At 45.2% G+C, this 144,179-nt stretch overlaps 2 protein-coding genes across 6 annotated transcripts; one reads left to right on the forward strand and one right to left on the reverse strand.

Moving 5' to 3' along the window:
• Positions 1 to 440: 440 nt before the first annotated feature.
• TP53I11 (tumor protein p53 inducible protein 11) lies at positions 441 to 4,301 on the forward strand. Its single transcript, XM_084287219.1, has 6 exons — positions 441 to 804; positions 1,626 to 1,684; positions 2,157 to 2,205; positions 2,637 to 2,733; positions 3,420 to 3,521; positions 4,094 to 4,301. The coding sequence occupies exons 1-6, from the start codon at positions 676 to 678 to the stop codon at positions 4,225 to 4,227; spliced, it is 570 nt and encodes a 189-aa protein (XP_084143345.1). The 5' UTR covers positions 441 to 675; the 3' UTR covers positions 4,228 to 4,301.
• A 3,194-nt stretch (positions 4,302 to 7,495) lies between these two features.
• On the reverse strand, positions 7,496 to 117,283 carry TSPAN18 (tetraspanin 18). 5 transcript variants are annotated; one of them, XM_084287342.1, is made up of 12 exons: positions 117,200 to 117,283; positions 97,199 to 97,263; positions 60,127 to 60,257; positions 38,685 to 38,827; positions 30,984 to 31,073; positions 26,061 to 26,152; positions 25,104 to 25,298; positions 20,559 to 20,633; positions 15,635 to 15,733; positions 14,323 to 14,502; positions 11,962 to 12,045; positions 7,496 to 11,041 (listed from the first exon to the last, which is right to left on the reverse strand). In XM_084287342.1, the coding sequence occupies exons 6-12, from the start codon at positions 26,121 to 26,123 to the stop codon at positions 10,994 to 10,996; spliced, it is 744 nt and encodes a 247-aa protein (XP_084143468.1). In that variant the 5' UTR covers positions 26,124 to 26,152; positions 30,984 to 31,073; positions 38,685 to 38,827; positions 60,127 to 60,257; positions 97,199 to 97,263; positions 117,200 to 117,283; the 3' UTR covers positions 7,496 to 10,993. The 5 variants fall into 5 exon arrangements, with proteins under 5 accessions (XP_084143468.1, XP_084143470.1, XP_084143467.1 ...); XM_084287344.1 differs by lacking the exon at positions 38,685 to 38,827 and having other exon boundaries at positions 26,061 to 26,148; XM_084287341.1 differs by lacking the exon at positions 38,685 to 38,827.
• Between the last annotated feature and the right edge of the window lie 26,896 nt (positions 117,284 to 144,179).

Genomic DNA, 144,179 nt, shown 5'->3' on the forward strand with positions numbered 1-144,179 from the left:
GTGATGTATGGCAAGGAGAAAGTCATTAAATGATGCTCTGCTTTTTGTCTTCAATTCCTCTTGTCTGGGAAGTGTTTAATGATGCTTAATTGCCCTAGTCTAGGAAGCAGCAAAGAGTTACCATGCTCCTAATGGGATGTGGACACTGCCTCATGCTGGGACGGGCTGGAGTGTGGTTTGTAGGTCAAACCCAGTTAGGGCACCTTCTGGTGAAGCTCGGGGCTGCTCTCAGCATGAAAGCATGCACATGAGACATGCCGATGGGTGGAAAGCTGGCACTTGCACCATTCCCCTGCCCCTTTTTCAGGGCTGATGTCAAAAGCCAGGGTGAAGGGCGTGGGGAGCATTTCGGTGCCTCTGTCCCCACACTGATGATTTGGTTTCGTTCCCTGTCTGGCAGGTCACGGTGACAGCCGGTGCGTTGCTCTGGGACCGGGACAGCTTCCCCACAGCCCGCGATGGGTTGCCTGCAGCTGGCCCCCAGCACCCTGCCCTAGAGGGGATCGTTCAACCCGCGCCGGGGCGATGAGGAGCAGTCTGCCGGCGTAGCAGCAAGATCTCTGTGCTTTTTACAAACTTTTGATGCTCTGTACCCGGCGAGGTTTCATGTGAAGCGTTTCCCACAGCCTCTCCCCTCAGCTGTCCCGCCGGCGGGGCAGAGGCCCGTGTGTCGCCATGGCGGCCAAGCAGCCGCCGCCGCTGATGAAGAAGCACAGCCAGACCGACCTGGTGAGCAGGCTGAAGACGCGCAAGATCCTGGGGGTTGGCGGCGAGGACGACGACGGCGAGGTCCATCGCTCCAAGGTGAGTTGTGCTGGGCAGGGAGGTGTTCCCCATCCCACCTCGGGGTCCTCCGTGCTGCTGTCCCGCAGCCAGGGGGCCATTGCTGCAGGGGGATGGCCACTAAACCTGTGAAGTGTTACCTGCTGGCACGTGGCAGGCCACTGGATAAAACCCAGTTAATTTTTTTCCAGCCTTTACCTTCTGCAGCCTCTCTGCCAACACCAGAGCTCCCAGCTCTGCCGGGCTCATGCAAGGGCTGCTGTGATAAGATTAATGCTGCCCTTTGGCAGAGACGGGCTGTGCAGCGTGGTGGAGGCACAAAAGCTGCCTGAGACCACTTTTCACAGTAACACAGCGAGCTCTGCCTTTAAGTTGCTTTAATCCACTGGTGAAATGTTATTGTCAATATGCCCATTAGCTAGCTCGGAGCTCATGGTACCAGCTCAAAGCTCACTGTATTCCAGCACTGTGCCCTGGAAACTGGGGCGGCAATTAAAGAGGCAGGGTGGCACCTCTCTGAAGCGACCCAAATCGCAAACAAAGGCATGCGGTCTGTTTCAGCAAAATACCAGTGCTGGAGAACAAGGACACGTCCCTTGGGAGCCCTGTCCCGAGTGCCCTCTGGAGAGGTCGCTGGCAGGATGCTTGCTTGCAGGAGAGCTCACATGGAGCTTGCTTATTCCACCCCGTGCTGAAATTTCTCGTCTTCATCCTCTTTTCAGTTGTCTTGGAGATAAACTGCTACATGGGGTTAAGATACATGTTGTCTGGTCTGAGTTATGCTTCCTAAAGGCTGGGGAAGGGTCTGCTTAGTCACCTTGTGCCTTTTGTTTGAATTTCAGATTAGCCAAGTCCTGGGAAATGAAATCAAGTTTGCTGTCCGGGAACCCTTGGGGCTCAGGTAAGACATGAGGCCACCTTAGAGCAGGGCCATCAGAGGGCTGTTGACCATAGTGTTGCTGACACCAGCTCTGTCCCTGATACAAGCCTCACTGCTCCCTGCAGAGCTTCTCAGGGCTGCAGGACCATCCATCCTGGCTCTGCTTTTTTTCCCTCATAAACCAGCCTGAGGGCCATGAGCTCCAGTCCCTTGGCAGGTGCTGGGAACCACAGAGGCCAGAGGACCTCCCTGTCCTCTTTGCAGGTCCAATTCTCTCCTCTGCTTGGGTGAGGGGGGTTCAGCTCTGTGTTGCTAGTGAGGCTTGAGCTAGCAGTGTCTGGGGAACCACGTCTTCATGCAGAAGAGCCATGGCTGCCTCAGTTGGGTGAGGAGGGAGGGCAGAGGCTAATAACCACATGGACAGCATTGGGAATGCATTGTGAAGCAGGGGCAACAGGCTCACTCTGGGCCCTCTGTTTTCCCTCCTGTGCAGGGTCTGGCAGCTGGTTTCCGCCGTTATGTTTTCCGGGGTGGCCATCATGGTAAGTGAGGGCTGCAGTCCTGGGCACCACCAGCTCCTGGATGCCACAGTGTGGCTCCTTTGCCGCTTATTCCCCCTCCTTTGCCTTCAACAACTGCCGCTGCTTTCTCGTGAGAGCCCTTTGCCCTCTCTGCGTCTCTGTAATGGGCTCGCCAGCAGTGTCCTTGGCTGTTTGTTCCCATTGCCAGAGTCTGTTTTCATTAGCAGGTTCATAAACCACACACGGCATGGCAGCCTCGGTCACAGAAACCGGCCTTGAAGCCAGCAGCTGACACGCTGATACTTCTCGCGCCTCCTTAATTCCCAATTTCCTGGCCGATGGTTCTGGTCACCTCATGTCTCAATGTCAGAGCACCACTTTCCCCTGCCCGAGACAGCGCGTTTTGATGGCTCTGGGAAAGTGCTGCTGAGTCTCTCCCATGCCTGTGCCAGGCCCTCGCTTTCCCTGACCAGCTCTACGACACCATCTTCAACGAGGAATCGGCGAGCAGCAAGACTCCCATCCGGCTCTACGGAGGAGCCCTCCTCAGTGAGTGCTGTGCCAGTATCTGGGGTGTGATGCTGCCCTATAGAGCAGTGGGGTGAGAGGCCAAAAGGGCAGGAGCAGACAAATTCTGTGTTTGGAAAGAGCTGCTGTTGGAATTTTTTTTTTTTTTATGGGTCTCTTGTAAAGCTCAGCTTCTGTTGCTTTTTCCTAGCAAGGTCTCAGGTTCCCTCATCCTGTGATTGCAATGCCTGGGGGGGACCTCGTGTATGGCACAAGAGATGGGGCCAGAGGGGAGGGTGAGGGGCTTGAGGGGAGCCTGGAGAAACACTCTGGAAAAGAAAATGAGTGGAGGAATGAAAACACAGAGGGTTGGTTAGCTCTGCACCCTGTGCTGCAGCCACTGCTGCTCTCAGGCTGTGAGGGAATGCGCAGGGAGTGTTTTTGGAGGGGTGGCTGGGCTTGAGGGCAGGCAGCCAGGGTGGGATGCCCTTGCACTGGCAGGCTGGTGGCTGGCTGCTTCCCGCAGGCTGCAGCAGCATCTCGTGGGGACGGCTGGAAATGCAGCAGCCACACCAGGCAAGGGGAGAGTGCAGCAGCTGCCTGCGCTTCTTCCCTCTGCCTCCCCCGTGGAGGCCAAAATGTTTCACCTGGGGGGCAGGCGGGTGGGCTGCCCCTTCCCGGTGGTCCTCGCCTTCCCTCAGAGCAGCTGTGCTGCTGTCCCTCCGCAGGCATCTCGCTCATCATGTGGAATGCCCTGTACACAGCTGAGAAAGTCATCATCCGCTGGACCCTGCTGACAGAGGCGTGCTACTTCGCTGTGCAGTTCCTGGGTGAGTAGCTGGGCTGGGCAGGAGGTGTGTGCTGTGTGCCCACGATCAGGGTGGGGAGGAGGGAGCTGTTCACTCACTGTTCTAGGGTAACTTCTGTTATTAACCAAAAAGGGAACTGCTCAGAAAACAGGTAGTGTGAGTGGACTATGTGTTTTCATTCGTGCTCTTGCATTTGACAAATATTTATCAGCACCGGAGTGGTTAAGCCACAAAGCAACACGCAGATTCCACAATTAAGACCTGAGCAAATGGGAAATTCACATCTGCTCGAGTTCATGTTTCAGGCTGGCTACCTGAAGGCAGAATTGCCTTTAGGGAAGCGTTTCTATAAATGGGAGTTTTGTGACCCACAGGCCCTGTGCCTAATTTTGAAGCTGTCAAATCAAGCTGTGTAAGAGCTGTGTGTTGCAGGTTTGCTGAGTGGGCCTGCAGTGACAGCTTTTGTATTCACAAGGCTCAGCTGGTCCCTCCAAAAAGCTACATTAGAGGGCAGCAGAAAACAGCTCTGTGCTGCTCAGATCTGTTTGTTTCTCGTCACCAACCTCTGCCTTATCTCCCTCCTTCTCCTCCAGTTACCACGGTTTCCTTGGTTGAGAGTAGCCGGATAGCCACGGGTGCTGTGCTCCTCCTGGTCAGCCGAATCCTCTTCGTCCTCATCAGCATTTATTATTATTACCAAGTTGGACGCCGTCCCAAGAAAGTCTAATTCCTGGGCTTTTTGTCATGGGAAGGGGGGGAGGAGGGGTTGTGTCGGTAATTTTGCATTTATAATTATAACTTTTTTTTTTTTTTTTTTGTTAGTCCCTTTTTGTTCTAAAATGGTTTCCTTTTCCACTTACTGGCATGACTCAGTGTGTAACCTGATGCTGGTGGCATTGCCAGGTGAAAATTTGGGGAGAGCAGCATCATGCGGGTCCCCTCCCACCAGCCCCTCTGCGGGAGGCAAGCAAAGAGCGCAAGGAAGGCTCAGGGAGGTGCACAGGCCTGGCAGCCTCAGGGAAAAGAGCTGGTCTCCCGGGGGAACTGGCTGATGGGATCACAGGCTCTGAAACCATTGAGAATAAAAAGCACAAAACAAGAAAGAAACAATCCTTGAGGAGAGAGGGAGTTAAGGCAACCAGTGAAGGACTTGGCTGCTCCCCCTGGTAAGTGTTGCACCTGCCTGTTGGAGGGTGTCCTTGTGTGTACAGCCTGTCCCCTGTAGCACGCACTTGCTGTTCACCTGGCTGGGAGCTGACAGCAGCTCAGTGCTGTGTCTGAATTCACAAACAGCTGTGTTTTCCTTGCTGCCAGAGGTACCACCCCGGCTTTATTTTCTTCAGTGGGTGCTGCTCTCTTGGCAGGAGAGACAGCGAAAACTCCTGGTTTGTTCCCTTTGCAGGGACAGCACTGGGAACGGTGGTGTGCAGCTTGAACTATAGTATGTGAGAGGTCATGGAAGCTGTTGAGAAAAGCCTGCTGAGCACAAAGATGTCCCTTTGCTTGGGACATTCCGTGATATTTCTAAGCTGGGCTCCTGTTCCCTTTACCCCAGAACATTTCCTACAACTGCAGCTCTACTGCTGGTCACAGCAGGGGTAGGTGTGAGGCAGAGGGCCTGACCCTAGTGGAATAGGGGCTGGAGGCTGCTGTGGTTTGCAGTAGTGAGAGCAGAGTGAGCATCAGTGCAGCTGCTTGGATTAGGCTGCAGCCTCCAGTGAGAGTCCTGCTGCAGGAGACAGTGTTCCAGTTCTGCTACAGCTGGTGGCGTCTCTGGTTTTGGGAGTAAAGGACCAAAGTTCATAGCATTACAATGCTTAGGACACTACTTAACTGGGATGAAGAACAGCAAGGCGTGAGGGGTCATGAAGGCTTTGTTGTCTTCTAGCTCAATCAAGGCAGGATGTATGTGCTGTACCAGTCACTGGCCAGTTTCTCCAACACCTACGGGGCTTAGCAGCATTGGCTGCCCATTTTCCTAGCGCTGTCCTTGCGGATTATCCCTGTCCACAGCTGAAGGCTGCACTTTTCTCTCTGGGCCTAAAGGCAGAAGGGCTGTGTACAGGTATGGACTTCTTATTCAAGCACTACTGTTGGTGGGATCGAAGCATGCCCTGGAGAAGAGCTGTCCCAAAATCCTGGTAGAAAGCTGCCTCCGCAAACAGAAGTGCTTGTGTGACCAACAGACCTCAAACCACTGGTGAGACTGGGATCCATGGCTGTTTGCTGTTTAATACCTTAGTGTAGTTAGATGAAGCTAGCGGGTAGTTACTGTATGGTGTGTTAGTGTTTTTGGCGCTTAGAAGCAGCTGCATCAACCTGGGACACTGTGTGCAGTGCACCCACTGGCCATGCAAAATGTGTGTCAGGTCAGAAGTAGCGGGACCAGGAGGCTGGTTCAGCCTGCAACTGGAAGTATTTTCTCAATGAAATAAATCCACCACAGAGGCAACATCCAACAGCAGACTAAATGCTGGAGCTTCCCCACGTATCCCTGCCAAGCTGCTTTCAACATGTCCAAACTACAACAGCGAGCTACTGAAATTTATGTTTTAAGAGGAGCCTTCCTGTTTAGGTGGAGGAGTTGGGCTCTGGGAGGGAAACCTCTTCCCTGTGAGGCAGGAACTGATGCTGTGCAGCCCACAGAATATCACAAAGGAGACCGAAGGGTGCTGCATGTGGGAACTGGCACGTGGCAGGCTGTGGCTGCTGCTCTCACCCTGCACACTGTCTGCATGAGCAGCACAGGGGTGTATGGCTTCAGTGCAGCCCTGCAGCTCTAAGTGTTGGTATAGGTAAGTGAAGTGTGAATCTTTTTGTGTTTTGGGGGTCACATGAATGTATACACAGACTGATCGGAGGGTTGGGGGTGGGGGGAGACTGTTTCTAGGAAAGACAAGTAAAACTGACCAAACCAAAAGCAATCTGACAGAAGGAGATGAAGGGCCACCTTAATGCTGTCCTCTCCCACCCGTGGTGGCTGCAGGACCGAGGGTCTTAGTTAAGCCATGACTTTGGGGCTGTAGAGAGAACTGCCTGAGTAGGGTACCTTAAAATACCATCCAGCAGGTGAAAAATTAGTCAGCACACTACATGAGAACAGTTCTTTGAAGACTTCTTGATGGTTAAATCAGGTAGGGGTAGGCAACGAAAGCTTTCCAATGGAGCTTTAAATCAAGTGAGGTGAGATTCCTCTTCAGTTCCCTGCTTAGCAGCTGTCTGCAAAACTTAGAGCAGCAAACCACTTCTCTTTTTGCCATTTGATGTCTGTCTGCAGCACTGCCAGCAACCAACCGTGGTTGTTTGTCTTCACTCTGATGTGAGCGGGGGAGAGGAGGGAGGAGGATGCTGAAGCTTTTGTACTGAAACGTGTCCCTGAGGACAGCAGTTTCGGGCTTGTGGCTGCAGGTGGCAGTTGTGCACATAAATTGGGATCAAAAGCCTGAGACAGCGCTTCAGGCCCTTCTCTTCAGAGAGCTCCATCTCCACAGGCCTCAGTTTCCTCAGCTGCTCATGTGTGCAAGAGGCTTAGGACTGCTGTCATCTCCCATGGGAGGCAGCTTGCACGGGATTACCTGCTTGCATTTGTGCCACGAAGGTCGTGCTCTCCAGAGGGCCGTGCTCTGAGCAGGCACAGGCAGGCCTGAGGCTGACCTTGCTCCTGCCAGCGAGGGACCCAAACCTGGCATTCCTGGAGCTCTCACATCTGAGGGTGAAGAAAGCTCACGTTCACATAACTCTCTGCATCGCCATATTTACGCCTAACCAACATCTGGTAAACTGGACCTGGTGACAAAAGAGAGGCTGTCCGTCTGTCTGTCCTAAGCCGGCCAATTCTTTCTGGTCAAGGGTTTTTACTTGGGGGGAAGGGGAGAAGGGGACACTTCAGTTTATACCTCATTTTGGCTGCTGTACCTGAATTTATTCTTCCTCCTTTAGTAAGAAAGTGACTGTACTCAACACCAAACAAATAGTGAAAATTAAAGCCGTTTCACTTCACTGTCACAATAGCTTTCTTTTATTTCTTTTTATTTTTTTTTTTTTAAGAAACGCACACAAAAACCGTGCAGAGAGTGCTTCAGGCTTGTGTTCTGGTTTATATTACCAAAAAAAAAAAATCCTTTCAATATAAAAAAAGCATTACAGTAGGGAATACGGGATAAATAAGCTCCACTATCTAATAAAAAGAACATTTACAGTTTTTTAAAATAGATTTCAAACATCATTATTTCACACGCAGCCCTTTCCCAGGCATTTGTGACAGTCGGTTGAGCATTAAATAAGAGCCGGGAGGCAGGGGTGTGCAGAGGGGCCGTGGGCTGACAGGCACAGGCTGCTCTCCACGAATTACATCCAAGGTGCATGGGCTGTGGTCACAGTGCTACAGCGAAGGAGCCAGCAGCTCCCTCCGGTCCCTGGCCCACCCAGAGCTCTCCAGCAAGCAGGGATGCTCGCTTGAGCCCCTGCTCCCACCAAACTCACCCATAGCTGTTAAAAACAGATAGAAAAATACAGGTGTTTCTCCTGCCTACTGCTCTGAAAAGAGAAAAAGCTACTGTACAACAGAGGGGGCAGCCACGTAACCACTGGACAAAACCAACTACTTTACATGCTTTGCCGTACAACAGGAGGCTGGTTTCTGGGCTTGCTTGTTCATTAAATTCCCCAGGGAGAAATTCCTCCCACCCGTTACCTACTTGCACAGGTCCTCTCGGATTTGCATGGATCTTTACAGCAATTTCCACCTCTTGTTTAAGATGTGCTGCCTGGCCTTTGCTTTGGTTTCAAGCTGTGCTCCCAGGGGCACGCCAGCCAGCTGCAGAGGGGAGGTGAATTCTCCATCCAGAAAAAAAGCAGAAGGGGGACCAGACAAGGTAAGAGAGGGGAAACTGTGCAAAGGCCAGAACAGTAGAAGAACAAAGGATCTTTTGAAGACAGAGGAACAGCCCTTAGGGAGAGAGGGGATGTGAAAGAGCTAAAAACAGAGGAAATAGTACAGAATAAGGAAAGCCAAAGAGAAATAAGACTGCAGCAATCCTACCTCAGGCTGATATATTTATGCCTTAGTGCGCTGGCTGCTCTGAGAGTTAATCCCCCATACCACTGGTCATGAAAAAAAGGGCATTGATTTTGGTTTTTAACTTCAACCCCCTTCCCCCCACACATCAATCAAGGTGTTCTTGCAGGCTCTGCCCTGAGACAGCCAGAACTTTTCAAAACAAATTCAAGAGAAAAAAAAACCTGGAGGGGTGATGGGGTGGTGTTTCTTGCTCACCTGCATCCAAGTTACCATCTCTGCTCGCAGTTTTGTTCCTCCTTTCTGAATTGCTCTACCAGAACAATCACTGACTAGCTCCTGAGGCAGAAGCAGAACAGCAAAGCTTGCCTCTGTTCGAGTTTGGCTCGTGTGGCAGCCCATGCCCTGTAAGATCAGTATATGCAACAGATTTTTCCCTATCTTAAGAGCAGCACCTGCTGTCGGGTACAAACACTGCTGCTTTTTGGCTAGCGAAATTGTTTTCCTTCATTAAACAACAGACCAGAATTTAATGCTAAAATGCATCATTAAAAACAGGTCCAGAGGGAAATTGTTCAGAAAAGCTTTCCATGAGGTTTAATGCAACATCTGAGGCCACTCAGCAACCCTGACCTCACTCTTGCTGACGGCGGCGCAGGGGGGGCTGCTGCTCTACCTGCCCGGGCCCTCTCCTGCTGCTGAGCAAATTGCTGTTCTCAAATGAAGCCTGGAAAAGCTCTCACACTTCCTTCCTCTTCCTTCGTATCCCCAATTCCCCAGCCTGGATGTTTAGCCAGGAGCTTTGTTTACTACGGAGCAGTCTTTCAGCTGCTTGCCACCCTGCCTTGCAGCCTCTGCAGGTGTATCGGCACGGTGCCCCTGGGAGGGCTGCAAGGACGCAGAGCCCTGCTGCCTTCCCCCTCTGTAAGCCTTACCGGTGGTTACAGCCCTCAGAGGGGCTGGTTTAACTCTAAAAGCACTCCTCGACTGTGAAAAGGCCTGAGCTAAACAAGGAAACAGCCTCACTGTGCTTGGGGGGGACCAAAGCGTTTGAGGTCAGGGAGAGAGCTCATGAATAATGAAGCCAACAGGGGCTGAAGCTTCCTGAAGTGCTCTTAGGCACAGTCTGGGGCCTCAGCACCACCTCAGCCTCTGATCACTACCCACTCCCAGGCACGTTTCTCAAGTTCACTTCCAAACAAATCACTCCCAGGCACGTTTCTCAAGTTCACTTCCAAACAAATCGGTTAGATAACAACTATCTCAAGTGAGGAAATGCTCTCAACTAACACACAGGCTGGAACAGCTCTGAATTGATGCTTTCCTTGTGAGCCCATGGGAAAACCTCAGGGGAAATCCCCAGAGCAGAAATGATGCCCCAAGGCAATTTAAGGCAAGCAGCAGGGGAGCAGCTGACAAACCTCAGCCTCTCCCATCCAGCACCGTGCCTGGAACTCCCCTTGGGACAGGAAAGCATGTAGGAGTCCACTGCATGGATCTATGCTAACAGAGCACCACGAACTATATTTATTTTTTTTTTGCAAGTACAAAGTGAAAGGCAAAGGTTGGCAAGATTTAAATGCTATTTCCTCCCCTTCTCAGGAAGGCATCAGTGTCAGCTAATCTTGACCAGAGCCACCATTTTTCCCAGGGGACGGGAACACAGCAGGTAACCACTTGCTCTCTCTTTCACAACAACAAACAGTAAATCTAAAAAAACAGGAAGGTAGGCACCAAATTCTTGACCATCAGCCAGCCTTAGACAAGCCCCATTTCTACGCGAGACCACTGTGCCCCTGCTTGAGGCTCCAGAGAAAAGCCAGGCTCACTGAAGTGTTTGACTTCTCTGACAAGTTTCAGGTGATAGGGGCAAAGCTACCACCAAAGCACGTGTGTTTTCATTTTGTGGCTGGGAATTAAAACCAGAATCATGCAAGCAACAACTGCCTGTTCCTCAGAGGAGCCGCCACCACCACCACCACTTGTTTTCAAACCCACCTGGGCAGTCACAGACTTCGGCCAACCTGCTGCCTTATCCAGCCCCTGCGCTGCTGTTCTTCAGTCCTTTGCGTCTAAAGCACGATAAAGTTGCAACCAGCAGGCACAGCCTTGCGCTGACGAGCGGGAGAGGCAGTCGTGCTCCTCCTCCCGCTCCCCTCTGCAGGCTCTGTCCTTCGTTAGTGCAATCAGCTGCGCTGGGCTCCTGCTCCACGGCTGCTGCGGGTGGCTCTGGGCAAGGGTCTGGTGTACAGTGTAGTGCACATCACCTCAAAGTTCCAGCCCCTGAAGTACAATCCTTTTGGTCATTCATATATTACAACCCTCTTTTTTTTTTTTTTTTTTTTTTTCTTTTTTCCCCCCTACCCCGTTTTGTTAAAAAAAATAAAGTTTTTTGGATGTTTTCAGGTTTTGTTTCTTCTGATTTTCCTTCCTTCTTCTGAGCATGTGGGGAATGTGTCGGTTCACAGGCCGCCTCTTACTGGATCCCTCGGAAGAGACACATGGCAAAGACCATGGCGAACAGCTGGAATGGGGGGAAAGAAGAGGGCAAAACCAAAATGAGGAACACAAGAAACAGCTGCATCTTTGAGAAGAATGGCAAAGCCCTCCCCAGCCTCAGGACCATTCCCATCCCTCCCTCCTGCCCAGCAGTCAGCGATGTGATGTGCCGAGAGGCCTCTTCCCACCACCCAGGGGAGGCTGTGGGAAAATGTTTTTTGCCTGCAGGGGATTCCCTCCTTTCCAAGCAGAGCTGCTGCTGGCTGCAGCACCAGCAGCTTGCTTTCATTTCCAAGCTGCCCTTGGTGTCACAGCGGAGCTCTGCGCCCCACTGCCACTGCCCAGGGGCAGGGTGCACTCGTGGGGGGCTGCTGGGGCCCTGCCAAGCTCCCTCTCCTTTGCACAAGACGTGGGACTAGGGAAAACACCTGGCCTTGTCCCAGCCATGCTGTCGGGTAGCACTCCTGGGCTAAGGTCTTGTCTGGTGGAAGCCTGTTCTGCAGAAACACCAGCAAAGAGCCAGATGCTAATGCTGGATAATGGAGGTGCTCCTACGGCAGTACATTTCCAGGCTCTAAACTGAGCTTTTAAAGCAAAGGCACAGTTCGAACACAACCAAGTGACACAGCAGGCAGCTTGCTGGGATGCTGCTGCACTGAGGACAGGAATCACATCAGGTCCCGAGGCAGGCAGCAGGATCCCCAAAGCCTCTGCGACCAGCGCGGCACAGCTGCAAACTGTGGCAGGGCCAACACGAGGCGGCACTGCAGGCTTGCAGCAGAGGTTACTTCCCTGCCTCTTGTGGCAAGGGACCAAGTGCCCGTCTCTCCCCAGGCAATTAAAAACCACAAGCTGATAACCCGTCCGCACGTCACAGGAACAGCTCCCTGCCCTGCAGCCGGACATCCACTGACAGTGCTTGTGTTCCTTATCACACAACAGTACCTCGATGGCCAACACTCCGATGGCAAGGGCTCCCGCAAGGTACACGTAGGTCTCAAAGGAGTTCAGGATCACGGTGTAGCAGCCCTAGGAAGGACAAAACACGGTGAGAAACACGGAGCAGCATGCTGCATTGCTCTCGCAGCACAGCCCGTGTGCATATGAGAGGTGCTGTCAGACCCAGGCGCCAAAAGCACGGCTCCCTCTCATTCCCCCACCCAGCCCCACAGCAAGGGAGGCAGCAACCAGCGTGACATTGGCAGGGAGGGGAAGGTTTTGCTGCAGTGGAATGAGAGTAATCCACACACACAATCCCTCACTGACCAAGAGGAATTGTGACTTCTTGCAGAACAGAGGGGAGCAGCAGGGGAGAGACATTTCATCTGCAGAGGGGAGAGACTGAGCACAAAGGAAAGGGCCCTCTGGGCATATGACAGGCAGCTGAGGCTGACGAGGGATACAGGCTATTTATTTAAAGCCAAGGCAAGAGATTCTTGCCTTGTATTTCAGTCACAGCCAGCAGCTATTTCACACCCTGGGACCTTTTCTCTGTGCCTTCACCCAGCAGGAGCATGGATGAACACTTGCTGATTCCTGAATATAGGAGAATTAGTCATTAAGAACCCATGGCCATGCACTGCTGTAATCCTTCCATTTCTGCAGCAGAGCTACCATCATCTTTAATGTCATTTGTTACCACTCACACAATTAACAGCAGGCAGATCCTCTGAAAAGTTTTTAGGGTGGTTCTGGAAATCATCAGCTTATCCTGGCCCCAGTTCTCCCAGCCTAAAATTCCAACCCACCAGCAAATTTCTGCAAATAGGTCACGTATAAAGACAGAAGTAGACTGGAGTTTCTCCAATGTAAAAAGGACCTCTCCTGTCCACTTACACATGCAAACACAGATGTGTAGTTCCATCCATATATCTGGCACGTTTCAATCACCTGATTATTTTGCTTTCACCCCAAAAGAAAATGTCTGAATTGAAAAAATGGCATGACACTTCCACGCTGGTGTCCGTCCCAGACCCTACTCACCAGGAGCGAAACACAGAGGAAAGCAAGGGAAAGCATGGAGGGGACCCACTCATGACACAGCCCCACAGACTGAAGGCCATTTTGGGGGCAGTGGCCAAACTATTAAAATCACTCTTTTGTCACCATGAGGCTGCTCAGCTGCAGCTCTGTTCCTGTCATATTTCCACGCTGTAGTGACAAGGGCTCACAGAAAAACTCTTCCCATAGAAGTGTTAGGCCTCGGCATTACTGCTTAGGAAAAGCTTTTTAAAAAAAAAAAATAAAAATAAAAATAATAAAAAAAAAAACACTAAAAATCAGCTTTATCCCTGTTTCTCAAAATGCATTTCTTTCTCCTCCCTGCTGTTTGTCATCTCTCCTTCTCTCTCTCTTCCCTGTCTACTCGTGGCAATCAGACCTGGCAGATGCAGTATGGTGCTGTCTGCTATGATCTCTCACCCAGTGTGCCTTTGCCAACCGTTTCCAGCTGCCAGACAAGGAACAGCTCATGCGCTGCTTCCAAACTCCTTTACTCCCTTTCACAGTCTGTTTTCATGTGCTGAAAAGAGGACCGCTGCTTAGACCGGAGAGAAAAGGAGGCTTAGACACGCAGTCAGCACAGAGTTCAGCTGACTTGTGAATGCCGAGATGAACACAGTCAAGAACTTTGCTAGAAAAGTTTTTGAAACTTTAGGTCTTGGGGAAAATATAAAGAAACAGGGCTGGTGGTATCAGTGTCAACGACTTTACTCTGAATTGCCTTGTTCTAGCCTAGCATAGACAAGAATTGCTAAGTCAAGAGACCTGCTCAGAGAAAAGCCCTCTTTTTACTGTAATCAGTAAAAGGGCAGAGAAACACAGCTTTCCAACACTTCTCTTCCTCGGGAAGCGGACATGGTTTTCTGTGGCTGTTTAACCCGCAATCTCTTAGTTGAATATGGTGTTGATGAGTAGTCTTTGTGAACTAAACTGGAGCCCCTACCACAGCCTATAAGAGCCAAACTCATTACATCATTACTGACCTGTGCTGGCTTGCCAATTAACTTCTTCTCAGAGACAGTACTAACCTTCAGAGCCACAGTAAAGCTTGACATGAACTTCTACCCCACTTCTTAATCCCCTGGGAAAGTTTCCATTATTTCTGCCGATACAGCACAGCACGGACTTAGCAGTCCACACAATGAAGGGGGATGTTCAGAATCAGATATATCCACGACTTCAAAAGCTGTTACCAGTGTAAGCACAGTTGCAAGCTGACCTGCAGTCAGAATGGCACAACCTGCTATCTTCACAACCCACCCATGGCTCCCACAACTCCTTTTCCTGGCATTTGGCACCCCTTACCTGTCGGTTCTGAAATCTCTCGACACCTGTGAGGCAGGCTTCCTTGTTAATAAACATCCCTTCCCGGCTCTGGAGTTCTCGCTGGCAACAAGCCTCTGGTGTTGCCTCTTCAAAAGAGGAGTTTGGAAGATGGGGGACAGCTTCAAAATCTTCTGGTCCATTCACTCCACAGCAGGCAAACTAGAGAGAGGCACGGAAAAAAAGGAAGACAGTTTATGCTTTGCCCTGAAAAGAGATACCGGAATTCTCCCAAAGACCTGTTTTTGCAGGGATCAAAACTTTAGTCAAAGCAGAGACAAAACAATTGCTGTTTCCAGAGAAGTGGGTTGTGCTTGTACCTCGGAGCTTCTGTTTCATCAAAGCCTCTTTATGAAGTCCCACTGTTCCCATGTCACACTGTGGACTCTAAGGTACCGCTGGGAATATTGCCATGATCTACACAGGGCTTTGGAGCACATCCAGAATGACTTGCTTGAGATCACCCAGCAAGTCTGTAAAAGAGCCAACAGTGCAATCCAGGCTCCCGACTGCCCGTTCTCCCATAGATAATGGTCAGGATTGTTGCTGTTCAAAGGCACTGCTAGGTGATCCAAGAAAGCTCCCTTTTTAGGATTCAAGTCAGGTCCTTTTTAAGGATTCAAGTCATCGTCTGTCTCCTTTCAGTCAGCAAAAGGAAATGTCTTCATTAAAATCCTGAATCAGCATGAAGGGCAGCAATCATCTTTTTCTTGTAAGATTAAAATTGACTTTTCCTCTGCAGAGCCTGACATCTTACTCTTCATTCCTGAACAGATACAATGTGGGCTGCACTGAGCCCAAAGTTCATGTGTGTACACACAGACACAAGCACACACAACTTCTTGCAGCAGACAGGAAGGAACAACTTGTAGCAGATAAGAAAAATTCCAATTCCAATGACACAGCCAATCTTTAATCCGCCTGATTAGGACTGTAGTAACAAAGTCAATTTTGATTGCAAATATTTCTGCTTTGAAAATACTCCATTAGGCATACTCCTGCCTCATCGGTTGCCTACCAACTCATTTAACAGGCTGTAGTAAGAAACCTTTAATAAGCACTATTTCTAGCTTTGTGAGCTGGGAACAGTACCAATGGCAGCTCGTGTAGAGAAAGCCTGTCTGCCAAAGGAATTGTCACCTTTGTCCCACTGCTGCCACCACAAACCCTGGTGCTGTGCTTGACACAATGGAGTGGTTGGGGCAGGCTGAACCCAGGCGAGCTGAGGGTGCTGGCTGAGCATGGCACTGAGAGCTGACCACCAGCAGCATGGGACTGGTGTGGCCTGACTTACCGTGATCATGACAGAGTTCCAGGTGGCGGAGAAGACATCTGTGTCATTGTTCCTCAGGTAATGCTTCTTCAGCTCCTTGGTGAAAAACTCTCTTGTCAACTGAAACACACAGACACAGGCGGAAATGCAAAGGGTTACTGCCAACTTCTCTCTTTAAAGCACATCTTTTAATATTCAGGGCTGTTTGAAAGCATTTCGGAAATTAAAACAAGACTAAAACAGATTTTAGGGAGATCTTCAAATCCATATCCAAATAGTAACTTAACTTACTATATTACTCAAGGTCTGCAATCAAGGCATGATTTTCCCCTCATTTTTCATTTCAAACCAGTTATCTTCCTACTAGCATCAGGGGAACTCCATGTGTGAGAAAGGAGAATCAAGCCCTAATACCAAACTTGCTGGGAATGAAAATGAATTAAAACACATGGAATGAATATGAAATGTTCAAGTCAACTTACAAATCAGAAAAAAAAAAGACTGTTTCCCTGACAATGCCTTAGATTATCTAAACTCACCCACACATGTGAAGAAAAAGAAATCCCCTTTTTATATTTCCAGTGTTTATATAATTTAAACTTTTTTTTTTTTTTCCTAAGGTCAACAATAAAAACTAATGGAATTTCATTTACTCCTGTTTACATTTATAGTAAAATAGAAAAACCAAGCCAACATTTCTGCTCAGACTCTCCTCAAAAAGTTAGACACCTTGAAATTACATTTATGTAGGATCACTCTCCAGGGGACTAGTAAATATTCAAACTTAATAGTCTCATTAAATTGAATACTTTGATTCAATCTTGGGCCCTTTCTATCAGTTCAGGATGAAAACTTCAAGGAATCCCCTTTTCAGGCTCCCAATAGGCCTTGACTTGTGTGGGCCCCTGGCTAAAATACCTTCCGAGTTGATCCACACAGACACCATCCCTATGCCAGCGCAAAGCCTCAGTGTTACACCCATGCAGGATTGGGAATTAAGCTGCTCAAGAGAGAGGGTTTTTTTTATCTTTTCTTTCCTTTTTTTTTTTTTTTCTTTTTCCTTTTTCCTGTTGTTCACACAGTGTAGCAGTATGTGTTAGTGCATCTGCAATGAGTTGGTTTCAGGTTCTTGATATGCAACGTGAAATACCACACATACACATACATATGCATGAGATGTATGGGGTGGGCACAAAAGCACAAGCACAAGCTTGGCTGTTCTCTTTGTAACTATATCACAAAACTTAAGGAAAGCCAAGAAGGCTGTGGTCATTCTTTAGAAGACCCAGAACACCACTTAATATTGTTTTCTCTTTTACAGATACAAACTAAGGCAAAACTTAATGACTACATAGACACTGGGTAAAACTTTGTCACGACAACTTGCACGGCATAGGGAGCTAAGTCTTACTACCTTTTAATGAGATTGTCTCATAAAATCTGAGTTCCTAAATCACTTTTAACTCATGGTTTTTTGCTTCCAAAATATTCAAATACCAGAGGATCATAGAGGACTGGCATTTTCCTTTGGGAATTCGGTGCAGTAAGGGGAGGCTAGGCTTGAAGATGCAGAAACATGCCCTCAGTCTTCTCCTTTCCTTCCCTCTCTGCATACTTTACCCACCCAGCATCCTTGCCTGCAGAGACAGCAGCACATTTTTCTGATGCTTGTCTGTTTCTGAAGCACAGACTTTGAAACTGATATTACAGTTGGTAATAATCCCAGCCGGCTGCCTTTGGCCGGGTCTAAAACAAAAGAGTCATTTAAATATAAAGTGAAACCTTTATTTTGACAGCAGCAATCCCAGAGGAAATTGTTCAGAGTTTGTGTGAGATTTTTACGAGACTTGGCCCAAAACAAAGCCTAGTGCTGGAAGGGTAAGTCTGCCAGGAAAATAACTGATTCCATTTCATTGTTCTTAAACTGTTTGTCCTGAACATCTGAAGTTCAGAAAAACGTTAAAAATCGATCAGCAGAAGTGTCTTTATTCTGTTAAAAAATTGCTGACAAAGGAGGACAGCAGTCAGTAAGACAGTCCTACACGCATATCCATGGTCCCCCTGTTGCTGAAGCCAAGGCTGTGCACACTGGAGTACTGTGCAAGCACTGCTCAGAAGGGAGAAAAGGACCTAGTAATAAAATGACATCTTCCAAACACGCTTCTGACAAAGCAGATACATCAGCCACAGCCGCAAGCAATAAAGAGCCATTCAGTCGTGTTCCTTCCTAGCTGATCAGGGGAGAACATCTCCTGTACAGAAACAGCGCGTATGTTTACACACCAGAGCATGAAGTGACCACCAGTGAATGAAGTCACAGAATCACAGAATTGTCTAGGTTGGAAGAGACCTCAAGATTGAGTCCAACCTCTGACCTAACACTAACAAGTCCTCCACTAAACCATATCACTAAGTTCAACATCTAAGTCACCACCACACTGTGCTTCACTGACGCTTCCTCTCACGGCCAATCTCAACAGCAAATATCTCTTTTCTCCCTTCCTTCTGCATCTAAAATTTCTTTTACTCCCACAGCTATTAATAATTTAACTCTGCTGCGTGCTGGGGAGCTGGTTTGCATGTAAAACCATACAAGAGAAAACTGCACCAAACATTATCTGGAAAGCGAGCAGATAGAGTGTGCCCTTTTCTTGTGTCTGATTTTCTACACCCAGCGTGGCTACAGCCATAGGTACTGGTTCAACGACCATCACTGAACCTGGTAGGCCTCCAGGAAATGTTGGTTGCCCAAATGTGCTCTTACCACTGCAAGCCTTGAAAGTAACTTCTTGTTTCACAGGGAAGAGAAAAGCACATCTGAACCTGACCTTAAATGACTACTGTGAAGACTTCTTCCTGACACAGGGTCACTGGGAGATCACCCCACGGGCATTCTGCCCAGCCATCTGGCTAACCCACAGATAACAGCAAAATTAGCTGCAAGTAGTTACCCAGCCAGAGGAGCTACCACCAAAACATACAGCAACAGCAAAACAAGTTTTTTGTTCAGAAGAAACCCTAAGAGCGGACAAACAACAAGAATTTTCAGACTGAGTTTATCTTCTGCGTAGAGCTATCTGCAGCTATGTTGGGATCCTGACACCCTTCATTTCTTCCCATTTCTGCCTCTTCTGTCAGTCATTCTGACAGAGTGGGAAGCTGGTGATGCAAACGAGACAAGCTCAGGAGAGACAGCAGAATAGCTTGCTCCCTTGCAAGTTTTGCCTCACAAACCATCACCAGATGTCACAGAAGTCTAGAATAACCACTGCGATCTTATCTGGCGAGTGCCACATCCCCGCGCATCCCATGGCTGCCAAGGAATGGCAGATCCTGATGCTCTGCAGGACTCTAATGGCTGAGGGAAGAAGGCACAGCCATCCCACACACATGACAAATTTTGTTCCTTGTGCCTTTCCTAAGCTCCCCACAAACCTGGCTCACCGGGCAGTGCATTATCTCCCCTCCTTGAAGATCATACCTGGGCCTGCCGGGAAGCACATGGGCGCGAGGCGTTTCTACGTGTGCGGTCTGCTGCTTGTGCCGTACCAAAGGAATTCCCTCAGAGCTCCTAACAGCAGAGCTGTAATGACCAGAACACACCAGACCCCCCGGGCTGCAGCCTATTTACAGAGCTGCAGCTATTCCCACAAAGGCATGGTCTCAAAGCCTAGGCTGTAATGGGGCGCCCACACTGTGTACAAAGTGAGTTTTTTTTTCCCCACTGTTCAAATCCAAGGCAAAGACAAAAGACCACCGGCTTATACAGGGGAAAAAAAATGCTCCCACTACCTCTCCCCGGACTATCCTACCGTACAAACACTGCACTGTTTTGCCGTGAGCTTTTTAAGTATTGATTCTTTGCTTACCAAAATCTCTTAATGTGAATAAAACTAAAAGTATATCCTGGCTCAAGAAAATCAAAATCTGATCATCATTTTAAAAGATCCTTACTTGCTCATGCTACACCTCTGTGACAATCAATACAGGAAATGCGCTGTAAGTTTTCTTACTGCTGGCAGATGCCAAACAAACAAGATAAAAACTAACAGTCACTAACTAGTGACCACCATCACTAGCTGATGTTTTGTCACTGCCATCACTCAGAGTCGTATTTCAAAGGTGGGCTGCCTTGAGAAGGACGAACCTACTTCAGTCAGGCTCTTCTTTGTGCATGTGGGGATGTGGAAAAATGCAGAGACTCTTGCAGGTTTGGGAAACAATGAGGCAACGCTTACTCCTAGCATGGGGGGGATGATGGGCATATAATAATATGCACAGGAGCAGTGCAGAGAAAAGCTACACCATATAAAGCTGTGGAAAGAAGGATTCGAAATTTGTAAGCAAGGCAACATGCAAGAGAACCATTGATGGGACTCAAAAAAGGACATGGGGAGATTTGGTCAGAGCAGGCTAGGGGGCGTGTCTTACAAGCAGCATTGAGAGGAATCTGGCAAGTATTAGAAGATGAAAATTCAAAACAAATATTAAAAGATGCACAAGAGAGTTTTTAGCACAGCAGACAGAGCAAGCATTGGCTCTGCTGGGGAAACGGGAGGTTTCACCGTTAATATTAATATTAAACATATGCTATATTGAAAAAAGAAAACAGTGCTTTTAACCTTAGTGTGACTTTATTATAAAGCTTCTCCCTGATGGAACATGCACTTGGTTTGGCTGTGAAAGAACCAAGAAGACTGAAAACTCCAGGACTTAAGTGGTCCCCCAGCATATATATCTTTTGTACATAAACCATCCACCTTGCACATGCCAAACTAGTTAGCATTCACTGGCTTGCTGGCAGTTCTGCAGCCTGAAGATAGTAATGAAGCAGGTTTGTTGGCATTTGAAACAAACAGTCACTATCAGCCACCATCTGAACACCACGCTCCAGCTGGGTACAATCCCACTGAGGTTCATATTTTGCCCACCATAGGATACTTACATTTTCTCTGAAGATAAAAGCCAGGATTGCAGCTGAGAGCTCCGCCAGGAAGATTAACAAAATAAACATGAAGAACTACAGGAGAGAAGATAGAGGAAAAAAAGAGACATACCATTATGTGCACGCAATAGGCATTAGGAACACAAGGTTTGCAAGTCACCAAAGACATGGAAAATATAACTGAGGAAATTTATTTTCCTACCAATTAAAAAACAAAACAAAACAAAACAACAACAACAAACAAACACACACAAACAAAACTACGAGACTATAACCTGGGGCAGTCGTAGCCCCTCCTCTGATTGTATCACAGGACATGGGAGCTCACAGCACGTTTTGGCTTGTTCTAATGGGTACAGCAGATAAGGCTTATCTGCTAAGGATCCTTATCATCCCCTGATAAATCTTCACCAGGTTAAAACAGGAAAGCCTATTTTAATAGAAAAAGTTATGTGATTGTGTAGATGCTCATATAGGGTTAAGCTGTCCTGACACAGTGGGGGGAATTGATGCAGGTAGCCCATCACACACGCACCCCTACACACACAGCCCTGCTCACCACAACATAAACAGCTCTCCTGTAATATAACCACAGCTCATTTCATGTGAAGGAGGCAGTTACCGAAATAGTTACACCTATGACGAAAAACTGGACCCTTTTTGGAGCATTCTCCATTTCAGGAGAAAATCAGCCTTGGTTAACAGCATCCCCCTCCACACGATGGGGTTGCACTGAGTTAGGTACACCAGTCACTCAGTTGCTGTTCTCCTGTTACCAGGCCAAAACAATTCACCGTGCCTTCCTCATGCACCCCACAGAAGTAAATCAGACCTACGAGAACTCATCCCCACAGAGACTGATGCTGTGCTGGGAGGAAAGTGTCCCCAGGACCTTTTTTGCTAAGATCCCTCAGGCGCTGCGGAGTTTCCTGCCCAGGATGAACGCTGCGACCTCCTGCCTAGAAGCAGCACAGAAAGCTGGCCCACAACTTGAAGTACAACTTCTGATTTTTTATTTTATTTTTCTTTTATTTTTCTGTATAAGAAGGCTATTGAAGGTCCTTCTGAAACAGAAGGAAGGCAGATGGGGCCAGAAGTACTATTAAGATCCCCAAGCAATGATTTATAAACGATGTCTGGAATGCTGTGCACCATGTATTTTGGTAATGGAGAGAAAATTCAGACCACCTAATTGAAACATGAAAATGTTCTTTTGGTGTCAATTATCAGAGCTGTAAGTGATTTTTCCCCACTGGAAAAATGCACACATTACCCTGTCCCATTTGTCTTCCTGCCTCTGCAATGGAAACAAAAGAAAAGGTTCCCAGGCTCAAATGACAAACAAGACGAGTCAGATGGACAGGGACTTCAGCCTGCTAACAGAACACCGTGGCTTGATTTGCTGAACTAGTTAACTATAATTTATTCTTACTGCTAGAGTTGTACATGTGGCTTCTTTTTTTTCCTGCTCAGAGACTGTTTTGTTTTTAATTTCACCATAGGAGGGCAAAGAACAAGTGATGAGGATGAACCACGCTTTGCAAATCCACATCATCACCCATCAAGGGATCTCAGCATAGTCACTAAGAGGTCTAAGGTGGTGATCAAGTGATTAATCCCATCACCTTGCTAATTGCATTTCATTTACTGATTACTAGGAGACACACATTCACCCGAGCTCCAGCACAGGTCTGTGCAGAAGTGGAAGCAGCCAATTCCCAGATTCTGTCTGATAAGCTTCATTATCATTCCCAAACTGATTTACACTTACATTGTGTAGTCTGCATTACCATTACAGATTTGAAATAGTTATTGTAGAAAAAACATGAGCAGCCATTAGGGCTGATGAGAAAAAGGAGATGGATCATCAGTGTTTCAGAACTTGCTCTCATTCTGCATTTTAAGGAAGGGCTGAATCTGCTTATTATGTTTTGCCTCCCAGAATTAAATTAAGCAATTACTGATATATGAGAGCACTAAACCACTTGGTCAGTGCAGTGTATGGGACACTGCAGCCTCACGTTCAAATTCAGGTGCTGAGACCCTGAATACAGGTACCCTCTTCATCCAAGGTGAGGGCCTGAACATCCTTGGAAGTGCTGTCTCCCATTTTGGTCAAAAACCTCGCCTCAGCTCCTGGTGATGCCTCTCCATTTGTCAGAAATTTCTACAAATCAGCATTTCACATTTGTTTTTCACAACACATCTGCCATTCCAGTTTCAGCAATGCTGTTCTGGAAAGAGCTGCCACTGTCCTTTAATCCAAAGGACACATTTTCATGCTGAAAAGTGACTACTGCATCTATTTTATAAGAGTGCAAAACAGGACATTTGCACTCACAACTAAGACAAATCAAGCTAACACAGACTTCTCTTGTTGCAGACTTGAATGCAATTGTGTCAAAATGACATTATTTGCACATTATTTTTTGTACATTCATCAGCATTCTGGATTCTGATTTTTATGGTGTTCTTTTGCAGCCATAGGGTCTTTAGGGCAATTCAGAATTCACTCAATCTTCAGTTTAGAGCACAATGCTTGTTGCTTTTTGTGAGTCAGGTTCAAATGCTGGGAAATCTAGAAACACTTCACCGCCTTGTGGTTAAGGCAACACGCTAGGCTCCACAGTGATTTTTCAGTGGTGGTGGTGGTGAGGTGTTGTTTTTTCCTCAAAAGACAAGCAGCTTAAGGTAAAATAAATGGCCTTGCAAATACAGAAGCCAGAACTTAGAGAACATGCATGTGTGCATCTGTCTCGTCCCTTCTATCCTCTATTTACATTTAGACTGAAAGCTTCAGATATACATTATGCATCACTGTGAAATCTCACTTGAGCAGCTCTGGCTCATCAATTCTTTAACAACTTTGTAAGCGGACTTGATTTGATCAGGCAACTTCTCCCCAAGCACCACCTCTGAAGCCTAACACTCTCAGTTCCGCAACAGTATTTCCAGTCTTGCTGGCATACGCTCATGAATGGTTTGCCTTTCTGACGCCTGAAACTTACTCCCATCAGACTTCTGCTTTCACAGATCTTTCATGCTTTTTAAGGTCAGCTGGTGTGGTCCCAAAAAAGCAGAAATGAGCAAAATATTTCATTTGGTATCAGCACAGGTTTTTGTACAACTGCTTTGCTGCTACTGGACACGGGATGGCAGGTTACAAGAGTTGACTTCGACACCAGAAGCCCTGCTCAGGCTGGAATGCCAATTCCTCATCCAGTGATTATTTTTAGAGTTCCTGCTAGTCCCAGGCATTACTTCCAGCCCACATATTTCTCACATCCCACGTATAAAATAAAAACATAAATAAATAAATAAAGCAGCAGGGCTCGGAATTACTTCTATGAGTCAGAAAAGTAATAACCACAAAATTGAGTTTACTGGAATATAACTAAAACACCTGGAGGAACACTCAAACTGTGGTGTAACGCTACTGACTTCAGCGATGCTAAGTCAGGAAAGCGCATGACTCAGAAGCCCCTTTTCTAGCCAGATTCCTCAATCTGTATGCAGCTTACATGGTCCAAACTGAAAATACTTTTTTCCCCATTCATTTTCAATCAGTGTTTCTCATACTTAAACATATTCAATACTTAAACATAACTGCTAGTTTTTAATCTGACTGGGACAGGCTCTGGAGTAACGTCAGGCTCATTGGGCCTGACTCTTCACATTTTATGAGATTCCTTTAGGCAGATTTCCCTGACTTCACAGGTGATATATTTAGTTTTCTGATTTACTTCTGAGATGAGTTACCACAGATCAAACCCACAATGGCTTCTGGAGAAAGGCTCTCGTGTGCAGGTCATGAATTCAAAGGGTGGGTGAGCAAAATGCCAGAAAGAATTAATCTCAGTGGAGCCAGGCTGACCTCGAAGAAAAAAAAATGTTTCTCTTTTTTAAAAAAGTGGACTTTCCTATTCTGTTAAGAGACAAGCCTGTTTCACACTGTGAAGCAGCTGAGCAAGATACAATCATAACAAAACACTGTAAGAGGGAGACTTAAACAAACATAAATAAAAACAAACCAACAGACTCAGAGGGAGAAACAAAAGGTCACATTTGACAGAAGTGAGAAATAAAACTATAGAGCTTTGTGTTTTGACACATAATTGGCAATGTCTTCAGCTAAGAGATAACGGCTGGAAACCCTGTAGTATCAGAATTTATGGCAGAGGTCAAAAAAGACTTATTTTAGTGGCTAGCTCTTTGTAAATATTACCTGATGACCACATGGGCTGAAATTTAACCCTATCATTCAAGGGGAAAATTGCCTGAAAATAACAAATGTGGTTCATTTTAGGAGCAAAGTAGATGCTCCCAGACTCCGCACTCACTGGACTCAAGCCTGGTGCAGGGAAGAAGCAAATTCTCTGCCTCACTAGTAAAAATGCCCTAAGTCTATTTAATATCTAAGGCAATAACGGCTACAATAATGGACATCTATTCACACACTTATCACAGCATCATCTATTCAATGAAAAAGTCTCCGCCGCTCCTGGGAAACACCAAAAGGCCAGCAGAAGGTGCAAGGACACTTACAAAAAGCAGGAGGCATTTGTTCTCACGGATGGCGCCGCAGCAGCCAAGGAAACCCAGCAGGAAGAGCATCGCTCCCATGGCCAGCATGATGTACGCTCCGGTGAAGAGCAGAGGGTTGGCAGCCACTATCTCTCGAAAACCTGTTGGATCCACAATGACCCAGATCCCAACTCCCAGCAGGCACGCTCCTCCCAGCTGTCATGGAACAACGAGAAGGGAGAGAGGGAGATAGGTCAACATAAGCAACTGCTGTGGGAAGACTGGGTTCAGTAGTATCTTTTGATCAGAGGTGCTCTGGAGAATCTGTGTTTCTCTGTGACATACATTATCTGCTGAGCAGGTGATTGCTGACATGATGCTCCTAGTGTCTCTTGCTCATTAAATGAAACGTTTGCAGTAAAAGCACATTTTTTTCTCGACACTTCACTCTACCAACTGTTGATTCCCTGCCTAATCCTGAAAGATTGCATCTCAGGTTGCTGCTACGTCTGCAGGGGACAGACCAGTGAAGCAGCACACGGGAACCCTCCCTGACACAGGGGACGCCTTGCCCCCACTCTGGGCAGGGTGGCTGGGCGCTCCCACCCTTATTGCCAAAGGCAGCAGCAACACGGGTCACCAAAAACAACTCTACATGTGGTAGGATAATGGCTGTTTCCTAGTCAAAACCTCTTCTGCCATTCAAGGTTAGACCACGTACACCAGTAGTTACAGCTTTCCCACTGGTTTCCCTTGCCAAGGACGGACATAACTCAGACAACAGTGACCGCTGTGCTGCCTTGCTGAATGCCTGAGCATCTTTGGCTGCCATAAAAAAAAAAACACCTTGGTGATTGCTAGTGCAAAGCTGAGGGCATCTTCTGGCAACTTTACCAAATTACAGTGTGTTCTGCTGGGGAGTAGCAGGCTGCTGGAAACATGAGGATGCAGGATAGAAAGTTGATTCCAAATACTTACGAATATAAAGAAATTGAAAAGAAACATCAGGTACTTCATGCAGCTCAGACAGTCTCCCTCCATGGTCTTCAGGCTGCTTGATCCAATTCTTCCTGCAAAACACCAGAGTTCCCTTAGCACACTGAATGACACAGGATAATTTCCATTTGTATTCTCCCCAGACCCTGTGGAGTTCATTGTACAGAAGGGCTCATTTCTTAGCTGAACACGGTACCATAGCACAGGTTAATAAAAGATAAAGTTCACTGTTAATTCCTTTTGCATTCTTCCAGGTGTAGAGGAGAATGCAGATGGGAAGAGGAAGGTTGCAACAGAAGAAAGAGCAGAAAAATGTTTCAGGGGAAACATTTAGATGGTTAGAGGAGGTGGGCTGGGAAGCTTTTAATCACGGGGGGGGGGGGAAAAAGTCATTTTTGCATCTTGATACGCCTGCATTAGACCACAAACTGCTTAGGACAGTACTTGTAATGGAAGAGCAGCGACACATTTTCACTAGGTGAGGCAACATTAGAAGAAAATTTCTGCCCCCAAAAGCTTGCTGTTAAATGAATTGACTGTGTCTCCCAATGTGCAATTATATCACCAAGCACCCTACAGGGACAGACAAACGAATACATAAAATAGTAAAACTTTCACTGAAACAGAAGCTAATGCTGTCACTGCACCTTGCACAGATGGATGCTCACATATGCAAACACAGAGGCACAATTTTGCTAAGCTCTCTAGAGAAGCCCTCCGAAAGCCTGCATGCTTCTTAACCTATCTCTTCCCCCTTGGCCACAGCAAATGCCTTTCCCAAAACAGACCTACACCCAATTATATGATGTTAGCAAAGTATACTCAATCCACTCGAAAGAATAAACCAGAAATTATCCAAGGTTTTCACCAGCTCAGAAATAAAACTCTTTCTTCATTGCTCTTGTTAATCCACAAAATGAAGGAGTGCTGTCAAGCCCCGTGCGGTCCTTCCTTCTGCAGCCACGCTCTGCTTTAGCCAAGAGGCTGAGAAAACCCAGGGCAGGCAGCGCTCCCAGCCAGGGGCTGCTGAGGTGAACAGCCAGATCCATAGTGTGTCTGTGTTTGCCAGACTTCTTTGATTTACTTTAAAAATCAACACAGTTCTTTCCTAGTGGCAAAACAGGGAGAGGCATGAGTGGTGTGATGTAGGAGCTCCTGTACCCAACTGTTCTGCCCAGAGAGACTCACAGCCGCTGCTGTGAACACAGGAGGTAGAATGGGGTGCAGAGCTCTTCAGTGGGCCTGCAGGAGATGCCCACAGCTTCCTGAGGGTGTTTAAAGCCATGTCTGCCAATCTTACAGAGAGAGGAGATCTGGAGGAACAGAAGGGAAAGGAGCTGGGGAGGGAATTTTTCATTTTAACGTGAAAGGTGAACCTCCAAGTTTCACTGACCCATGAACTTGGAAGCTATGGTAGAGAGGATACAAGACGATGAACAAATGAAGAGAATACTGGTACTCGAAAAGCCCCAGAATAGTGGCACTCACACGTTCCCATCATCACACACAAAAAGTTATGCCCCAGTGGAACACAGGATAGCAAAATCCCACTCTGTCAGCCACCGCCTGAAAGTTCTCAGAGAAGCTTCTGAGTCCTGCTGCCTTGAGCACCCACCCACATGACCTATATCATAGTTGTCCTAGGCAAAAAAAAAAATGATAAAAAGGAAACCAGTTCAGCTGTACTGTGCCGCTTTGCATCAGGCACGCTCATCTCACTGCACAGGCACCCACAGGAAAAACAGGCCAAGAAGCAGCAACTCCTGAGTCCAGCCCTGTCCTGCTGCTTTACAGTGTAGATAAATCACATTCCTGCCTTATTTTACCTTCCATGTTGGGGTCTGCTTCCTCTGCAAGATGAACAGGCTTCCTTGAACAGCTCTGATTCACACTAGCTGAGCACAGGCCTCCTCTTCTTTTCAAAGACAAACCTAAGCTACAATTCCTTGCATTACTCCTTCACATGCAGCTACTCAGTATGTTAAAATGTTTTCTAGGCGTGAGCTGGGAAGGGAGACTCTAAATCTACTGAGCAGTAGTCAGGTCCTGAAAACATCACTGCCAGGGCTGGCAGGGTCATGCAGCCTCAGTGACCTGGGAGCAGCAGAAACAAATACACCCTCAGCTTTGACAAGTGAGGGTTCCCCTGTTTGCCTGGCCCAGAAATTGTTGCAGTGGTGCTGCTGGGTTCAGATTTGTGATTTCTAAAATCACCATGCTTCACACAGCAAAACAAATAAGTGCAACCCAGCTCACCGTGCTGTGCTTCAAGCCGGGAACACTCCTAGTGGGCTCACAGATCCCACAAGCCTTCCAGCTCAAGATGTGCAAATGAAGTGTGTCACCGGCGACAGCACGAGGACTGGGCTGGGAAGCCTGGAATAGAGCTTCTCAGAGATTCACATCATAAGAGCTGCACACAAACGTTCAAAAGAATGCCAACCCACTGATCTGATCTGAGAACTGGGAGCCCTGAGTGTCTTTGTCAGTACTGGAACTTACAGCTCGGAGAGATCCACACGTAGCAGCAGGATGAACCCCTTCCAATTTCGTCTGAGCACACATATCCCCAAACAGCACATGAAAGCTCACCATCTGGATCCTTTGACTGCGCCGATTAAAACAGGGCAGATCAATCTGAGGTCATGATATGACCCCTTATACAGCACTTAAAACTCTTCCAAGTCAGAGCTCAGCCACTTCAGCGTATCTGAAATGTGTTCCCATCTAGTTCGTACAAGTAGTAGTGCTCCAGACTTGGAAGGGCATATAACGAATGCTATTTACAAACAATACAAGCAAAATGCAAATAATGTTCCTTACAAACAATGTCATTACTAAACCATTTGTGGTAACTGCTGCCTTACTAATTAGCTGAAAATATCTCCGATCACAGGCTGCAAGGAAAAAATAACTAACATGAAAGGACAATCCTGACCCACAGAGCTGCTTTTTCCTTCCACTTTTAATCCATACAAACAAAAGGCAAATTTTTTTGTTACTCTTACTGCACACTGATGCAAGTGAGATAAAATCTGAACGCATACGTCTTAATCTACCCTTTAAAAATATCATCTCTCCCCTCCTCCAGGCCTCAAATTTGTGACAGATTAAGTTCTCCTCTGCAGAAGACATTTAATGCTAAGCAAACATTAACAGTCAGAACTGCAGAAGACAGCGGCTGACAGATGCTTTCCCTGGCTTGTCCCATCTCAGACCTGTGAGACATATGAGATGCATTTGTTTTTGTCTGAAATGTAGCTATAAATGTTCCACTTTCTCTTAGGCAGCTTATTCAACATTTTCCCCCTCATATGAATTTTATCCGGCAAAGTGATGGGGAGGCTAAAAACCCCAGCAGTGTAGCCAGGAAACACGCCCCAGCTGCTCTAATCAGTTAGGAATAAAGTCTAATTTTTCAAGGCAATGCATTTTTTTGTCCTACAACCACCATTTATTTCCTTCCTTCTGACATTCATTTTTGCACGCCTTGAAGCTACCTTGAACTTCTCTTATCTAAAGGCAGCTGCTCAACCATTCTCCTGAAAACCGCTTACGTGTTTCTCCCTGCTACCACTGAAATTTCCCTCTACCCCCAAATCCCTTTCACACTGGACTGAAACTTGCAGTTTCCCTTCAAGTGCTCCTCCACCTTTGCCTTGGCGATGAAATCACAGAAAAATGTAGGTTGGCTAGGACCTCTGGATGTCATTGAGTACAACACCCACTGCCTCCAACCTGGGCCAGTTCCAGGGCTCGTTCCAACTTCAAAGTTAGAGCAGGCTGCTCAGGGTCACATTTTGTTAAGTTTTGAGTATCTCCAAGGGCTGAGATATACCAGTCTCCATGGCACCTTTTCCAATGTTTCACCACCCTCACTGAGAAAATATTTTTCACAACAGCTGTTCAAAAAGCATCCAAGTTACCTTGTGGCAAAAAGAACAAGAGCATTCCTCAGATGTGGCAGTCTACCATAACTCTCAGAAGCACCTTATCATCACCAGTATAAATTCTTGCCTCTTCCATACCATTACTACTCCTACCCTCTACAAAGACAAGTGTGTGAACCATTTTCCACATACAATTCAGACATTGTGCACTTGCTTGATGGCTCATCAGAGTCTCACAGTTTCTGCAACTGGATAGAAATCACAGCATAACCAAGACTGGAAGAGACCTCTAGAGGTCACCTTGTCCAACCCTCACACAAACCACTTTTTCAATCTCTTATCTTCTATCACATTGTCCATGTATTTCTTCTTCTCACATAAGTATCTCCTTGCCTTCATCATACATGATGACCTTGTCCACTGAACTGATCCCACTGCTTACTTGAAGACCTGAGAACCAGCCCTGCTGCATCTCCTACAAAATATGAGCCAGTGGCTTGAAGAGCAAATGCTGCTAACTCACACTTACTCTCATATTTACACATAGCGCAACCAAGTAAAAGCAGAAGATATATTTGAAGTTCTCCCCACCAACACGGCGCACACCCCTTGGCTTGAAGGTATGGGGACTTGGCTCAGGCTGCTTCCCTTCCTTCACAGAGGCAAGCAGTTCTATGTTCAGTATTTGCAAGCAGTATCTAGCTTCTTTTTAAACCAAAGCAGTGGAGTCTGCTAATAGAACTTATATAGTAGATGGTGCCTTCCAGAAAACCCTCTCAGAGTATGACTTCCACACAGTCTGCCCCTCTAGACAGAACAGAGATAGGGGCAGATTGAATTGGGAGACTGAAGAGGGATCACTTGGCGAAGTACACCTCACAGGTGACATGACAGCAGATGAGCTGTGCACTTCTTACCCCACTTCTGCACACCACAGCTACATCTAACAAGCCCTGGCAGAGACACAGAGAAAGCATCTGAAATGCAGAAAGAAAGAACCATAAACAAGGTTCACCTTTGGAAATCTTGGGACTTGTAGCAGAGTGTCTTTTCTAGTCTTTAATCGTCTGTGTGTCCCATATATCTCTTTGTTGCCAAGCTTGTCCTGTAAGAGAAAAACATGCAATTATTGCAGAAGTGAATAAAATACAACTTTGTTAAATACACAATTTATTAAAACAAACCATCCTGATGAATATGCTTGGTCTAATTTCCACCTTAATTTAGTGTACATTAGCACTAATGAAGAGCTTTTAATACCCAGTGAGGGATCTGATTCCTCAGAATCGCTTTAACAACATTTGGGGTGTTTTAAATGCCCACAGACCACATGTAAATCTATAGTCCCATTGCATACGCACCTCATACCACAACAGTGCTAGATTAATAGCAGCTGCACCTTCAATATTTTATAGGAGGTTTAGACAAACTTTAATCTGCTGTGACTTTACAGCCCATTTACTGGGAAAATGGAAAAGGCAGAGGAATGGAGATGGAATGTGTCTTTGGGAGGCGCAGCACAGCCGTAAGGAGCGACGGCCTGAGACGCTGGGCGATCTCCCTCGTCCTCCCTGCCATCTCTCACGTGAAGTCAAGGAAACTGTTTCCTCTCCCTCTGCCTCATTTCCACTGCCTGTGGAGCAGTGAGAGAGGAGCCACAAAGCCGCAGCACTGCCTGCCCGAAGCCTCAGAGATAAACCGGTGCCGGCAGAGGGCCCCGGGTGCAGACCGACGCTGCCCTTGAGCGAACAGCAACAATTTCCTCAGATGTACCCTTTTAATTTCTGCCTGCACAGTGCTAATGACAGCCTTCACCTAAGATGAGGTGAGACCACAGATCAGCACACAGAGGGTCCGATGTTCACGTAAGGTTGCTGTGCCCTGCAAGAGAATAATTCATCCTCCTCACATCGTTTTTGAATGCTCGCAGATAATCTGAAGCCACTGCTTAGCTGTGAGCCATGAGATAGGTCACCTGGGTCTTGCTCTGCTCCCTCATGGAAGAAGCGTGCCAGAATTTCAGCGTGATTTCTGGGTAGGGTGTATTTAACATCTGTTTTCCACAAACATTTGTGAATGCGCCTTTGAAAATTGCCTCCCATTAAGACTTCTGTGAGCAAAAGTCTATCGTTTGTTGTTGGCAGGAAGCGAACAAAGAGTTTCAAGGTGGCTGAAGCTAGTACAACATAAAACATTTAATGAATATTCATAGAGCTTTTGTTTTGCTTTAATCCCTCTTATTTTATGTCCTTTGTCACATCATGGTGGACCTACATCTCTGAATGATGAGCAGGGATGGCTCTCCTTGGGAAACCTGCAGGGTGCAAACACACTCAGCCAACTGTCCCGTTTCCACTGCCAAGTCCTTCGGGTACCAGCCGAGCATCCCCTTCATGATGCTGTGTAGGAAGGCAGCCCCAAATACACACCGCATTCAGGCTGGTGGTGCAGGTGTCAGAGGGTACCACGGGGCCAGCCGAGATGGCTGCAGCAGACGCAGGAACCTCTGGAGAAGGGCTTGCAGAGGTTGCAGCTGGGACAAGAGCCACTGTCACTGCCCTGCAGAAGAGGGCCCCTTTTTGACACTCAGAGCCCACTGACCACCCTTGCCTCTTATTTTTTGTGTGTGGGGAATGCTTTGTCCTGTGCTTTGCACATGCAATTGAGAGACAATTTCTTCAGTTGTCCTACTCTGAGATGCCTCTGCCCTGGGACAGCTGCTGCCATGAGAAGACGGCTCTAACTTTAAAGCAGAAATGACACTGTGCTACATAAACCTATCATTAGGAAAATAACCAGAATGATAGGATTCCTGCTCCTACTGCGCGTGCATATAATTACATCCATACAAGCCCTCAAAGGTCTGCGTGGGAGAGGAATTTTTTTTTTATTATTCCTCTTAAGTCACAATATTTTAAAAGAAATTACAGCACCACAGAGAGGAAGAGCTTAAATGCTTCAGTAGGTACCAGCAGGTGCTGTGTCAGAAGGGATGAAAGAGCACGTCTGGTGCCAAACAATAGCAATTCTCCATCTTACTCTATGGCCCTAAAGGGGAGGAAGTCCCTGCCAAACAGACTCTCTTCGGTTAATAGCTACAATTTTGTCATTAGGGAGAACTGCAGAAAGTGCAAAACCACCGTGCCTAATTGTGACTTGAGCAAGCTGATGCCTTTAATTACAGTCGCTGGGGAAACGTGGGGGAAGCTGGAGCTAGGGCCGAGGCCAAGCCTCCTTCCTTGGGGCTGGCTCGTGCAGGCCACGCTGCCTCAGCTGGCTGGGCAGCTGCGCCTGGCACACGTCGTCCTGCCTCCACCATGGCAAGCCTCCTTGGAAAGAGCTGGCTTCTCCTTGCCTTCAGAGCAGCCCTTTGTGGGGAGCAGGCTTTGATGAAGGAAAAGCAGCTCAGCTCCTGGCTCCCGCTGGTCTCCCGCTGCATGGAACTGAGCTGGAGAGCCAGAGCAAAGAGAGGGGAGGCAAGAGGCAGCTGATGTAGTCAGCGGGTTGCAAGGCAAGAAAGAAAGGAGCGGAGGTGTGAGAGGGGGGAAACATCCATCTGGTTTTGGAGAGAAATCCAGTCTCCTGTATGTCAACCAGTGCAGGAAGACAACCAAAGAATGGCTTACGGGTATCCTGCTTCAGGAGTGCCCCTAGCTATTACCAGACCCCTTTGCTCACCATACTTGCAGGATCTAGAGAAACAGAAACACGTGCCAGCCCAGATATTCAGCCAGAGGAGAAGCCGAAGACAGAAGTCTCATCCTGTGGGATCTCTGCAACAGGTCACAGCTTTACTGCTGCAGGGTGAGGAGAAATGTCTCCGCAGAAGCAGGCTCTGTTTAACATCATTCCTGTGCAACAGCTTCAGAAGAAGGTAAAACATTTACTACTCCTGTACTGGAGCTTGGCACAAGCTGTCAGCCCCACGTGTTATTCTGTAACTACAGCTTCTAAATAAATAACTAATTGCCCTGGAATTTCATAGTGCTTACATAGCAGAGTCATTGCTGTGACACGACTCCATTACCGCATGTAAATCCAATTAGATCCCAAAGTGCACTGTGCAGCTACAATCGGCCCCTGCGGAGCTGCGACGAGGGGACCTGCACAAGGCCATGCAACTAGATACTAAATTACAGTCAATCTACCTCCTCTTTAGTTGCATTAAAATGCTAATGCTACTGTAATATGGGCCCATTTACCAACAATGACTGTCTTACCATGCAACACTGGAGTGAACAAGGTGCACTGCCTGGGAGCATTTAATTCCTCAGTACAGTTTAGCGAGCAAAGCCCTGCTACATCTTATTCCTTAAACCAATAACCAGATCAGCTTTTATAATGCTGCAATCGCACGAGGCTGGGGATGGTGTTCACATGAATCTGAGCTGCTGTTATGACTACCCTAAGTTTTCTGGCCAAGCAAAGCACTCTGGACAACTGGACCATGTCCCCTCCTGACTGTCTCTTTTTAATGAAGACGCATTTCTGCCACAAAGCAAATGTGCCTAGGAGCACATCAGCCACACACAAGAGGAAAAAGAAGGGTGGACTGAGCCTCTTTAAGCTTCATATAAATAACATTAGCTCTGCAACAAGAACAATAATACAACACTCAGAAGCTACGTTTTGTATTTGCAACTTTGCACAATGTGCACACAGAATACATGAAATCATATGGTCATAAGCTCTCCCACACATATGCAAAAATTCAGAATGGAAACTCAGAAGTGCCAGAGTGGAATGTATTCTCCCAAATGCTGTAACGTTTGGAGAAGTGCTAGTGCACATGCTTTAAGTACCAGTGTAGCATGAGGCCACAAGCCACTCCACTTCATTTAGTAGAGCTGTGCTTACAGCACTATTCCAAACATGAACTGCTCTCTTTGGCTCCTTCCCAGGCTGAGTTCAATAAATAATGTCTGGCTTTTCACACACAGACACCAGCCACCCTAAACAAGAAGATCCTGCATTCAGAACCAACGTGTCTGATAGCCTGCAACTCTTTTAAGTTCTGTTCCTTAAAAAAAATAAATTAAAAAAAGTCCTCACACAGCTTCATAGGTGTACCTTCCCTCATCCTAACCGCAGTACAAGGGAACCACATGGTACAGATTGTCTTTCTAAGCAGACATCCCAAAGATTATAGGCACTGATAATACAATAATATTAATTCATTTTAAGAAATAAGAAAAAACAAGGCGAAAAGGGGAATGGATGCGCTAGATCTCCTGACTGACCCACAGGACAGCACTCTGCTCCCCAGTCCATACTGAGACCCATGAAAAGGTTGATTCTTTCTGGCTGACAAATTCCACCCTCTGAAAGGCATCTTCTATCTCAGAAAGAAGCTTACTTAGCATACGAAAAGGGAGGCAGCTAACTTTGGCCTCCTATGTCTGAAAATATTTCCCCTCAGATGGAATAAATGTCACCCCCAGAGTGGATCGTGCAGTTGCATCACAAGCCGAGTGACATTACCTGCTGTCACGTCAGATACTGTCAAGTGTTGAAACACTCCATACACTCGCATGGCACTCCAGATGGTTAGGGCATTTAACATGAAGTGTAAAAGCCTGACACTTTTTCCTTTAGCCTGACACATCTCACCTTTACAACTGACTCCTTGGTGCTCTTTTCCACTCTTTTTCTATAGCCTTGCTTTGTTTGCAGCAAATGCCTCAGCAGTTTGTGGCATTTGAGATCGCTGGGAAAGATGCAGGAACACATCTCCGAAATGCTGGGCAGTTGCTGTGGCAACCTTGTCCTCCTCAGACCACAATTTCCAGTATTTTAAGAAGTTCCCTGATACTTTGCAGGCTTGAGGGAAACAATGCAGTGGAGAAAAACGAATGATTTTAAGGTCAGGAGGCAATCAAAATGGATTACTATGAGCCACTGGGCCTTGGCCTATCAAAAAGACGATAATGATCTCTTCTTGGCAAGGAAAAGCAGCGTCAAAGCAGTTGTGCAGAGGCACAGGCAACGGCCCGTGGGCAAGGCAATTTGAAAACCCCTGCTTTTATCATCTGTTTTAACGCAGAACAGAGCTCCAGATCAGTAGGTTAACAACTTTTTGTTGTTGTTGTCCTTTTCCTAAGTTGGAGTTGGGGAACAAAACCAGCCCTTTAACACCATTTCACTGGGGACTAATAATCATAATTGCTTTAAAAAAATCCCAAACAGAACTATGAGTGCATTAATTATCTCACAAAAAAATAAAAAATAATCTCTCTTTGTTCCAGGTAGCTGCCTACACAGATGCAAAACCGAAACATTCAGTTTAGTCAGTTTAGAAAAGCAAAGGTTAGGAAAAACATCCTGTAAAAACAGATGATCTTAAATGAAGGATTTCAGTAATTCTAAATAAAACAAAATTACTGGAAATCTGAGTGGTGGCATCATTTATGTTATCCTGGTCCTCTTTTAAATCTGTAAACAAGAATAACACATCCCAAAGTGCCACGGATGCTACATACAATAGGAGATTCTTTATACTGCACAATTCAAAGTGATCTATTCCTTTAGGAAATACATAAATCTCACAAGCTATAGGGGCTATATTTTAAGTAAAACTTGAATGCAACAGAGGTGGTGAGAAACAGCCCAAGGAAGAAGAACAGCAAACCTGGGATCTAAGTTCCCCTGTTAATAGCCAAACTGATGCATGTAGCACATACTGCGTGCGTAAATCTGATCTTAGTTTCACTGCAATCAGTACCTGTAATTCACTCCAGGACACAAAATTTTAGCTAATGTGGTGTTACAGGTCAATGTGAGGGATCTCAACCACACATGCCTCGATTAAGGTACGAACACCCAAACATCTGATGTCTTTTGCTATTGGTATTTCTGATTAAGAACGAATAAGAAGGCGAAGGAGCAGGGAGAGCACTGCAACTACAGCCCACAACAGAGCTTCAGATGTTCTACAGGAAAATAAACGAGAGTTAATAAATCCCATAATCTTGGCATACGTGTTTCTAAACGCTCTCCCCCTGCCTTCAGAAGATGTATAATCTAACGACTCCAGCAGCGATCAGGTTCCAGGCAGACAAAAGACCCTCGGCACAACTCATACGTAGATGACAGGAGCGGCAGGACGAAGTGAGGTACGAGCCAAGACTTGCAGGCTGGCTCCCAGCTGCTTTTGCTTTCCCAATGGATAACAGATACTGCATCAAGACACACAATGTCATGCTAGTGAATTCGCTGCTCTCTTAACACCTCATTTTTCTCCCCATCTGAACTTATTTTGAAAGCGCGCAGTTCACTGTCCCCTTCTCCTTTGTCCTTACTTGTGGCGAGGGAAACATGAAAGAAAGCATGGCTGGTTACTGTTAATGCATCCCAAAGTGCAGCCATTAAAAGAAGGGTTATTCTGGAACGTGTCACGGTTTTCCTTGCTATTCGCCCAGGCAGCTAATGATCGCCCTAATAGCTCCTCTCTCTGAAGTCGTAATAAGCTTACAAATGAACCCATTCAGCACGTATTAAAAAGCAAGGGACGCTCCTTTGATTATAGCCTTTATGGAAACCTGCGCGTATCTGTTTTGTTGCTGCACAGCCGCAATTAGGAGATGCTGCTGGGAGCCGTGTGGCTTGGACACCTCCGAGTGCCATGGCAACACCGTCACCTCCGCTTCGGAGGCTCCCGCTGCCATTGGGGCCAGGCCAGCACACTTCAGCACTTCCAGGGATTAAGGAATAATAGGGGCCTAATTAAACCTCTTCGCTGACGCCTCGACATGGAGAAATGTGTGCTGCAGCTCCCGTCAGCCAGGCAGGCGGGATGAGAGCTGGGAGCCCTGTCCTTGCCACACTGCTGCCCCGGACATCTCATGTCCCACTTTGGGCAGGAGGCATCCTGCCACACGGCAGGAACTCAAGGCAGTAAGGGCTACATGTGTTGAAGAGCCTCTACTTTTCCCCGTAGTGAAGAGAACACCAGGCACAATTATATACTTCCCCCAAGTATCCTTATTCCTAAGCATCTGTGGGGAACTTCAGTGGAGAGCCGCGGGGAGCAGGTCCTTTTGGCAGATAAGGACCGCAGCCTACGTGCTGATGAAGTGGATGAAGGGGCTTTCAGACAGCCTTCCCCGTGGGGTGAACTTTGCCCCCAAAAAGTATCACATCTGCTCTTAAAAAGCTCATCCTGTAAGTAACCGCTTCTGCTTTGCCTGAAAGACAAGACCTTTGTGTGGAAGAGAGATTTGCTACATCTCCAGGAGACCGGCTGGGGTTAAAGCAGGTCAAACCATGAAATACAGATAGCTTTGTGTTGATACTACCCACGGTGCCTATTAGGAAGGCCATAATTATAAGAAAGCATTGCTCAGCAAGGATATTTAATACAGTGCCAAGGAGTCTCCCCAGGCAGGCTTTGTTTTAAGGTTTGCAAGCTTTGAGGGGGAGAAAGGATTGTATCTCTTGTTGTGAAGTGGTTCAGGGCCAGCGCGTTTTTAGCTCCATTTAATCTAAATAACACACAACGGCAGCAGTGGAAACTTCACTACCAGAATCGCTTGCAAGCAGGCTGGGAATAGCCTGGGGCAAAACCTGAAGCACCATCAATCATCCCTCTACGTAAGAACCGGTGTGCGCTGACAGGGTGTCATAAGGACTCTTTCAAAAATGAAACGGCAAATTTAACCATGGAAATACTCTGGATGATGATGAATTTTCTTTTACTCAGCCTTTGTTGATATTTTACCTTTCAGGATTTAGTAACTGAAGACAAAACTTCTTCTAATCCAAATCAGAATGGTGGACTAATTACAAATGTACCAGTGAATGATGAAGGCATGATCTGAAACACCAGCTTGAAGCAGCTCACATGGCCTTCCCTTCGCACCCCTAAGAAGCAAGAATGGAGTCAGATCTGGTCCAGCAATTCCTGTTTTTATAAAGACTTGCCCCCCAAAGGGTAAGAACACCCAGAGGTTAAGGGTGGCTTCAGTTTTGAAGCTGGTGAAACAAGCATGGGCTTGCTTCACTCAGACCCAACCAAAACCACTCCCCATCAGCTCAAATTTTGATTGAGAGGCTACATGATATTCTTTCTTTCCGCACTTCCCCTCCCTTCTGCAATGCACTGTCTTGACACTGTTATCTGCATCATATATCACATATGATACTTCTTTTGTCATCAGATTCATGCATACAAGTTGTCATTTGGCAAACCTGATTGTGCTCAGAAGCATCAAAAAAAAAAAAAATCTGAGTCAAAAAGAATGAATGAAAGTGTAAAAGGGAATGCCAAGCAAGCCCTCAGTTAAGCACTTCACCTATTCTGTATGGAAACACCAGCTTCTGAAATTCATTTTTTGTTGAGATGGCATGTCCTTGTATAATACCTTATCTTTCCATTATCCTAGGGCAAAACTGCTCAGGTTTCTCAGCTAATACTTATCTGCTGCTTTTCCTGCTATTCTTGAAGGATTACAAAGCAGTTAGGTGTCTCCAAAGCATCTTGGGGTAATAGCCAGCATATCCTTCTGGTAAAAAAGGCAAGTCAGAGGTGACCAGATAACTACAGAATCTATCAGTACACACTGGGGGGATTCACGCTGTAAATCAATGTAATGCTGCTAAGCCTATACCAAACACCCAGGATAATGACTTACCCACTGCTTAATCTTTACTATTGGCCCAATGAATCCAAAATCAGTCCCTTCAACTGGACTATTGCTCAGTCTAGAGATTAAAAAATAAATAAATAAATCCCTCTGGAGACAGGATTTTTTTTTTTTTTTAATGTCATCTCATTCACACATCCCTTCTTTATTTTAAAGACACAAAATACAGGATTTAGCTCATGAAGCCAGTTTGAAGTTACCATCTGAGGTTATTACCTTAGCCTTGCTAAGAGACCCCCACTTACATCCTAGCTGTAGCAGCTTATAAAAACAAAGGCGTCTGCCTGGGGCGAAGGGCCCTTAACCTCCATGGGTATAATGATATCTTTGGGTTGACTGTGTTTCACCTCCCCAGCCATGCAACCAGACCATGGCCTGATCAGAGAGCCAGCTTCTGCTCCAAATGAGGCCACGTTTTTCTAGCTAAAATAAAATGGTATGTCACGACTGTGTTCCCTTTACAGGATCAATTTCTTTCCTACTGCATCTGAAGGCTTAGCAGGTATTTTAACTGAAACGCTAAAATTTGGGGCATTTGCCTTTTTAAAGAGGATGTATCCTTTTTGTTAAAAGATCTAAATGCAGATACACCAGAAAAAAATTGTTCTCTCCCATAAACTAGGATAAACCATACCACAGAAGGGGATTTTGCCACTTCAACTACACAAGTACAGCTAAATTAGCAACCCTGCTTAGTACAGAGCAAGGTTTCTTAGCATCTGTCCACTTTAAACAATGTCCAGCATGAGCTTTCAAACCAATACAGCTTACTCCAAAATCCCAGAACAAAATACCATCAAAAGCCTTTTGCTCACACCAGTTTAAACACAGGCACTTTAAGCTTTATACAGCCACTCAAAATATACGTCCGTGAACAAAAAAAAAAAAAAAGAGAGAAAAAGAAAAAGGACAGAAGGTCCATGTGGATCTGACCTGTGAAAGCATTACTTTATATATTAAATCAAAGTAGTACCACTAATTACAAAGCTTAACGGATTCTTTGAACACCGCCAAAAAAAAACAGAACATGCACTTGTAATGAGAGGATTGAACAAACACATAAAAACATCAACAGAGCATACAAACAAATTGCTAAATCAAAACCTACCAACTGTCCCTGGGCTCATCCTCTGGGGAAAATGTGAGCAGAGACTGACTTCGTACCGAGCCCCAAAGGTCAAGTGCTTCAGTCACGTCCCCAGCAGTCCCCTCGCCAGCCTGCTGCCCCACGCTGCTGGCGATTACGCACCTCAGACAGCAATGGGCTCTCGTGCAGTTTCTGGAAATGGGAGAATCTGAGACCCGAGCCAAGTTCTTGTACTTGGAATTGCTGCACGGAAAGCAGCAGCTGCAAAGCTGGGTGACGCAGCCCCCAGCTCCAGCCAAGGAGGACTGGGGAGCTGCGAGCTGCCTAATAGCAAGGTGGGCACCACGCAGCACCCAAGGGACCTGGCACCAAGCTCGTGTGGCAGTAAGGGATGGCAGGGATGAACAAACAACCCCATAATTGTATTACAGATCATCTGGGGTGAAAAAAAAACAAACAACCAAACTATAATGTGACCTACTCAAGAGCTCAGGGCCTGAGCTCTTTCTCACAAGGTGCTGGTTCAGAACAAAGCCAAATCTTTCCAGCTCCCCTGCCTCTGCCAGCATTCATTCCTTACTGGGACAGTGAAAGGGACAGCAAATGGTCTCCTACAAAGTCTGATTTGGTCATACTCTATGAATAGAGAAAATGTAGCATAATTACATTAGTAAAGGTAACTGCCACATCGTTGTTTGCTCTTTAATTTAACCAAAGAGTGGAAATGGCCATAATTGGGGGAAAAAAAAGAAAAAGGTGAAATTGTTCTGCTTTTGCATAAGTCTGACTGCATGATTATAGGATGTTGGATGTGTCTAAGAGGGAATATTCTACTGAATATTTAACCTTAGAAATGGAAGCTTGGTTGTCTCTTGTCCTATTAACATCCACACGTATCTTCCATTAACTCTAATTAGGGATAACAGGGTGTTCACATAAGTATCTCCATAATTAATGTTAATAGCAGTTACGGGCAAACGCTGATGGGAGACAAAATGCCAAGTTTTTTCTCCGGGGTTAAACATTCAAAACCTAGATGTCTCATTTCCAGCTCCTCCAGTAAAGGCCGTCTAATCAACTGCATGCGTTGTGGGCAGACTTACACAGCAAGCCTTGCAAAAAGAGACACACATGGTCACGAGTAACAGCACACAGTTATTTATGCAGAATGTAAACACAGACACACAATACCTGACACATGTGATGCTGATTCACTCCTGGATGCTTACTGCTGTACATATCCCACAACAACAGAAAACCGGTGCAGACTGACACTTCCCTTTCCCTTCAAGGTGCCCAGGCTGCACAGAGGAGCAACAATTTTTCTATCACATATTAAGATAAGTCACTTTCAATTAACAAACCAAAGAGCAAACAAGATTATAGCAACAACCTCAATTACCCTTATTAATGCTATTATGCCACCCCTACTTGATAGACTATACCATATTCCCAAATCAGACATTATTAACAAACCATTAAATCTGTAAATGAGAATAGCAGAATTTTCTGCCATAATCAGAGCAGTGATAATAATGCACCTTCCATTGTGCTTCTGCCTTGAGCCCTCAGCTCTGCAGCAGTTCATTTAAAAGCATTAGCAGACTGCTGCCAGCCAGGGGTCACTTGCTAGCACAAAGTCTCGTTCTCCGCCCTCTCATCCCATCACAAGCAGAGAATTTCCATCCAACTTGTGCAATTCTGAAGCAGAGCGGATTTATAAGCTGCCTTTAGTTGGGCAAGTATTTATAAAAGCCTCAGGGAACCAGGCAAATACTTTGCTGTTTCTCTCCTCACGAGTTGCAGACATTATTTGTAGAAACCTTACGGTGCTGAAGCCTTTGCAGGGACTTCGTGAAGGGGCAAGAAGCACCAGAGCAGGAGTGACAGGGAGAGCCCGGACAGGAGGAAGAAGCAGGATGAAGTCCTGCTGATGTTTGCCACTGGAGCCAGAGGAGGAGCTGTGGAAAATCTGACTCATGCATCCAAGCCCTCCCTGTGCCCTAGCGCTAACAATCCCTGGTCCTTGAATGCTTTGGGATAGCTCCAGTCACAAAATGCACGCAGGCATGAGTCCCACTGAAATTAGTAGGTGCTTTGTCTAAAGGATGAGGAAAAAAAATCAATTTGTGCATTTGTCAGCTCACCTACACTGACCCCATGCTGCATTACAGAAGGGATGTCCCCCAGGACTCATCTTAAATCAGAAATGGACTTGTTTTAGCTTTGCTGTGTAAAAACAAACTTTTTTTTTTCCTTGCTTTGTTTTCTGCCTTGGAGAATTGGTGACTCAGGCAGGATGCCGAGTACTCAGTGGGATTTATTTTTCAGCATGTTGAGGCTTTTTTTTCTTATCAGGCCTGCTGGTTTCTTAATGCAGCTCCATTCCAACTAAGATTTTCATTAAATCATCCTGCTCCCCATTTTTTCATTATAATTTTAAAGGGGGGAACTTGGGGAGCTACTGTTCTGGAAAGCAAAGAATAGGGAGCACAGAAGGCATAGACCTGGCTGCCTGCAACAGTGACAGAGCCATCGATGCTTCTAACACACCAGCCCCTTTGCCATTCCCTTCCCAGTCCCTTTTACCAAAGGAGAGCATCACACAGCTGCCAGGACGTGCCCTGCACTGGGCACCCAAGCACTGCTTTATGGTGTCACTGTCCCCATGCTGCTTCCCCTCCTTTCTCTAGTCCATGCTCCACCAGACGCTTCTGAAGATCCATCTACCTGTGTCTTGTGCTGACGCACCCACTGTGCTGCAGAATGCTGCAATCCCACAGCTTCAAGATGCACAGAAGTGCCTAGGGGAAAAAAAAAACTTTCCCTTGGTCAGGTCGGGCTTCCCAGAGGCACCTTTCCACGCAACTTTTCTCAGAAGAGGAAAAACATTCTGTCCAGGAAGATACTTGGCCAGCAAACATTTTTAGCCGTGTTCTCACTAAACAGAGCAAACAAAGGGTTGCTTTTTAAAATACATTTTGAATACTCATCATACAGTATCTTTTTTTTACAATCGGACAAAGCAGTGGAAATGTATTTAGCAGCAGCAGAGCCCAAAATGAGCAGACCTCAGCATTACCTGCTGCAAAACTGCCCCCCTCTCCATCCTGCTCATACTTTTGGCATTTAAAAGTGAAGCAGAAAACATAGTCAGTAAAAGTAACACTTGTAAAATTACATTTTAAAATCAGAGTGCTGTAAAGTGGCGGCTACAAAACGAGGTGAAATGCTAAGCAACGAGTTGCCCAGGCATTTTTATAGGAATTGGAACGAGTGGCCAGTAAGTGTTCACGGAAATGGGATTTAATTGAAACTTCTGGCTACTCTGTCTTTTAACTGCATGGCTGGTGTGGCTTCAGCTCCTGGCCAACAGACTGACAAGGATATTAAAGGAGAGCAGGAGGGAATCAGCCAAGTGCAGTGAACAGTCAGTTTATAAGAGGGCAGTTCATCTTTTCTTCATTATGAGTCAACTTAGCTAGGATGTTCTCTGCTTATGCTGGATATTCATTTAATTTTCTTCAGGGCTGTGCAAAACACAGACCTATACTGGCAAGACAGGTGATATAAGGAGATGGATCTTATCTGTAGGAATTTGCTTTCACTATTTTTCTTTTCCCTGAACACAAAATCAGAAGTGATAGAAAAAGGTCACAACCACAGATTGTGGTACAATCGCTTAACCAGAAGCTGAAAACGTGCTCCAGGGTGTTTTTCATAACTTCCTGACACCTCGTTGTCTTTTTGTGCTTCTACTGCCCACCTCGCCTTTATGGGTTTTCTGTCCTAGCTAAAAAGAGACCGTCTTCCAGTATGAGATGCATGTGAGCACACTGAACTACTGATACATGAACAGCTGACTGGTTTCTGACACAAAACAGAAGAAAACTCTGACCTTCTGCAAATGTAGCTACCTGGGCAGCATTTCTAGTGGCAGCAAGTTCAGAGGGACTCCTCACCCATTTCCCATCATTTTGCACAATGGAACATCACAGGCTGCCAGGCAGCTTGTTGCATCTTCCAGATAAAACCTGAATCTGTCAGCTAAGAATTTATTTCAGGCTGGGGAAAGAGAGTTGTTGTTGCTATATTCTCACTCTTTCTCTCTAGGAAGAAAGTTTTAACTAGCTAGGTGCTGCCAACAGGGCATTAACCTGGGATACAGAGGATTAAGACTGATGTTCCTGGTCAGCCCAGCTCTCAGCAAGGAACTGAATTAACATTTCCCTTGCTGGGCCATTGAGCCAAACACTCCACCAGGCCAAACCATGGTGGTTCTTGGAGAAGGCATCTTGTTCTTACAGAGACCTACATTTTTTGGTTTTGTTTCTTTACTTAGAACTGTAGAAGGGTTGGTATTTTTGGACCACAACCAGAGAGAATGTCCCCAAAACTTCAAATCCTGGCATCTGGCTCATGAAAGAGATGAAACAGAAACATGCCTCTTCTGCATGAGCCTAACTTAAAGATGATGCAATGTTTCACAGGGATTAAAGGCTCTAGATTTTGGGGTCTGCAAAGCAATACTTTCCAGCTAGAGGCATTGATTTTGTGCTTACGTTCCTATTCAAAAGGCTACTTGCAATTCTGTTTTGTACAGGTTAGGAAATGTGTTGGGAACTTATGGATGAAAGATAGCACTGGAGGGAATAGTATACAAAACAGCTGACTGGCTAGAACTTAGCATCCTCCACGGAGCACTCCAACCAGATGCTGGGAGATACTTTCTGATGCACTGACATGTCTTGTGTTTTTAACAGGCAGAACCAAAACCAGCTGCAGACTTACTGATATACCAGAGACAGCAGAAAACTTAGCAAGGATCCCAACTACTGGCTCAGCAATTCACACCAGGATGACAATACAAGTTTTTGCACTGCCAGACCCACCCGTGCACTCACAGCAAAGCCCTGCTGCGATGCTGTGATGCAGTGAGAGCTGGGCACCGTGCTCAGGCTCTCGTCCAGCTGCTCAGCCACAGCCCTGACTGCAGGGAAAGCACAAGTGGCACCAAACAGCCCAGGCTGGCATTGCTTAAGGACCAAAAACAACCACAGAAGTCATTTGCATCCAAAACCCACAAAAAAAAAAAAAAAAAAAAAAGTATTTATTTTCTTTCTCTCTCCAAAATAAAATTAAACACAGTTATAATCATCCTAACCATAACAGATACTTCAGTTCGCAAACACTCTCAAAGCTGCAGCAGGCAATAAATCAGACGTGTCACTTCCAGCAACTCATTGCTGGAATTGCTTGCTACATGGCCAAAATATAGAGAGAGGCTTTTTTCCTGGTGATCCTCAGAGCCAAGAGGCTCTGGCTCTTCTCTTAACAAGCACTCCTGTAAAGTACAGATAAATCTAAATTTAGCATTTAATTCCTAATCATTTTCCTCTAATTACTGAGTTGAAGGTGGGTTTGGTTCTGATAGACTGATACACTGTGTCTTATTTATTTAAAGAATTTAGTTTAGTTTACCCAACTCCAGATGTATGTAAATGATGTCTCCACTACATTAACTCATCATCATCACATAAACACTTTGAAGGCAACTGAGATCTGGTTTCCAGGCAAATTGTCCCAAAAGAACAACCAGAAATCAGTAATGGGCAAAAGAAGCTTCTGCAATGTCATGAAAGACCAGCAAAATGCTCTGAGGCCATGCCCAAGCCCAGCTGCAACATCCCATTCCTTCCACGTTACTCAGAAGGATAAAAGAGCATTTTCAATAAAGCCATGAAGAATGAAGGCTCATACATCTTTGATATCCTACATCAGCAGTTAAAAGTCCACTAATTGTGTACCATTTCCCATCCCTTAGTTTCACTTTTGAATTTTGGATAGTGTTGAATCAAGAAAGAGAGGTTAATTGTTTAACCTTACAAAAATAATCATGCCTGTTTTGGTGCTGCCTTTTTGCCTGTTTCCTATTTTTAGTTTCCCAAAGGATTTGAAGCTCCACACGCTGAAAAATTCTTTAGTGTGTACCGCACCTGTGGATTTGCTAAATAAAAATGAGACAAGTCTTCAAGTTTTGACATCCTTCAGATCTACCTGTTGTAAATACACTAGGAAAAAAAAAAAAAATCCAATTTCTTTGGAATAAAACTTGAAATCAGGCACTTCTTCATTTTAATTCAGTGTTCAATACTGCGTAAGTTCAATTCAATTACCATCATGCCACTTAGTACTGTAAGCTTGCTAGGAGAAGAGGATGCACGGTTGTGTGGAATATTTACCACCACTTTCAAACTCTTCCAACCAGCTTTTTAAGAGTTGGCTCCAGTTCCACGACAATTTATCCTCCTGTATGTTGTGAGCTATGATTTTTTTTTCCAGTAAAGAGGTAGTTAAGTAGAGATTGTTCCTTACTCTCCCAGTGAAGGAGAGCCCAGCCTTGCCACTCAATGTTAATCCAATCTTCTGTCTTCATTTCAGCAGAAACCAGAGTGCACATTCACTCCTCTCACCCCCCTCATTCATTCCAGAAACGATACAGCCCCTTTGCCTGCTGTCTACATAAAACAAAAACAAACCAACCAAAAAAGAAAACCAAACAAACCCTCACAAAACCACACCATCACCACTACAAAAAACAAAACAAAACAAAACAAAAAAAACCACCATACATTCAAGAGAAAAGGGTGTGCTTTTGCTTTTAAAAAGGAAAACTTCTATGGTATAAATTGCTTGACCTAACCAGTTAGAGGGATGTTAATACTAAACTCTGATTAAGACTTAGGATTTTATTGCTACCCTTAGTTAGTGTGTACTTTGTTTTACCAACACAAAAGAGCTGGCAAAACACCTAACAATTTCATTTAAGAAGACAGGAAGATGACAGGAATAATACACCTATTTAAAAAAACAACAACAACTTGTACTAGTCTACAGCAATTTTATATCTAACTTTGCCTTCAGTAGGAGAGGGAAGGACTTCTTATTTCTGCTTACAGCAGACACTAAGCTTCTGTGAATAGTGTTACTTGCTGACAATCAGTGGCTTTGTGTGCATATTTTCATTCTTATATATGTGTATGTATATTTATGCACACACACACACACACACGGAGAGCCTATGAATATATTATGTTTGCTTCCCTTCCCCTCAGAAAAGCCAAGACAAAGCACATTCTAGCCTGGCCTTTCAACAGCTGCCTCACTGAGAGTCGCAGTGAACTGTATCCTTCACCCTCTGCCCTTCTTCATGCACATTTAAACAGAAACACAAAGCATGAACTCCAACATCAGAACATCCTGCTTGCGTCACTGATCGCTCTGCATTCATTTTGCAGAGATTCAGAAACCTTTATAAAGAATGTTTTCTAAAGACCTAGGAAAAATTGTTCCAAGTTTCCTGAGCTTCCACTGTCTTGAAACCCTCCAGATTTTCAGTCTTCCAGTAGTTTTGGTTTTAATATTAGCTCCGTCAAAGTAAGGTGCTCTTGTCCTTCAGCACTAAGGATGAGCCAGTCTTCCCATAACATTCCCATAGATGAGTTCCATCTCTCAGAGAATATGGCAATGTGTTTTAGAAGCCCAGCACAGAAGTTATGAGAGACACTACCTAGTGGCTATTAAAGTCACTGGAAAGACCACTGACTTCTCTGTGGCCTCACTCAGGTGTTCATTTCCCCTGCCCCTGCTGCACCACGCTTGTTTGTTTTCACATGTCTGGCTGAATGTGCGTGTTCTTAGATCTGAAAGTATTTCTGTCATGCAAATTTACAGCACTTAAAACAACAGGACCCTGGTGCCTTGTTAGAGATCAACTACCTCAACATAAAGGTTAATTTCTATTACTTTACTAATGCTCATTGACACAGTTACCAACTGCTGTTAGATACTGTAGAGCACGGTGCTCTACAGACTTACAGAGCAAAACCAGTTCTGTTCCACTACGAACTCGCCTAAATTTAAAGTAACTGAGCTTAAAAATGGAGCTTGACTGACCCCAGTTAGTAAAGCTCATAGGCGCTTCCCTGTGTACTATACACCAGGACGTCCTGCTGATGATGGATGAGCTTTCCAAGTGCTCTGCTGAGGAGCGAGGCGCAGGTTTTTGCTGCACAGCCAGCACGCTCCTATCCCAACACAGGAATTATGCATGATGTGGCCAATAGCTGTCACCAAGCAGGGATACGTACGGAGTGCAAAGAGCAATTTCATGTTTAAGAGGAAATACTTGTCTTTAAATATGCAGCTGCCATTTGTCTTCTTCATATTGTTCTCCCAGAGTCCCAGCCAGAGGGAAGGCAGCTCACGGGCTCTGATGCCATATTGCCAGGACGGCTACTTGTCAGCAGTTGTAGTGTGAGCGACAGCAGGAGGCTCAGAACGAGTATGTGAAATAAAATGCTTATTCAAGAGGCAGCACAAAGGCTGGTTTTCTGAGCAGTGCGGAGCACTTTGCCCTGCAGGAACCCTCCAAGCTCGGCACCGAGCAGCTGGGTTGCACTTCTATCAATAACAATGATAAATAATAATCATGATAGCAAGTAAAAGGAAACCCTGAGCTTACCAGTTGCATCAGGTGGGTTTACTGCCCCTGCCTTCAGGTGTATGGGGTTTAATGACCCCCTCTCCCTGTGCAGCCTCCCACTTCTGCCCAGGACCCAGGCAATGGGCAGCACTGAAGCTCTGCAAGCCCCGGCTTTGCACAGGAGCACTGGTAGGGCAGGCCCTGCTCTCTTCCCCTGAACAGCTGACACTGGCAGAGACTGAACTGGTCTTACTTTGGCAGAGGTACAGTATTTGAGGAAAGACCAAAGAACACCATGAAGTAAGAAAGTAACAGATGAGCTAAAAGCCACACAAGCCTGCTCCCCAAGCATCTTCAATTCACAGACGATCTACAGGCCACTGGCAATCAAAAACAAATTGCAGAGGATGGAGTTATTTGCAAGAGAAATGAAAGTGTATTCATGTAGCTTTTGCAGTATTCAGCTGCCTCCCAAACAATTGCTGGAGCTGCCACATGGACATTATATCATTGTAAACAAACATGGAAGAATGACCGGGAACAGAACAAAGAAATCTATGACAAATTGCAGCACTGAGATGCTCTGATTCAAACCAGACTCAACTCAAAGAAACCCTGTGTCGAGTAGGATAAAAGTAGTCACAGCAGCCCGTTCCCACCTTATTCTACTCGCTGCTATGTCTGTATTTGAGGATCTGAGCTATAAGCTTCGTTCATGACACAACACTGCGCAGCAAACATAACACAGTCCGACCTTCCTAGCTGTCCCCGTACTGATCTGCAGTTCAGTTGGGATTTTGCTTTCATTCACTCTGACCAGAAATGTTAAACAAACACTACGTAGGAGCCCGTGAAATGCTAAAATCAGCAGCACTCTTTGGAGCCTGGGAATTCTCATGGCTCTTGCGCTGAGCTTAGTTCCCTGCCTGTGCCCTTCCTCCTCTCTTAACAATTCTTGCAGCCTCCCCGGCTTGTCAAATAGCTTCTTTGCCTTTTGGTAGCGACAGGTGTTATTGTAAGAGACAGCACAGTATAAAGTTACTCATTAAGGGAGGTGAAGAACTACCTCCCTGGAATATAGCGTTACCTCCTGTTGAACTCTGGGGAAAAATAAGTACAATCCTTCTTTGCTCCTTTGTGAGCATCAGAAGGGACTGGCCAAAGTGCACGTTATACCGGTGTCCCTGAGATGATTAATTCATAGCACGCAGCCCCAATACTTCTGTGAAGTGCAGCTCTAGTGCCAGGAGGCCAGATCCTTTGCAGTACACGGTGTGTCCTGCCCATTCGAGTCCACCAGTTTTACAACAGTTTGCTGACAGAAGCATGAGGCTCTGTCTGGGGATCAGGTGCTTCTGCCATTTAATCCCAGTTTAGCCACTGATTCACTCAGAGCGAAGGCAAAGTTCTCTTGATCTTTTACACCAAAGCAGCTATCCCACTAAATTTTCTCCATTCCTATACATGCAAAAACTGTCGTGCATCACAGAAATTTTTCCTTTTGCCTTTCCCTTTACAAGCCCTTTTTTTTTTTTTTTTTTTTTTTTTTTTTTACAAAAAAGCTCTTTGCCATTACCTCAGCAAAGCAAAACAACAAGCAGTCATTTGCAGCAGAGCTCATTTGCATCAAAGAATGTGGAGGCAGAGGGAAGAGGAAAGACAGAAGGAAGGTGTGATAAGTGGCAGGTCTGTGATCTAACACCCTGCAGAACTGAGAGAAGGAATGCTCCAAAGGAGAGCTCGCAGCATCCAGGAGCACAACTTCATCCTGACCTAGGAAACCACTGAGATGCTCAGAGCACACTTCAGAAAAGCCCAAGCACCACCGGCTTCTTCAGGACCCATGACTCCAAACAACTGTTTTAGTGCTGTAGAGACACGGGGCAAGGTGGCTTAGCCCATCGCACCACCAAACTCTTCTGCCTGGTGCTGGTCTGTGCAGATCGATCCCTCATTCAGAAATTAAAACCAAAACGAGCAGCGCTGAAACAAGACAAAGCAGCGCCAACAGAGAAGAAACGCAGAACGACACTGATTGATTATTTCCAAAATGCCTTCCCCAGCAGCATTAATGAAGTACGTGCCTGGGACAACAGCCTCGAGCGGCGCATGGAAACATTTGCAAAGCTCGCCGAGCCCTCCCCTGCTCTCACAGACCTCCCTGCCTGAGGAGTGTGTTTAAAACAGTTCTGCAAAGCGCTAAGGCCTGGGTCCCCACTAAAAACAACATTTCCTTCCTGCATCTCCTCCCTTTGAAATCAAGCTCAAACCCCAAATCCAGCAGCACCTCCAGTATGTGTATAATGGTCTCCGTCCAACATTCCTCAGCAATAGCATCACTTGGGATGGGGAGAAGAGAGCTGCTCACCGAGCAAGGTATCATGCGAAGGATGCAGGCAAGAGAGGGAAAATATAAACACTGTCTCTGGAGGTCTCAAACACAGCTTACTGACGGTGCTGAAGGCACTGCTCTTAATCCTCAATTGCAGTCACCGGGACACAGTCAAAGAGACTTAGAAAAGAAAATGTTTAATGATAACCATGAGCACTCATGTTTAATTCCTTGACTTGCAGCTGAGAGTGTTCAGAAACCCTACGGAGCCAAATGGGGAAACAGCAACAAGAGGCTTACCTGCACCTGCAGGTGACAAAAGCAGCTCAGCCGCAGTAGTGCTGGTGAAGCCCTAATGGTCATTCTCCTGCCAGACAAACCCCAAACTCCTCCAGTGAGGAATCACACACATGACGTTAGCATAAACCAGGAAGAGTGACTGTGTCAGTATCATCCGAAAGAACACACCAAGATGACCAGCAGATTTTGCAGTTTTGGTGACAAATCAAAAACAAAACAACTATGATTAAGAAGAAAACCAAAAAGCAGAAGGGAAAAATTGCCTCATGTTGAACTGGAAGATTTCTTTTTCATGAAACAAAACAATGCAAATATGTTTCTTCAGATCAACGCCCCAAAGTTATCTTCAACCTGAAACTTTTTTTTTTTTTTTTTTTTTTTTACATTTCCTAACTTTTCAAAAGAAAACCCAACAAACCCAACTCTTTTTATAAAATGTTTGGATCTAATTTTAACAGAACAATGTGGTTTTAGTTTTTAAATGCTGAAAGGAGTGGCTTTGGCATTTCTAAAACAAAATCACATTCCATGAAGAAATTCTGGAATCAAATATCTTGATGTTTACAAACTTGCATATAACCCTTTCACGGACTGAAAGTATTTGCTTAATTTCAACTCGATTTTATGAAGATTTATGGTCTCTACGAAGACTTTGGAAAAAAAGGTTGTGTAATTTATTCTCCCCTTTCTAAAAATGATCTAGCTCAGAGGTGTGATTCACAGATTTGATACACACAGCTGGTTTTCTATTCACAGGAGAAGAAACATCAGACTGGCACACTTAATCAATTGCCATTATTCTTGATCAATAAAAAATGGACACAGTAAAAACCGAGATCTCAAGCAGAGGACTAACTATGGCAGCTCTTTCAGTTTTGTACACCTAATACTCAGGACTATTGAATACCCCTAGGCATTTATACTGTTAGTCCTAAACATCTGAATTCTGGTTTACATGTATCTGGTTAGTTTGAAGTTTTCCAAATGAGTCATTTCCAACCACATCTTAAAAGGAAAAAAAAAAAAAAAAAAAGGCATTTAATTACTCATTTTTAAAAGCCACCATCACTTATCCCCTTCCTGGGATGGAGGCTTGTTGAATGTACAGAATATTATCCACAGTGTGGTCACACCGTGACACTAGGAGAACCAGAGCTTTGATGTACTCATCTTCAGGTGCTTTAAATGACTGTAAACTGTATTCGTGTACATAGTAAAAAATGTATATTATTTCTTTTGCCTACTGGCTTTTGGAAGAAGGAGACAGAGGAGCAGAATGCCAACTCCTGGTTCTAATCAGTTCAGTAAGAGTTTGGCCTTCAGTGCAGCTACCAGATAACTTACAAAATTGGGACATGGAAAGGGAAATGGAACAGCAAAGGCAGTTCTGGCAAGTGATTACACTTTCCAGTAACATAATCCATATTCTAAAGCCAACTCCACTAACAAGCCAATAACTTGTGATAAACTTACAGCTCCATTCTGAAAGCTGAACATTTAAGCATGGGAAAAAAAGGACAAACTGATTCCTTGTCTTCTTATTGACTGAATGCTTGGGAGAGAAATAGCTTTAAACTGAGAATATTATTTTTAGCTCCTCTGAAATGTACTCTTCGATGTACTTTGCAGCCACAAAGGTTATAAATGGTACAGGTCAGTTTGAGGAGTCAGTAATAAATTCTGCAATGCATGCCATCTGTATAGCACCATGTCCACCTGTATCTCCTAGCATCTGCAGGGGTTACCTGGACAGGCAGCAGGATTGCCCAAGCCCCTACTGCAGAACATGGGAAAACGAGTGGGGTCAGACAGCCATAAACTGTAACATCCTGTCATCGACAATTGCCAGGGAAAGGTGCCAGAAACAGTTCAAGATGGCAATTACAGAACAGCCAGTTCCCAGGAGAAGCTTCCTCCTACCCTCCTGCGCTCAGGGGCTGCTTCATGCCGTACAGCATGAAAGGACCGGGTCCGCTACAGCTCTTATATACTTTGACATTTCAAACCAATCTGAAAATTAGCACCTACTGAGTGTTGGAGGATGTGAAAATAAACCTTCCACACATGATCAGAAAAGGAAGTTCATGTTGCTTAAACATGCCGCTTTGGAATGTATTTATTTTTGAATGTGCTACTGGGGGAGTTGGGTCTGCGCATACGAGTGCCGCGCACTGCTTCTTCAGAAAAGAAACAGCTGCAGACAGGTCTCTGTTCAGCTCAAGACCTCCATATGCTGGGCACTGAAGCTAAAATAGAGGCAAAGCACTGCCATTGTATCACTCCATGTTATCCAGGCACAAAATGCCTGCACGTCGTATCTGCCTTACCACTCCTGCCACGTGCTACCCAGGAGAATCATCCAAACGTCCAGCACAAGCACATCCACAGCCGTTCAGTTCCTCATTTCTAATCTGCCAGTTCTGTCAGCAAGTGTAACATCTGCCAAGGATGCAGCTCACACCCATTACAAGCAAGGTGGGGAACGTGTCATTTTACAAAGCCAAAGCAAGCACTGGATTAGCATTAGCTTTACTATGCACGAGTCTAGGCTGTGGCTCACCTACACTTAGGTTCCTCCTGCCAGAGAGGTCTCAAGGTTTTACACTAGACACCGCAGTACAAGCAAGAAACCTCACCTTTAAAACAACTCAGGGCATTCAACAGCAATAACTTTTTCAAATTCTGAAAGTTTAAAAATTATCTGTTTTGCAATTTATGCAAGATGTACAGACATTTTTAATGGGCAGTTTTTATGTGAGAAGAGAGAATCTCTGGATCACCTTGTTTTCTTTTTTCCTTCCCTTCCCCATTCCCATTTTGTCACGGAAAGGACAAGCAACATGATAAAAAGAAAAAAATAAAAAAAATAAATAAAAGCACTAGAAGTAAAACTTGTTAATCTTCAGGTTTCTCTGAAAATGAATGCAAAGTTTCACAATGCCAGTTTCTGCACAAAATGAAATACTTTAATCACTATTTTCTCTAACAGATAACTTCGCAGCTCTCTTACTATCCTTATACAGATGGGAGAGGAAAGCAGACAGGAGCCAAGCTACTTCTCCCTGTCAGAAAGAGAGGAGCAGAGCTAGGAAATGCATGCAAAACTCCCCAAACCCACTTCACCTCTTATAGGCTAATACTGTCTTCGTTACTGATTTTAATAGTTATCACTTCTCATGATCCCAGCTCTTATTCATAAGCTCAAGAAAAAAAGCTGCAAATACACACACATACATCCCTCTCATGCATCTGCTGCCTGAGAAATCTCTACAGAGAATAATTCCAACCGCTCTTAACCAAAGCCTCCGTCAATATTGTTCAAAATTCACAAATCAAACGCAAACGTACTTCTGGAGGTCTCAGAATAACAGAGGCAAAGCCCTTCTTGCTTTTCTGAGCGATGCTGTCTCAGCCTTTCCACCCAGGATTCAGCACAGTGATGAAAGACAGCTTTGGGTCCCTGCCCTGGCACATCGGGGAAACCTCATTTTCCCTTGACAAAGCACTTTACACATGATATAGTCAGAAAAAAGAAAAAAAAAAAAAGAAGGAAAAAAGCTTTACATTACCGCTATAGCATTAGAACTAAGTGATGGTAACTGACAGGGGTACATTTCTAGTTGCAATTTGTTCCCTCTTTCTTCATCGTCACTTGGAGGCCACATAAGCCCCCAGCTCAGGAGGACGGGCACAGCCACATGCCATACACACCACAGTTAGCACCAGAAGCCTGGCAATCCCTCTCAGAAGTTAAATCCCCCTCTGGCAGACTGACCTGTGGTGACTGAAGCCGCCTGAGCCCTCTGGCCATGCGTGTCACCTCCTGACACATAAGGGAGAGAAGAAACAAAAACACTTCACCTCTTCAGCAGCCACCCATGGCCTGATGAATTAGCTTACAGCACCTGCAACAGTGGTGTGGCTTAGGGCAGGCAGCAGGGATAAATTAAGAGCTTAAAGCTGCTGCCACTTCAGCCCAGCTCTTGAGCTGGGCCAGCTGCTGCTGGCCACTGTGGGGGTAACGTGCTCTGCCCTCTGGGCCTGACTCTTGCCCTTTGCACTTGCCCATCACCTATAAATGTACATACAACAGATGTACTGTCTGTGGCTGAAGCAGTTAGCACACGGGTATAAATGTCAGCAAACTGGAACCAAACCATGAGGCCGGGGAGCTTGCAGAGACCTTGAGACAACAGCTGTCGGGCGAGGAGCCTCCTGGTTTTCTGTACAGCGTCTACTCGAGCGGACAATGACAACCGTGTAAGTGTCAAAAATCATTAGCTGCTTCACTGGTAATCTGAGAACTGAGCACGCCGTTCACTGAGAGCAATATCTCATTTTGATACCTCAGTGGGCAGCGTTTGGGAGCCACCAAATTAAGGGAAGATTATCTGGGAGACTAATTTTGCAAAGACATGTGAGCAAACAATTCAACTGGCAGGATGAAGAGAAATGATAGAAAATCAGAACTTCCCAAATATGACATGTGCTTTCTTTGGTCATTACAGCTCCATTTTCTAGGCTTTTATAAAAAACAATGATTCTTTTAAAAAGTCCTTATGCCATTTTTGCAAAATTGCAGTTTCTTTAAAAGTTGTCCAACTGCTCAACATTTTAAAAGAACGAGTTGGTTTCCAATGCATACACAGTCCTTGGTGATATCAAACAATTAATTTTCTGAAAAAGAGAAAGCGTTAATAGAAAGTATTTTTTTCTACTGCTGTGAACACACTTCAGCATAACACAGATTGAGAATCATGACACAACTGTGGTAAATGAGCCCCCAGATTAGCTGCTGCTGCTCCTAAGAGGGAGTGTTCTTTTTGTTTGCTTGTTGTTTCTTTTCTTTTTTCTTTCTTTTTTTTTTTTTATTTAATTTTATTTTCTAGGAAGTCTGTTACATTACTGGTTGCTGAACAGATTTTTGTAGGGAGAATCAACAGATTCCTTATAGGAGAAACAGCAGATTTTTATAGGGCATCACAGGGAGCCAGAAGTGCTGGCAACCACAGGGAGCAGCTCTAAAGACTGTATCCCAATTACTGATAGGAGGGAATACAAGAAGATGAGTCGCCAGCTCCTATGTGCACGCACAAAGCCACACTCCTCTCCAGGAGCTGGCTCTGTTCCCAGCTCCTGGAGCTGTGCTTTTCCCACTCTAGACCCTGCTTCTGCTTTCTGGAGTCAGGGGATTCACGCTCACATTGCTCCAGCTGTTCCTTTGTGCAAGCCCCTTACTAGATTTGTTTGGAGTTGAGCCTTATTTCCACGATGCGGGTAGTTCCTGTTCATTAACAAATGACTGCTGCACCAGGAAACAAAACCCACGTCCTCATCTAACACAGTGCAGTCAGGGTTAGCTCATAAACCATGTTTTCATGCAACAGGGAGGAATGGAAGCCCCAGATCAGTGGTGCCGTTTTTGTCCTAAATCACAAAATTCTGATGGGAAGACATTTTCACCTTTCAAAACTTCAAGCATTGAAATTCTTCAGGGAAGACCATGGGAGCAAAAGTTAGGGTCAACTTGTAAGGTCTGTGTGTTTGCATCAGGACTGGAAGCATACACTCGATAAAAAGTAGGTTGTGGTTGAAGAAGGATGCAGAGGAGACACTGGAAGACTCTGTCCCACTGCCTGAGCATCCTCTTAAGCAAGAAAAATCAAAAAACTACTGGGGAATATTACTGCATTCAAGATGCAAGAAAATACACGCTAGCATCCTCTGCTCTCATAGTAGCTGAACCTCATTTGCTGTTGCTGCTTTGCCTAATCACCTAAACTGTGACAAAAGCCAAAGCAAAATCTTTTGCACAGTCTGAGACTGTATACACGTGTTCTGGAGCCTACTGCTGTCCTTTTGCCCAGATCTTCCACAAAAGCAGAAACACTTTCAGCAAGGAAAAAAAAAAAAGGCAACTGTAAAAAATCAATTTTTAGAAAGAATGTAGCATGATGCTATTCTCCTTATTCGGCAACTGGTATCCCATGCGGAGTCTCACACAATAGCCAGTCTGGCAGGGGGTAGAGTAAGAAGACAACTTGGGGGGAAAAAAATTATATATATATATATTCCCTGCTGGCCCTCACCCTCCATTTCCTCTTGGATTTCTTTGTGACTGCACTGAAAGGGGTCAATAGCTCCCAGCTTGAGAAATGCAGCTTTTGAAAGGACTATCACCAGCATCTGTATTTAAACCATGCCTTTTACTTCACAGCCCCCCAGCTAACGCAGAGCTTTTAAAAAGCAAGCAGCAAGATAAACTTTCAAGGAAAAGAAAAAGGGAAGAGTGGAGGAGAAATGGTACCTTTTTGCCTTGGGTTTACTGACACTTTCACTGGAATAAAGCTTGCCTGGCAAAGCAGGGACAGGGAGCATAAGCTGCGGATGATCTAATGTGCTATGGATCATTACACCTTGCTTCAGTCACCACCTCCCCATCCTTGAAGTATGCTACAAAACCACATGAAGCAGCCAAGCGCCAAGCTGGAAAAGAATTTCAACTGATTAAAAACAATGGGCAAATTAGCACTGGACTCACTGAACACATCAAAGCTTTGCAACTTGATCTTCAGTGTTTAAGAAATTCTGATCTGACAAACACAGGCGACCTAGTCAAATTTTAATAGGCTTAACTAACTTATCTTGATGATGAAATGTCGGTCCAGTGACTATGCTTATATTTAAGCTTTCTATTTGAGGAATAGTCCAGAAAAGCTACGGCACATTAAAATCAGGGATTTATGGGCAGGGAGGAGGAACGGGGTTGTAAATGTCTCCCTCAGTACCCTGGAGCAGCCCATGTGGAATGCTGGCATGTAAGCATTTTTTCACAACCCCTGGCTTTGCTTCACATTGCAGTCTGGGTCAAACATCCACCAGCAATTACACTGTAGCAACTTCCACTATTACTATGTGTGTTTTAATTCACTTTTGGGGTGGATGAACCCACATGTCCACCCAAACAGTTTGTACAGGTCAGCTGGTACCGCGGCATATATGTGTAAACAGGTCCAAATCCCATCCATGTGCTTTGGAAAATAAATGACAGTTCTTGCTACTAGAACTTTTCCAAATTTAAGGAGAAAAATGGGTGAATTGCTACAGACAGAAGCTCAACTTTGTGATGAGCAGAGACATTGACTAAATAAGAGAAGCTACGATATTCCAGCTCCAATTTATTTGACATTGTATTCAGCTAGTCATTCAACCAGAGCCTCTCAGTAAATGTCAGCAGAAGCCCACAATGTTTATCTAAGGAAGTCCTGAAATTCACAGCTGGAAAGGTGTAGTGGTGCCTCCAGCAGCACGGTACACAGCAAAAAGCTATTTCACGTAGATCCTACCAGCTAGTCCATGAGAGAAATCAAGAGCGAGGCCAGCAAATGCTCCAGAAATAGACACCTAAATTGCCTCAGAGAGTCTCTAGCACAAGCAGCGTATGACTGCATTTCACTTCAGTTTCCAATCACACAGTCTTTCTCACAGGCATTCAAATACATTAGTCTGTGCCTTATCAGATCCTGAATTATGACTGTAGAAAAGCTCCTGTGAGTCTGAGAACTCTGTAGTTCAGAGACGTTTATGGGGCTGTAATGAGTACTGACAGATAAGCCACACTCTTGCATACATGCTTGCTACTGATGTCTGGTTTAACACAATACAGCCCTAAGCCTTCGTAATACAGCATAGGAAACAGAATCCTCCCATCGCCTACTACTAATTGCATCTGCAGTGGTCAGGGGTTGAAAGAGAAGTAAGCAGATTAATTCTATTAAACTGTGGAATAGTATCCCAAGGGGACAAGGGAAAAATCCCATCATTTAAAACAGGACTGGTAGGCACTGCTGGGAACAATGTTTCATACTAGTAGGGGATTAAGGGTTTGGACTAAAGGGCCTCTGCTTTTCTAGATCTGGTTGCCATGAGTCATTGCAATCAGAACTAGAGGGGCAATCTGTTTGTTTTTTTCTTTTCACTTTTGACCTAAGACATCTTGCCCAGTCAAAAACTAAACAATTTAATTAATTTCTTACTTAAACCCTCTCCCCCATACGTGCTTCTTTCTTCCTTTTCTTAAAAAGCTTAACTCAGTCTTGATCCTCTGAAAGTACATTTTTGATGAAAAACATTCCCTGTGCTGTAAACACAACATAAGGTTTCACCCTTACAGATATGTCAGGCAGAGGTGACAAAACCTCTCTTGAGCCAACTGAAAGGAACAAGTCCTTTGCTTACTCCACTGCTGCAAGCCCTAGCATGGCCAGAGCCCAGCAGCAGCAGCCTGAGCATCATCAGTGCCACCTGTCTTACCTGTGTGCTGCTTCAAGGGGACAGGCCTTCAGAGCACTGCTTATTTGCCTCAAGAAGTCGGGTCGTATGAAACACGCATCAGTCCGGATCCTTGCTTGAAGTCCCTAGAGCAGGGATCCAGGATGGTCAACCTGTCAGAAACAGCAATGACACACATAAGACACATACCTCAGTATCGGGTTCGAGGAGGTGATTGTGACCTTGCCTTAGTCACTTCTTCCTACCCTGGTAAAGATTATCTCTTCCCTGTGCACCTGAATGAGGTGAGGGGAACCAAGATAGCAACAGAGCCAGGAGGAGGAGGGTTCAGGGGGAGATGCTCAGGTGGTAAAAGCAGTAAGCAAGAGAAGGCAAATCGGAGCCTGGAGAAAGGCGGGGAAGGCCAGCGGGAAGGGAGGATGGCTCGTGCCAGATCTTGTGAGTTTTCCCCTTGCCAAAGTCAGCCAGACGTGGGGCAGAGAGGTGGAGCCAGCGCTTAACAGAGCAATCGCTCCCTAAGTGCTTCTCTCCAGAGAACAGCACCGAGTCTGGATCTCGTTCTCCCTGACAGCTCCAATTCAGATACGAAGCTGGCGCCACGCAAATCCATTTCATAGCACCACCTCTCCTCTCCTTCCCAGTCTACCTCGCATCTTTGCTCCCTTTTGAAAATGAAGCCTTTTGCCATGTCCAGCCCCTCCGACATCCCAAAGCCCATGGCAGCTGTGTGCATGCACACCTGGAGCATCAGCTGCTCCACTGGAGTTTAACAGCAGCTGCAGGGGGAGATGAAAAGCTGGGGGATGAGGTCCTGTCAGCAAGTCCATCCAGCAGTCCCATGAGACGCTGAGACAGGCCGCAGCCAGACACCTTGAGGTGTCATTTGCTGTAGTGCTGTCTGGAGAAGACATCCACATTGAGCTGAGCTAGCATTTTTGGGCTATCCCACAGATTACAATGCCACTAACAAGGTGGCTGGTAAGTGCTAACGTCACACCAGAGCACATGGCAGGAAACACCTGTCGTGCACGTGGGTATCAGCCCTCTGCTGCAGGGCTCTCTCGCACGTCCCCAGAAAAGGCAGAGGGCTCAGCGGGACGCAGGAGTACTGCAGCACGCTGTGTCCAGCCCAAGAGCTACAGTCGAAGGCACTCTGCACCCTGAGAATTCATTTCATGTGCCAGAAGAGCAGTGTGGTCTGCTGAGCTGAGCATGGGCCCACCCAACAGGTACCCGTGCAGATGTTCTCCTTGCCCACGTCCTAGAGGACTCCCATGTTTTCACCTGAGGTTCAACATTCTGTTAATGTTTTGTTTTGCTTTTTACAGGCCTCCCCCCTGTTCTGCACAGGGCAGCATTTCAAATACACACATACAGACCACATTCTGGCTTCTTAAAAGGGGACAGGCAAGTACTTCACAGGCGCAAGCGCTTGCATGTAGAAAATGCATATGTCTGTATTTCGGCACAGGACAAAGTGTCTGCTGCCTAACAGAAACCTCTCCACTGAACTCGGTCCTAGTCCTTTCAGACATTATTGGACAGTAACTCCCAGCTTGTGGGGACAGGCAGAAAAAGAAGATTCATTTATTTGTTTTTGTACAGTGTTCTGAAACTGCGAGATGGAAAGTGTCACAGGCAGGTGCACAAGCTACTAAGAGTCATCAAAAATGTGATTCAAAGGCAATTTTTGTGCCAATTTTCCCTTTCTATTATGGAAGAACAGTGTTTTCCTTGTACGCAAAAAACATTCATTCCCTATTACTATTCCAGCTGACGTACCGCTGTGAGCAGCAGCGGAGAGCTCTAATACATTTAGGGTCGCTAATATTGCATTTTGTCTTGTGTGCATACATGCTCAGATGAGAGATTTCAATCATCCCTATTCAAGGAGCAGTAAGAAAAAGAAGATATCATAGGTCACCTAAATCCTCGTCTCCAGAGGAGGATCATGCCTCTCCCCTCCCCTGGCTTTGTTTCTATCTAATCCAATTCGGAGCATCTCAGGCAGCAGGAATATTTCCCTTTCTCTCAGCAGACCTCAGAAAATCCTGACAAAGCTGTCTTCAAGACTTGGTGCCTGCATAAGCAGTCTGATTTTTTTTTTCTTTTTTAATTAGCATGACTCCTTTGCATCTGACTACAGCAAAAGCAACAGCATGTGTGAGAAATGGGGAGGGACAATAAAAACCAGGGACCTTCTCTGAGGCTGGTGCAGAGGGACAGAGATAGATTATGGGTCATCTAGGCTCAATGCGTTTTTAATATGAAAGCAAAAACAGAAGCCTCATGTGGAATTTCTCCTGATCATCTGCCCTGGTCTTCCAATCTCCCTCGTCACTGCTGGCTATCGGAGGCAGGACCCTGGATCAGGCAGGATCTGACCCAGCATAGCAGCTCCTGGGTGTCCCTTCCGCAGCACTGCACTAAGACACAGCCCAGGGGCTTTGGACTCTGCGCCTCCTGAGTCTGGTTTGATTTAAGGAGTACAACAGACTCTGCTGGAATGAAGTACTTTTGGGTTGTTTTGTTTTGTTTTTTTTCCAATCCAACCCTGATCACAGCCTTTTCCCCAATTCAGTGTTTGTTCACTTTGGGGCCCTGGAGGTGGTATGTTTTTCAAATGACTTTTTTTCCATCCCCATATACTTGTATAATCATATGTATCCTTGCAGAAAGCTACTTAATCGAGCATAAGGAACGAGAGTTTGCACTATTTACTTATGCAGAGATGGGAGGCACCCAGAAGTGTTCACATTTAACATTTTATAAATCACAAGTAACACCAAAACAGATGTAAAACAAGCCAATTCCTCATTATATTTTACACTTACCACAACACAAATCTCTGTGCATTAAAAACAACTGAAAGGGAGCTGCGGAGTTGGCATTAACTTGACAGATGCAGAGATGAGCAGCACCAGAAAGGAATATCTCAGCCTGAAACAGTGCATGTTAAAAAGGCATCTGCTTATTGTTTGATATGTACATTTATTTACACAGACAGCTTGCTGACATGCTGAAAGGTTGGGGAGGGTGGTGTGGGCTGGCACTCTTAACTCTCAGTGGGCATTTGGCGTGCAGTTTGTCACCCTTGGGTCACATCACAAGCTTCCATTTTATTGCTGAGAGGTGGCAAAAGGGGGGGAGCCAGGAAGGGCAGCAGGGTCCCCGCTGCTGCATGGAGGTGGCTGCCCTGCTGCATCCCGCCCTTGGCACATGAGGCAAAGCTTCCCAGCTCAGCCTTGCAGAGGCACGCCGCCCCCGGGGCTCATACACCAGTTTCTGGGGCCTCTGTGCCTTTGATATAGACATGAGAAGAGTCCCTCAAAAGCAAGTCGAGCACAGCTTCTTGTGCATTTAAAAAAAAAAAAAAATCTTCTTTAACAAGAAAGAAAATTAATTAAGTGGGTAAAATCCCACAGGTTGGAACAGCAGCTGAGGAATTATCTTTCTATCAGGTTGGTAATGAGGGCTAAAAAACCTCACACAGACATTAACAGCTTTATATGGGCTCATTGGCATTCCAGATCAGATGCAAGGCTTGGCATTCCCAGAGCAGCAGATGCAGCTCCAGTTGCAGCCCAGACCACAGCTCGCCCTGCCGAACAGTATCAACACGATGCTGGAGATGAAAAGTACCTACCTCCCTAGCAAAGTAACTTTTTCCCACAGAAATTACACCCAGGGAGACTAGGGATCGTGACGTCCAAAGCCGTCAAAAGGGTTGAGCTGACACCCTTCTGAAACCTGCGTTAAGGGTGGGTGGTATTTATTCAGTGAGCTGGGGGGAGTGTGAACAGCCATGGAGCCCACGGAGCCTCACACCAAGCTGCTAACAGCTGCACTGCAGAAATGCATTAATTATCTCCCCTGGCTACTAAGGTAAAGGAGTTCCTCTAAAAAAAAAAAAAGTGCTGCCTAAAAAGACAAAAAGTGGGAATAATTTGTATTTCCCTTGTTGCAGATGGCTAGTAGAAACCCAAAGAAATACTGGAGAACTCAGATAGGAAACCAGTGGCAGACCTGGAAAGGGAACATCTTCAATCTTAAGTTTATCCCTTTAGTATGAAAATAATTGTTTCTTCCTTTCCCATTCTCATGTCTTTCCCCAGAAGTTATTTCTTTTACAGCTTCTAAAGTTCATCCACAACCTATTGACTTGCTTCTCATTTCCAGGGGTTAGGTTTATGGATTCTGGCGTAAATGAGCACAACGAATTCTCAGCTGGCAACCAAAAACTGCCCTAAAGAGGCCAGTTTCCCCCCTCCAAATGAACAGCAAATGCTGGTATGTGCTGTTTCGTGGAGGTTTTTAATATACCTTACTGTGGGGCATTCAGCTGACCAGCTCAGTTAGGACCATACTAGCACATAGACTTCTGAAGCAGATGTTTCATATATTACCTGTGTGTTATCAATCAACACAGATGCTATCCCTACCAGAGAATTACTTTGCAATTATGCTGAATGAAAGATAGTGCTTGCAAAGGTTTCATTAATTACCCAGGCTTCCCAAAAGGTAAGGATAACTGAGTGTTTTCCCACCACCTCTGCCTCTCATTAATCCAAATGCCCTCTTTGCCTAATAAACTTATTGGAAAAAGAAACCAATAGCACTTCCTGAGCATTAGGATTAAATTACCTACTTTGAGGAAGCAGGTTGCCTAACAAAAGCATTTGCATTATTAATACCAATTTCTATTCTTTTTACATCTCCTTATAATAAGCGTTTGAAATATTTATAGTGTATAATTAACTGTTTTTCAAGTCATTGTTTCTTGTTTGATGCAGAAATAAAGCTTTCTGTCAGCTTGAACTATAATTTAGGTTTGCTTTTGCAGCGCTCTCCTCTTCCCTTAACTAAAGGTCTGGCTGCTCCCTGGGATGCTGTGGCACAGCACTTGTGTTTTCACACTTGGATCCATCGCTCTTTTAGTTCTGGTGATCCAGCTGTTTTCTATCAGATTTTTCAAAGGCTCCCATCTACCTCTCAGAACTCTTTCTTCAGATTCACCTGAGCAGATGCACTGACACCTCTGAGCAGGATGTTCCCAGAATTATGGCAACATCCAAGGGTGCAAAGCAAAAAGGCACTGAAAGCAGCACACTATTTGTGCAGCGAGAGCGTGTGTCTATTACTAGCAGTTCAAGCACATGGTGGTAGAGAGGTTAGTCTGGAAAAGCTTTGATTCCTGCTCAGGAATTAGCATCATTTGCTTACTCCAAGGAAGGGCTTACGGTTTCCACAGGTCTATGTATAATATAGGTGCGTGTGATTCTGGCGCTTCAAAAGATTTCTGAGTGAAATAAAACTAATACAGACCGGAGTGAGCAGTACAGCTCTTCAATTCTCTTTTGGAATGCACCATTAGCTCTGCATAGCTGATCTCTCTGCTTTATCTTCTCCAGATCCCCTGTCTTCAAACAAACTCCAGATTCCCACCACCTCCAAAAATGCCTCCTAAGACCTGGTTGTTTTTCTTTGAAGACGTAATAATTTTAAAGGACTTAGTATTTCAAGAGGAAAAAGCGCACACACACAAAACTAATAATCAAGTGAGAAAGGCCGAGGAGAAAGTCATAGGCAGTTATGGAGAAGGATATGCAATGCAGTTCTATTATCCTCTTGAAATGAAGAGTAAAAGCTTGCGAAATTCCATTCCAATGCCCGCAACTCAGTCTAAATCCTTCTGACCACAGTAACAAAGCTATTACATATTGCTCCTTGGCATTTTCATCATGTTCCAAGCATCTAGCACAGGGTTCACAGGTTTCAGCCCTTCAGACTAATGAGTCTTGTGATCATGAAATCAGATTGCCAAGTGCAAAGAGTAAAGGAAGATGATTTTTCAAGATATGGAGGAAACCTCCCTCTACACTTATATCCTTGTTTTGCTTCTGCACCAGGTCAGGTCTCCTTGCCCACATGCAATGCTGCCCCAACCTTCATCACTCAATGTCCAACTTTCTTCTGCTGTCCTCGGCTACCTTCTTCACAGAATTCCTGGTGGCTCCAGCTGTGCGTAGATCCAAATAAACCACAATAAAAATCAACTTCTTTGTATGAGGAACATGTAAGGAACACAACACTTAGCACATGTGGAAGTATATTTTAACTGACCTGGTCAGAAATGGCACTGTAGGTTTGTTCATGGGAAGAAACTGTAGTCAGTGCAGAGCCAAGCCCTAAAGAAGCAGCTAATGGATTTTCAAGAACCAAGAATCAAATGCTAGAATGTAAACACCCTTAACAAGATAAATCCTCAAAAGGATTTACTCTGTCTGCACAACAGAAAGGCACCCATTCAGCACAGAAAGCCTGTCACCAGAAGGGATGCACAACATCCAGAGCCAGCCAGACAAGCAGCAGCAGATAAGGAAGAACACCAGGTTAGCGGGGCAAAGGGATGCATCCGTTCTTTTCTTCTTCTCCCAGAAAATACAAATAGGAAATTATGATTACTTTAAAAGCCATGTTTTTCTTCTCACTTTCTACTCCCTGTACGTTTAAAAAAGCAAGGGAAAAAAAGGAATATTTTTTGATCATCAATCCTTCAGGAAAGACCATATCTAACAGACATTGTCTGGAATGCAATGTAAAAGTGGTCAAAACTTTTCAATGGTCCAAAAGAAATATGACTACTTGTAAATTAGCAGTTCAAGCACGTGGTAAAAATATAGAGGTGAAGTAACTTTTTCCTTAGCTAAGTTGTACAAGCAGCTTAAAGCCATTTGTATTGCATGGCAAAATTAGAGTACATCAGAAAGGACTGAGCAGGGAGAAGGCAGTTCTTTAATTTTCGCTGGTACTTTCTCATGATGGTAGTCTTGAGCACTCTTGCCAGCTTTCATTTCTAGTGCACATCCCCTATTTGCAAATGTTTTTCATCAACTTCTTTTTCCCCGATCCATCCCACTGTTGCTCTCTTCTGTCCTCTCATTCAACAGCTTCAAGCAGTCAGTAACAGAGAGCAGGATTGCATAATGGAAGTCACAAACGTGGAGCTGGTCAGGCAGCTTAGTTTAGGAGCTATTGTTGCTATTACAGGGCATAGGCAGAACTAAATACACTTCATGTTCTGTAACAATGCTGAATAAACCCAGTTCCCAAAGGATCCTTGAGAAACAGGATGCCACCCTTCTAAAAGCTACACAAAGAGAGCTCTCTGGCTCGCTGTCACTGTGTGTCAGCAAAGGAACATTGCTTCCTCGCTCTCCCATAGTTACTGAAGTGTAAGACAATGTTTTATTCTGTAAAAGCCACTAAATTGTCAGAGAATACCCTTTTTGGAGAAGTCTGTTAGCCAGTTAGCAGAGGAGTGCTTCTGAGCCTGCTGAAAACAAGAGGAGGGATGACTGAGAGAAACTACAACTCCACTGAAACTGAGGACAAAACCCTTATGTCTGCAACAGAAACACAGCCAGATCCCAACAGATGGATGTGGAAAAGCTTCATGGTGAAGGACAGAGGTTTTGGAAGTGGCACAGGGGGGCTTCACCTACAAAAACGTCTCAAGCTGCCTATCCAAGAGTCTTCAGGCAAGAAATGCTTAGCAGTTTACAAACCTGGCCCTCTGAAATAATGGAGCACAAAAACCTCCGGCACTCCCTAAACTTTTAGACATCTCTGGAAAGGCGGGACTTCTGCCTTGCTGATTTACCCCACAATTTTAAAGGGTTTCCAAAATAAAACACATGCTGATTTTATTGTCTGTGTTATTCTTGGAGCCTGGTCATGTAACAGGCTGTGGAAGCCAAAACACATTTTTTTATCAGCCTGTACAATGTGGAAAGCTTCTGAGTCTCAGGTTTGCTCCTGACAACAAGACCACAAATACTCTTTGCTTGTTGTAGGAACTATTCCTCCCAACCAAGACTGTGCATTGTGTTTTTCTATTAGGAGCTGCCTGCAAAGCTATTTCTTAAAAATGAACACAGACTTACCTTTGCCTGACCTTTCCCTTACCCTTCTTCTGATTTTTTTTATTTCAACTTTTTTCAGCATTTTAATAAATGGCACGTCTGTACTTCACTATTTTGCGTCAGACTAGAAACAGTGAGATAGGGAAAAAAGAGACCAATACTAACTGTAAAAGACTAAGAAAGGGTGTGAACCAAAACAGCCTGTTGGCCTTACAATCAATGACAGGAGCTTTTCCAAGCACGCGGCTTCTGACTGCACAACTCTGCAAGAGTCTAAAGGAGGCAGCATCCAGGCTCATTAGGCAGGGACTGCCCTCAGCAAACCACACCACAAGAGAAGTATCAACTGCACAAAAACTCTCTGCTGAATTATTTGTTTTGGACTCTTGGGCACACAAAAAGGCTCCCAGCATGGTTACAGCTTAGCTGCTAAGAGAGCATTACCTGCTTCCTACAGCTATACTCCATTTTGGATGGAGCTAGGTGTTTAAAGGCTTTCAGAAAGCAGCTTCTAGCTGCAATAAGCTGAATAGAGCTCCCCAAGGGGGAAACCTTTGTTCCCTTTGGCTCACCTGGTGAAAGCTGTTGCTTATAACCCATGATTACTTAAGTCAGCTCCAATGTCAGGCTACCAGTTGGAAAGATACAGCAGTCTGCAAAGAGCTCAAGCTAGGTCCTTGACTAAATAATTTCCACCAGCTGAAAAATGTCTTCTAGTACATGGCAAGTGAGCCCATGTACCCCCCAAAAGAGGGAGGCTTCACAGCTTCACAGCCTCCCTCTTTTGCACACACACAGCCCAAGTAGTACTGATGGGTTTCAACCTTTGAGAGGTTCATTAACACTTACACAGCTTCAGTCCATCTAGGCAAAGCATCAGGCACCTTTTCCAAGGCACAGGCAACACAGTGTCATGATAATAATGGCAGAGAAGCGTAAGATTTCTCATCTAAGCACACCTCACAGTAAATTTGCCAGGACTTCAAGGATATGTGTTGCTAAAGCATTCAACCTACCCTATCTCCTACATACTACCTGAAGCAGCTGTATTTAAATGAAAATCAGGTGAGAAGGACAAATGAGGCTCAGGCATCAGCTGCCATCACAGATGGGAGTGGTAAGAGCAACACTACAGGACGCATGTCTAGAAGCAGAGCCCTTCTCCCCCTTGGACCTATCCTCAGGACCAGGAGAGGTGGAGGAAGCTTTGACTCACCATGATCTTTTCTTCCCTAGTGCCTCCTTTGAAAGGTGGGCATACTGTCCTGCTCTTACCTAGGGCCAGGCAAGTCAGGGATTTCCTTCGTCCTTCCTGTCTCTGCAGTGTACACTCAGACAGCAGGCTCCTGCACCAGGAGTTAATGGGCAATGAAGGTCAAACAAAATAAATGGGGTCATCTCCTCACCACATTCTCCTCTACCAAAGGAGCTGCCAACCAATACAACACAAAAGCCCTCACTAAAAACAGCTGCGAGACGCAACAGCGTACTCAGACAGTACTCAACAGGGCCCTTCTCTGCGTACAGCCATTTCCAGAGTCTTGCAACCAGCATATTCAAGCCAGACAAGTAGCTCTTCAAGGCAGACATTAAACATTCATTTCTAATAAACACAACCCTGAGCCCCAGGGACCAATGAAAGGTGTAGGGAAGTACAGCAAACATAATCCAGAGTGGACAAACTCACAATGCCTCACATTGTGGTTATTTGAATACGTGAAGAGAAAAAAAAAAAAAAAGAGAGAAGAATTTTTGAAATGATTCAAAATGCACTAAGATATTTTGTATTTCGGCCACTTCAGTTCTTCAAGGGCAATTTTCCCTTATCTCTGAACAGCAAGAGTGCATGCTTCTCACTGTTACTTTAAAAATGTGTAAAAGAATTTCAAACACGTCCTCAGCATTGCTTTGCAACGCAACCTGGGGTCTGAAAGGTCTCCAAACATGCGCTCTTTGTATCTTCTCTCTCTGGAGCGGACAGCAAGGGAGAAAGAGTCAAGTGAGACAACAGCCCAAAGACTAGGGCTTAGGAGGGTGCCCAGCTATTGCTCAGCTAATAGCCCTGGCTTGTCTAGTTATAGTGTTGGATTTTATGCATCTCTTGGTTTATATTCACAGTACTGCAGCTTTAAACAGAACTGTGGGGTTCCAGGTATATATAAAAAGAAAAATCTAATATTAGATGGAAGAACACAGGTAAGGCAGTGGGCAGTTAGCTCTGATGATAGAGGTCACTAAAGGCCATTTCCACAGGCATGTGTATAACTACTAACAATACTGATGTGGATCTTTTTCATATAATTGCTTTTTTCACATATGGAAAAAAACAAGTATAATAAAGATTAATATTTTAATATCTTAGTAAGAAGATGGGCAAACGGTTAAATTCATAAAAATGCAATTGAGCGAATAGCTGAAGCTTTACAGCAAATTTGCTCATTTATGGTAATGTCCACCGTGTATTAGTATTTCCATAAATACCCCTCTAAATAAGATTATCAGCAGAAACTGAAACAATTCTTTTTAAACAAACATTGAAGAGAGACTGCAGAATAAAAATTTTGTAATTCAATGCAAATATTCGTGCAAAAAGCTAAATCCTATGAATTATACGCATTTAGTCAAGGACCAGAAATACTACTGTGTGACCTATATGTCAAAATCCAAACAGAATTGTGCAGCTGGAAGCTGAACACTTGAATACCAGCTACTGAATACTAAAAAGGAATTGCTTGTAAACAACCAGCAAAACAAGAAACAATCCATGAATAATTTGAAAAAACTCATGCAATTGAGAAGTCAATAAGCTATTTGTAGACAATTTGTCAACAGAAGAACTTACATAGAAAATTATATTTTAAAATTGCTACAAATTATTCATGTAGCTATCACAAGAACATTTATGATTCATCATGAAGAGACAGAAGTAATTATACCAGGGGTTGAAAAGGCATTTTCTTTCATGTATTATATTCTGTAACTGATCAGGTGTATTAGGATAATATTTTTAGCTATGATTTTGCTGATCCCCAAGGCATAAGCCATTAGTGAGTGATGGAGGGAAGATGATGAAACTTGAAGGCTAAGTAGCCTGATTCGCTCTCACCAAGTTTGAGCAAAATCTGACGTCAATGAACCCATACTTTAGTGTAGTAATGTCATTATTCAATCTCATTCTCGCAGATGGTCATACCAGGCAATAGTTTCATTCTCTTGATCTGCAGAAGAGCAATCTTCAACTTGGTTCAGCAAAACCCTCTTTTAATGCTTAAATATTCAAAGCACACGATTCGCTACTATTGTCTAAATGGGAAGAAAAAAAAAAAGCTAACACGCACACCCCTTCATAGAACTGGATTCTCCAAGAATCCCTAAGGGATCTCTAAGAGCTGCAGGACCGGGCTCCTAACTCGGGTATGACCGGTAGGAAAGTAAGAGAGATCTTGTACAAGCACTGTATTTCCTTGACTTCTGTAACAAAATCAAAAGAGCCAGTGTTGCTGCAGAGATTCTGCAACAGTTAAGATGAATTACATGGTTCTACTGCCCTCATCAACTGAGTTTCATTTGCTGTATCAGTTCTTCTGCCTACATAATAATGGAGAACAGTAAGTGACATCTATCACATGGAAGCCTTTATTCCCTTTCTCTCAATGTGAGATCAGAGCACTGCGGTGCATGGTCCAGGAGGCACTGATCGCATTGCCTGAACAACCAAGTTTGTCAAATCATGGAAACCTGTGCAGCAGAAGGGGGAAACGATACTCCCCCCAAACTCTGCATTTTGTTATTCTTCATGGAGTCATGCATCGTTATCCATTCGGGGTTCTACCACCTGCCCCCCGAAAGGTTTCTGACTCCACTCAGCACATCTCATCTCTACAGCCTTCCATAAATTACACATTTGGGGAGATGTTTATAAACCATGAGACTTAACATACTTCCAGAATACTTCATATATGGCCTCAAATACTTGTACTGTTTCCTTCAGATCAGATACAAGATCAGATGAAGAAGTCGCTCTCAGGTGTCACTGGATAATTCCAAAAAAGCAGCGGGACAACCTAAGCAGGTGGTTACTTTTTGCTGAATACTGCTTTTCCCTGTAATTGTACCTCTTTTGGCCCGCATGAGAGTCACTGACAGGAAATGCTGTAATGAGGATAGATTACAACTTGCATTAGCACATCCACATGGTATAAGGAAGCATTCAGACAAGACTGATGTCTTGGCAATTCGGAGACAGAGAGAAGGTAATTGAAAAAGACAGGAGGCTGGTCACAATATACTCGCTACACATTGAGTGTGGAGTCCAACAATTTGGAGGTGGCTCTGACATGGCTGCCTGGTGAAGATTAATCACATTTCTGCCACACGTCTCTGGTGTCCTTTCCCTGGACACTTCTGTTGGGGTCGCCAATCACCGGTGGTCCAAGGACAGCAAGCGCCTCCTCTGAGGCCTTATTTAAACAAACAACAGCTTCTCCCGGAGAAACGCCCAAGTGTCATAATGACATCCAAGCCATTTTTAGACATTTCACGATGTCTTTAAGGACAGGAGAGGCCGCCAGGCTGGAAAGGTCCTCCAGCAGGCCTTTAGGCACCAGCTGCAGTCCTGGGGGTGACTGACTTTAGGGTGAGCAGACGAGGGAGCTCCAGCCTTGGCCTTGTGAAGGTCTGAGGAACTTTGCTGCTGTGAGGATACGGAGCCAATACATCGTGTTTTTGGGGCCTTACAGGAAACACATTTTTCAGAAAATCTTACTTTTAAAAAGGAACTGTAACATTACTAGGAAAAACAAGCAATTAAAACCCATTTCCCAAGAACCTTTGCCAATGGCCACTTAAAGCCATACTAAAGGGACCGACAGCTTTATTACCGCTTCTCCACTAACATACCCCTAACCTACCCCAGCTTCACAACCACATTTTCTCCAACAGATGGTCGAAGTGATTAACATAACTTTGCTAAACTCAGAGAAAGTGTTCTCAACATGTATTTATTTAGTTTTGGAGGCTTGTGCTTCTATTTCAGACATGAGAAGCCACGTTTGCATGTTTGAAAGGTTACCTCCCCCAACAGTATCAATAGGCCTAATCAAAGATGCAACCTACTTTCCCTGTAAACCTTGCCCAAGAAACTGCCACCACTAGATGTGTTTCAGAGCAGCTCTTCCCACTGAAGCTGCTTGCATTTCTCACTGCCGACCGACCTGTGTTTGTATTTCAGTTGGTAAAGGATGAAACACCAAAAGCAGCAGCTTTCCCCTTGTAGCACACTATGGCATTTGCCTGCTATAGCTTCTGTATTTGCTACTGGTATGGACAGGATCTTGTCATCCTTTTCTCAGACCAAGTGCTCAGGGAGGAAGAGATCAGCAGGAGCAGAGCTTGCACTCACACGCCAGAGACCTTGCTTTCAAGTCCTTTGTACAGTATTTATAAAGTATCGATGGAAGCAGTAGGTGGCAGCTGGTTAACATCATGTAACACCACGACGGAACGATTTTGACCAGAAGTTAAAGAGAGCCTCATAATTAATTGAGGCTGCAGGAGGAATGCAGGCAGACTGACTAATTACCTCAGATACTCCGGCTAAGGCGCTTGCTGTTGCAACACGTGTTAGGAGATCTTCAGCGTTCATAAGCAGGCAGGATCTCTGTTTTGTGTCTGCACTGAAGATGCATCTCTAAATATCTAACACGTCTCCCCCAGCCTGAGCCCTCGCTCCATGTTGTACCACAACAGCGAGCATTTTCCTTTCCCTCCCACAGCACAAGCTCAGATCTGCCCTCCGCTCCTGACAATCATAATAAGACTTTCCTGTTATGTACCGACCAGCAGGAGAAACAAAATGTGAATACTGAGGTCAGCATAAAATAATGTCTGAATTGCCATCCCCAGCCTTCTGAGCTGGATGTATACTTGGAAACAATCGGTCTTGCACTGTGAACATTGTGAAGTGCTACAAAATGAGCAAGAGGCAAGTGGAGTGGAGACATACAAAAAATCACATTTCTTCAGATGTAAAATGGAAGGAAAAAATTGATTAACTTTAGAGTAAGTTTAATACAGCATTGGCCAAAATGCCTGCTAAGGATACTTATACGATAAATCAGCTTCTGATTTCTGCTCAACCTTAAGACCTTTTAAATCCATAAGTGGAAAGCTTTTTAGTGAGGAAAAAAAAAAAAAAAAAGTAAAGAAAGGGATCAAGTTAAAAAGTTAACCTGGCAAATATGCAAGAGGCTTAAAAGGCATCAGCCTCAGTCCCCCACATTAATCTGCAGTGCAAATCTGAAGAGGCTAATGATTTCTTTCTCACCCCTCTGTGCACAACTCCCCCTTGGTCTCCTTAAGACAGAAAAATGAATAATAATAAAAGGCATGTGCTCCTCTCATTAACAACTCTGAGCTCTCATTTCTGACTCAGTATTAAAACATCAAAAACAAGCTCCCCAGCCCCCATCACACAGGGTGATCAATGCTTCTTTACCACTTAGGGAAGATCTAAAGAGGCACCTAATACATTTATTATGTTACAGTCACCAGCACAAATTCCTTTCAAAATATAATAATCCCTTCCACGTGATACTTAACTCCCCAGTAGGTCCTTTTGCAGTCAGGTTAATAACCTTCACATTATGTAGGTAAAAGAAGATTAACAGTGAATATGTTGAATCCAAGTTTATGGCACTGTACCTCCTCCTTTTGTTTGCTTCCAGGCCCTGCTGGCCTGTCTAGGACTTGACAAATAAATCCCACTTGGCATTGCCAGCAAATGTTTCTTGATTAAGCATTTGGGATCAAAGAGGTTCTTCTCATTTCCTTACACTGCAACTCCAACGGTCTAGTCTCAATTTGATTTGTCTCCCGAGTCCAACAGAAACAGGAGGGGGGTGAGAGAGAAAGCAAGAGAATAATTTGTTTCCCTTTAGACATGCAGTCCTCAACATTTATTTCTAAGTACTGCATTCTATCCTCATTGTTTTTAGAACAAAACATCGTATTTTCAAACATCAATAGGCACCCAAACACCTCTCAACTCACAAAATGCTCATTGCAAGACAGAAAAGCGATCTCTAAATATGACTTCATATTCTTAACAAAAGGCAAGTGTTTTCTCTCTCTCGTGTTTCTGTCCTGAAAACACAGCACCCAACAGGTCTGCAAGCACAGCCTGTTCTGTCCAAGCCAGGGCACTCGGAGCAGCAACCTCCTCATCAACCAAAGAACCAAAATCTTCACGTATCAGCAACCACCACCTTGCTCCCTCCTCAAGCAAGGCTGAGCCACCCAGGTCAGGCACCCAGCAAAACGTCCCCATCAGCTCCCTGGCACAGGCAACTAACTGCAACTGGGTTCATGTAGCAAGCAGTGGAGACTACAGAGGTGGCAGGGGAGAAAAAGAAATGTGGGAAAATAGAAAAAGGTGGCAGGCCCTGAAATTCTGAAGTGCTTTAACATAATGAGAAGAGGATTTTACAAATAGAAGCCATAAACCTGGTCAAAATCATAAACATGTGAAAGAAAAACATGGTGCCAGAAACCACCTGCCACCACATGTACAGTTACAAATCTTTTCCTTCCCAAAGGAAACAGGAGCCTTATATTTCTGGGATCTGATCATGTTTCCAAAATGAAACACAGCTGATAATAAACAAGACCCCAAACACTCATGAAACAGAGCTGCTCAGTGATCTGAAGTCAGACTCCCAGCTCTCTACTGTATGGTACTCACCAAGGACAAATCCCTGCAATAAACAGGGAATAGACTGCAAAAGCAACCAGGGAATTCTTGCCACTGGGTACTGTCAAGAGCTTCTAGCTGCATTAGGCAGAATCCCTCATCTCTTTCCTGCATCTGCTGGGTCCTGGGGGTATGAACTGCAGCAGACACCCTTTCAAACAAGTCCACAGTCAGATCTAGCTAAGAGGTGGAAATTAGGATTTCCTCACCCTGCTCACTGCCTCAGGTGACAAACTGCAAATTCACTGCTGTCTCCGAGATGAGCCAGACAAACACTGCTGTCTTATGCAGGCACAGCTGCAGGCCTCAGATGGGCTGGGAAACATCCAGGCACACCGAGGTAGGGAACAAGGCTTTTGCAAGGACTTTTCCTGCTCTGATCTTCTGATGTTGTACAAAGTCCTGCCACACTTCATCCTCTTCAAAACAAGAGTTGGAATGAGGAGAGATTATTTGTTTGTTTTAGTGATAATGACTTTTTTTTTCCCCAGTGACAAGCCTAGCTGATATTTGTTAGCTAAAAGGTCTTCTCAGAACTAAAACCGAGCCAAAACACTAGAGTTCACATCTCACCACTGTACAGGCTTTAAAATTAAAAATATCCATCTCACAGAAGTTGCACAGAAAAGACTGCAACTTCCTAGGTCTCAAAATAATTGGGGAGAAAAGATGAAGCAGTTTAGGCAAAATGTGTGCCACTGGCTTAAACTGAGCTGAATAATCACTACTGCTCCTACCCTATGGCTGGCTGGCAAGGGCTTGCTTCCCTCCGCTCGGACTCCAGTGCTAGTCGCTCATTATTATTCAGCACTTGCTCAGCACAGACAATACACACACTTTGCACTGTAGAAAAGCAAAGGAAGGCACTCTTCCTGCCTCAGTGGATTTATATTCTAAGGCCATCAATCTCATCCTGACACTTGGTACATGCAGCAATCAGCAGATGGATCGCTGTCAAAGCACTGCATCCTTTTACCTTTCCTATACTAGAGAGAATACATCTATATTTGGTGCCTCTTTTCAGAAAACAAAGCTGGTCAAAACATTTTGAATTGCAAACTTTCTCAACCAAAACGAGGGAGAAGAGAAATGTTCCACGGTAATTCTCCCTGCTTTTCAAATCACTCTACTCAAAAAGGAGCTTTGAGGAAAATAATGTTCAAAGAATATTTGGAGCTAACTGAGCACCGCTCACGGGGAACCAGAAGAGCCTGGAGCGTGTTGATTCTCCTTTGATAAGGAGGCTGTTTTTAATGTTATTGCCTCAAAACTAGAGATGGGAACCCCTGTGCAGTGTGATCACCAGGCACTCCAAACTTGAGGGATTCTAGTTGCAAATGTATCTTAATTTGCTAGGACAGGACAGGATAGGATCACGTAAGTGGAAAGAAAATTTGCCCTGACACAGACAGGGTAGCAAATGATGTGCCCAGCCAGTGACATGCAGTACAGCAGCCCCGTATCTGATGGATACACACCTGCCAAATTAGTCCTGCAAGGCAGCTAGCAACTACAGCAACTTGCTCCACATTGTTGGCCACGCTGCTGCCATCCTGCAAAAGCAAACATCATGCTTCTTGGTCACAAGTGAGGATGAGCTAAAGCTATCCTCAAAAGCTATCCTGAGTCTCATAACAGTAAATAGGAACGAATGGACCTGCGGGCTTTTTCAAGCTGTTAGATCCATAATCATGTGCTGCTCCCAAAGCACACCGGAACAAAAACTGGGGGTGGGAAATCTATCCCTAGGGAAGTGCTCTAAGCTTTACTGGAAGGAGAACCTGGCTCAGTTTCCCACCGAGAAGAGCTGGAGACAGCAGATATCCATCCACATGGATATCCATCCACACGGCAGCTAGCTACACAGTGTTCTCCAAAGCCTCCCTGGGTCTAATAACCAGACCTACCCTTTGTGCACGTAACTTTTGGATGCACAGGCCACAGGTACAAGCATCCATCAATACTGGTGCTGGTAGAATGGAAACCTCCTGCTGACCCTGAACACAGAGTCTTTCTCCAGTTCATTTTTCCTGTCCCCTGGTAATCATTCAGCTGAAGCTAAGAACTATGTTAAATCAACACGGCTCTAAACCCTGCATATTTTCATTCCTCAGTGTCTAAGGCATAACACCTAAAATCCACTGGAAAGTCTGGAGTTTTTACTCTCTCCGCAAAACACTGGATTTACTCAGAGGACAGTTCCTCCTGTCTCCCACCTCCTTCATCTCATACATCACCACCGGCTGAGAAAGACTGCCTGGCCCCGGCTATAGTTTTATGCCACTTCACCCTACATGACCTTCAGCAGAACAACTGAGTTTTTGCTGCCTCTCCTCCAAACATGAGTGTCGTGGGTGCTGCCGGATGCATTCAGGAGGCTGGGGAGAGTGCTGCTACACCCATCAGCATCTTCTGGATGAGGATCCTGCCTTTCGGAGCCTCTGGGCAGCTGACTGTAGCTGCCAGCCATATCAACACCACGTAACACCAGTCAAGCCAGCCAGCAGGACTTTCCAAGCTAAAAAGAGACATAGCCTGGGCCTGGTGACACTCTGCAGGGACAGCTGGCTTCCAACGAGGGGCTGGGTGGCAGCTGGGCTGGTCCACACCACATTCACCATTTCTGGCCTCCTTGAGGCAGCAAGAGAAGAGGCCCCTGGGCCTCTCTGCTGCTGCACAGGAGAGACCTCCATCTCTGAGCTGCAGCCTGGCTCGAGGGCAGTCATCAGCAGGGCCAGCAACTCAGCACGAAGAGGTAACTTCAGGCCCAGAGGTTGTAAGGGTAGGGTCTGAAACGTGGCATTTATGTTCAAACTGTGATTTAAGGTTTACATTTGGGTTTGTACATTCTGGACTGCCTACCTGCTCTGGACTACACGGGTGAAGCAGATGCTGAGTCCTTCCCCAGGAGCTGGAGGCAAAGGGACACAAGGAGAGCGTGCAGAGGCTGAGCCTCCTTTCCCTCTGATGGCAGCAAAAAATCATCCATCTCACTGAGCTGTGCTGAGCATGCTGGAAGTCAGGGAGGCAAATGACAGCACTATGCATCGGGACAGAAATTATGTAAAATTATGCATGCAGACACACGGGGAGAGGGAGGGAACCAAACTTCTCCCAATTGTGGCAGACAAAAGGTCTTCTGCGTGTGCTTGCAGTCTCCTTGAAATCCCCAAAGGACGGGATACACAAGTCCAGAGAGAACAGCCCTAAATGAGCGAATGATATAGCATACAGGCTAGACTTTCTTCTTGCTGACTTCAGCTTCACAGCCCTGTGACTCCATTTGCATTGGTGGTGCCAATCCTGGTTAAATGGAGGGAAAAATCAGGTCCCTAGGGTGCAGCTGGGGCACCAAACTGCAACTGTTTTCCTGTAAAGCAGTCCAGGCATACGCTCAGAAAATAAGAGTGTTTTTATAAGCTTAGAGGAAAATGCCACAGCATGGGTTGCACAAGGCACAAAATACCACGCGCCCCCTTTGCCCTAGACTTGTTTTAGCAATCTCTGACTGCTAACATCAGTTAACTTTAACAGAATTTCTATTTTTGTTTTCAAAACAGCTTACAAAACTTACAGCAGACAAAACTGAGTAAGTGAGAAAACTATGCAGACACGAAAGCCTACTTTCCATTTCCATTAAACCTGAAACCCTTTCAGGTATTCTCTAGCAGCTGCGACCATCCTTTGGAAAGTTTCTAGGACATCTGTTGGCTAGCTGCACACCAAGTAACAGAAGCCTCTAAGAATGTCTCTCTCTCTCCTTGCAGAAGGAAAAACAGAGATTAGATTTGTCAAACAGGGATAAGAAGTTAACGGGGCCGATAAGGTTAGACATGCCAAGCAATTCAGCAAACAATTCTGGAAAGAACGATTAGATCTAGGGTAACTAAGTATGATAAATGCTGACTTTAACCCAATTACTTACAATGATTTTAGAGGTCTGTGAAGAGCTGAGCACTACAGCCTTGTAATGAATGAATGTGCATGAGACTGGGCAGGCACTATTCCTCACCCCACCTCCCAAAGAACCAGAAATTCAAGTTAAACAGATCTCGTGGAAAAAAAAAAAAGGTCTTTGGATTTTATAAATTCAAAACCTTTGTCTTGGCTCTAGCGTAGTCTTGATAGCAAGGAACTCACGATCAATTCCCAAACCAATTTTTTTCTTCCATTTCAGAAAGTTAGCTCTCCTCAAAGATCTTTATGCAAGTTAAAAAGCAATGGAGACGTATGCTCAGTTTCTGCTCTTTCCGAAGCAAGCTTCCCCTCTCCCCCTACAAACAACATCAACTGGAAGAGTCAAAAGAAAATATTTGTATTAGAGAAATACTCCTTTCCTTTTTCTCTAAATTACAAGCCCAAGGCTGTGAGGCCATTTTCTGCTCAAGCTGGTGTCTCCTCACTTTCTGAGGCTCTGCACTGTTGTTGTCTAAGAGTGCAACTGAGCCAGCCCAAGCTCTGCGGCTCACTTCAGTCGTACAGACTCAATACAAAGATCAAGGATTTGGGAAGCCAAGACTATTTTCATCAGATTTATAAAACCCTTGACAGGGAAAATATCCTGGTCTAGCTGCACAACCCCAGATGACATTTAATAATAGCAAAGACAACAACTGTAGGTTAGGTCAGAGCGTTTCTTGGTCACCTAGGCTTTGATGTATGTGGCTTCAATAATAAATTCATTTGCTGTACGCATTTTCATGTTGAGGCCTTATCCAGAAGGAATACTGGCTCCTTTTTCTGTTCCCCCTGCCCTCCAATCTGCCTTTCATTTATGTCATGAAACCTATCAGCCTAGCTTTTTTCATCTCATTTATTTTGTGGCCGTGGCTTGCTGTAACATCAAAAGACTTCTTTAATATTTTGGTAAAGAGCAGACATGTACACACACACACACGCGCGTGCTTTACCTATTTTGAATGGGGATATTTTGAGGGAAATTGCTTGGAGAGGTTTAAAAAAAATAATACTATATTATTAGTAGCACTTGTAGAATGCAAATACAGCTCCCAACCATCTTTAATTGTTCAAAAAAAAATCTGTACATTAGGAAAAGCCTTGAAGTTACTGCAAAACAGCAAGCTCCACACCCACTGATTATTTTGTAGAAAAGAATACTTTTTTTAAAAAAAATTATTATTGCAAGCATTCATAGTTACAACGTTCTTGAATTATGCTGGAAACCTAAAACAGAGCTGAACATAAACAGGATGCACCAGCACGCTCCGTGCTGAACCAGCAAATTAAATACAAAGCTACATGAAAGAATTTTGCTTCAAGATCATATGCTCCCTCCTAACGACAGGGTTATGGGGTCTCATGTGTGTTTTCTCCCTGCAAGGCTTTGGTAAGCCAGGGCAAGCCTGGCTGCTGCAGGAGAATGCCTGGAGGCAGTGGCCCTGCAGGGCGCAACCCTGCTGCCAGGGCTTGGTGCTGGCCACCAGCCCCGCTCCCCAGCATCGCCAAGGCAGCTCCTCGTTAGCAGCAGCTCTGTGTTTGCAAACCTCAGTGACTTCCAGGCTGAGTTAGCATGCAAGTGTAGTAGCAAGTGGAATTCCTCCGAATCAGCTGGGATAGACCCAAAGCGAGGCTTACGGTCCTCAATGTGTGCAGCTGCACGGATGTAATTCGGGATGACCAACATATGGGAAGGGAAGCTTAAGGTCCCTGATTATTTTTTTCCTAGAACTTTTGTTTAAAGCTTGTCTGGCAAGCAGTTACAGGACGGAGATTTTCAGATGGATTACATTTGTTACTATTGATTTAGAAGACTTTGTGTCTCAATGGCTTCATGGTCAGAAATTCACCTATCGATCAGGTAGGTGCTGGGCACAACTGATAGATAGTTCTTGTAGCCACTGTTGTTTCACACACAATTCTTTTCTCAATCCAAGATTAAACTACTGAAATGCACGAGCAATTCATCACCTCCAGGAACGGGGTGGGGGGGCTCTAGAAAAAAAATAAAAGGTGGGAAGGAAACCCTGTTAAGTGATGACTTGGTGTTAGCCGGGGAGCACCAGCCCTCTGTAAATCATAGCTGGAGCAGAGCCTAATGCTCTCCAACTGCTCCTTCCCACCCCAAGGCTCGGGGGCACCAACTATAACCAAAAAGGCCAGAGCAAACACAGGAGCATTTCCCTAATTGCTGAAAGATTAAATGCTGGACGTGGAGGCTGCTTAAATCAAGCCATTACATAAAGCTGATGGCCACCAAAGTGTTGAATTCACCTGCGTGCTCAGGAGGAAGAAAAAGAAGAGAATGGTCTCCAAAGAAATGAAACTGCCACTGCTTCCTGTCAGCTTATTTGAGGGCTTACTCGACAGGGGACTAAATACCACTTTGCCCCAGCCCTGAATTCCCATTGACAGTTCTTTGGCTTCCAACTCTACGCTTTGCTAGCAGCTGTTCCAGCTACGTGGATTGCACCCGCAAAAGAAAGCGCTTTTCAGGAGGAATTACTTGAGCCCAGACAAGGGGTTCTGAGGCTGCTTGGCCCATTTCAACCTGCAATTTGCTTTGCTGAACTTTTCTTGAAGAGCGTGGACTCATTGGAAGACACTTCTAACTATTGCAACCTCAAATATCAAGGGAAATACATTGGCTCTTCAGTCAGTCTACAGTACCAGGCAATACCTGAATACCAGAGGGTTTTTCTTTCCTGCATTTGCTCCCACTGATGCTTATCTTGGTGCAGGGGAAAAGTCCAGTGGTTTGTGGGAAAGAATGGCTCCTGTGAGACAGCCTGTTTGGAGCCCTGCTTCACCACAGATTTCCCGAGTTATTTGGCTAGGAAGCCTCTCTGGGCTTCTTCTTCCCACCTGGGGATAAAGTCCCTTCTCTGCAAATCCCACCAAGTGTCGTGCGGCTGAACAGCAAAGTGGGGTGGGAGAAGGAGGAAGGAAAAGCTGAAGGCTGCCCAGATGGCACCTGATGGAAGAGCTCCCACATGCAGGAACACGCGTGTCCAGGGGTGACTTCCATCATTTTCTCCTTGGCTGGTCAGTTTTTTCCTGAGTTGATCAGAACGCCAGAATCACAGGTAGTAAGGTCATGTGAAAGCACAGCTGCTACTGGATGAATGAGAGCCCCAGACTTCTAGACAGAAAGGTATGCCAGCACAAGCACTGTCTGATGATGCCGTTTACCTTCAAACCCTTCTACTGATGCTCTTCCATTTGTAAGACACCTGAGTGACAACTAAAATGCTCAATATTTAGCTAAGAAACTTATCACCTGGTTTATTCAATATGCTGGCACCTGCTTTGTTCTGGGCAGAGGAGGAGAGAGAAACAAACAGCAGAGAACAGCAATGGAGAAAACTGCAGGGATGAGGAAAATCCCCAAACCCTTATGTGTACCTGATAAAGAGCGGCAACTCTGCTATCTGCTGAGCTTATGAATTGTGAAATCCACGGAAAAACTACTGGTCAAACAGGGTAAACAAAGAGATAAAAACAAACAAGTGTAATGTTTGAGGGGTGAGAGGCTAGAGGGTGAAACGGACACAGGCTTCTCCCTCTCTAAAAAATAAATAAAAAAATCTCATACCTAGTCACAGGAACAGAGGTTAGTTCTCCACCTCATGCACTGTGGAGAAAATACAAACTAGCAGAGAAGAACACCTCTACTATTGCACTTGGGCTTTGCACCCTAATTCGGAGAACAAAATATTTAGATAAATCTTGGCAGAAGAGCATTGAAGGTGACATTGGCAGGAAAGTAAAAGGAAATACGATTACAAGAATTCCTTGTAAGCACCAGCCCCTGAAACACAGGCGAAGATACTGCTGCTTATAGGAAAGTAGTCAAGAATGTCTTTCATTTATTCATTTCTCATAGGACTAGAGTAATTTTCTTTTCATTCCACATTTAGGTTTACAGCAGGCTTTAATTCCCTGCGAGGCGCAGGCAGTACTCCACAAAGGATGGACACGGAAACTATGCAGAGAAGACCGCTGGTGAGATAACATTTACTTTAACTTCAATTTTCTGGTGACACGTAGACGAGTTTGAAAATAATAAAGGTTGTCAAAATATTTTCCATAATAAACTCCTACACACAGCGCATTTACAAGACCAGCAGAGTTTCTTACCCAGCTGGTGCACTGGCTGCTACCAAGAGAGTCTCTGTTTGCTAAGACGCCGTCCGAGCCCAGGCAGGAGCTGCCTTCTTGCTACTCCCTGTCCTTGGTGTTACACCGCTGACTGCCAGAGCCTGCACGTTGTCCTGCATTCTCTGTAGGGGCTCAAATGGCTCTCACTTTGGGGCTAACTGATGACCCCAAAAGTATTGACTGCCCTAAAGCAATGGCAGAGGAAGGCAACGTAGCTCTGTAACAAGAAATGGCTCTGGGTAGGCTACAGAGGATGAAACAGATTTACTCCCTTGCTGTACTTCACATTGCCATGGATATGTAGGAAACAGGGGTAAGAGAGGTTTCCATTTTGCAGTGGCACCAGTGGCAAGACAGGCAAAATAAATGTAAGGGGTTCTCTCAATTTGAGAATAGCAGATTTGTCCCCACCAGCCATGCTACACTTTCCATCCCTGGCTTGGGCTAGCAGCTCTGAACACAGACTGTGAGGCTTCTTTATTTCAGACCTTCATTCAAAGCCTTAATAAAGCTTTTTTTTAAAACCCCCTTTTTTTTTTTTTTTTTTTTTTAATTGGGGATGTAAAAAGAGAAACAAACAAAAAAGCCCTCAAAAACCCACAACAGGGTGAGGCGCCCGTGCTGTCTGCCGTAATAACATTCGCTAATTAAAACACAAAGCAGCCAGGGCTGCAGGATTAATGGACATGGTTTCCTCTTTTCAAGTCTCGCCCGCTGACAGATCGCCTCATTCCTTCCTCGCTCTTGAACCTCTCAGTTAAAAAAAAAAAAAAAAAAAAAAAAAAACAGTTTGCTTATCTTACAGTGTGAGGTTGCCACGGAAACCGCATCCCCCTGTGAGATGCTCTGTCATAACATTTCAGCACTGTATGGAAGGCTTAAAGACACAGCATCCTCTGCTCCGAGGGCTTCGGAGCCAGCCAGAGTCGTTGCAGATGAGCAGCTGTCAAAGCCAGCACAAATTTCAAGTCGGGAGCGAGAGGGAAAGAGAGAAATCACAGCAGAAACATTCCCCTGCTCAGTTCTTTGGGAAAATCTGCTCCTTGAATGGCTGATTAATATTGACCAACAAATACTTCTACTTGGTGTAAGACGTTCTGCTTTTGGGAGAACCTGCCTCCTGACCGCCTGTTGGAAGAAAGAGTGCTGGCACCAAAACATAACCCCGTCGTTCCACCACGGGTTAGCACAAAGCACCTCTTCAGTCGAGGTTTTGTGTCAGATTAGCCTCTGAGCCCTAGTTTCTCAGTCCTTTGGTAAGAAAGGAAGAAAAAAAGTAGCAAGCACAGTAATTGCCCATAATGGGAACAGGCCTCCTATAGCCTGCTCCTTAATTACAAGGATGGCTTCCAGGCTGTAATCACTAGGGGTCCAGATGGAAGTTCTCCAAGCTCTTTGAGGGACAGAATGTGTCAGTTATTAATTAAACATATGAGGCAATTAGCCTCAAAACTTTGTAGTAAATCACTACAGCTGTGTTACTTTCACTTCTTCCTTTGGTGAGTGCAAGCAAATGCACAGTGCATTTCCCAGGGGGGTCACGAGGACTGCAGCCAAAAAGCATTCCCAAACAAGACCTTTGTTGTTGGGTGGGAAAAAGTATCTGTGGAAAGCTTGTTTACAGAAGTCAGCTACTTCACAGTCACATCCCTCACAACAGATGATGGATTCTGTATATGACAGCTAGTCACTGCTCAACCCCTTTGGGGTGCAACGCAGCTGAACTCTCTCTGCCACCCTAACCAGCAGCCTGGTGTTGCTCTGGGACATCACAGGGAAGAAGTCATTTGTGTATTTAACACCGGCCATAGTTCAGCATCAACTACTGACCTTAATTCATTGTTTTTTGAGCTTGTCAAGACTTCTAATCCTGTAGACTCCTAGGTTCTGTAGCACTCAGTTGCTGCCTGGTCACGCATTTTATAGTAAGATGTTGTGTTGCATTCTTTGTCTATCTACAAGTTCAGAAAACAAAATCACCATGGCTTGTAAAATCCATTTAGTGATTTATTCTAGTGCTAGTGTTCACAGACTAAGTCTCCTCTTGGTCACATCAGGAAAACCCGACATCATTGCATCCTTAGTCCGCATTTCAGTCTCCCAGCGGCTCAGTGCCACAGCTGGCAGTGCTCTGCATAACCTGCACCATGCTCAGGGTAGGCTTTATAACATCTATTTGGCACCCCAAAGAAAAAGGCAGAAGGCAGGGATGAAAGGAGAGTTTGTGTTGCACAAGAACAGAAATGCACCTTAGTTTCTTGTATTTCCAAGGTACACTATGGGCAGGGTGTGCTATAACAGGAATTAAGTCATCCCCTTCCAGAAAGGAGCAAGAATGGGCCTTTAGCAGGCTCCAATTTTAAGCTTACAGTTACAAAGTTGAGTGCAGAAAGTCAGGCATACTACAGCCCACAGAATAGGCAGAGTGTCACAACATTAGTACTATCTCCATTTTTTTCTACCCCCCCAAATATTAGCATTAAGCTTTAACAATGAAAGTAATTTAACCATGCTAGTACATTTAAACCTTGAGGGTCTTTGACATTCATGAAAGCAGGGAAGTTGTTCCGTATACAGAAGGTTACCCAAGAGTAACCTGATAAAAAAAACGAGCATCAAAATAAACCCAAACATCAAAAGAATAATCTCTAATTAAATATGCTGGGGATTTTGTCAGCCTATTACCAGACTCTTGATGATCTTTTTCTGATTTCCCAGGACTCAGGCAGGAATAATGACATTAAATATTCTGTGTGTACTTGGAAGAAAAGAAATGTGGGCTAACCTACACAAATAGCTTCAAACGACCCCTAGGATCCTGACTTGTAGGTACGAAAAGGTGAAATATCTACTTGGTCAACTCCTAATATATTGTCACTGCCAAGCGAGTCCCAGGAACACTGTGGCCAAAGAGCTTCTGTTTTGTGGAGGTGATTGGCAAGATGCTACACCACTTCACAATGCGCAGGCAGACTGCTTTTGTCCTTCAGAGCTTTTTTTTTTCTTTTTTTTTTTTTGGTAACAGTTCTGGACCTCTATGCCTAATTGCACCCACTTCATCTGTGAAGAGAGATTTATAATGGAACATAATTTTGAGGGATTAACTTTGATGCTGGTACGCGGCCCATCCAGAAGTGACAGCAAAAAATTTATATTAGCTGCTGTTCCTGCCAAAGAATAACAGAGAAGCTTATTACACAGGCAATCAAGCTCCCAAATTAGTGCTGATTTTCACCCCATGCCACTTTGCTGCTGTTAATGATGGGAAGCAGCAGCAAATATGAAGCAAAAAGCCATCAGGAAGCTAGCTTTCAATTTTTATTATTGAACGGGGTGACCAAAGCCCTTGTTCAGGTACAAATCTCATCACAGGCAATGAGAGCTGAAGGATCCACAGCAAAACTGGAAGAGCCATCTACTGACCACAGTCCTTACTGAAGAGTTTCTGGGGAGCTTGCAGTTCAGAGTGGCTAATTCACAGGGCTAGGAAAACACCAATCTTCTCCCTTTTTTCCTCCCTTCCAAAGGATCCTCCTAGAAGCTGTGGCCAAGGCAGGGCTATGTGATTTTGGGAGCCAGTCACGTTTATTTGGCACTACTGTCTCTGTAAAGGTACACAACTATGGCATGAGCAGCACTCCCTTACCCATAAGAAAGGGATACTCTCTGGCTCCTGTGACACTCCAGACGTCTGATAGCACCTCCAGCAGTTTGGGACCATCTGTAGGGACCATCCCCGCCCTAGCCAGGACTGAACCCAAGACATTTAGATTTGTTTTAACCCATGGAGACCCCAGTACAAGCTATAATGGTAGCCATCACATTTCCACTTACAAAACTAGACAGGTAGGAGGCCAGGGCTCTGTCTAGACTTACTCTACCACAAATCTCTTGGAACAGAGTGTAAGTGGACAGCACTTTCACTATGAGCAAGCTGTGAATTATGGTGCTTAAAACATTGGCGTTGCTCTGCTTCACTGCCAGCATGATGCTCTTGACAGACCTGAGCCACTGGAAGCAACTCAAAAAGAAATAAATCTGGAACAAACCAGAAGAAACCGTGCCCCTTCCTATTTTTCAACACAGGAATGGAAGCTTCTTTGGGATCTGCCATCTGAGCAATGCACAAAGGCGTGATCCAGTTGTATATATGCACAACGTGATATGCTTAACAGCAAACACAGCTAGAAACAAGCCATCTACCCTGGAAAGGCTGCGACACCAGAAAGTTAACCAGCAGTTAACCAGAAAGTTCACACCGAGCACCTGTCTTTCCTTCAAAGAGATTCTGGTTCCTCAGATCACCTGAACCATTTCCCATTCACTGTCCCTTCTCAGTGGCTGTTGATTCCTGTTGAAGTTGATTGTTGAAGTTAGTTTAAAAAACAAACAAACAAAACACTTCTCTTTTCTCCTGACTTTTGTGTCTTGAAGTTAAGTGGCACTTCTGTGATAGGCACAAGAGTACTGCAAGATTCTTCCCTTTGAGGGGAAGCAGAAATGGATGTGCCAGTCTCTTCTCCCTGGTAACCGAAGTCAGAAGGCCTGAGAATGGCACAAAGACATGCTGGTGTAGGTTCAGATGGGACACTGGTTAAAATGTCTTTACTGTGAGGGTGGTCAAACACTGGAACAGGCTTCCTAGTGAGGTGGTTGATGCCTCACTGCCTGTCTGAGGCATTTGGATAATGCCCTCAATATGCTTTAATATCTGGTCCTAAAGAGGTCGGGTGGTTGGACTCAATCTTTGAAGAACTGAATTATTTTATTCTACCTACACAAAGTCATGTAAGTTTTCTTTCAAAAACAGGCTAATGCCTTACTCAGCTCTTACTGAAAGCTGCTGGATTTCCTCTACCAAGTTACAGACTGGAGTGATCTTAATTGAAATGGTGTATACATGCAAAGTGTGTCCATAGTTTGCACAGAGCATCTGTGGATTAATCCAACCAAATAAAGGTTGCTGTCATAGGTAACTGAAGCCCTGTAGCATGAAGCAGGCCTTCTTGCAATGTGCTAAGAGGGTAACAAGCAAAATGTTTCTCAATATTTTCTGCTTTTTCGGACTGTGCTTCTCACAGTTTACTTCTTGGCCTCAACTATAAACCTCTCAGTGTAGTCTCTCCTAAAGCTATAATTTAACAAGACTGGCTACTTCTGCCCACACTATGCATGGCCATTCCTACGGCTGAGGAGAACCAGTGGATCACTCGCTAATCCCAACATCTCCAACTGCTACTGAAAGAAGGCATTGCAGTCAGGAGGCAAGGGAGAGACAGACCCTTAGATCAGCTCTGATACAGGGACGTTTCAGTCATGTCATGTACTCCTGAGCGTGGTGAGACCAGGATGACAGTCTGGGCCTGACAGCTCTGTGACATCCCTTCTGTTCACTTGCTAATAGAGTCTAGAAAAGCTTTTTATGGTAGCTGGCAGCAGCAATAATAGTAACTTGAGATATGTTCGTGCTACACTCACTTCGCTAGTGTTTGGATTAATGGCATACTTTCATAAATTCTCAAAGCAGGCCCCCTCACCAGAAAACACTCAGGTTACAGGGCCCTGCTCTCCGGGAGATGAACCCAAGCGCTCAGCATCTTACCCTCTTGTGAAGCATCTGCTCCTCTCCCACGCAGATCCCCTACAAAGTCCTGTACCTCCTGGGCAGAGGGGGGATTAAACCAGGACGGCTATTTTTAAGGATGCAAAGACCCGAGGGGTAATTTTTCGAGGGAGTAACTGTGATTCACCACTGTGCAAATGGGTAAATAAAACCAAGGTAGGGCATGAAGGGGCTCTTAGAGGGATATTTAAGTTACAGCTTCAAAATACCAAATAAGCAGTCCCACGGGTGGCAGCCCAGAGGGTTGCATTAGGCAGGTGGGTGCAGCCACGAGCTGGGTGAGGCAAGGGAACAGCCCCGGGGCTGTATCGCTCTGCACAGGGCTCGTGATTGGGAAGGGAAACAGGCAGGGGCTGCTGCTTGCTAGCCCCTCCAGAGGAAGTTGCTTTCAGCCTCCAAAAGTGTGCTTTCCGTACATCAGCCAGCAGCTCCTTCATGTACAGCCTCACCGTCAGCACTGCAACACAGGCAGCAACGCATGCGAGAGGGGACAGCTCGGAAGTGCTATGCCAGCAGAAGCAGCAGAGTGAGTTACAGCACTGGCCTCGGTGCCATCGCAGAAAAAGAACAGCTGGAGTCAAGGGTTTGAGATGTGAATTGCTCACAAAGACTGAACGCCGTGCTTTAACCCAGGTAACAAAGCACATTTAGTGTATGTACAGCTCTGGTGGTTGATGGCATGAGCGCCCACTAAAGGACCAACAGCTGCCAAAAACATTCTTCAAGTGCAGAAAAAAACATACCAAAATGAAACCAAGCCACAAGGAATCAGCCACACACAATGGAGAGAGGGTTGGGGAGGAAAAAGGGGGCCTTCAAGACCCCAAGCTCTACTGCTGGACACTTGCATCCATGGCACGTGCAGTGGGGCCAAATCAAACATACCGCAGTTGGCTCTGAGCAAGGTGATGTGCTTATAAGAAACAGGAGTGCTGTATGAAATGCAAGCCCAGGTTCCAGCAGCTAAGTGAACCCACACCCAACTTATTTGAGGCTGTTTACTAGGTGCCCTGATGCAGCTGTGTTACTTCCAGTTCCAGAAGCAGGCTTCTAAACGCTGTCGCTGGCATCTCCTCAGTGTGGTATATAGTCAAGGGTAAAAATAGCTTTTACACATCTTTACACTTGTCTTCCCCTCCCTCTGTACTTCTGTTTCTCTTCTTGTAAAGAGCAGAGTAACATCAGTTAAGCCATCCAGCAAATGTAAAGTGTTTATGGTGCCTTCTAAAAGGGTCACTACAGCCACAAAGCTACCATTGCAATTAGTGATTTGAGGTCTAATGGAGCAGGAAGCTGAAAACTACACAATGGAAGCTTTAGAGAACGTCCACACTAAGCACACCACGTGTGCATTAGGCTAGAGGCAGCTGTGCCCAGACCGATTTCAAGGTCCTCTGGAAGACTGCTGCATGTGCACGAAAGGACCCGCTTCTTTCAGCGCCTTTTGAGCCTGATTGAATCAGACAGTCTCAGCGGTTCTCACATATGAGGCATGCAAGTTCAGCAGCTATGAGCACCCTTCTTCTTGCTGGTATGCTCTTACCCTTTAAGCTTGCTTTAGGCATCACACTCGGAAGCTAGAGAGCTTCATTAAAGCTATCCAAGGGTACAGGGCTGATAGAGCCAGGCATCATCTCTGCAACTGTAACACCACTAAGTGCAGGACTGCGTTTTGCTTTCCATACTGGGCTGGCTGTTGGAGCTGGTAGCCCCAACAAGGCATTGGGAGCTGCCACGAGCTTTACTGGCTCTGGCACACACTCCCTTATCTTGCTGCATGCAACTCTGCCTTGGCAATCTCCACGGCAGCTCATGATGCCTCTGCATCTCAGCTTTCTCATCCATAAAACAAGGGGGAGCGCACTGCATCTCCAAATCTCGATGGTGTTCTGCATTATCCATGGTTTGCACACCACTAAAAAGAGACCAAGTAGTATGCTTCCTTGGGTAGACACATCAAGAGAAAAGCTCTAGTCCCAACTTGAAGGATGTATGAAAAATTAATATCTTTGAGCCTCCTTTATCCCCATCAGCAAAATCCACCCACCCCCATAATTTGCTTTGAAATAAGGGAGAAAGCACTAATTGTTCAGAATTATTTGCTGGCTGGAACATCAACATCTAAGAGCAAGCATTCTCTGCAGACATGAACTTGCTCTATCCCAAGGCTTGGGAAAGTACCAGTTCCCCTGGTGCACAGCACTATCTTTTGAAAGCCTCACCACAGCATGCACTACATGAACTTGCCTGTCTGAACCTAGATTGTAAACCAGAACAAAATATATTACTGTGAAATGTGCAAGACATGTCTGAGCAAGTTATTTCCAGACAATTTTCCTGTGAACATCTAACAAAACTGAAGTTTACGTTAAATATACACTGAGGATTTTCTCTTTCTTTTGAGGGCAATCAGTGTCTGAGTTCCTCTGCCCCAGGAGGTACTGGCACAACCCACTCTGATTAGACTCAAGAGGGGGAGCAAACAGACAATTACCCTGATAACAATCTTATCTGAGGACAGAAATGAGATTAGCTGCCTAGCTGCAGTGATTCTTCCTCAGATTGAGAGTTAGGAGGACCGACTAATGCAACATGGGATAGAGGGAATTTCCCCACAGAGCATGATGGCAAGTTAAGTAGGTGAAATTCTTCCTGTACTGGTCCCTTTCAAGCAGGGAGAGCTGTCTGGTAGGACAAAGTGACCGGGTTCCTGGATAGACGCTGTCCTGAAAACACAGTTGAGCAATTTGTTCCTTCTTGTTTTGTACCATTATGCACGATCTCAGAATTCAAAAGCAGTGAGATCAGCTGGGAGAACAACTCCCTCCAGCTATGCTTTCTCCTATTTTGTTTTTGCAGACTACTCTCAAAATTCTCAGATGGCACAAGATGCATTAGCTTTCCATGAACCTAACAAACAACACTGTTGGGAAGTTCTCTTGAAACAGTTTTGATTTTATGTCTCTAACTTAACTCCCGTCTTCTTAGTTATTCCCTTTATAACAGCTAGACTAATCCCTCTCCCCTGGGTGTTTACAGCCTTCACATCTCTGGAACGATCTCAAGTAACAGCGAGGGCAACATCAAGGGATATTAACAGAACATCCCTGAGATAAGGATCCCAGATAAGTCTGTACTTATAAGAAATCTTGCAATGAAAGAATAGCTAATACAGTAATAAGACAGAAGCCAAATGGCTCAGGACTTGCCTACACTGTACCTGTACCAAGAGGTTTACCCTGTGGGTTTCCTTGCACTGGACACACAAAGCAGCCTGCCAAAGATGCCATCTTTGTTGCTGTAATTCCAGATGCTGTGTGCTCTGCTATTCAACCCAGAGGACAGCAGTTTCAAAAACTCTTTACATTGTCCAGCTGCAGGAAAGGGACAAGGACCTACAGAATACAGATTCACCAGAAACAGTGTCGCCAAAAAAAGAATAAAAATCACAGACCAGGTAAATAAAGCTGAAGGCAAGCTCAAAATCAATAAAGGAAAAGTTGCTAGTAAAAAGGCAGAGGGGTAAACTTTCTCCCTGCAGCATATGACAGCACTCTGCTTCAGTATTTGCAGTTTTCTTTACACGTCTCTTTAGACTAAGATGAATGTCCTTATAAAAAATACAGAAGCGAGCAGGCACAAGAGAGCCAACTGCTATACTTCTGCCTCGCTCATCTGAATTCACAGCATTTATTTAGTTATAATCCTTTACATAGGAAGTTTATTTATACAGACAGGGATTTCTGGAATTCTGCAGGATTAGTCAATCTACAGCATTCTCAGCGCATGAGTTTTAGCATCAGGATTACACTGCCTGGATGTTCAATGCCTAGAGTAAATATTTGGGCTGATGAAGGTTAAACAGATTAGTCAAGATGAAGCCAGGGTGCTCTGCTTATTTACTCTGAAGCTTAAATATTGCTCTTCTTCATTTAAGAAGCCTAGTTTAAAAGAAAAACACACAAAAGCGACAAATGAAACATACTTGCCCAACCTGAAGCGAGACAGCACCAAGATCTCTATCGTCATGCATGTGACAAAGCCACACGCTTGCATCGCACATCTCACACTCCTCGGCCTCGTTACGGGAAGCGCACAGAGGAAACAACAGCTTCAGCGTGAGCTGGCTGCTCTGAGTTTCAGCTGCACCAGGGAAATGGCATAAACAACCACCTCCCCTCCCCGCACCAGTTGTATTCAGAAGCACGAGGGAAATAATTGGTGTGAAAACCACTTGCAGTTCAGTTTGAGATGTAAGGAGGCAGTCAGGAACAAGGCTGCTTGAGACAGGATCGTGTCCACACACCCTACCGAGGCGGAGATTTCCAAACGCTCTCAGCAATGCTACACGTCAGCTTTCATCAATTCAGCAATAAATTCCTACCATTTTCAGGCAGGGTTATGTTAAACTAGTTCGAAATCCTGGCCCCACCTGCTCCATCCGCCAAGCTTGCGGTGCTGATTTTCTGCAGCATGTCAGGTGCCTGATCCAAAGCCCCTTCGCTGCCAATAGGCTTTGGATCAGACGACGAAGGAACAGTAGTTCAGCGTTAGAGCCAGAAAGCAAAACTGGTTGATTTCACTGTTTGATACACGGAGATTAAGATTAAAAGCAAAAGGATAAGCGATTTAATAAAAAGCAAAAAAAAAAAAAAAGACCGTGTGTCAGCAGCTACAAAACTAGCTGAAGTGAAGAGTTTAAGGAGGAGCAGGCAGGCATTTGAAGTTTACATTTCAGTCCACTTGTTCAGTTTCAATTTCTGAATCAATTTTATTTCAAGGCACAGACATTAAAAGGTTTTCTATTAAGGCACCAGGAAAATAAAACCCATGTCTCAACTAAATACCTCTGCAGAAAGCTACTCCCAGTTGCTGGTTTTCCATCCTTTACTACTGCTCATCATCCATCCCCTCTGAGGCTGGGTCCTGTTTACTGCACTCTCAAGAAAATTTGTGCAGAAATTTTGGACACTGGAAGAGGAAAAAGTGCCGATCCATGTTTACTCTGAACAGATGTAACATTCCTAAGAAGCTCTCAGCTGACTGCCTTTGAAGTCTGGAGGAAAAAAAAAAAAAAAAAAAAAAAAAAGGCTCGACCTTGAAAGCAACATTTCTTCCCTTAAAAGAAGAAGTCTCTGGGGACTCTTGAAAGAAACAAAAAGCAAATTCTCCAGATCCTTATCTCATGCCATTTTTGAGAAGCTTTTGTTTCCTTGCTTTCCTTGGGGTGTTTTGAGTCAAGAACTTTCATAGACAGTGCACACGTGCGATGGGCTCCTGCCCCCCAGCACCAGGCTGGGGCAGACCCCACAACTCCACTTGATGTCAGCCCCGTCCAGGGAGCGCACAGCAACACCGCAGCTGCAGCACCGAGCACGACAAGACAGGTTTTGTGGCAGGCAGCTTGCAAAGAGAAGTTTTGAGGATGCAACGCACTGACCCAAAGTGAATTCACACCCACAAGCGCTGTCACAGCAAGCTGTCCCTGGGGACAGACGTGGCTCTGAAGAGCGCTCACGCAGCACACAGACCCGCACACAGCACCCCCGGATCTAACAGCCACTGTGGCCTCTCACACTGCCATGGCTGGAAGCATCGTTATTGCAGCAGGCACAGCTTGCACTTACCCCAAAATTTCCGCTGGTGACTAAATTAACTTTAGCATGACAAAAGGGGTCTGCTTTTCCTGTTTTACCTCCCTCTGTCTGCTGCCATGTCCTCAGTGTTTCTCTCCTCCTTTCCCAAGCTCAGCTCCTCCTCTGTTAGCCTGCCCTATTAACCTTCTCCGTTTCCCACCCACCCAAATTTGCACATTATTACGCATCCAAAGCCTTTTGTTCAAGGTCCTCAAACAAAAGCGCAGCTATCATTTCCTGGCAAGAGGTGCCTTACACCCAGCAATCACTTAGGGCGGCTCTAATAAACCTCATTTCTCCCAAACACAAAAACAGGGCATGCCAGACAGGCGAATTCAAGGACATGTCCTTTCCTGAATTCCACAGAGCAAGATAAGCCCGTGAGCCTTGCACTTACTTTATCTTAAGTAAGAGGCTTCCCCCATTCTCCCACCCACCAAAAAACTAATTATTTACCACTGAGGCACGGAATAGGTTAAAGTTTCCTCTGTCTTGTCTCAGCTCCCTTCGCAGATTAGGGGAAAACAATGAAGTCTCCGCACTTCATGATATTGCTAATGCTTCCTGTGGGGATAGCAGCGCCTGCTGCAAAGAGGATTATGATTACGGTTTAAGAGGAGTGTGCACTGTACTGCCGCAAGAGGCACAGGCTTATCAGAAAAGAAACCAAGCTGCCCCCAAACTATGCACGCGGGACTCCTGCCTGCCTTCAGCTCTGGCTGATGGCTCTGCCTTGGATCACACACCCGCTTATCAGGAGTGATAAAGCAGCAGCTGGGCTTTCAGGAAGCATGGGGAAGGGGGAAATAAACGAGTCACACCGTGCAAGCAGCTTGCATACGTTCACCATCAGAACACCCAGTGATGTTTACCAATCATCCCACCACATTCATCTGCATTGAGACACGGAGATGGCCGGGCATGTCAGAGCACAGGGGCTGTGCATTCCTGGTCACAGTTGGGAAATCATGAAGGAAAACTGTTGAGGGAGCTGTGCTAGCTGTGGTGACGTTGGCTGGCCTAACACAGGCAAGACTGCAAATGCTTTGAAAAGCACAACACCATCAGTTAGACCTGCTCCGAGCAGAGTTAGCTTTGACGTGCAGCTTCAAGTGCTGGTGAAGGGTCTCTGTCAGACCTCTTGGTCTTACTGCTGAGTACAGAGCTGACTCAACTGGAGAAAGAACAAGGAATTACAACTGAGCAGTTGTAAAACATACCACCCATCATTCTGGGCTCTCAAAGGTGCCATCAGCAAGATAGCAGCATACTCACACCCATCCATCTCTACCAGCTATTAAAGAACAGACGCAGCACGATTTCTTTTTTGCAATACAAAGAGCTTCAGCCAAACCAGTCATCATAAATTCCTTGACTTCAAGAAGTGCTCAGCCTAAGTGGCAGGACAAACCTCTGGCTAATGCACGTGTCAGGACCAAGAGGGCTCGAGGCCTCATGCTGACTAAAGTCTCTCATGTTTCAAGGCTGAAACATCCACTGATGTAAGAGGGGTTTTGTTTTTGATTTTTCTTGTTGATTTGTTTTTATCACCAGGCTTGTTCTTCTCCAAGTTATTTATACAACTGATGCAAGCTGAAGTTTCAGATGTTCCCCCTCATCCCTAGCTCTGTTCGGAGGGGTTTAATGGCTCCCTATCTGCTCGTTAGAGGCTAGAACTGCATTAACGCATGCTCTCGGAGTTTTTACAGGTTTAGAAATCACTGAGCTTCACTCGCCCCAGGGCTCTCCCTGAGTGGCTCTGTCTCATTACACAGCGTTGTTCTAAGCATAAACACTCTACACACACAAACACACACAGAAAAGCCATAGAGCAAACCCTCCAACCACTCGTAATACTGAACAAAGCAACAGTTTTAAGATGCTCACAAGACTTCTCTGAACTGCGACACGACTTAAACCAAGGTGCTTGGCTCCTTGGAGAGGGCTGTGGTCTCCTAGAGACAGTGAAAGTTGCATGCTTTTAATTAGCCAGAACAAACCTTCTCTCGTGCTGGGACAGTTCACGCAACTCTCTACTAACCTTCACTGATGGGTGCTGGACTCCTCCGGGTTCCCTCTTTATCCACTTTTTCTTCCCATTAATCTCTGTGGAAGATAAGAAAAAGAAATAGAGCTGAAAGACAAAAGATTAGGATGGCTTATGGTCTCTCAAACCAGAAAACAAACTAAAACAGCACTTTCCCATTAACCTGCCTTCAACAAATTTGTGCTTTAGGGGATTTGTAAGCCACTGCATAGATCTGAATTCCAATTGACTTGTGTTTCTGACACCTTCATATTCTTTGAAAACAATGGGGACAGAGGTATTAGCAACAATAAATTAAGTCGGTGTCTTTCAAATCTTAATCAAGTCGTCACGTGGGCTTCTAACCCTTGGGAAGGAAAAACTTCAGTGCATTTCTCAACATCACATCCAATGACAACACAGTGACAGAGCAAACTTAAGAAACCTCAGAAGAATTGTCCTGCTTTATGTGATGTTTTAAAGATTATCTGTTTTAAGGGGATTTTTTCATAGCAGGTTCTGAATAAAGTGGCAATGAGAGGAAAGGCAACCTTAGCAAGGAGGACCAACACAAACCAGCAGAAAAAAATTCAAATGCATCAGGGTGGGGGCTGAATTAGTAGACTTGAGGAAAAAAACACAAACTGGTAGTGGATTCAGGTCTTGATAAAGGCACCTCATCATCACCTCTGCAGATAAGTCATTTTCATTTTGATAATAAAGATATTGAGTTGTATCGGCAGTGTCAGGATGAGCTTTCCACACAAATCTAGTCTATGTCTCTTCTCCCTCCAGCCTCAATAGCCCAGTTAGATGCCTTGATTGATGGTGCCATACATCATCACACTACAGAGATCTTTGACACCCTCTGCAAAGGGGACATGACCACAGTACAGACAGTTGGTTTAAAATAGAGGAAAAGCAGGGAGAGTAAATATGCACATCACATTTTCAGGCTACCACTAGCAGCGATGCAGGTGGAAGAATGCTTTGCTCTTGATGTTTAGGCAGAACCAGTCAAAACTACCATCCAAGAGAAGGCTGGAAGCAGGCAATCAAAAGCAGGTATGTAGGTAAACCTTACCCCTCCATCCTGCTTGAGAATGCAGGGCTAAACCTGCAAAAACTCTACCTTAACTAGTAACTACAATTAAAGGTTGATTACCTAGATGACTAAACATCTGATTTTCAGTCCAGACCGGGTACACAGAAAATTGCATTGCAGCCACAGTAAACAGAAGCAAGAATTCACCTGAGAACATGTTTTCCAATCATGGTCCTTACCCTCAAATTCAGTGATTCATTTTATGACCTGCACAGACTCACCAACTCATTTCTCACGGGTCATCTGTACCACAGCAGCAATCAAAACAGACTGGACTGAACTGACCACATCACACCAAAAGCTCCACAGTTCTGCAGCCTCTTGGGCCTCCTTACCTGAAGGACGTTCAGCACCCTGCTAGGTAGGTGATGTAGGCTCACACGTCAAACTAGGGAGTGCTGGCTGCCCTACACAGACATATCTCACTCTGCCTATACAGAGATTTCGGTAGATCAGTTTTCAGAACGCAATTTATACATTTCTAAAACCAATCAGAATCTCTAAGCTTTCACAAAAGGGAATGAAAAAAATATTACTGTCAAACACTCATCAGACCTAGAAGCGTAGGTGAATGTCATATATTAAAGAAATTAAAAGGCTGCATTTGAGACAGGGATAGGAAGTATATGTACTACTTCGAAAGGCTCTGGTTAAACTCTCTTAGTATCAAAATTCAATTTCTTTCAGGTTTTGCAAACAACGGCCTTGAGCTGAATGCTGCCAGCCTGCCTGCAGCCTTTGAGGAGATTAGGTTATTACCAGCCAACTACGAGAAACTTAAATCCAGTATTAATCCTAATTCCCATTTAACCAAATCTTCATTGTGCAGTGAGAGCTGGCTGTGCATGAATTTGCACATGTATTCTGCCATGTGCAATGATCTGTGTCACAAACAACAGATGCTAGACCTCATGTATGTTTAAGGAATACATCCTGACTGTGGTTTCCAGAGAGTCCCAGTAAAGGAGAAAGATGGGAGCTGGGGAAAAGAATGGGCCAAATGGAAATGATTTCTGGGAAACAATGGGAACAATAGGGCTTACAACAAGCTTCTAGCAGCCAATTATTGGAGAACTCAGCCCTGGCTTGGAAGAAAGCAGCGCACATAGCCAAATCACAAGGACACAGAAGCATTTGTAATAATGCCGTGGTGCTGCCAGTGTCCATCATCAATACCCAACGGCTCAGACCATAACTGCCAGGACAGCCAAAAGCACTGCCCACTGCTGCTGTGCTCGCCCTCCCAAGATGAGCTCTGGAGGCAGAGGACTGCAGGTTTCCTCGGAGCAAGCCCTGGCTCCCCACTCCTGGTGCCAGCCCTGAGCCCCATCTTGCCAGGTGCTGCTCAGCCACCGACCCATGGGGATGGGGCCAGGCGGAGCTGTGGTCCTCCCGCTGCCCACTGAAGGAAAGGCAGCTCCTGGTCTCCTCAGGTAACACAGACACAGGCTTGCTACAGAAGCTTTCACTAGCAGCTAGTTCTTCCTACTGCAAGCACACAAGAGGCAAAGTGCCTCTCCAACACCATTTGACTCCAATTCCCTTCCAAAATCCCATTAAAGCAGACAAATTGTGCATGGCTCCAGGCTGCCATGGCTTGCTGAATTATCCACGGGCAAGACCCCATCACTCAGCACATTCTCATATTCCTAGAGATAAAGGAATTGAAGGTTAGGACAGACTGCTGCTTGGTCTACTATCAAATGGGACCAAAAGAAAGTTCTCACAGTTATTTGGGAGAGAGTGAGGGGGGTGAAAACCACAACAATAATGTTTCCTGTATTTGAAGCACAAGAATTCACTGGAGATGAAAGGGACCTTCAGAGAAACACGGTGCCAAACACATCTTATTCTCCTGGAAACAATACCTCTTACAGGCAACAGGCCCTCCCTACTGGCAGAGGAGTCAACATCTGCTGGAAAGGCAAACTATTATTATTATTTTTTTAACCAGATAAGGTAATTGCTGGAAACCACTATTTCCGTCAACCCCAAACTCAGCAGACTGCAGTCCCTCAAAATACTACGAGATTGACAGGCAATATCCATTAGCTGGAGGCACAACTAGACCTCCCTTCTCCTTGCAGCTGGCTATTACCTATTGCTTGGTCACTGGGCCACCCAAGTAAGGCCCCAGTAAAGCCATGGCAGAGTGAAGTAGCAGTAGGCTGTACTCCAACTGAGCTGTGGTAGCTCTCCATGTGCACACTCATCCCCTGAAGCTGATGTCAGGTAATTTAATTTAGCAGTGAGAGAGTACTGCTAAATTGCATTACCTTGCAATTGCCATGGGCTAAGACCACACATGGACAACCACCACAGCTCATCCAACAGCAGGTAATTTGACCGAGTACCTGGCTTTTGGAATACTGCAAACTGGTTCAGATCCCCTTTTTGCCAAAGTTCAAGCCAAAATTTGAACCGAAGACTTTCCCTTTCCCAGAAGGTATCCTATCCACCATGCTGGTGCACGTCCTGGGTACTCTTCAATCAGAGTCTGGAGATATGAAGATTCTTGCTGGAAAGAATTCCTGCTGCAATAAATACCAAAATCTCTCAGGGAAGAGTAGCTCCCATATAAATAGCTCCCGCTGCTCCTCTAATGGGAGATCTGGTCTGGGACACTGATCTGTCCAGCCTGAGAAAATGGGAAAGCTTTATCTGCTTGCTGTCATGGGCTGGATCTCCTGTGACCCTTCTCACCTCAGAAACAGACTGGTTCTTGCAAGCGAGGCCAACAGCTGCAGGCTGGTACAGGATGGTGGTTTTGTTTCTGGCAATCAGCACTTCAGCACCCTTTCTTTCTGCATTCAGTCAGAAGCAAACAGAAGTGGGGCTTTTCAATTATGCGGGCAAGTTAAAAAAAAAAAAAAAAGAAATTAAAAAAAAAGGAAGAAGCCAGACATTCCCATTCTATTTTACACAAGAATTACTCTCCCAAGGCAACCGTAAATAAAATGAACACCTGCACTGCTTTTCATCAAAGATGGTAACCTTCCAAGAAACACCGTTCCCTTCAAAGACATGACCTCCACGGATCATGACTGCATACCCCCCTCCCTCTTCAGCCAGCCCAGGATCCTGCTTCTCATGCTCATCCAAAAGCCCAGCTCCAAACAGCAGATTTCTTCAGAAATGGCAAAGGATTTGGGTTTGCATTTGTGTTTAGTATTTAATCTGCAGAGATTAACTGCATACTTAATCACAGAAGTGAGGCTGATACATCACGTACATACATTCCTCCAAGTCCTACTTTTCCCACTGCCAATACTGTCATCCATTAGCATGGAAGAAGGGGTTGTGGTGGGTGGGAGAATGCAGCTCAGGCTCCACTCTCTTCACACACACAAAACTAAATGAAAACTGGAAGGTACTTAGAGAAATTCCGGGCCAGAAAAGCAAGTCACTGCACACTTACTTCTGTCTGCAAAACAACCACAGACACAATAAAAACCATCTCCTTATGCATGCAGTCTTAAATTTTCAACATTAATCAAAATATACTTTGTACAAGGAAGTAAGTAGCTCTAAATTGAAAAACATAATGAGATTTTTCCAGTGATCAGAAACATTTCAGGGGGAATAATTTCTTATTGAAAGGTATTGTTTGCAATACCTAAAGCCACTCACTGAGAAATGTAAGACTCAGGCAGAGATGAGTACACTGAAAACAGCCTTTAGGTACATAGCTTGTAACTGTCCATGCTGGGAAAAACACAAAGCACAAAGATTTTTAAATAAAAATAATAATAAAAAATCTATTCCCTCTCCCAAACACACACACTCAGAATAATCAATTCATTAAAAGCCACACAGGAAATCATGGTCAACACACAGACTGGATTTCACAAACACCCCATTCCTCGCTCACTATGCACCAGCCATGTCTTTATATCACTGAGAACAATCCAAGAAAAAAAGAGTTGTCTCTAAAGCTGATTTCCCCAGTGTCCTACCCAATCTAGCTCAAGATGCCCCAAGTGAAGCAATACCTCACGACACCCTTGTTGAAAGGGAAAGAAGAAGCCTACTCCAATCTCTTACTGCTATCCAGTCCATCTGCCTTGCCTTTGCTTCATCTGGCATCCTCCTGGATCCAGCCCCAAGGCAGATCCTTGCAGCAATCCTTCCCCTACTGCCTGCCCCTGCTCCTGCCCCCAGGTGGTATGTGCTGGCAGCCGTGCTCTTCTGGATTACAGCTGCAAAATGGAAAACACCGATGCTTTGAAGATATGAAATAAGCTGGCAGAGAGCTACTATTTAAAAGCAAATATGCCTTAAAAACAAAATAAAATAAAAAAAAATACGCTGAAAGTTCATTGAAACCTAAAAGTCACAATCTTAATGGCAAAGATATCCCTGCAGCTCAGTGATTCAGGCTCTCTTGGGGGCTGAAAGTGCCTGCTTAGGCCTGATTAAAAAGATAAGCACAGACAGACCCATTGCTCTAAGATATTTCAGAGACAGCTAAAGCAATGACAGAATCTCATGGGTTTAATAACACTCATAATTTCAGTTATTTATATCGCCAGTTATCCAAGTGTTTACCTGGCTCCGAAAGCATAACATTAACAGAATCTCTGCAGAGTTGAATGAGATATTCCCGACATTTCAAAACCTCAGCCAAAAGCCTAAACAAATGGAACAGAAGTTCCTCGCAGATACAGCTAATATCCCAAGAGGAGGATGCCTGCCGGCCTCCTGGGCAGATTTACCCAGCCCAGCTGCTCTGGGCAGGCGCAGCAGCACAGAGCTGGTGCAAATCCAGGATCTGTGCGCCCCCCTGAGACAAGCCTTGCTGCCCAGAAACAAACACACACAGTCCTCTCAGCTGTAAGCCTGGAGCCTGAGCTTGCCCTCGGTGAAGACAGTGCAGGAAGAAAGCCAGGAGAATTGCGTCTTATTGGTGAAAAACCGGAATGAGCGCACAGAGGACATGCCTCCACTATTGCAATGGATTTGCAGCCAGGATGACCCACCTGGTCCCAGGACTCAACTGGATGAGTTGTGCTGACAGCAGAGCCGTGCACACCTCTTGCACAACAGATGCATCCCCAGAGCTGTGGGCAAGGTGTGTCCCCCAAAAATGTGTCTGTACTGCCATTTACCGAGCCTCCAGCCTGCTCCCTCAGCCTGTGAAGGAGCTGCAGGAGTCACCCAGCCTGATCCTGTCCTGATGCCAGGAGCATCATTCTTCCTTATTGCTGCAGAAGTTCTGGCTAACAGAGACGAAAAGCCACTTAACACTTAATTTCTGGCTGGACCATCCTTTTGCAGTAAAATAGCACCATTCTTCCTCACTACCACCCCAACTGCTCTCTATACTGAAATGGTTAAAAAAAAGCCCTCAGAACCATTAGCATTTTGATAGCTTTCCGCACATGTATAGCAAAAAGTCTTTAAAATTCATTGCGCTGAGATAATCCTTCAAGTCTAGCATTTCCTCCTCAGCTTGAGGCAACCAACTGGTTTTCTGCCCCTTAATACCTTAATAGAAAGCTCTGAGGAGTTGCCAGGCTAGAAGCCTCAAATACACTCAAGAAAAGCAGAGTCCCGAAGCTCAAGAGAAGCCATGTAAACTGTCTGGGGTTTCACTAAGAAACTATTACAGGGGAAACATCTTAGGCACTGCAACCCCCGAGATCTCTGCTTCTGTACACAACGTACACACACAGTTTTACTTTCAAAGGGCTGAGCACACACAGCGCCCACTAATTTCAGCTGCCACCAAGGGTACTCAGCATCAAATTAAAACTTTGACCCAGATTCGATACAAGCTCGGGGACTGGAGCTCCTCATCAGGATCAAAGATGATTTTTTTTTTTAATATTATTACAATTTCAGGAACAAAGCTGTGATGTTGAACTGCACAACTGGCATTAATACTTAGCAACTCCCCATCTGTGCCTGGGAAGTTTCTACAGCAAGTGCCTTTGTAACAGCTCCAAAGCACCACTGCTTTCTCATGGAAGCACCCAGGATCGCCTCGGGGTGAAGAAAGAAGCCATCTCACTACCTCGTGCCTTTGATTAGGATTTCTACAGTGAAAACAGGTAAATGCTTCAGGACCACAGCACTCCTGAGATGCCACTAAATGGTAGGACTTGAGTTGCTAACGTGTTAAGGACTGTTAGGCCTAATTAGATCCTCTTTGTAAATATTTTTTGGGGGAAACATTCTGAAAACGTAGTCTGCTCAAAGGAGAGCACTTGTTATGAACCTGTGCATGCTTCCAAGAAAGTTAACAGGTCAAAAGTTTGCAGTCAGAAGGCAAGAGAGGCAGTGCTTAGATGTGGAAAAATGAGGCTTGGATCCCAGGGCCATGACCCCCACCAGTCTCCCATGCTCTAATGCTTATCCACAAACCACAAAACGCGCACTGTTTTGGCTGAGATAAGATTCTCCCCTCAGTTCTCCCAAAACTTCAGAAATTCTTTGTTTTTCCTGTGAGAAACACGCACACCCCCAAAGACTCATTTACAGGGAGAAGGGCATTCTATCCAAATTTAGTGAACGCACAATTAATACGGGCAAGAGAAGAGCAACAGCAGAACACTGAGCTGCATGGGACATGCAGCCAAGAGAGCGGTGGAGAAAGCTATTTATTTAGCTGGGAAAACTCTTCCAGTAAGACAGGAAATACTCCCTTCCCATTTTTCAAGCGTGAAATGTCTTTCATAGGAGAAGAATTTGGGTAGGTGCTATTAAGGAAGAAAGCGATTGTGACTCTTTCTAAACAAGGCTTTTCATTCTCTCGTCTGTCACAAGTTTCCTGCAACACCCTCGGCAAGTCATTTCGATTTGACATTACCACTGCCCATTTTACTGATGAAAGAGGACTCTGCCTGGAAGAGGTACCTGAGATACAGCCCATTTGCAACTGGGAGATACTGAAATGCTGTGTATTGCACAGAAACTCAATAAGTAAGTGGTAGAAAATCACTGTGAAACAAAACAGAGAGGCTGCATTTGCCAGGAGGATTCTGAGCAACACTCTGGTGGGCGAGCACATGGATAGCTCAGGTGCCTGCCCAAGCTGCTCACTCGGGAATGCTGCACCATTTCATTAGCTACCAGTCCATCTCTGATTTATTTCCAGGAGTATACACACAATAACACATGCTACTAGCAATGTCAATCTTCTTTCAAATGCATTTACAGCTATTGGAAGGGTGAGAAAATTACCTTATCACAAGTTTCAACAACAGCATCTGATTCACCACCTCCTTGCTAAGCAATAGAGTACCTGGACAAACCCTTGCCTTGCTTCATCACAAATCAGAGTGATGAGGGATCACAGACAGCAGAACAGGAAAGGTGGAGGAAGTGATAAGTCTTGTACATGCAAAGTCACGAAGCTGCAAGACAGTCGAACTGAGGCATTCTTACACTTAATAACGTTCTGTTTAAAAATCAATCTTTGGCCCTACTCCATACCACTGCACTTTATAAAGAATCAAAGATCACAGCTGAAGGTTGCAGCTTCACATTAAAGGACAGTCCACAGGTATAATTTTATAGGATGCTATCAGGAACAGATCCACTACATGGCTTCTTCACTGAAGCCCGCAGTACAGATCCAGCTGCAGGAAGGATTTTGCAAGGCAGCCCCACTGAACAGTTTGGGCATGCAGCCCTGGTCTGGATTTTGGCTAACCCTCCCCAGCACTGTCCTAGTGCAATCTGTACTTAGCTCAGTAGGATGAATTTGCAACCCAGCTCCAGAATACATCTTTGAGACACGCATCCTAGTTCTCAACTTAATGAAACTATTTTCTCACTAACTTGATTTTTTTTCAGTTCTTCATCCCTGATTAAGAAGAAAAAAAGAAGTGTGAAGTCTTAGATCAATAGCTTGCTTTTCTCATTAATTTAAGTATACTGTATACTTGACTAATGTGCAGAATACAGACATGCAGTGGGTGCAAAGAAGTCTGGTCATTCACTAATTAGAAGATGCAAACTGACTTTAGTGGGTAAGTGGTCTAATCCTTAAAAAGGTCTCACATCATCCCCAGCTCCAGTGATCATTAACAGCACAGTCTAAGCCTCTGAAGAAAAACAGCAGCTTATCGTCATCCGCCTGGGGACCTAGGGAACCTTAACAATGAGCTTCTTAAAGGCTTCTTTAGAGGTTTTTTTCCAATGATTGTAACCAGAAGAAGAGGCAGAGATCTGCTGATGTTTCAGGCAAAGACAGAAGTCTCAGACTTGATTAATTTAAGAAAAATATTTTCTTATTTTCTTAAGATAATTGTCACCTAATATTTGAGAAGTATTGCCTGTCTATCACCAAAAACACATGAGCAAGGCTTAGAGGTTTTTTATTTGTTCCTATAAACACTCTGCACCTGGGGCCTGCACCTCTGCATCGTCACACACAGGTTGGAGTTTCATCTCGCACCCAGGACTGCTCTGACATTATGGGGGTCCCAGAGCCAAGATGTGGGTTCCAGACCTACCTGCTGAAGCCAGCAGAGCTGTATGGACATCCTGGTTCTGGATGTCACCTTCTGGGGCCTTCTGCTGCCCCGTGATTCTGTGTGGTACAAACACACCTTGCACCTCCTACTTCAACTCGACGGAGAAGGAGGAGGTAAACCAAGGAGGCAAGCTCAGACTCTTCATCTACCACAATACGAACAAAAGTCTTCTTTAAACAGGTTAGCAGAGACCACGTGAGGATGCATTTGGTTTCCGGAAACAGCCATTATTTAAACCTCAATTACACAGCAACAGCCTGGAACATTTTGCCTCTAAAAGGGAGTGTTTCTCCTTTGCCTATGCAATGTTGGAGCTCCAACCACCAGCTTACCCCTTCACCCACGTCCCACCTTTTCTTTTTTGAAAGATGGAAAAAGAAAGAATACCAAGAGAAGGCAAAGTGGGATTCTCATACAGTCAGAGCTGGAGTGACCACCTCAGTTCTGCAACTTCACCTTTTACCATAGAGGAAGCCCCAAGAAGCTGCCTTCTGCAGCCAAGCATCACATCGGCGTTCAGGTGCCTGAGCTGCTCTCAACAACCACATCCGGAGCCTTCTGCAGACAACAACCACAGAGATCAAATCTCCCGGTTAAGCACACACCTAGCTTTCTGGAGACCTCAACACGGCTTTCTTTTCACTCTGAGGAGAATTAAGAATGTACGAAGAGAGGACCACTTTCCTCTCCCCTCCATAACATAGGAGAAGGGAAGAAACTGGAAGAAAGAGGCCTCTTACTGAAACCACGTGCTACCCCTCCTTTGCTGAGCTCACTGCAATCAAACCAGCAGGAGAGTGTTTCATCCTGTTCCAAGAAGCTCCTCTCCTGCCCTAAGCGTTATTTTTTCATACCCTGCCCAACAACAATGGCCCAGGCACAAACACATCAGCCGTGTTCAGCTATATTTTCCTTGGCTGCTTCAGGTCATTTTCTAACAGCACTCCTCGGAGAGGGCAGGGGGTTAGGAGCATTTTCATCCTATAACCAGACTCTCACTTGTATAGCCTTGACCCTGCCAAAATATACCAGAAGTGCTTTAGGGACAGTCACTCTTCTCCTCTCCTGACTGATGTGCTGATTATTTTTTAAGGTCTCCAGAGATTTTTCTCTCCACCCTGCAAAGATAACATCCAGGGGAGCCACAAACCTGCAGAACCAGGGAAGAAAGACAGCAAGGCCACAGAGAAACACAAGGACATGTAGACAGCAATCTATTTTCTCACCCCAGCACATTTTTTTGGGGAGGCAGGAGATTTTAAGATTTTTTTTTTTTTTTTTTTTTTTATTTCCCATGGGTATTAAGCTATGGAAACCACCTTGGAATTCATCATGCAAAAACCCATGTGCACGAGAACACCAGTCTTGTGGTTAGGACATACATATCTGACATGTAAGAAATCTGCTTTCAGGACCCTGTTTTGGATCTGTGACAGCATAGGTGAAAAACCAAAACCACTTGCCTCCCAGCCAGCATCTGTGTTTTGACTAAGAAATTCTATTCCAAACCCAAGAAATTCACCTAAGGAGAACTGAGTGGAGACCAGCCCTTTCCCACAAAGCAGTATTGGTTTCAATAAATCAGCATTTTCTGCATGCAAATAGTCTCCTTGAAAATCTCCCAGCCAGTCCTAACCTTAAGAAGTACCTTGTGTGGTTTCTGCTGAAGACATCAGCCGGGAAGCAACCCACCCCACTGAGGTTCTGGCTCGGCACAGCTCGCCTTCCCTAAGCAGGGGCACTCCAACACCACGCCAGGAAACAAATAAGGCTTCCTGAAGCTTGCCCTGACGCTTCAGGATTCTCTCGTCTTCTAGCTGTATTGTTTAACAGAGGAAAGGAGGTGTGGTGGGAAAGCCTCATGCACTTCGTTCCTGTTTACTTTACTTGTTCCCTCGTCTGTGTGATCTGAGACAGTAAAAATGCTGCTGATGTCCAAAAGTGTGTGTGTGTGTGTGTGTCTACATACACATGGTGAAAGCTTTGGAGCCTGGCCTGGACGTTACGTGGACAACTCTGTGCACGGGGGCAGGCAGCAGCTTTCTCCTCTGTAGCTCTAGGGAGAGGTTAACCTGATTGAGAGGGAATTAAAAGAAAACACCCAGTAATGACACAGTTTGTCTTGCTGTTTTGAGATGCTTCCTCTGAGCTCACTTGAAAGCATCTCCAAAAGTACAGCTTTCTTAAAATAAATTCTCCAGAAAGAACACTTTTCCTCTTCTAAAGGCAGGATTTTACGTGCAATACAGGATTATCCTATATAGGTCACTGACACTCCGCGGAAACCTATGTAAGAAGGACTATTTAGTGTGGGAATAGAACTATTTATCTACGTTTTTTGGCTTCTCTTCCTTTATTGCTAAGAATATTTCAACTGAAACAACATCTTTGTGCCTTTGAGGCTATCTGCTCCCACTGCCACTTCCCCACCTGGAGCTATAATCCTACGTTTGTCACAGACCCAGCCACTGTGGCAGAAGTTATTACGGTTACAGTCTGCAGATTATAGCAACTTTTAATAGGGGATAAGCAGCAGGAAAAGGTGAGCTTAAGCATTAAAGAACCTGCCAGTTCAAAGAACTCTATTATTAATATTTATTATTTTTAAGCATTCATTGAGTGCTGTAGAAGATAAAAGAATGAGCTGAATGCAAGAACCAAGGACCCAAGTTGATATAAGACAAGACAACGGGAGAGCAAAAGGAATGAGCATATCATCTGGAGAGGAAGAGAGCCAAGGAAGAGGCAGCAACAGCAAGGAGAAAAGCCACACCTTTTGTCAACAAGATGTTCCTAATAGTAAGGAGTCTGAAGAGAATTAAAGAATTCCTCAATGTCTAATCAGAACTGTTCCCCATAGGGGATTTTCTGCGCGCTGTTACATGGCACTGGCATATCTTTAAAGAATGGAGCTTTGATCATAAAAAGCAAGCTGAGGTGGGGGGGACGGGAAAAACAACAAAAGGAAACGCAACTGCATCACCCTGTGGTGTAAGGGCGAAATCCAGCCCCAGACAGATCTCCACAGAGCTCCATGTAAAACCATTCAGACTTTGTTTAAAAGGCTAGAATGAGGCACCCTTCTCTCTCACGTCCTCCATCCTAGGTAAATTCTTCTTCCAGCCCACAAACCCTTGGCTCCTGTTGCTCCAGAGGGACGACAAGCTGCTACTTCTCTTTCCTAAGGAGGCAAGCTTGTGGCTGACACCACTTTAAACCTTCACGGTTTCAAACTGCAAGCCATGAGGCTTCTCAACTCCAACGCACATCGCCAAGATTAGCTAACAGGAGCATGCATCACACCCACATGCTGAGGCAACCGTCTACATCTTCACAGCTGGCCAAACAGATGCTCAGAAAAGCAAAGCAAGTTGCCCACATAGGAAGAGGCTTTATCTACACATCAGGCTGATGCTGGTGGTGCTGGTATTTGTACTCCCCAGTTCTGAGCACCAAAATCATTGAGAGGACTTGAGAGTCCCACTCGCTGCCCAATGCCCTCTGCTCCCTGAGGCTACTGCAGTGCTTCATAGCTGCTCCCTGCAGAAATACCAAGAAAAATCCACTACAAACTGAGGCTTGGAAGTACCTGTAGTGGCATTAACAAAGAAAATTAATGTTCGTAAACTCAACTGATTCTTCTCCTGCCAAGCCTTCCCCAGCGCAGTATCAAAATATGAACACACAAAATGCAAAGCACGAAACCTTCTGTTCCTTTCAGCACAGCGAGAGAAAAAAAGAAAAAATAGCAACCTTCATCCATCCACCTTTGGGAAGCCTGTTTCTTCTTAATCTCATCAGACTTGCTAATGACTGATGTGACCCATCAAACATTTAAAATAAGAGGTTTTGTTTTTGTTTTGTTTTTGGTAACCTGGCAAAGCACCATGCTGAGCTCAAATCCTAATCTGTTTGGAAGGTCTTTTTCCAGGCCTGCCGACCCAGTCACGCATCACATCAGCAAGCTGGGTCTCAGGCGGCTGAAGGAAAACAGAGGTCAAAGATCTATCGATCCTTCCAGCCTCACGCCTTGAGCATTTGCAGAAGTAACTCCCAGCATTTCCTGCATCTCATTCTGGAAAACAGTGTGGTGCAGCTCCAGAAGATGCTTGTCACATGTCTGTGCTTCAGCCATGTTCCCATAGGAAGCAAAAGCTTTGTTGATCAACACAAGATAAGCGCCTCATTTCAGGCGGCTCTGAGAATCCCCCTTGACATTAACAGGAACAAGAACCCAGCGGTTCAAAAATACATCACATCCCAATCCAGCCCTCTTAAGAGCTTTTTGGGACATTCAGTCCTTCATTCTCCATTATTTCTAATGCATGTCTGTTCTAGATGCCACCTGAGTTTCCGTATTGCTCTCCCATTTACCCTGGCAGCGGGCTTTTGCAAGTTTGGCTGAAAGGCACCCGCAGGTCCCAGAGACTTCCATGAGAAACAGGTTCTCAGCAGGTCTGAGAAACCAGCCCAGGCCAGGCGTAACAGCTCCGTGCACAAGAAGATCTGGTTCTCTTCACTCCCCAAGAAAACGAGATGTGCCATCAAGCGAGCCAAGAACAAATCCTATCGCTGCTTTCCCAGCATACCGCGTTCCAGTTCAGTGCCCTGCGAGGGCCATGTCTCACGAACAGGCAAGCTGCCAGTCAGCTCATTTAGTCCATTTTTTTTTCCCTGAAGAAGCGTAGACACCATCATTTGGTGCAATCTTTATTACTCTGAACTCCCTCCTCGTGGACCGTCTTACACTGCGCTTTTCATAAAGAGTAAATATAGTAACTGTTTCCACAATAATGTTAAAAATACCCGAACAGATTAAATTCAACAGATAAAATGGGGCCATAAATACGTACGTCTAGCAACATGACCAAAATCACCCTTCTTCAAACTGGGCATCGGGCCATGAAAAAAAGCTGTTAGCATTACAATTTCATTGCTTAGCCTTCTGAGAAGTGCAGAGCTGGAGAAAGGCTCGGCATGGGAATAATGCACAACACACACAACCCGAGTGGCCACCGCTCCCAAGCCCCTGTGGGGCTGTGCCACTGAACCACAGAGAACAAGTGGCCATATGGTCCCACACCCCGACCCGCTCAGCTGTTCCGCTGGCTTTCCAGACATCTGGAACGGCATAAAATTCATTTAAAGCTGTTTATGACTCAAGTGAGAAGTTTGAAGGGATATAAGAGCTATTATTATCTCTGCTATGCTACACGACTTTTCACATTAGCAGCTTGGTTCGGTTCCACTTCCCCAGGATCAACGAGATGCTTCTTCCACCGCTTCCCAAAGACTAACCTGGACAAACCCCAGACCACATCAGGCACCATGCAGATACCCTCAGAAGTCCTGACACAGCTGTAGGCCAGCTAAATGAGAGAGAGAGAAGGGCAGGAACAGAGCTTAACTAACTAAACACTCAATCAACAGCTGAGCAGAGGAAATCCGGACCTATGCCCTGACTCACGAGATCATGCAGCCCCTTTTTAATGGCCATAAAGGCCAGTAATACCAAGTACATGGACAGAAGTTTTACTACTGCATCTCATCCAAAGCATCTTCTGTTTCTTCCTCAAGTGATACACTGGTCTAAGAAAACTGAACTTCATTTGGGCTCAAGATCAGATATTTCCACAGTGACCTTTCAATTTATTTATCAAGTAGCTGCATGCTTCCATTTTAGACCAAGTTTCTGGAGTAAATATGTATCAAAGCAAACATCCTGACAGCAAAAAACAAACAAATGACACAAATATGGTAAGAACCTCTAGGGATGTTCTAATTGTAGTATCTGTGTAGTCCCTCCAAGAAGGATTACAAGGGATCCCGTGCAGAAATAGAACCCGTACTAAAAACCTGTGGTGGTCAAAAACCCACTTCTGTCTTCTCTGAGGACAGCTACAACTTTTTTTTTTTTTTTTTAAACTGAAGCTGGTGAGGGAAAAAAATATACCACAGAAATACCCTCAATTGTCATGTAACATCCACTGCATCTTGTAAGTCTGGTCTCAGTCCAGCAAACACAAAGCATCCACATAAACAGAAGGTAGCAGAGGTACAGAAGCAAATCCCATATGGGGTCAATTTGTAAGAGTAAAACATCTTTAAATCATTTGTTTCTTTAAGAATTATCTGTGCAAAAAAAATTATAAATAAAAACATGCTGACAAACTGTTTTAGCGGCTGGTGTGGTTAACAAAAATAAGATTAACACAATGCCTTCCTGTGGCCACTTTCAGTCTCAGCACCTTGTACTACACCAGCCCATGGCAGATCTTTACCAATGGAGAAGGGGTAAGTTAGGTCCAAGGTGAGAGGTGGAGGCCAAAAAAAAAAAACAAACAAAAAACCAACAACCCATCAAGTATTCAACAGGTGATGAATCCATTTGAATCCTCTGCCAGAAACTAAGGGATAGGGTCGTTCATTCACCATTTTGGAAACTCAGGACTCCATGGTGATGAGAAAGCAAGACAGGTTGGTGTAGGGAAGGAACAGACACAAGGGATGCTGAATGGTACAGTCCAAGCAGCAGTAGGACCAAAAGCAACCTTCGGAAAGCACCAGTCTGGACATCTGGAACATACCCTCTTATGAAACACGATTAAATTCCAGCAATCTTCCGAGTGCTGAGAGGTGGTAGGAGAGGAGGGAATGGACAACACAAAATATTCAAGGAAGTTTTAGAGGGAGTAAGCATCATAAGAAACAATACCATTGTTTGGACTCATTTTTCTGTCCAAACTTCTTCCTCCTCCTTCCTTTGATATTTAGAATTAAGATTAGAAATAATTTCCAAGTTAAAAAAAATAAAAGAAAAAGAACTTATGAAATAGCTTAGAAGGGAATAAGCAATTTCAGATCCTAACTAGCTCACTTCTATGCATTTTGGGGTACAGATACATGGGCTGTGCCCTCTCATGCAAATACATTACTTGGTTTTGAGCTACTATTTTGAAGTCACAACTACAGACCTCAGCTTCCCAGCACTCACTGTACTATTCTGATTTTTTTAATAGGAAAAAAAAAAAAAAAAAAAGATCCAAAATCTTTCTCTCTGATTTTACTGATGAGAGCTTAAGTTTAAGTTGGGGGGAGGATCAACATAAACTTTAGCCAGAGAGACTCTTAAAAAAGCAAAAGTAGCCTTTATCTTGCAACAAAACCCACAAACAAGGGCTGCTTCAGCAGCCTCAGAGGATCAGCAAGAAGTATAGATATTCATCTCATTTAATTATAGCTCCCAGACAGACCTTGGACCTACAAACACCTCATGCAATGACTCATCTTCAAGATGTCAAGAACTATGCACTACCTCACAACACTCTTCGAATACAACTTCGACCACCATCTGTTTATTTAGATACTTAAAGCCTCAATTTTGTAGCATCTGAGCTTCTCATTTCAAGTCCTTCCTGAGCTAAGACCCACGGCCCCATAAATTCAGTAGCTTCTGTTTCCAGGGCAGTTGTGTCTGTTTTCCTGCAGCCTGGTGAGAACAGACAGGACTAGAGATAATTAAATAAAAACACAGGAACTGCATTATTTATTTTAAAGGAAAACGTGTCTTCTAGGAAGAAAGTCCTTTATTTGGGCAAATCTGTAAGCTGTTTATCAGCTTAAACTCATTATCTGCCCATATGGTCTTAGCACTGTGGTTTAAAAAAAAAAAAATGGGCATGCACTAGCTGATGAAATGTCATCTGCCCTTATGCCAGAAACTAGTATTTTTGCATTGACGTCAAATTAGGATCCTTGCCACTAGTGAAGGGCTACCATAAGGATAGTCATAATATTTTAATTAAGAAGGGATCTTACAGAAGGCAGCAGGAAAGGCAGGGGGAAGGCAAGAAAACCCATTCACAAAAAAAAAAAAAAAAAAAAAAAAGTCATTTAATTCACTTTTTGCCTCCTCTGCTCTAGTTCTTTTTGTTTGGGGAGGTGGGGTGGGAAAGAGAGAGCTAATTTAATTAAAAAGAAAAAAAAAAAAAAAAAGAAAAAAAAAAAAGAAAGCAAAAAAAGGCAAGAGAATGAGAAGCTAGAGCCAATAAACACACATCAAAGCATGAAATGGCTCTGCTTCAACTGCCTACAGTATTCAACCTGGGATAGATTAAGGGAAGATAAAAGGTGCTAGGAGAGAAAATGCTGCCCCTACAGCACACGGAGCACCAACACCCCAGCCAGCTCCGTCACACTGAAAACAGTGAGCACAGGAGACAGACCCAGCCCGCAGAGACCCACACCAGCCGGCCACCGCCTGCTATCGGGGACCAGCCCCGGGCAGCCAGGTGGCCTGAAGCCTTTCCCCTGTCCCACCGAGCAGGAGCTGGGGTTACAATTCTGGGGGTCACCACCGGCCACCCAGGGTCTCTGGCACAGGACGTCGGACCTGGCCGACTGACCTGTCACCCTGCTGATGCCAGGAGAGGAACAAACCGAAGTCGTGGTAACAGATGCTAGCCGTGTTTTTCTGAACCGCAGGGCTATTCCTGGTTACGGATCCTGTTTCTGCCTTTTCAAACAGACCTGCAAGGCTGCGTGTATGAAATTATTTGAATTAAACAACGCACAGACAACTTGGCAGAAGAATTGAGGATAGCTCAGCATTTTCATACGCACACAACGATTCCCGTTTCCCTTTTGCCCAGCCCCACCCTGAGAAGTATAATACATGCTACAGCAGCCAAAAGTGAGATCACGCCGGGATAGTCATTCGTTGCCATCAGCTGAGGAGAGGACGCAAGCACCCCGATCCCACTCCTCTTGCAGGGAGAAAAAACAGAAGGAAACACCGCTCTGCCTCCCTCGGCTTCCACTGGGGGGACGTGAAGTTGCTGGGCTCCACTCTTAACTTTTTTAGGCGAGCCTGGAAACGCAAGCCTGGTGCTCTTCCCAGCATGCATATCCTTACGCCCCAGAGAAAATAAAGGGATTTCCCCATGATTTACAAAGGAAACATTGCATACTTGCCGTACGAACCAACGCAGCAGCTGCGCGGGGCTGCCACGGCACTGCACAGCCCTCGCTTGGGATCACCCCCGAGGCTGGGGGCTCTCGGCTGGGGCCCCCCAGCCCACCCCAGGGCTTGGTCCCACCCTGCCCCAGCGCAGAGCTGTTTTGCAAGCTGATGTTTTCTCCCTTTGCTCCTCGAGAGACAACCACCCGCTCACCTGCACCTCTCCTGGGCTGGGACACAGTTCCCCAGCTAAGCGCTGTGTGGGAATGGCTGCTCTGAGGGAAGCGCGGGACGGTCAGAAATTGTATCCTCATTTCGCTGGCAAGTCTGGGCTGTCTCAGAAAAGTTAAAGCTCCTCTTTCCCCTCTTCTCATCCCCCTCCACTTAAATTCATGGCAACTGCACTACACAGTTCTTTAGCTAACGCCAACAAAAGCAGCGCTGCGGCCACAACAAATACAGAAATATTAACTGCCTTCCAGGGAGGGTCAGCCGCTTGAATCATCTGACCGTACTACACAAATACTTCAGAAAAAGCAGACAACAGAGAAGCATATACACCATCCTACACAGCCAAAATTTGAAAAAAATCTCTCTCCCCCCCCTCCATTATGAAAAAGAAAGCACACACCTATGTCTTCCAGCGACGTTCCTATCATTTGCTTTCAGCCTGCTCACTTTTGAGACCCAGCGACTGCTGCTCCCTACGAACGCACCAAGCACCACAACGCTCATTTCATTGGCAGAGCCCACGAGGCACTTGAATGCATCTCGCTAAGACAACTCTAGAATAAAGGCGCTCACTTTTACCCACTGGTAAAAACGCAGGGCGAGCCCGTGCTCACGACCTGAGAACACCCAGGCAGGCGCGCAGCCATCTCCAGCACGCTCCTGTCCAACCAGCTCTGGTAGCCACTGGCTATTCAATGAAATACGTGCCTGGAGCCTATTAATTGCCTTCGCATTTTCTGTTATTACAGAAACACAGGCAGCAAGCACGCAGGGCTCGCTAATAGCCGAGAGCAGCATTGGGGAGAAATAAATTACGCTTAACCAAAGAGACCTCACAGAAAACCACCCAAACGCAATGCAAACGCTGCCTGCTCTGAGCGAGCAATACCTAACCGCAGAAGTTTAGGTTCCTACAAACCCGGCTCCTACAAACCCCCGTCCTCGGGCAGCACCGAGCCGGGCAGGCAGGGCTGCGGGCGAGCAAAGCAAAGCTCACCGGGCTGGGCACAAGTGGGAATTGCGGGTAACTCCCCCCTTTCCTCCTGCTCCATCCCAACCCCGGGGGCTGCAGCACCCCGACCCCAGCCCTACAGCGGGGCGCGCAGCGCTCCCTCCCGGCACCGGGAGCGGGGACGAGAAACCGAGGGATCTCTGCGGACAGCAGCTGGGGGGCTCGGCTGGGTCCCGGTGCCGAGTCCCGCAGCCCCTCCACAGCAGCCCCAGCCCCAGCCCCTTACCTCCCGGCGGCTCCAGCTGCCGTGCTCGCCCCGTGCCCGGCCGCCGCCGAGCGCCGGAGCCGCCAGCGGAGCTGCTCCGCCTCCGGCCGTGCCCCCCGCTCCGCCCCCGGCACGGCCCCACCGCCCACAGCGCCCGGCCCCGGCCGTCGGGGAGCCCCGGGGGTCGGCAGCACCGAGGGTCGGCAGCCCCAGGGCTTGTGACCCGGGGACAGCCGGGGGTGAGCCCGCCGAGCGGCTCCGGTGAGATGCTGCACGGCAGAGATGCTGCGGGTGGCTAGAAGGGGGCATCTCCGGCCCCTGCACGCAGCCTGAGTGCACACAGGGGTTGGATGCGACGAACCGAGGGTTTTTTCCAACGTACCTGGTTCTGTGATTCGCTGATAACCCCGCTGTGCCCCAGAGAAGCGATGCTACACGGGCCCTGCTGCTCGCAGAGGTGTTTGCTGCCTTGGTGGTAAGGAAAAAGTGTGCAGAAGTAGCACTTGCTCTCAGTAACAGCACCTCGGGAGCAAGGAGTTAGTAAAGTGGATGTGGCACTTTTGTTACCTGTGTGATAACAGGTAACAATGCAAGGGGCAGCCCCTGTGAGATGTCCCATGCAGACAGGTCCTGCTGCAGCCAAGAAGCCCTGTTCACACTGCCCTACAAGACAAGGGGATGCGGATCTGGATCCTCCCAGCTTGTTGGAAGAACAGGAGGCAACACCCGTGCCTAGCAGTGCAGTGCAAAGGAAAAAAGACGTGCCAGCATCTCCATGTATCTGCTAATGCCTCCTCTATCTGGTAATGAACAGATACAGGGCTCCCCAGGTGCAAATATTGGCATTGGCTTTCTTTTTTTCCTCTTGTGATAGAAAAATAGGGAGATACGCACAGAAGCTAACACTTACGGTCCCAAATCCATTTCTCTGTAATAGCAAAACTAGATTGCACAACCAGATCATATTTGTAACATATGTTTTGTTACATTCTATTGCTTAAGACAGGCAATCATTTTCAGGTCTGATATTTTCTTATAATGCTTGGGCCCGTGTTTTTCCATTGCTGTTTCACTGTTCATTTATTTGTGTCACAGCATGAGCCTACCTCTCCTTGCTCTTTGTGGCTGAGTAGGGGATTTCCATTTCTTTATTAGGCACAGTTTGACACGAGGTAATAGCCTTGTTCCTCATTTGATTCCTTTGCAAAGGACTCGGAGTGCTATTTTCCAGGAGGCTGGCTTGTCATACTCCTCGAGCAGCAGATTGTGGTAGTTCTTTCAGGCCACGGTGACATTTGTGCCCAGCAGACCTGTCACGCTGCACCCCCCCCGACATGGTGCCTGCACCCCATATTCAGCCCCGTTCTGCTCCAGGCCCGTGCCAGGACCCCACAATTTTGCTATATATACGGTGAATAAGCTGTGAAAATGTGGGATTGCATGCAGAGGGCTTCTAGGAAACCGAGTGGGCTTGCCGTGCCCCAGACACCCCAGTTTTAAACAGCTCCACGTCCCATAGAAAACTTCCCCTCCTCCTCAGGGGCACCCTTGCATTTTCCCAACAGCTGCCCCCCCCAGCTCCAGTGACATCACTGTTCTGAAACTATTCTGGAAAAATGTACAGGGTGATGTATTGAGACTTTTACATGTTTTCTGTTTTCCACCCTGATTCCATGAAACTGTTTTGTAAATGAACAGAAGGGAGTTATATGTGACCCCAGCTTCCCAAGCTTCCACGAGCTCGCGTAGACACAATAGTCCTCTTACATGCTTGATGTGCAATTTAAGGGGCCGCCGCCGAAAACGAGCTTCCCGAGCTTATAGTGCTTTCACTATCATGAAGGAGCTGCTTTGTGAGTCACAGCCGGTGCTGAGCTGAGCTTTGCACTTAAAGCTGGGGTTTACATTCATCACTATGTATGAAGGACATGGTATATCCCCCACGAACTGAGCACATGATGCCAACAACTTTGGATAAAAACAATTTTGCTATAGATAAGCTTGCAAGAGGGATGTTTTACTTGTTTTCTGCTAAATACATCACTGACATGAAATCAGGAGAAGGAAATAGTTCCATGGCTTCGCCCAAAGCACTGGAGCCACTTTCTCCTGTTACAGCAGTGCCAAGAGCTGAAGGGCTGCCCCGTGAATATCGCATCCCACGTGCTGTGATCTGGAGCCTCTCCCAGTACCTTTCTGGTAGGTACAAGTCTTCAGAAGCAGAAATTGCCACGTTGGGAAGCCATAAACAAAACGGGGCAGGTTCCTCACTGGTGTAACTATGGATTTGGAGAGAACTCAGTTTAACTCCATGCAGCTGACCCAATGCTTCTCCCGCCCGTGCTTTGCGCCTGACTTCTCAACTCCGCAGTCTCCCTTCTGCTTCCTCCCCACCTTTCCTCCTGCTTCCTTTGCCTCCGGACATCTCCTTTTTTTTTTTTTCCGATTATTTTCTCTCACTAGTCCTACTCGTGTTTTTTGAATTTGCCGTAAGGCGTGTAAAGAAGTGATCCAAGCACAATCCAGCTTGGCTGCAGTTCCGAGAGCTGGACCGACACGCAGCCCAGCTTGTTGCCTCGGCAGATGGGCAGAAGGAAACTCTCTGGCATCTGCATGCTGGAACCTGAGTATCAGTCTATTTCCAGATAACTGCGGCACATTCCAGGAGCAATCTGTGCTCAGTAGAAATCACACAGTGTTATTAACTCTGCCACGAGGCTGAACGGCACTTCTGAGAGTGCAAAGTAAATAAGACCTTAGCCCTAGCAAGCCGAAGATGACAAACTGACTGTCCGAAGCTGATCACCTGCTCCCAGGTAAAGGCACCAAAAGAAGTGATCTTGTTTTTCCCAAATGTTGAGCACTCGTCCCACCCATCAGTATGCTCCATCAGCTGCTATCAGACTGCTTTCCCAGGGCCCCTCCATCAGGCCTGGGAAAACAGCATGAGGGGACAGTTGACGTACTGGTAGCGAGAGGTTTGTTCAAGCTTCATCATTAAAAGTGTAATTAAAACCTTGCCAGTATATTTTTCAACCCAGTTTTGCTTTCTCAGGCTCAGCTGGGAAAACTGAAGCTACAATGCTTACAATGTGGTTTCTTTGTCAATATCTGCGTTTTCCAATCTTTTTTGCTCAAGCTACAATGAGCATTTTGGAGAAAGAAATATCACAGGCCCTCATGCAGCTTTGCCATGCTTTTTTTTTTTTTTTTTTTTTTTTTTTTCCAATCAGGAATTAATCTGTTTTGAATATTCATTTGCAGATTTATTTTTCCCAATTTCACTTACATGTTTACTTGCTCATGTTAACACACATGTATGTTTTTCCAAAGGGAAAAGCATGTCCTGTCACAATTTCACCCTCTTACATTGCAGACCCTTGGTGACTCACAAACTACAAGATGGGAAGCAGGCTTCTAGGGAAAAAAAAAACAACAAAACATTCTTCTGAAGATTACCCACTCCGTGAACAACACTTTGTGCACACTGAGATACACAAATAGGTAGACATAATTTTGCTAACTGCTTTTCTGCACATCCCCCTCCTTCTTTGTCACTTTGAAGTAGCAGGATCGTACAAAAGAACTGGCAGTGATGCCTGAAACCAAAACTCCAGAAGCAACAATTGAACGAGCCTCTGGACCCTGTCCAGAAAAATCTGAATTAAGAGAATTCTTTATAATAATTTTAATATTAATCACTGAAGGCATTTTTTTAAAGAAAAATGAACATATCTCAGATGATACCCGTTTCCAGTGCTAACAGATAAAGCTGTATAATACTGAAGGAAACAAATTAACAATGATAAAATAGAAAATATGCTTTGCACTGTCATTTTTTTCTTCTTTTTTTTTTTTTTTTTAAAGTTTCCTAAAATGAAGTTTATGCCAAAACCCCATGATTTCCAACTGCACATCCTATGCAAAAGTTTTTAACTTTCCTATTTCCTCTGAAATTTGCATGTTTTTTTTTTTTTTTCCTGTATTTCTTGAATGTCACAAGTAAACAAAATTTGTTTCCCACAAACTTTTTAGTCATTTTCAGTCACTAAGGACAAGCGCCATGGAGGCCCCCATTGCACCAGACACCCCACAGTCCCTATGCCCTACAGGTCTATGTACGACAAGAGAGACAAATAGAGGGGAACGGTCATCCCTGTTCACAAAGAGGAAATCAAGGCACAAAGAATTAATGAAGAAAAAGTACTGGAGGTCTGTGGCAGCTCTAGGACATGAGCTAGGAAATCCTGGATCCCAGACAAGTGCCTTATTCATCCAAACATGTATCCCCAAATGTTTTGACACTTCTTGGCATTTGCATTTCTCTTGTAACACTAAGGGAGGAGGCTCAAATGCAATTTTAAAACCCTGTCTCACATTAAAATCCTGAAACAGTTTTTGTTCTCATAAGATTTTATGAAGCACCTATTTCTTCCTTTAAGAGAAAGAAAGCTAACAGACATAGCTTCAGGGTTTATTTTTCCTTGAGATGTTCCAACTAAGTAACACTTTATTGGACAGTTAGAGGTTGTTTTTTTTTTGTTGTTGTTGTTTTTCAGACAAAGAAAAGGTATACAGTTCACAGATATCTCTGCAGAGAAAAGCAGTAACTGTCAAGGGGCAGATGGAAGTGTTGAAAACTTCACTTCTGACAACAGCTAGATGGTCACCCTGCAATTTGTTTCAACACAGCCAGTTGTGTTGCCATAACTTGTTAAACATCTGCTAAAAACATATGGAATCCTCCTGGGGGATGTAAATTGATGCCATTCATCAAACTATTTCACGGCTTCCCTTCTCCCCAAATGACCCCCTCCAGAGAGCCAACTGAAGCAAAGGAGCTTGATGTCTTACGTACAAAGGGATCCCTGGCCAGAAAAGTGGTGATAGCTCCCCTTGAACCTGGGAGAAGGTCCTATCCAGGCGTGTTCTTCTGAAGCACATGAAGTAACATGGTTAAGGAGAAAAGCAAAATAACACAGCATCAGAACTCTGAATCAGCCATCCAGTGAAAGGAGGAAGTGTGGTGTCCTACAGCAGAACTTGTCCCCATTTTGCAGAAATTAGTTTCGATGGGCGCTACCAAGTTAATTGGGAGACTGTTGAAATTACGACCTTTGGCATGGAAGGTCCTGCAATTTTTCCTGGTGTCACATAAAATAGAACTTTATTAAATCAAGAGAGTTGGACTGTTTCGTGTCTGAACACTGGGATAAATGCTCATTGCTGTGCAAAATGACCGCAGGAAGGCTGCAAAGCACCCGCAGTGTTGGTGACTTGGGGCGTTATGACTGGCACTCAGTTTGCATGGTCTAATGGCTGCCAGACACCAAGCGTGATCCCAGAATTGTTCATGGTCCAGTTCAGTGCCCTGAGTCGAGTGTAGCTTTCAAGGTCTGAGCTGATCTCCAGTGACAGATGGAGATGTCACATCCTGACATGAAGTCCATGAAGCAATGATTGGATTGTGATGCTGCCATAACCTAATTGGAATAGCTGCCGAAATGCACACACCTTCCTTTTGTTCCCTGAAGCTTCTCTTGTTTGTTTGTTTGTTTGGTTTGGTTTGGTTTCTGTTACATCACTTTCTTTCTTTAGTAGAAGATATTATTTCTCTGCAGACCTCTTTTAGCTTGTCATTCATCCCTCTTGCAAGCACACACAGCCAGGGCAGAATCTGAACCGCACAAGTTTTGCTTCCTTTTCCTCGGTCTCAAGAGTCCTTCTGTGTAAGCGTGCGTAAGGGAGCCCTGCTCTTCTGTCAACAAAAGGAGACTTGTAAGAGAACAGGGCACCTCTGCGGGGTGTGAGGCTGGGAGATTGCTGAATGCTGTGTGGTGGGACTGAGGCACACTTTGTGCGAGGGTAGGATCAGTTATTTTTAAAAGTGCAGTAATAAAATGAGCAGTCCTTGTGAATCCTTCAGCAGGCACCAATTAATTAGCCTGCCATTTTTACAAGTGAGGGCGAACGAATGCCAGGGATGGGGAGTGATTTCCCCTAGGAGGCATCAAGATTAGAATTTACGGCTCCTAACCTGTGATCGAACCACGGGATCGCACCTCTCTCGGCTACTTCAGGTTTCTTTACCTGATGATGGAAACCCTTTCACTGGCTGGACACTCGTTAGTTGGAATGACTGTCATGCAAATACGGTTATTTTATGACTGAAAAATATGAATTATTGTAGGCCGATGTGGAACAAGGGTTGGAACTGTGAGCCCCTTATCTGATTGATTCCTGCTGTGAATATTTTAAACAACATTGTGAGTTACTAGCTGCTGTTTCCTATCAGGAAGAGATAACTGTGGATTTATTAAAGGTTGGAGCCAACTTCACCCCTGGTTTAACTAAACTGATTTGAATGAAAAAAATGCCAAGGACACATGCTTTAAGTAGCTCCTAGCTACCTAATGACATTAACTTATTGTACACACATTGCAAAAGTTTTCAAAGCAAGAAAAAAGAAGCCTCTTCTTGTTTCCTGTTTTTCTGAGCTATCCACAGAGAAGGATCCAGAATCCAAATTCTGCTCTCAAACATCCCCAAGATGCTCTTCCAGACCACTAGAGGCTGAATCCAGCAAACCCTTGAAACCTGAGAAGTAAAGAAAGCCTGGCAGAAGCTCTGAAGCTTCCTGCTCCTCCCTCTCATATCCAGCCCCTTTGAGCAGCCTTTAACGCCTTGCTTTGGCATTTGTGATCCTGGCTGTGATAACGAATTGCAAAAGTGGGCGTGAAAGCAAAAAACTTGAGAAGAAAATGTTAACTGGACTTCTCTGAAATCATGGGAAGTACAGCTGAGTCAAGACTTAGGAGTTTAGAAGGGAATAGGGGTTTGCCCAAATCACTTCTGCAGCACTGCTTTTAAGATGGTTTAAATTTCTCTGGTAGAGATATATGCAGAGGGAACAAAGCAGTGCAAGCCCTCAGGTCAGCCCCCCTGTGCAGTTTGCAGTACTGTCTGTGCATTTCCATCCTTCGCCTTCTCAGTACATCTCACTGTCTCTCAGACTTTCATCTCCTCTTCTTTTCTCTGGGCTTGTTTTCTCCTCCAGTTTCCTGCCCTGTTGTTTTCTATATTGGACTTGCACTAATGCTTTCTTTTCCTCTATGTCTTCCTGTGATGTCCTTTTCTCTTTAACCTGACAGAGTGGGAGCAAATATCTGTTGTAAGCAAAAGCAGTGACATGCTGAAAGGATGAGAACGGAAACTCTGGCTTCCTTGGAAACAGCCACTGAAATGAAGCAATACTTTTGTGAAGGCCAGGGTATTGATAGAGCAGCTGGTCGCCTTCCAACGGGGATTCTCGATGTTCCAGGGCTATAATCAGGCAAACACAGAATTTGCCAACCAAGGCTTTATTCAATGTGCCAGGGAGCAGCCGTCCCTTCACCTGAGCCAGAAATGGCTTCACTAATGTGCAGCATGTGCACGAGCCACTGAAGAGCCTTCACCCTTCATCAGTCAGAGAAGTGCAGTTGGGTGTGCAGCCTATATATGAAGAATGAAGGAACTAAGAATGAAGCCTAATGGCCCCTTGAGAGCATGGAGAGTGGGGAAATAAAATAAAATTAAAAAAAACCTTCACCTGAATTTTAATCACACCCAAGGGAAGACATGAGATTTAATACAAAACATTACACAGCTGCTTTGCTACACGAGATTAACTTCATGTAACAGGATGAATAAAAATATTCCCACTCCAACTTTCTGAAACATTCTGCCCCGAGGCGGCAAGAGAAATGGCACAGAATACAGAATAAGGCAGGGAGATGAGCTAGAGATGCTTTTAAGCTCTGCGTAAGTCACTCATCCAAAGCTGGGCTCTGACACAAATCTCCTTCAGCATCTCAAATTAATAATTCATCTTTAGTTAGGCAATCATTACGAGATCTTTTTTTGTAGACAGACAGACAGAAAGAACACATAAAAGAGTTAATGCAGGCCGGCCATACTATGAATCTTTGAAAGCAACAGGCTAAGATTGCACCTCTTAGGTTCTCCTAGTGCTATGCTAACAGCTTGGGCATTTGCAAAAGGCTGCAAATGTGCCTGTGTGAGGAGTGACCCACTTCTGCAACTGGAAGCTGGAATGCCTCCCAGATGCACACATGACGTTTTGGCAGCAGAGAGAGAGAGAAGTTCAAGGAGACTAGGAAGAGAGTTCAAAAGAGGAGTGTGAACAAAAATGCCAAAGCAGCAAACCATCTATCTCTGAACTCTTTGAAATCCGTCTGAGAAGAGCTGCTATCAAGGTCACACGAGATGTCTGTGGTAGAAATGAGGCAACTTCCCTCAGTCACTAAGGGAAGTTGTAAGTTCATGCCGCAGCCTGCCCAAGTCAGCAGGGACTCGGTCACAAATTGATTTACAAGAGTATCAGCTGGAGGTATAACCTTTTTGCTTTTCAAGCTGTAGAGTAAATGCATGTCCCCTGACATGTAACTTTCCCTGGTAACCCTGCCAGCCATTTATGAAGCAAGAGTGGGATTTCCTTAGTGCTCAGCCTGACAGGCACAAAACACACATCCGTAATCAACAATTCTTGTAAGTCCTATTCCTGATAAACAATTATCAGAGACATCCAACTGATCATCATGCACGTTGTACACATATCTTTTTGGGGCAGCAGTCCCATTCGGACCTGGAAACTAAGCAGCCTCTAGCACTGACTAGGCCTTGGAAAATCTAGCTCTCAACCATTGCTTGTGACTCAGATACGATTTTCTTCTTCTACGCCAGATGAGAATTCACAATTTCAGTGTGATGCCAATCACGGAAATAAGCAAAACAGAGAGCTGCCCAGGTCAGCAGTCTGCTCAGGGACAGTGTGCTGCCTACTTAGCTTCAGCTGGAGCTCTGGAAAGGCAGGCGGTGTCTGCGGCTACCGGGACAGAAGTCAGGGTTATTCTGAACAGATGCAACACTCACTTACCTGATCTCTCCCAGGTGTCTAGCAGCGGTAGCTGCAGCAAGCCCAGTTCCTCAGTGCCTTCAGCCTGCAATTACAGTTGTACCCCTTCCTGCTACTCTTCCCTTGCCTGTGGAAAAAGCAATCTTGCTCCAGTCCCTCATCTTGAGGGCTGAAAAATTCAGCTTTGTCTATGCTGTTGAGAAGCCTCGAGTCATCCCTGGGCACGGGTGATGCTCTGTGGCTGGAGGTGTTGTGAGTGAGAGGTAAATCAAGATGTTTGGTTATAAAGCAGAAAGTGACAAGTCTTGGAGGAAAAAAAAAAAGAAAAAAGGTGTTATCTTTAGTAACCAGGCCAAATGCCAGCTCCAGCTAAGATAACAGACATTCTACTGACTTCCTGCAATTTTCCTTCAGTGAAATATTATCCTCTTTACTTCCTGCCAGAGTGTCATTTAACACTGTTTTGCCAGCCTACCGTGATTCACTCAAAGGAAACTGCATTTTAATAAAGACTAAAGTAACTCCACTACATTAGAGATGCATCCAAACCGTGAGTTTCAGAATGAGATTTAAATACGTATTCAAGAGGCTGTGTGAATTCAGAGCTTTAGTTCAGTGAAATTACCAATACTCTTTTACTGTAGGAAAAAACAACAACCAACCAACCAGTTAAATACATGGATGACATGAGCGCTCCTGTCTGCATCCAGAGAGTAGATGTTACTAAAAACATTTATGCAGAACAATAGCAAAAACCCTTTTCCTATAGCACCCTGATTTCAGATTCCAGCAGCCATCAATCCTATCACCTGGAAACAACTGCTGCTCCCAGACACTGCACTGAAGTGCTCTCCAAACAACAGGTACCAGCCAATTTCCACTATCTTTCATCACGATAGCTGCTGGGCCATATCTATACCAGCACTTGCTGTGCATATTGCAGTCATGCCTCAACAATGCTTTGCCAACAGCGTCAGGTGATAGAAATGCTTTGTCATAACATATTGCCTGAAACAAAATAAACTCACACCGAAGCAATTTATCTCTACCTGTAGATTTGCACTGGAATAGGCTAGCGCACCAGAGGAAGACGAAACAGCTCCCAAAGTAGGCAGGAGGAACTGTTTTTCTCTTCACAATGGGTTTCCTCATCAATCAGGCATGTTCATTAAAGCTTGCTTCCTTTAACGGGATCGCAATAAAGGGCAATTATGGAGGAGGAAAAGGAGTACAGAGTTATGACTTGCCATCTTCCAGGATTTGTCCTAAGGATTAATTGAATACACCGCGCTAAGGAAGCTGAGTCCCCACTGAATGGGTGACCAACATTTTCATACCCTAGTGTGACTTTACAATAACAAGACACACTTTCTGCACACATCAGAGCACATCTTTAGCAGGAACACTTGATACAGAGCACAAACTACAGGCTAAGGAGGAAAGGTACAGCTATTCACTGCCATCCAGGTAGCGGCAGAGCCTCAGGATCTACCAGGCCAGCTCCACCGTAGCTAATAGGCAATTCCTCTATCAAGTGTCATGCTGTTCATGTGTTCCTGCTTCTCCCCTTCCTCCCGGAGCACTGGTGGTAGTGTTGATGGAGGTGGGATTACAGCCAGCTGCTCCTTGACGTGAGGTGTGTCAGGCAGTGGGACGCTGCTCCCAGCTCCAGAAGCTGTCAAAGCCATCATGGATTTATATTCTGTGGAAGTAATTAGGGACTCCCCGTTGCTCCTGCACTCACCGCCCATTTGTAGGGCAATCACATCAGACTAGAGTCGTGCTCAGACCGTGCTGCCAGCCTCCCCTGCAGCCAGTAGAGACTATTAAGAGAGGTTACTGGGGCAGATGGAATATTCCCCACTAGAATGCACACACGGAGCTATGGATTTTGCCCTTGTACATTGCCTGTGGCAATTTCCAGCAGATAAATGAAAGCTCCTCTTCTCATTGATTTTTTTTTTTAATTTTATTATTATTTTTTTTTTATATAATTTGCACCACTTCTTGCTTCCAGTGCCAGTGAGCCCATCTCCACTCTGTGGTGCAGACACTCATTCACGTTTATTTTCCTGCTTGCCTGTTGTTTTTCCTGTTCATTGGCTCACAATCTCCACGAGTAGCACAGATACAAAGCTATTGTGCTATGAGGCTGGAAGGGGAGCTGCTGCTGCTGCTCACCAGGCTCCTTTTCATAAGGTTTGCACAGAGAAAGGGCTGGCTCTAAAATGGTTAAGCAGATTTCTTCATCTAGCTTGGGTCCTTTGCTCACCACCCACAAACAGGACTAGCAGCTCAAAGGCTCATTTTACCCTCGCATCAGGAGAAAGCTTTCCCAGAGCAGTGAGTTTCTTCGGCAGTGGGCTTCCCACTGCCATGGGAGGCTCACCGGGGGAGCAGGACCCATGATTTTGAGATTTTGGCCAGGATGAAAGGCCAAGCTCTTGCAGTTTCCTGCCTACCAGCGGATCCCTCTGGCAGAGCCCTTGCCCTCCCCCCTGGGTGAACTGCAGTTGACCCAGCGAATTCAATTAGAATGGTTCTTCCTTTATCAAACAAACCCCACATGGCCCAAACCAAACATAGCATATTTGAAAACAAATGGATTGAAATGGCCCTAATCCACTCAGACGCTGTCCTCTGCACATGTTCCCTCCGACTCAGCCTACCCGCAAACACAATCAGGGAACCATCAGGATCCCAGCTGGTCTGCAAGGGGAGAGGAGCGTTTGACCCCACAGAACAGAGAGTACCACGGACCGAGGGCTCTGCCACGCAGCCCCTTGCAGGACTTGGCTCTGCTTTTTGGGCCAGTTTCCTGCCTGCCCCACTGGCTGGCCCTTAGGGAAAGTGGGAGAGTGCCTCAGCTGGAGCCCTAGGGAAGAGAACTTGCATTGAGTTTGACAAAGCCCATCCCAAAAGGCTTCCTCCACCTGACCACTGAGGCAGCAAGGCACTTGAGCTGTCTCTGGTGGCAATGCCCACTGAGGCTACTCTCCCCTGCCTCAGCAGCTCCTCGTTCAGCCTTACCCCTCTTGGTGGCAACCCAACAGCAGGAAACAGGCAAGTGCGAGGGCAAGCAGGCCAGGAGGGTTCAAAGCGAGCAAATCTGTTTCCTTTCTATAACCTGTATTTATCATTTTTTCCACTGTATAATACATATTTCTTAGGCAAGTTTAACAAAACTGAAAGAAGATATCCTCTGAAACTAGACCAGAGATCTTAGTAAAGAATATGCAAAGAGACCGCTGAAAGGCATAAATTGGAGATTTCCATGTTTGCTATCCCAGGCTGCCTGGAATGTAAGGCAGGACGTACATACCGAGTGCTGGCCATGGATCACCCCGCTGGAACCAGTAGCCACTGCTCCAAAGGTCCGAGACGAGCTAATCTTTTGAGCCACTTCCTTTGCTTCAAAGCCCTCAACAGGTTTTCCATATTCTCTAAAATACTGGAAGTGTTTTCATTTTTTTTTTTTCTTCTGTCAAAAGGTTATGAAGGTAAAAGGCCAGAAAATCAAGAGGGAATTTCTGTTGCATGACCCAGTTACGTTCAAAGTAAAGAACCATAAGTGACTTCCAAGAAGTTGCTGCAAAGCCCAAACTCACCCCAGCGAGAGCTCCCTAGGGACACCGAGGGGCGGTTTTTAGCACTCACTGCTGCTTCTTTTTCCCCTGCAAACACTTCCAGTGGGGTACTCAAGCAGCAGTGTGGTCTCCTCACCGAGAACAGACTGAGATGTCTCCGAGGGGACTTTTGGGAAGGCCTTTGGAGGGGGCTGGAGGGAGCAGTACGATCAGCAGTGTAAACACATTGTGTGCAATGGAATTCACTGGGAGAAGGCACTGATCTGCTTCTGCTGATCTGGAGATTTCAGCAACTCAGAAGACCGCGTGGAGTTGCTCATTTACATTTTGTTACCCACAATTCACTTCCAACTCATCTATTTCCCACAGGCACCAACATCAAAGCTGTGGAAACAAGCTATCTTCGCATGGAAGTTTTTCTTTTTAATTAAATGTTATAATCTAAGGCCAGAAATTCCTTCTTCTGTCACAGCTGGAGAAAGCATAAAGGGAGAAGCGAGGGTAGAGGAATAGAATCCATCAGTCACTGTACAAGGAGAGCGATTGCTTGGCTGTGGATGCTTACAATTGCCTTCTGCCTGCTTGGCTCATTCATGTAACATATGGCAAAGCATGGAAAACCCACCTATAGCCCAAAGGTCACTATGCCACCTGCAGACCCCAGACAACACGCAGCCTTGCACAAATACACATGGAAGTAATTAGGGAGGCAAGGGAGCTGGGATTTGAAGCGGAACCCCCTCAAGTCTGCCACATTAATCCTTTCAGCTGAGCTGGAGAAGAAGTCTGAATTCCCGGGGGTCTGGTTGCTGCAGCCTGGAGCCCTGAATGGAAAAAAAATTATTTACTGTTTTCCTGCCGCTAACGTGCCATTGCATTTGTGGGGTTTGGGTGGGGAGGAAATCCTAAGGGAGTTCCAAAGGGGCCAGGTTTGCTTCCCTTGCTACCTGCATAGCTGCAGCTTGGCAGGCTGCTTTCTCTTGCCAGCATCACTGAATGTGCATTCCGTTTAGAAATTACATTTGGGTTGCTCTTCTAAATGTACTCACCGAGATCCAAGTTTCCAATGCCAGTAAGTCTTCAGGCTTCTCCTCCTGTAGATCCAAACACCTGTGGTCTTCCTACCACATTTGCTACCAGGCAATTTGAAAAAAAGTATGATGCCAGACGTCATTCCCTTCACAATACTGGCATATTCCTCTTGTCTCCTGCCTACTTAATTCCACTGGATTTATCATCTCTTGCACATAGTTTCCTTGGCTTCTGCTTTTTCTCTCAAAGGTTCACTGCTCAGGCCACTCCTCACACAAAATTACGACTTCACATAATGAAAATATCACACAGTAAATGGGGAGGGTGGCTCTGGTAATGTTAATGAATGGAAAAACAAAAACGAAAACCTTGTCACCAAGACTTCACCGGAGTCCCAGGGCCAGTTTCTCAGCCTCAGTGTCCTTCTTTCCCACGCATAGCCTTGCAACAGGACTTAAGGGAAGGAAGGATTTTTTCCTCAGCAAACAGGGAAGGACCAGGACAAATGCTGCTTGCCTTTCCTGGGGCTTATGCAAGCATCAAGGCATTTCTAGTGGCCGGAGATCTAAAATATCCAACGTTCACATATTAGGTATATGTAGAAGGAGGGGGTGGTGGTGGTGGAGAGTGAGAAATGGAAGAGAGAAAGCCAAGGTCAGAGGAGGAGGAAGATGAGGAGGCACCAGCAGAGATATACCCTGCAGCCCTTGGGAAGGTCCACATGGGAATGGATTTTCCTGACAGAAATCAGAGCAGAGGAAAGGTGTGAGGGGGAATGAGTGGCAGAGAGAAGCCACTATGCACTGACCTGTAAGCCTCCATCCTTGTCCCCCTGCACTGCCTGGGGGAGTGAAGTCGAGTGAAGAAGTCAAGTTGAGCCAGGGATAAAAGGTGCCGTTTTAATGATTTTTGTTTGTTTGTTTGTTTGTTTTCTGCTACCCAAATTAGTAACTACATTTTAATTGGCAATGAATAAATTTCCCCAAGTCTGTTTTGCCTGAGACAGTAATTGGTAAGCGATCTCCCTGTCTGTATCTCAACCCACCAGCTTTCTCTCTCTCTCTCTCTTTTTTTTTTTTTTTTTTTTTTTCAAATTTTCTTCCCCTTGGAAGCACAGTGGGAAGGAGGGAGCAAGCAGCTGGGTGGGAGTTTAGCTGTTAGCTGGGGCCAAGCCACCACAATACAAAAGTAAAGCCTTTGTAGACCACGCAATCCAGCATCCAACACACCCCTTAAATGAAAACAACTGGTTTCAAGGCATACCAGAGCGTGCAGTCTCTACAGACTACTAGCAAGTGGCACATCATGCTCTTATCACCTCATCACATTATTCGTATACACTCGGTGAAAAACAAGCCACTGCATTCATCTCTGTGCCTCCTTCACTAAGGGAAAACATCTCGTAAGCCCAGCCATCTACCATGTTTCTGTGTCATTGATCCCCTAGAGCTTTTCTATCTAATTTTAAACTAACTGTTTACATTTTCTGGATTGTGTCAAATAAACAGACACTACTATGTGGAAGCTCAGGATACAGGAAGGGGCAGGGGTGGGGAGCACTGCTCGGCTCTTGCTTCTCTTCCCATCTCTTACAGGAATGAATATAAATATTGAGCAATACAATTCCTAGTCCACCTGTCTCTGTTCTTATGGAAATGTCTGGGTAAACTCTCTGGCATCACACAGAGCTGCCTCTGCTTCTTGAAAGAGCAGGCAAGCTCACGGGGTGCAGCTCTGAGTGAACAGCAGAAATGCTTCTATCCTACCTTTCTGTTGTTGCTTGGCCAGCGATTTCCAGGCATTTTACATGATGCAGTCACTCAAACTGGGGATCAAGATTATTTCCCTTTCATGGTGGCTTCCAGGGAGGAAGGGGGTTGGTGTCTGCTGCTCCTGCTGAGCCTCCCAACTCTGTTACCTCCCAGTGGAGGTGAACAAACCAAAACAGTTATCTTCATTTTACAAGATGTTCCATCTCCTGTTGAGAGAACAGAAGGCAAAACGTGCTGGGACATCAAAGACAGAACTATGGGGGCTGCTAGGTGTTCCTCCTGTCATATGGAGAAAATCGAGTTACAAAGGCGCAAGCTACCCAGCAAAGCCTCCTGCTGAATATCAACTGAGAAGCTGATCCTAAGTTCTAACCTTGGGCTACTATCTTCAGCTGGGCTTTGCTGCCTTTCCTTACATTTGAAAATGAAGAGAAAACCCTAAATTGCTCTAGAACAGAGTTTACTCAGCAGCTAGTTGGCAGACACATGCCACACAAAGTAAAAAGAAATTGCATGGGGACAATGGACCTAAACTTTCTTTTGTTGGTTCAAGCATCAGAGCACAGGGATGCTCAGCTCTATAACCCAGAATAAGCATTTGTGGATGTCCCCAAACAGCCATTTAGGGGAATGTCTGCAGAAATTTAATGTCATATCAGCATTCCTGAGTGGGAAATGGCAAATATTTAAGCACTGAAAATACAGAAATGCATGCGTTCAGAGGCTGGCTTAAGGGACTTTCCCTCTGAATGCATTGCTTGCTGAAAATGAACATAACTCGTCACTGGAAAGCTAGAAAACTACAATTCTTTTAAGCACCACTTAATTTTTTGTATGAACTAAGTGGATGGATTTTAGCTCTGTCTCAACACAAAGGTCTGAAACCAGGCACCATTTTTCCCCCGAAGGGCATTTCCCATCCTACCTGTAAACTTGTTGTTTCCCTAGTGAAAAGCAAGGTTATCTTGCTAAGGGTCGAGGAGCACATGTCCCCTGTGAGAGATCAGTGGCATCTCTGTTTTATCAGTCCAGTACCACAAACATGACACAATCCTGGAGTGGCAGAATGGATAAACAGCTCCTCAAAAAAGATACCTCGTATTTGAGTTTCTGATTGCCCTAGGTAAGGGAGGTACATATGACTGTCTAGTTTAGGGTTTCAAGCACCTTATAAAGATAATAATAATAATTAAAAAAAGATCTTCTTCCATCCTTAGCAGAACATTTTTCACAGGCAGTTCAATTTTCGTGGAGCCATCAAGAAGTAACACAAGGCGGTGCCCGTTTTCTCCATATACACTTTCTCCACATCACTCAGAGGAGAACAACTCAGTTCTGCATCACTTCCCGTCAGTGTGTGGAGAGAGCTCTAAGTGGTTAACAACACCCCGTCAGCCTGGTGCCTCCGTGACAGCAGAATGGCTGAGACAGGGTCTGAACCATCCACTTCATGTCCTCTTCAGTCAATTCTTAGCCCTCGCATGCTACAGCTATTATCAAAGTAGCTGGACGTGTTAGTGTAATGCTGGTTGGTATGCACTCCAAGGTCTAAACATACGCCTGACTCTTTCCCACTCCGGGGTGCTGGGTAGCCGATAAGCTGGCTGCTCTTCCTCCAGATGCCTGGTCCTACTGCTGCGTAAACACTGTGCAGACTTTCACTGTCAGAAAGTTCACCTTACTGACAGATTCCTTCCATGAAATATAGTTTCAGCACAGACACAAAGAAACCACATGAGATTCCCACTGGCGGAAATCTCCTTGAGAGCGAGATAGATACAGGGACATTTTACAATGATCCATCAACACGGATAAAAGGTAACGCACAAAGAAAAGCTTGGAAAGTATTTCTTGACCCTGTGACCAAAATTTCTTACTAACTACATTCCTGTTTGGGCTGAGAAAAAGCTGAAATGCCTAGCTGGGATCTAACATGTACTTTGTTCAGTTTTAGCCAAGATTGTTTTTTTTCACCTCTAATAAATCAGTGTCTTGGCCCCTCCTTCTATGCCAGGGAAAGGAAGGTAGGGCATTAACACAGTTTGAAAGGCTCTGATTTAGGGCTTGGAGAAACAATTGCAAGTAAATTAGTCACTACAGCTTAATGAGTGCATAACAGCTGAACTGATGTAACTGTGTGCACTCTCTGCTCACAGTGAATGCTTTTTATTTAATATGCACATAAAATGACTAACCTGCTGAGTCCTTTTTTTGGTTACCTTTGCAATGGAAATATTGCCTTTGAGATCCTTTCTTCTGGTGACCGTAGTTATCTGTGCCATGTTTTCCCTCTAAATAAATCTCTTTCAAAAGTGAATATTTATGAAGAGAGATTCAGCCAAGCAGAGCAGCAACCTGAGGCTCTGGAAACATCTAACCATTGAATGCACCACAACAGCCGCCAGTACCATCTGCCGTATCAGAGAGTCAAGGTGCACAGCTATCTCCTCTTCTGGGCTGGAAGCTGTTCCAAGCTTTAATCAACATTTGGAAGCAAACAACTGCCAGGCAGAATAAATGAGAAGATCTCCATTAGTCTACTCTCTAGGTGGCACTTGGCTGGCTTCCACTTTTGCGTGCCTCTGTGAGGCATTGTGCCTCGCATCGCTGTGTGTGAGACGGGACTGTCAGGTTCTCCAGAAGCACTGCGTATTGGACATTTGCCACTGCCAAGGGACAAGGATGCATGGTTTGATGGAGATGAGATCCTGGACCACCTAGTCCAAGTATCCATCTGTATCATCCAACTGCTTGAACATCCACAGTGCTCATCAACAATGAGCTTGAAAACAGTCTTAGCAGGAATAGAAGGTACAAAGTCTAGGAGATAGTGGGGGCAGGAGATAGCACTGGATTAAAATTCAGCCCTTCTCCTCATGTCTGCCTAAATTTTAAACTCTCAAGGAGCTGAAATCTTAAGTAGGATAATTATTTGAAAATATTACAGCAAAAGATGAATCACTCAACTTTATTAAGCTTTAATGATTGTTTTGATTGCTCTGACTGAGATGACAGGGCTGATTCGACTGTATTTACTAGACCACTTTAAAACAATATCAATAATTTCAACATTAGACCTGCTGATTTTCTCCTTGTTCAACACTTGGCCAGCAATCCAGGCTCTTTGTTTCTGCATGCTGGCTTATGGAAAACGTGATGGCATAATGCCACAGCCCAAGGAAGCATCATCACCCAGATGAGAATGATTGATTCAAGAAACGAAAGTCAGCACTGCTAGGTTACTATACCACAAGCTGGAAAAGAGAAGCCTTCACAGCCCTCTCCCATGTAAAGTAATTTATAAACACCTTGGAGTTTGGCCGGATGGATGTTTCTTTTGCAAAAAGAAGCAAATCCCACTCATCTTAATTTTGCCAGATGGCTCTACACGTTCTGTTACAGGACCGGTAGCAGCAATTTCATCATACTGGAGGGATTTACAGATGGGCTATGAGATTTTTACGTCTGAGTTGCTCTAGAGATGCGTGTGCTCCAATGCCCTGTTGAGAAGAAATGAGACTGCCCACACTGCATGTCCTACTCCTTTTGCTCTGGCAACACTGGAAGCGCTTGTCATGGAGTATTGTATTACACAAGATCAGACCTCATGAGCCACTTCCAGTGGTTACTGACTCTTTTGTTCCATTTTAAACCTTGAGTTACTGAGGTCAAATACAGTGACCCTGGCCTTCATTTGGCATCAAAGGGCGGGATACAGCCTTTATACGCTGTGGGAGCTGCAGCTTCAAAAGACATAGCGTCAATACATACAGGAAAGTGCCTCCAGCACTTAGTCATTACTAGCTGGGGGAAGGCAGGATTTTCCTATAGGTTCCCAGTGGGCCCAGGCACAGAGAATACCAGCATAACAGTCCCTGTGGCTGAGAACAGCAGAGGCTGTACAGAAGGGGATGTTTTGTAAAACTTCCAGCCAGCCAGTTCCTTTAGGGTGCAGGGGATTCCTAGGAGGTCCACAGGAGCAGACACCCTGAGACTTCTGCTCCCCCAGATCTTTGCAGGTGCACTCTAAAATAATGTTAAGTATCACGGTGGAAGGATTCCCAAGCTATCTGCCACCCGTCTGCCACACTGAATTAAGGGCAGCATTCAGACTTATTTGTCTTCCTCTGAAAAGCTTCTGTCTGCAGCTGGAGGCAAAAAATCTGCTTCCCCATATGACTTCAGCGATGTTTGTAGGTCTGGCTTCAGTTCACATCACACGGACTTCACCTTTCACACTACACCAGACCACAGCCTGGTCACCAGACCACACGGATGTTTGTCCTCTTAAGCTTGCTATTCCCTCAGCTCACAGACAGCTGTATGTTAGTGAGCCTTTGGATTCCTGAATTTTTCAAAACCGCAGGGAGGCTGCTACCAGTAGGCCTCAAAGTGACACAGATTTATGTGGCTGCTGGGTGTTGGGCTACGAGCAGACTGTAGGGCTTGCGGGTTTTTCTTCTGGTAGACTTTGGGGAAGAGGTGATATTTTAAAGGCTTTACTTGATATGCTTTCTGTTCCCTGTTAAATTATACAGTACATTGTACTCTGCAAGTTGCTGAGATGGCCTAGCTTTAAACGCAGATATGTTAATGCAAAGAGAAACCTCTGTGACTATGGGAGTGCTGCTGGAAGCTGCATGCCTGAATTAATACAGTCGCTCATTTAATTTAATATAGAAAGTATCTCAATAAAATATAAAGCACAGATTTAAACACACGCACACAGAAACCACCCTGCGGGAGAGCTCTCCCATCCTAGCAGCACAAAAGTAAGTCTTTTCCATCCACTCCAGCTGCGTTCAAAGTTCTTTAGCAAATGCTAGAATATTACAGTCCTGTTGCCAACCTCAGATCCTCAATTTCAAGAGCTGCAGTGCCCCTCCACATCCCTTCAGGCTCTCACCGGGAAGAGTTAAAACTACTTTTGATTTGGTGTGGAAGCATGGGGCTGACAGCACTGGGTATAAAGGGCGCTCCCAGGCTCCTCGGGGATTGTGATCTGGAGACCCCCCTTACCTCCTTCAAACATTCCCTTGTATCGTTGAATTTTTTTGTGCGTAGAGTATCCACCACCAGAAAATATCTGAAACTAGCAGAAAAAGGGAAAAAGAGGGATCACATGACTGTTTATCACAGATGTCTTGTTTTGAGAGTGCTAAAGAGGGCCCTAACTCATTACTTTACAATATATCCTAATAAAAAATATATACCACTGCCAAAAACATACTTTCCAACACTATCACTTTGCCAAACATTACTGTTGAATGTTCTTTTTTTAAACTCTCCGAGCCTTTGTCCACTGCTGCTTCAAACAATGGCAGCTCGTGAGGATGTGGAACAAACAACCACGTTTCTTTTCTCAGTGTTTGCTATGGTGGGAACAAATAGGGAGAGCCTAAAGGAAATACTAGTTGAGAATAGCGCAGGTGAGAGGAGAACTGGCACGGAAAGGCTTTTGCAATTACAAGCCGGCATTCTCTGCTCTGCAGCGGAAAGGAGGGAATCTTCTCCTCAGCTGGGATTGTGGCTAAAAAGGGAGTCTCTTTTAAGTCTATATATGAAGCGAGGTGAGGATTTTCGTGCCTCTTTGGAAGACACAAAAGGTTGGGTGAGAAGGGGGCATAAAGGCAGTCTGCCCCAATAAAGCACTCCCTAAAAATTCAGCTTAGAGTAAAAGGAAAAGTTGAGGTGGATAAATCTTGAGCAACAAGAGAAGAGGCTTGCAGGCTGCAGAAATTCCTCCTAACAATGCCTTGGGATCACATAAACAACGTTATTAATAGAAGCCTGCCTCTCAAGCAGCCCTCAAAGACGGCTTCCTCCCATTCTTCTATCTGCATCAATTCAAGGCACAGAAGCCCAGGCTTGAGAAAACCTCATTTGCTCCCCTCTTGTTTTTATCTTTCCCTCCGCTGTATTTCCTGTCGAGATTGCAAGGTCAGAAAAGCCGGAAAGCTCTTTGTACCTCCGCGACTGCCAAACTCTGACCAAGAAATAAAGCCCAGAGCAAGCCCCAGAGCCCCTGCGCCCCAGTGTGGGATCAGGTGGGGAGGAGAACATGCCCAATGTGCGTGCCTGGGCAGGCACGGCTATTTTTCACCAGTAGCTGAGATGGACACAGGTGAGGGTGGGAGCTGGGACTGCTTTTCCAATTACTTCAAACAAACCAGCATTCCTGCATCACAGCCACAGAACACACTGAGGACTTGACCTCGGTTTTTCTGACCCTTCCAATGAACATCCCAGCAGACAGCCCCAAAACATTGTTTTTCTCTTTTCTGGATTCTCAAATCCCAGACAACTCTTCAGTGATTTTGTTGTTGTTCTTCCGCTGTTACCGAGATTCCAGCCATATCCTTCTCCACGCCAAAAGTTAATTTGCTCAGTTTCTAGAGTTACAAGAGGGCTGGGGAATAAAGTGAAAAATTTACACGGATTCTGGGATTATCACACGCCACCACCAAATACCTACCACATAGAACACAAGGAAATCAAACTCAGACTTGCACACACAGCAGTGAAGAAACCATTATTAACACTGCAGAAACACAAAAGGTCAAGACAAATTTCTCTGCATCTACCTCCAGCTTCAGGTGAAACTTTTGGTAAGGTTTGCTCTTCTGCTGTAACGGCCCAGTCAGTGGGGAGTAAGCAACAGAGAGTGAATTTGGAAAGTGCGCCCATTGCTCTGACCTGATAGCTTCTTCAGATTCAGACCTAACAAGATGTCAGGACAGGGGCTGCCCTGAGGATTTGACTTCTGACCCAAATCAGATACCTACAGAGAAGTAGGCATATGCTCCCTGCCACTCATCTTTCCAGATGCAATCTGTATCTGAACGTTCATGCTCTGGTTTAATACACAGGTTGTTTTAAACTGACATAAAAACACCTCCTGAGCATACAAAAAGCCTCTTCCAGTACACGTGAAGAAGCACGAGCTGCTGTTGCCTTTGCCCAAAGTACCTCAGCAAAATACATTTGAGTACTCTGCTCTGAACTCCCCTTGGCTGTATCACTTTACCATACCTCAAGGACTTAGCATTCCTTTCTCCAACCTCAGTCAGCCCTTCTCAGTCAAAACAGCTCCTTTTAGTCTTTAGTTTCCTACTGGACACCCTGATATATTTCAAGAGAAGGCAGGAAAACACGGAAATGTCCCTTCCCAGTGGGAAGCCGTCACAGAGCTGTGCTACATCGCACAGCCTTACAGGTTCAGGACTCAGGACTAGCTCTTCCCCTCTCTCCCCTGAGATGTTACAGGCTTGTCTCAGCAGCTTTGCTGAAAATTGAGCACTGTGCAAACGAAGAAGGAGAATTTACAAGTGGAGAAAAGAAAGCCAAAGGCAATACAAGTATGATCAGAAAATATTTTGACCATCGTATTACTAAGTGTTGGGACTCACTTCTACTTTTGTCACAGAAACCAGCAAATTAAAAGCATTCAAAAGATTACAGGTAATTGTGCTTGCAAGGTTACTGCAAGCAGTGTAAAATGGATAGAGAAGTGATAATCCCGTAAAGTGCTAATCCTTTAATTGCTTCTAGGAAGATGAAATTTGTCCTCTTCTACTCATCAGTAGTGATCTTATATTTTCTGCACTCCTTTCTGAAGCTCTGCTGTTGGGTACCCTCTGAGACAGACTTATTTTCATATATACATCGCATTTTCATATAATCTACTGTAATCATGAGATTCTGTCTGCATTAGAAGTCAAAAAGGCATGAAGATTCGATTACAGGGAAGGCAGGTAGCAGACCCAGCAACGGACCTAGCTTTGTAAGGAGAAATACTCCTGGATTTTTTTTTTCCCTTTTTGTCACATTCTGCACTGACTACAGGAGCTGGAGAAAGCAGAGAGCAAGTAGGTAAGAACAGAGAGTAGTAGGCTGTATATCCAGTTGTGATGCTTATGTGCTGTTGGACTTAGATCTGTCAAATTGCAATCAAGAAGACACACAGCTAAACAAAGAGGCCAGCACCTCCCTTATTAAACATTCAAAATTCACAGGGCTAGCAGGCACCACCACTGATAAAATCACAAAGGAGCTTGGGGTGTGCAGAGCGGCCCACAAATTTCCAATGCCTGTTCTCTAAAGACAGTGTTACTTATGGCAACCAATACCAAGAACAGTCACGCTGATGGCACTCTTCCAGCAAAATGTTATCAACACTCTACTTCTGTACACAGCTAATTATACCGTGCCCAAATGCCACAGGGAGATGGTTGCTCTATCAGGAAATGCACAGAAACATATGCTGCCATATGGAGGAGACAGTCTACACTGGGCCTGCCTCTCTGTGTGAAGAAGCCTCTCGGCCCTATTCTATTACTGTTTATAAAATAGCTTCCCTAGAAGATAAGCAGGATGAGGGAAAAGCAGGGAAAAAAAAAAAAAAAAAGGCAAAACATTTCTGTCTAACTTTTGGGATAAGAACATCAGCAAGTGGGAAGAAAAGTTGTCCCGGGGATCTGTAGTAGGGATAACAAAGCTTTATGGACATGTTGCAGAGCCCTGTTTCCTAAACAGGAACTTTGCTTTATTGCTAAAAAGCATTGTGCTGATATATCCGACTTAGGAAATTTAAACTCAAGGCTTATACACCACTTAAAGCCCACTTAAAATGCAACAGTAGTCAATTAAAATGCAATTGTACCAAACTAAATGGCTTGATCTCTAACAGCAGCTTGGTAACCAGCCAATAAGTCTTTATTAGAAATTATCATCTTCATGCTAACCAAAATCCATTTACATTTTTGTCCTCACAAAGCAATACCTACTGTGCAGTGGGATTGACAGTTTTCTCTGCTCTCTCTCCTCATTCTCCTCTCCTCCAGATAGGAGGAAACTGAGGGAATCCTTTGCAACTTGTCTGCCCACTCTGACTAACCTCATACTCGGGTGACTGATGTAACTACCAGTTGTCAGCAGTCATTTACACCCATTGCAAAGTGACTGTGAGGTGACGCTAAATAAGAACAGTAGCAGTCTACATCCATGTAAAAATCACAGTGTTAAATAATGAAACCGCCCCACTCATCATCCGTTTGCAATCACAGCTATGAATTTGGCTTTTACCTTAGAACCTGTTAAATTATATCTTTCATGTTGCTGGGTCTTGGTGTTTTTAACACCTAAATCTCTCATCTCTCTGCACCAGCGAGATATTCATATGCCACTGTTAACTGTTACAGCATAAAATCTGAGCAGAAGAACAAAACAGTTTTACTGCACACACGCAATTTAGTTTGAGGGCCTTTTCATAAACCCCTCCTCCCATGGCTTGCCTTCACTTCACCTGCAAGGCTCCATCAATCAAGATGAAACAGAAGAATAGGTTAAGGCTCTTAGAATTGCAATCTGGAAGGCAGTGGTTACCAGCAAGAGGCACTTACATCAGCCAAAGAAAGACAAAGTGCTGAGCGGGATGGCAGCAGGAGCTATGTCCTGCCTTTCCTGATTCCCGTTCAAATCCTTGCCCTGGACCCATCATGAGACAGCAGGTGGTCCAGTTCCACTGGAGGGTGCAAAGGCAGCAAGTGGTGCCATCAGCCTGGGAGAGATTCAGGCAGGAGAGATAGTACTGAGAGGCGATTCTGATGGCAAGTGTCTGACAACCAATTTCAGCCCTCTGTTAAGTGGATGAAGCAAGACTGTTTCTGAATACCACTGTCAAAATAAAAAGAAAAACACCATTCTAGGTAGTATCGTGAGAAGACTTTCTGAAGAACCTTCGAAGAAAGTCCAGAGGCGTGTGTTTGTTAGTAATAAAAGCTCCTGCATCTTCCAGAAGGTTCACATCCATCATTTTGTGCCAGGACTCTCACCTTGCTGAAGACCTCCTCACAGAAACCAGAACTGAAGAAGCTCGGCTACCTGTGATAACTTGGGGTTGATGCTTTCATGACTAAGGTTCAAGATGCATTTGAAGCTCTCCCCATGGTTACGGCTTTAATTAAGGCTTTTTATCTCTCTCTCCCCCTCAAATTCTCCCTTTATATGGATTTTCTGATGTCTAATAGCAGGTGAACTAATACAACCATTCTCCTTGAAAAGACACTTACCTCTTCCTAAGTGTCTCTCTTCCAGAAAAACCTGTAGTAGCTTACAGTCTCTGATTACTGGTGCTTCTGACAGTTCTTATTAAAATCAGTTTAAATGGTATCAGAACAAATGCAAACATTTGTGCTTTTTACATTAAAGCTGGCTGAAAGTGGAAAGTAGTGGCTGAATGATCACTATAAGTATTTGTTCAGCACAGACTTGCAGGTATCTCTACCCGACACTGGGGGACTTTGCAGGCTGCTTCCTAGCTTTTTGCTGGCTGGACTGCAAAACGATGCCACGGATGCTGAAGTTGCATGGTGTCAATACAGTTTTGTAGGGCTGGGCTTTGAATTCAACTCAGCCTTTCCCAGTTACCCTACTTGGTGAACATTTGATTTACACCATATTTGAACCAAACTACAGACTAAGTAATAGAAAAAACTGGGCAGAGGGCAGCTTGTGCCAGGGCTAACCTGTCAGAAGGGTGCGCCTCTAAAAGCACAACCTCCAGCATCTTCCTTTTCAAACCAATATGAGACTATCGGTGGTGATGACATACAACAGAATTTCAGTGGCTGCTTTCTCTCTCAAGCTGCAGAGAAAATCTCTGCCACAAAATTTGCAAATCTCTGTTTTTAGTCTCAAAAGTCTTAGTAGCTTGTTGTCTCTGCTGCGATTAGCATCTTGCCTTTCAAGGAGCCCACCTGCCTTCTAGCTCCTCCTGAGCTGAGTGAGGAGCAGGACTCAGAGATGACTGCTCTTCACGAGGCTCTAGTTCTTGAGGAATACGACTGCTCTAAATTCCTGTGAGAGACAGCTGGACTTGGAGTGCAGTAAGGAGCCAGGAGTCAAAATCAGCCAGTTTTGCACCCTTCCTACATTAGCTCCTACGCTCACCTTGAATATAGACAGTTCTTTAAAAATTAGATCATAGTGGTATCTATAATACAGTAGCAGCAGGGTATACAGCCTCGTCACGCATCATGTCATACCGTCTGCTACCCTGTGATCTTCTGATGCTGCTATTTTGAGCTAAGAATTAGGCATGAATTTGTTTTTGGGAGTGTTATAATTGAACCCGATCTGTGTCCTGTAACATGAACCCTGTGACGTGACTCCTAAGCAGGTCTGACCCACTTGGCTTTTGGGAGAATTTGTATAAGAAGGCAAAGCTGATGCAGAAGGCTCTGTCATGAGCTCTCTTGCAGAATTTCCCAGTGATTCACTATACGACCAAGATGTTTCCTGCCCTGTGTCTGAGCCCTGTATCCATCTGTTAATGGGGACAGTGATCCCTATCCAATTGGGGTCTTGCAATATTTTGTACCTTCAGCGAACATGCAAGTGCTAAAATGGAGTCAGATGCTAAAGCGTTACTCCGTGCTCTGCTCTTGATGGAAGGGACTTGGGCATTTCAATTACAGCTCTGGAGCACGGTCTCCAGCACAACCTACCTTTTGTTCATGGATGGGTGCACTAATGAGCAGAGCTGGACATAAGCTTTCTGATGGAACAGCTTTCCATTTGAAAAATGCCAGTTTAACAGAATTGAACCATTTCACGGGAATCCACTTGCTTAATTGAATTTTCTGGCAGAAATCAACCCATTTCCTCACACGTTCTCTGGTGTACCTGATCAG

The sequence above is a fragment of the Netta rufina genome (assembly GCF_964035555.1).
Source record: "Netta rufina genome assembly, chromosome: 5".
In the NCBI taxonomy this organism is placed as follows: domain Eukaryota; kingdom Metazoa; phylum Chordata; class Aves; order Anseriformes; family Anatidae; genus Netta; species Netta rufina.

Coding starts and splice junctions, on each gene's coding strand:
- TSPAN18 (XM_084287344.1), bottom strand. CDS start 26,123: ATGGAGGGAGACTGTCTGAGCTGCATGAAGTACCTGATGTTTCTTTTC. Junction 15,734..20,558: donor CTTTTATCTTCAGAGAAAAT/GTAAGTATCCTA, acceptor TGTGTGTTTCAG/TTGACAAGAGAGTTTTTCAC. Junction 14,503..15,634: donor GGAACTCTGTCATGATCACG/GTAAGTCAGGCC, acceptor GCCTCTCTCTAG/TTTGCCTGCTGTGGAGTGAA.
- TP53I11 (XM_084287219.1), top strand. CDS start 676: ATGGCGGCCAAGCAGCCGCCGCCGCTGATGAAGAAGCACAGCCAGACC. Junction 805..1,625: donor GCGAGGTCCATCGCTCCAAG/GTGAGTTGTGCT, acceptor TTTGAATTTCAG/ATTAGCCAAGTCCTGGGAAA. Junction 3,522..4,093: donor CTTCGCTGTGCAGTTCCTGG/GTGAGTAGCTGG, acceptor CTTCTCCTCCAG/TTACCACGGTTTCCTTGGTT.